General features: G+C 36.9%; 2 protein-coding genes and 1 long non-coding RNA gene across 6 annotated transcripts in view; 2 read left to right on the top strand and 1 right to left on the bottom strand.

Annotated features, from left to right (window-relative positions):
- The window catches only part of LOC137855316 (maestro heat-like repeat-containing protein family member 2B), a 13,517-nt gene extending 11,721 nt beyond the window's left edge, over positions 1-1,796 (bottom strand). Inside the window, exons 1-4 of the mRNA XM_068679354.1 lie at positions 1,377-1,796; positions 920-1,042; positions 621-786; positions 308-406 (exon numbers count right to left, since the gene is read on the bottom strand). Coding sequence (XP_068535455.1) covers positions 308-406; positions 621-786; positions 920-1,042; positions 1,377-1,715 — 727 coding nt within the window. The 5' untranslated portion in view covers positions 1,716-1,796. The remainder of the gene's footprint in view (positions 1-307; positions 407-620; positions 787-919; positions 1,043-1,376) is intronic.
- A 25,153-nt stretch (positions 1,797-26,949) lies between these two features.
- On the top strand, positions 26,950-39,849 carry LOC137855224 (uncharacterized). Its single transcript, XR_011095613.1, has 3 exons — positions 26,950-27,050; positions 37,081-37,135; positions 37,951-39,849. It is a non-coding gene; the product is annotated as an uncharacterized lncRNA (long non-coding RNA).
- Positions 39,850-50,091: 10,242 nt separating this feature from the next.
- Positions 50,092-112,041, top strand: GABRA2 (gamma-aminobutyric acid type A receptor subunit alpha2). Of its 4 annotated transcripts, none has more exons than XM_068680253.1 (10): positions 50,092-50,199; positions 50,951-51,039; positions 53,609-53,724; positions 77,579-77,646; positions 87,885-88,105; positions 90,858-90,940; positions 93,809-93,952; positions 94,941-95,093; positions 104,314-104,516; positions 104,988-112,041. In XM_068680253.1, the coding sequence occupies exons 2-10, from the start codon at positions 50,969-50,971 to the stop codon at positions 105,294-105,296; spliced, it is 1,368 nt and encodes a 455-aa protein (XP_068536354.1). In that variant the 5' UTR covers positions 50,092-50,199; positions 50,951-50,968; the 3' UTR covers positions 105,297-112,041. The 4 variants fall into 4 exon arrangements, with proteins under 4 accessions (XP_068536354.1, XP_068536353.1, XP_068536356.1 ...); XM_068680252.1 differs by lacking the exon at positions 50,092-50,199 and adding an exon at positions 50,242-50,417; XM_068680256.1 differs by lacking the exons at positions 50,092-50,199; positions 50,951-51,039 and adding an exon at positions 57,303-57,335 and having other exon boundaries at positions 53,610-53,724.
- The last annotated feature ends 32,138 nt before the right edge of the window (positions 112,042-144,179 follow it).

Below are 144,179 nucleotides of genomic sequence, written 5' to 3'. Positions count from 1 at the left end.
GCCTGCTGGAAGCCCCATTTTTGCCCATCAGGGCACATTCACCCGGTAGGAAAGCCCAGGAAGGCAGCAAAGGGACCCAGGAGTTCCTGGGCACCTTCACCTCCAGCCCACAGAAACCTTCAGCCACCCTTTCCAGGCGCCCCCAACGCTTTGGGATGGCCCAGGGCTGGCAGCAGCGTGGGCTCAGGCCCGCCATGCCCGCTCTGAGAGCAGAGCGAGGTGCCAGGGGCTGCCCTGCCCCTGCCCCTGCCCCTGCCCCTGCCCCTGCCCCTGCCCCTGCCCCTGCCCCTCCCCAGGGTCCACTCACCACCGCAGGCAGCACGCAGGATCCGGCCGCTCCCTAACTGGCCCACCACGGTGCGCAGCCCCAACAGCACCACGCGCATGAAGGGGATGCACTGCAGGGCTGCGAAGAGAGCGGAGAGTGGCCACGGTCAGAGCCCCCAGCCGGCACTGGCAGCGAGGGAGGAGGCGCTGCAGCCACGGTGCCCCCCAGCTCAGCACGGCTTGCGTGGAGAGGGGAAGGATCCCTTTCTATCCCAGCTCTCCCAGCCTGGCCCAAAGCGGGAGGGGAGGGAGGGAAGGAGGGAGGGAGGGAGGATGGCGGTGCTGGACCGTACCGTTGGTGCTGAGGAGTTTGCCCACAGTGATGAGCACGAACTCCTTGGAGATCTGCCCTGGGGCATTCAGCTGGGCCAGGAGCTCGGCTAGCACGAAGCTGAAGTGGGAGCGGGCCAGAGCCACCAGGACGTCACTGGCAGCCACCTTCGTGTCTTCCGTCACGCCCTGAAAAAGAGGCTCAGGTTGGCTCAAGAGCCTCTGTGGGGCCCCAAGGCCAGCAAAACCTGTCTGTGTGCTCCGCATTGCCCTCCAATGCCTGGCAGGCTGCTCCCCTCGCCTTCCAAGAGCACCATCTCACCTGGTCAGCTGTCAGGTCCCAGGACACCTCTGCTAGCAGCCGGTTGACGACACCGCACTGCAGGCAGCTGTCATCTTCCCACAAGACGGTCTCCAGCTCGCAGTAAGTCTGCGCTCTGTCGCCCTGGGGACAGAGCACCATAGGGATCAGTTGCACTTGCTTTGCTCCTCTTGCCAGCGCGCCGCCAGCTGCCCGCCCTCGCTCTGCAGAGCCTAGGGATGTGCTGCTGGGGCTGGGAAGCTGCAAGAGGGACACAAAGCCCCTGGCCTCTGGGCTTGGGCAGCCATGGGACCTTGGGATGGGGCCCGGGCAAATGACTGCTCCTTGAGAAGCTCCAGGCTGGGCACTGCCCTGTGCCGGGGCTTCTGGACGACAAAACCAGGAGGGCAGAGGTGCCGCCAGGCACAGGCTCCCCCTGCTCCCCCCGCTGCATCATGGTGGGGAGCCCCCAGCTCACCTCCTCGTCTTGCAGGCGCTCTAGCAGAGAAGTCACAACACTGGCAGAGGTCGGGGCCGCTTCAGGGACAGGCCCTGGCACCCTGCCTCTGCCCTGGCGACGGCTACGTCTGGGCCAGCAGCCCACACCTGGAAGGAAGGAAAGAACGGAGCAGGTGTCATCGGTGCTGCTGGCCGCACCGATGATAGGGACCGATGGTAGGGACGAGGATCTTGGCCAGCTGGGAGAGAAATCTCCGCAGGAGACGCAGCCCCGAGCAGCCTGCTGGGAAGGGTCCTGCTTCAGCCCCCAACCTCCCTCCCGCTGCCCCTCACCGCTAAGGGCTCTCAGCCTCTCCATCGCAGCAGGATGTCCCCAGATAGACACAACGCTCTCTCTGGGTCCTCCTCCTACCGGCCCCACAAGCAACTGGGCCACAGCTGGCACGCACGGCAGAGGGATGTAGGAGGGATACACTGTGACCTCAGCACCAGGGCCTGTTACCACACAGAGGGCTGTCCCTAGCTCATGGCTGAAGTAGACTTGAGGAGGAAACTTCGGCACCAAAATCCATCCTGGCAAACCTACCGTATCTTGGTCTGGTTGTCGCCTTTCACCACTTCTCCAGTGGGGTCATAGAATCACAGAATGTCCTGAGCTGGAAGGGAGCCACGAGGATCGCTGAGTCCAACTCCTGAGTCTCCGAAGTGTTATAAATGAGGCCTCAACTCAATCTGAATTTTATAATGTTTATAAAACAAATATTTCTAAAAGGTAGAAAAGGCAAGTAAACAGCGCTGGGTGTGCGGGGAGTCTACGCTCCACCAACACGCACACACAAACATCAATTTTCTAAATATACAGCACGTTGCTTTACATACTAAACCCGAGTACGTCTGTACATACGCACAATCAGGAAAGGTAACAAACAATCCTCTAAGTTCCATAACTTACTAAAATCGAGTACGCCTATACAAAATCACGAGCAGAAAAGGTAACAAAGAATCCTTGAAGTTCCATGCCTTAACTGTCTCCATTTCCCTTTCCTTTTCTTGATTACATACAAGCCTCCATTTTCCATTCCTTTTGAACAATATGTCTCGCTTTAAGTTGTCAAGCAACTCGGTCTTCAGGCCTTATGTATCCCGTGTTCTTCCCAGATCGAAGAAAAGCGTATCCATTTCCTTTTCAAGGCCAATAGGCCTGGGTCAAAAGGCACGTCCAGGTCAGCAGGGGGTGGAACAGCAAAAGCCTTGGATGGCTGTAGCAGCAGAGGGGCCCATGGCGTAGCAGAAGGATCAGTAAAGGAGCCCGCAGCTCCCTCACTGTCTGGCAAACCACACGTTTCTGACTGTGGTCCCACAGGGCTCTTTAAGGCCTCAGAGTTTGCTCGCCAGGTGCTGAGCAATCCCACTGCAACCTTGTCGTTTTTAGTAGCAGAGTCCCACACCTTGACCTCAGTTTGGTCCCCTATTTCAGGCTCATAAACTGTCCGATTGTCAATAAGGAGAATAAGTTGCAAGGTTACCAGGACAGTCTTTGTTCCTAAGGACGTACATGTATGATTCCCCACAATGTGCAGCTGCTTACCAGCGAGGGGAAGCTGTGTGCACAGGTCTGCTTCTCTCAGCTTGAGCTTCTTCCGAGCTCCAGTGCGCCCATTTCCAGCGACTTTCTGTGCGAGCTTGTCTGAGCGGTTTGCTGGCTTTGGCCGAACCTATCTTCATGGGGCGATCAATGTGCCTGTTCCCATCCTGGTCTCCGTTCTGCTGGCCTGTTCCTTTTCATTCCTTCTTTCTGCTTCTTTATTGATGACATAACTTCATCGTGTTGCCTTCTTTATCTTGAGGGCAGGCTCCCCTCTTCTCCCCTTCTCCCCACAGCAGTCCTTTTCAAAAACAACTTTTCATTGGTCAAACAACTTTGCATATAACAGCAACAGCAAACACCCAGAAACTTCCGTGCCTTAATGGCTGGAGAACAAGCAACCGGAGACTGCATGAAATCTCCTGAATCACCCTTCTTTGTTCCCTCTAAACATCCAGGCAGCTTTGGAATATCTCCAAAGGAAGAGACTCTACAAGCTCCCTGGGCAGCTTGTTCCAGTGCTCAGCTCCGTGCTGTTCCCTCAGGTCCTGTCGCTGTCCCTTGAGAGCAGAGCACAGCGCCTGCCCCTCGTGTGTTTGACTAACCTCAGGGTCTGCTTGACGCTGTTTGATGAAAAACAGTGTTGAGAAACGTGCATATGTCCCAGATGCAGTTTGTGGTGAGGACCATGGTGAAGCAGGCTGCCCCCCTGCAGCCCGTGGAGTCCCACGGTGGAGCAGGGTTCCACGCTGCAGCCCGTGGAGGATTCCCCAGTGGAGCAGGTGGCCCTGCACCGAGAGAGGCTGTGGCCTGTGGAAGACCCCTGCCGGAGCAGATCCCGGGCTGGAGCTGTAGCCCGTGGAGAGGAGCCCACGCAGGAAGGAGCAAGGGGTCTGGCAGGAGCTGCTGCCCGTGGGGGACCCAGGTTAGAGCAGTTTGCTCCTGAGGGATGGACCCTGTGGTACAGACCCATACCTGGAGCAGTTCTGGAAGAGCTGCTGCCTGGGGGAAGCCCCCGCAGGATCAGTTTGGGAAGGATGGCATCCCATGGGAGTGACTCCACAGCACAGAGGACAAGAGTGACCAAGAAGGAGCAGTGAAGTGCTGTAGACTGACCACAGCCCCCATTCCCCTGCGCCGCCTGGGGGGAGGAGGTGGAAGAGGGTGGATGGCCTTTTGGGTTTCTTTCCTTTGTTTCTCGCTTCTCTAGCTTGTTAGGAATAGGCAATGAATGGGACTGTCTCCCGACTCTGTTTGGCCTGTCACGATCATTGTTGAGCAATCTCCCCGTCCTTATCTCAGCCCTCAAGCCCTTTGCATGCTCTTTTCTCCCTGTTCCTCTTTGAGGAGGGGGAGGGAGAGAGCGGTTGTGGTGGAGCTCAGCTGCCCACCCGAGTAAAACCATCCCAGAAGCGCATGTTGAGGACTGCTTTGGAGAGCAGTTTTCCAAAGATGCCCAAGATGAGTTCCTGGAATGTGCAAAGGGTGCAAAGGGCTCTTTAGTGAAACCTGGGGGAAAAAGTTAAGCTCCAGGTTACAGTAGTATACGTTCTCTGCGCTTCTCACGAAATGGACACGTTGGGAACAGGAGTGGCAAGCAGTTTCTCAGCAGCCTCTCCTGATCACGGTGACATTTGATGGATAACCCTGGGAGGCCTCACGGTTAGGTCCACCAGCTCCTTCAGAACCCATTTGTGCATCCTGCCAGGCTTTTCCCCACAGGCCCCAACGTGCCCCCCTGGCCCTACGAAAAAGACCCTTTGTCCGCAGAGGGGAGGCCACGTGGAGTTGGATTTCCCCAAGGACACAGCGAGCGCTGAGACCACGTACATGTACAGAGTTTTATTGCCCACAGGGTGCCACGGTCACAGAGGGCCTTGTCTGCCATCTCCACGCTCGGGTGTCCTCAGTGCTGCTCGGGCCCTGGAAAGCTGCAACAAGACAGACAGAGCTGTGAGCAGCCAGCCCAGGCAGCTGTGCCCCCTGCCACCCTGGAGCCGCTCCCCCCTGGCTGGCCGGCCCCTGGTGCTGGGCATTTGCCGGGCTGCTTCTGGGCTCTGACCTCTGCCCAGCCCCACGGATCCGGAGCTCAGCCCCATGTGAACCAACCTGCTCTCTGACGGAGCCTCATTTCCTTCTTTTCATTGGTCAAACAACTTTGCATATAACAGCAACAGCAAACACCCAGAAACTTCCATGCCTTAATGGCTGGAGAACAAGCAACCCAAGACTGCATGAAATCTCCTGAATCACCCTTCTTTGTTCCCTCTAAACTCTTACATTCCTGATGGCCTCATCGTGAAGAGTCTGATGTTATCATCAACCACGGGGCTTGCTGACCCCCATGGCCACACTCCCAAATCTCCCCCTTCTTTATTAATATCAACCATTTTCTCAACACGAATTACCAATCCATATATAACAAAATTAAAGAATTTAATCTGCATAGAACATATGCTTTTTAAATTTTGTTTAATGTTCCCAGACTTGCTTTCTATTCAGATTAGAGTTTCAATGTTTTGCTTTCTCCTAATGCCAGTGCTTAGTGTGATGGTTTTAAATGTCATGTAAGTATCCCATCAGAAATAAATGCTTATTGTGGAAAGGCAGTGTAGGAAGGTACAGGTGTTTTGACTTTAAGTGAGTTACAGGCATTAGCCCCAGGTAGGTGTGGCACTGCTACCAGATGCAATTTAGCCAAGTAGCAGTGCAAAGCAACTTGCTTCCCTTTCACATATGATGGCTTTGCAAAAAATGTTTGCCACAAAATTAAATATTTTCTTATAGGCCTTAAAATGAGAAGTTTTTCTACATGGCAACACTTCCTTTTATTGCTACTTTACCTTGGAAAATAGAAGTAAGGTGACACACAAAAATTGAATACAGCAATTTTAAACAGCCAAATAATCCACTATTGAAGATAATGCGTTTTTTTTTTTTTTTTTTAATTATTTTTATTTAACAGCTATTTATGCTGATAGTTGCCTTGTTAGAACATCATTTCTTTATACAAACATGTCAGATCTGTCTCAGTAATTTCAAAGGTGGTATGTCTGCCAGACAGGGGGCATTAAGCACTGCAGAAGTTTAAGAGTAACCAAGAGAATACTCTTTATATCCTTCCTGATTATAAGGATTAACTTCATGCATACTTTTCTTTATCTCCTGCAGCCATGTTGCTTTGATGTGTGTTGTATGGATTAGCAAAACATCAGAGTCTCAGAGGAACTGTGAGTTTTACGTGAAACACATACAGTGTTCTGTACTGTTTACATCCTTTCTGTTGTTTGTACTGAGGTGAAATGAAGCACCCAAATGGTCTCTGGTGATTGCCTACTGTTGAGGTGGCCACTCTTGATTTGTGCCAGATAACACCATTGCTTATTTTTTATTTTTATTTTTTTCCTGTCTCTGGCAAAAACAGAGAAAACCCAAATGAGGGAACTTCATGCAGCTTCCTCGTAGAGGTTAGTTCAAAGTAGTCCAAAAGCTGTGAGTGCATTTGTGGTAAAACACACCACCCTCAGGGACTTCCAGGCACTGGCTTGTTTTCCAGACTTCTAGAGTGCATAGGCTTAGTCCATTAGAAAAGAATGGTGTTAAGGACTGACTTAAAAGGACATTTAAAAGATGGGGAAAGGGAAGTGACACTAGGTAATGATCAATCCTACTTAAAGGAGCTGTGGTGATTTGTATTGTATAAATATTTATATATAAAGAATGGAGAGCAAATGATAAATGCAATGGCCTATGTAGTAAATGCTAAATAAATCAGTGGCTGATGAGTTTGTTTAGAGGAATAATAAAATATCGGTGATTACTTTGGTTAAAAGCCACCCAAAGGTTCTCTAGTGAATCTGAGGAATAAAAGAGCTTCTGCGAGGCACATAGCTATTATTATAAATAAATAATATTGCAGAGAGGCAAATTATTCAGTAGCAGATCCTCTTCTGAAGCAGGCCAATATCTCCATCATATATGGTGTTTTAAGTAGATTACCATTTGTAGTAAGGGGATCTGTGAGTCATTATCTATTAAAGCTGGTCATTTTCAAATGACAGCTCATGTTCCTCTTAAAGAAACTCAGTAAGGGTATATTTCTTTTTCCAAACTACAGTTCTTCAGCCACAAACTCAAAGGATGTTAAACTAACTAGTTAATTAACTAGTTAATGTTTAAAAACAAACAAGAAACAAAAGGTTGTATTCACCTAGTGAAATAATACTGAGAATCCTCTGCTTGATGTCCTTGTATGCTCAGGGTCACAACGTTCATCACTTGAGGTTTTGTGTAGCTGGTTTCTTTAGGTTTTACTGGCAAGGTCTTTGTCTTGGATCTGAAGGGAGTGGGGCTTCTCTAAATGACTTTTGGATGTTGCATTATTTCTTTGCCTTAGGCATCGATGTCTCTTATTTGTTGCCACAAATATCTGTTTATTCACCTGAGAAATGAAAAACTTCTAAGTGGCAAGATTCTATGTAGATGTGTCCGCGGGAAATTACAATGGTCCATTACAGTTATTTATCCAAGTTTTGAACATGCACACATCACTGAAGGTTTAGATCTGTTTGTACTTTACCATGAAAGTCATAAACAAATGATCAATTTGTACATTTCATTGTTTAGTGTGCTGTGCATCTATTCAGCAGTGATCTGAAGGCCAGACTCTCAATATAGGTAATGTGGTTGCTTCAACTTTGTTTAAGCTCTGTGAACTTGGTATGAACTCAGAGTTTTCTGTATTTTATGTAGTCAGTTAGTTGACTGTTTTCTACTCCTCTTTCGTTCATCTTTGCTACTTTCCTTATCACTGCAAGAGACTTCTACGTAGATAACTAAACTAACATTAGTAAGAAAATTTGCTGATCATTGACATTCTTTTCAATGCGCTTGTTAATATTCTTTGAGAGGAAAGAAATGTCTTCCTGAAACAAATTCATTTAGTTTCTTTATATCTTGTAGAAGAAGTAGTACTGAACCATCTTTGATCATAAGGGTTCAGTTTTTGCTTAGCAGAAGATTCTGTGTGGGAAGGCATTGAGAAATATTTATTGCCTGAAAGATGAGAAAACATAGGGAAAGCTGTGATCTAGTGCAAGAGCAGAGAGAATGAATCATGCTCTTTTTTTTTTTTTTTTTTTTTTTTTTTTTCCCTAAGTTTATTATGAAAAAAGAGAAACCAAATAGACTTCTTGTTAGTCTTTGGATAAAATTCTGAATGCCAGGCTTCCAGTTAGTTTTATAAAATTACTATGACTTGAGGAGGACTGTGTGAGGAGACTGCAGGAGAGTTTATATATCTCATTTAACCCAAGAAGGAAAGTTATCCCAGAATGACTTCTTATCAATTAGTGTTTATTGAGACATTTTCCAGTTTAAAATGGTACGAATAAAAATAAATAAATAAATAAATAGATAAATTGATAAATAAATAAATAAATAAGGGGTGGTGGTGCTTGTCATCTTTAAGTAAATAAATAAATAAAATTGTCCTTTCTCATTACTTTCACTCTTCACTGAAGCATGTTTAAGCTTTTTTTTTTTTCTCTTGAAGGTGATATTTTACATACTAAATTATGCAACTGATCTTTAAATGATGTGATTAAGTGTTTTGTAAAAGTAAGTCTGCCAACTGTGTACAGGCTATTTTATCTTGCATGCTTGATTCAGACACATTTTAATTTACGTAGAGCCAAAGGTAACTGCTTGACTACGTATACTCCAATTAACTGATACATGTACTTGTATTCCTGGATCACTGATCAAGGGTAGTTAATCAACAGAACCAAAGTCCTGCTTAATTTTAATCTGAGAGTCTAAAATGTGTTATGACAGCAGCCCTGCCCCCTGCTTTGCCTGCTCTACTGCCTGTGAAGCTTATGGGAAGGATTCTGTCACGGTGTTGTAGTACAAGAACTGTTATGGTAACGTTTGAGTCAGGAACCTCTTACAGTCCCAATGCAATAATTGTAGGGGTATAGTTTTTGGACTCATCAATAATGAAGCCCACTATGTAAACCTGACTTCTTCATAAGACAGTGAGATACCTCGCCTTTGGCAATATGGTCACAGCTGTCAAATTTCACTGAACACAGGGAAAAGCAGAGCTTTGTTGTTTTGAGCTCATTTGGAAGTTTGCCTTGTACTTGTACTTGTTGCCTGGTACTTGTTGCCTTGTGCCACACCAGCAGATTTAATTTTAAAGAAAATATCTATTGCAAATGCAAATTTATTTGCTCTTTTTTTAAGCACCATAAAAGTAATACAGAGGAAAGATAAGTTCAATTAACATTACGCATTTGGTAGAATTTGGGAAATGAAGGGGTAAGACTCAAAACAATTATTGTTTTTATGCTGAACCATTGTACCTCATTTAGTGTGCAAGATTTCCCTCTCTGACAGACCGTAATGGCTGCAGTAACAACTTTTAATGAGATAAGGACTGTTTCATCCTTGACTATAAATGCTTCTTATTCAGTTTATGCTCTCCTGCATTGGTTATATCCTTGATATGCATCCTTTCGAGTAAGAGTTTTAGAGAGTAGATTGAAAAAGAGTACATACATTTTATAGTTGTTAAGAGGTCTTTCAATTTCAACCTTAACTGTTTTGCTAGTATCATGGATCATGGAAAATTACACTTGAACACTCTTTCATTGCAAATGTGGTTTCTGATTAAATGATGGTAGGTGCTTTCCCAAGGAGTAGAGGCTGACCTACAAAGGACACATAAACTATAAGGTATACAAACTTTCCTGGAAATGCTGTAACGTTTTTTTTTTTTTTCAAACTGGGACTAAAATATCTGGATTTTTTTCATTCCCTGTATATAATTCCATGCTTTGGTTATGGCCATAACCTACAGATTGAATTCAGATTCATTGGAGAACCTAAGAAAGAAATACAAGGGTACATATGCATCATCAGAAAACAGGTAGCAATGAATTTCACTAGCAGTGAACAAAGTGGCTGTTGGAGAGTGGATTAGATTTGATAGTGAGAAGCTGGAAGTGCTCTGAGTGCTGAAGCTATCTAGTGTGAGAATGAAATTCTTGGGTTTGTGTATGGGTCTGACTTAATAAATGATACTGGAATATGAAAATTATTGCTGCAGGATTTGTGATTTGCCACAGACTTTTTTTTGCTTCAGTACAAATATATGGGGAAACTGGCTCAGACTTTCCTGGTAACTCACTCAGGGCTTGTTCATCTTGTTAGATGTGTAAGAAAAGTTTGCATGTCCTTGGTGTTTAATAGGTTTTGACCAGGCAAGCCAGCTTTAATCCCAAAGCCATTTGAATGGGACTATGTTGAAGCCAATAGCCAGTTATTTTTTTAACTTTTATTATTATTATTTTTATTATTACTTTTGTATTTTGCTTAGCCTTCCCAACAGATTTTCCTTTTTACTCTTCTTGAAGACAGACCTGTCCTTCTGGCATTCTTTTGTAGAAAAGCCAGCATAATTTTTTCTGGATATAGATTTTAAAAATAAATAAATAAATAAATAAATAAATAAGAGCTAATGTTATACTTAATGACAGTCAGGAATCATGGAATGTCACTGATAGCATAAGAAGAAATGAAATGATTTACTGGGATGGTCCACTTTGTCAATAATAAGCCTAATGGGCAATATTTAAATATTTACTAAATTAAAGATTTCTTTTTCTTTTTTTTTTTAATTTAAAAAAAGGATTTTTTTTTAGTCATGTTTGTTCGCTATATATTACTTAAAAATGAAAATTCACAATATATGGAATCATTCTAATTGAGGGTAAATTGTATTTATGCTGCCATGGACCTCTGAGAAGTAGTTTAATCTAGACAGTTTCATGGGGCCTCTATTACTGCTTCAGGGTCACAGTTCATGGGTGCTGAGAGCAAGAGAGAATTCAGTCAGTTTAAACATGAAGCTGAGTAAAAAATACATACATTTTTACAATGTATAATTAATCACAGAATCACAGAATCACAGAATTTCTAGGTTGGAAGAGACCTTTAGATCACCAAGTCCAACCTCTGACCTAACAGTCCCCACTAAACCATATCCCTAAGCTCTACATCTAAACGTCTTTTGAAGACTTCCAGGGATGGTGACTCCACCACCTCCCTGGGCAGCCTGTTCCAGTGCCTAACAACCCTTTCGGTAAAGAAGTTCTTCCTAACATCTAACCTAAAACTCCCCTGGCGCAACTTAAGCCCATTCCCCCTCGTCCTGTCACCAGGCACGTGGGAGAACAGGCCAACCCCCACCTCACTACAGCCTCCTTTAAGGTATCTGTAGAGAGCAATAAGGTCGCCCCTGAGCCTCCTCTTCTCCAGGCTGAACAAGCCCAGCTCCTTCAGCCGCTCCTCGTAGGACTTGTTCTCCAGGCCCCTCACCAGCTTCGTCGCCCTTCTCTAGACTCTTTTGAGCACCTCGATGTCCTTCTTGTAGCGAGGGGCCCAAAACTGAACACAGTACTCAAGGTGCGGCCTCACCAGAGCCGAGTAAAGGGGAACGATCGCCTCCCTAGCCCTGCTGGCCACACTGTTTCTTATGCAAGCCAGGATGCCGTTGGCCTTATTGGCCACCTTCATCATTCATTGCTCTGAGATGTCTTTGCAGACAGAAGGTAAATAGAAGTCACAATCTTAAACTTTTATGTATCTCTGCATGATATTTACAGTTTCATTAGAAGTGGGAATTATGGGAGGTATATAAACATTTATGCATCTACTTGTTTACAAAATGGGAAGGAAAATTTTGTTAGTTTCAATTTTTATTTATTTATTTATTTGTTTTTTAGAAAGCCATGCGTTGTTGTATATGAAACAAATGGTCCAGATTGGTGTGCCAAATTCTGTAGTCCTTAATTGAGTGATGGCTTTTGCCTGACAAATGCCTGTGGAATTCAGCCCAGTTATATTATTTTAGTTTCATGCCATGCTGTGTGGAGTAAATTAGGATGCAGTATTATGACAATGCAAGTCCTATAAAATTCATCTTTTTTCACAGGTACCAAATTATATCTCTTGCCCATCATTAACCAGCAAACAGCTACTCGTGTTCAGTATTTGAATCACCACTGACCAGTTTGACACATTTTTAAACAGCCATTTTAGTGTGTTGGGCTTAAAAGTCTTGTTGTTGCTGACTGAGCAATTGCACAGCTGGCTGGCTGGCTGTACTTGAAGCAGTAATGTAGCTGGTGCACAACTGTGGTGAAATAATTCATGCAAAAATACTGACTTTTAGGGTTGGCCTGGTTTCTAATTGAGTGAGGAATATGTTCTAATAAGTTCAGGAAGATGGAGATTTTAATTAGTGTAGTACATACAGCACTAGATTTTGTGAAAGATCGACATTTTTTTTTTTCCCCGTGATGAATGTTTTCAAACAATCAGTTCTGGATGTTTTTGCTTTATGCTACTGGAATGTACAAAAGCAGAGTTTTCTTGTATATATGCTGTCCATACTTCAGCTGTGTACTGCACATGCTGAGTACCAAATTCCACTAGAGATCTGTGCATTGCTTCTCAGTGAAATGCTTTGTATTGAGGTTAACCCACACTGCTGAGAGAAGGATTGTTGTTGTAGCAAGGAAACAGTCGGGACAAATTGGGTGGGAGAAAGCATGAATTTTTAGCCTAAGGTTTATTGTAAAGAAAAAAGGAGTCAACTGTTTCTTAATGTACTGTTTTGTAATAGAATATACAATCTGCTTTAGGCTTAAATAACTTTGTATTTTCCAAAGCGTGTGATAGTTTTGATGATTTTAATGTTTTCCTAGGGCTTAAGTAACTAAATTGGTATAATTTTTTTAAGGCCCCAGGGCTATTCCATCAATTTAGTGACTATTCTATGAATCAGTCAGGGAATGTGTGAAAATATACCCAGATTTTGGAACAGAGAGAAGATCCTGCTAATTTCAGAAACAACATTCAGGTCTTGAGAAAGGTTCTTAAGTCTAAATATTTATTATTATTTTTATTAATAATAATTTTCATATGATATTTGAACTTTTAATAATTGTTGTAGATGATCTAAAAGGAATAGAAATATGAAGAAATCTGTTATGAGGATGACAGATCCTCATCCTCATCATGCTGAGGATGGCATGCCACTGAAATCTGGTTAAAAAGCAGAAAAGTGCCATGGAGGGCTCTAAACAGGTAAGAAAATAATTATTTTTTAAAGCGGAGAAGAAGTTTGTATTGAACTTTTAAGCTTCTGTAGGAGTACTTCAGCTGTAGAAAATATGGATAAGCTTCTGTGGTTATTAGCCCAGAGAGAGCTGTCAATCATGTTGACTCCCTTGAACTACTCACTGCAGACCCAATTACAGTAGTTGCCAGTGTTGTTGCCTATACTTTGGGGACATGAAAGGGCTTTGGCTTAAAATTTATTTCAGAAAATAATTCTTCTCAGTAATAACCACCCCAAGTCAGAAAGGAATAGGAGGAAAGCACTGTGTGCTTTCTGGGGTGCAAAGAGCTCCACAAAACCATGCTCAGCAAATGATTCTGTAACTTCAATTCTGGGGCATCTTCTCTACTAGCTGTGCCAATATAAAATGAAAATATTACAAATAAAGCAACAGATTACCACAAGAGTTGTAGTGAGAGCAGAGCCAGAGGGCAGAAGAGACAGGGAAACTTCAGGAGTGTCAGGTAAGAAGAATGGACTCAAAGTAGGGAGCAAACTAAAATTACCATCAGGGCTGGAATATGTTTTAGCTATCCAGTTCAACATTTGGCTTTCTGCAGCTTGATTCCTCACCAGTGACACACAGTCTTCCATTCCTGTTGAGGACTGGAGACTCAGTAAAGACTTCTTTTTCTCAGTCTGTTGTGAGAACCTGTTCTTCTGCCCTTTGCTCCCAAGTGCAACAGGATTGAAAATGCTCCTGCTCCACTGAGGGGGTGTTGAGCACGTGATTTTGGGTCTTGCTTTTGAAACCTGCTCAAAGAGAAATACAAGCAAGATACATGAGTTTCAGTAACTGGCAGTGCTGAAGGAATGGAGGAACTGTCATTTATTATTAGTTATTGTAATTACTACAATAAAGTATAATATTCACCAAAACTCCGGTCTTCTGGCTACCTCAGGAGAAAGTCCTTAGGCTTTCATAAGGGAACTGTTCTAAGATATTGATGGATTTTGTTCACTTACCCTACCTTCATGACCTAACAACATACTGTGCTTAGTTCAGCAGTGTTTATAAAGCACTGTAATCCTGGGATGAATAACCAGATAAACATTAAAGATATTTCTGAAAGAGCTAAGTATTTCCATTTGAAAAGGGTGGTGTTCAGAGCTTTGTAATCTGCTGAGAATGTGACTGGGACAAATATGGGCAAAATAAGAGTGTAAGTCACCTTTGACAAGTGTGGCAAGGAACACGTCTAAACATAACTAAGATTTTCTATGTTTACACGGCGAACATATCAGAAGGTAGATTGGCAAAATATATCACTGCTCCACTATACCTGACTTTGCAAGAGACGGCAGCCAGTGATGTACTTATATTCATATATAAATGTTTTCCCTTTGTCATAGCTGCAAAAGCATATCCATGAACCTTACCCATAATTTGTTTCTGTAGCTTGTCTGTAGGCAAATGAGTTTTCATAGATTAATGTAGATTAAATAATAAAATTAACAGCATTAAACACTACCTGATGAGGAATAGTTTCACTGTTAGCTATATGGGTTTATTAGTACTGATAATTCAATGGTATTAGATCTACTAGCATAAAGAGTCATTAGTACCAAGAATTAATTATTAAAGCACTCAAAGCCTGAATTAGATTTACTAGGAGAGGACAAGAATAATGTATCATTAGTGAAGATGGTGAGAGGTTAATACTTGTAGTAGTGCAGCTTGCTAGAAAGAAAAGGAAAATTTGTCCCTAGAGATGGAAAACTCCCTAAATTTGATGAAGTTAAATGAATAAGAATTTTCTTGCTATTCAGATGAAATAAAGCTCCTTACAAAATTAATGCTTGACACCTCAGTGAAAAATATCCAAGAAATTTAGAACTATCTTCTTGCATGTAGTAGGACTTAATATAATATCTTTAAGTATCTTTTTCTAATTCATTATTTCATAAAAATAATCATTTCAACAATAAACTTAAATGGCGCTTGAGCTTAAAATTGTAAAGAGTATTATTATTTTATTTTTTTTTTGCAAGAAGACATAATTGTAAAAAGACTAATTGTCTTACAGAACTTAATAATTGCTCTAGAAAGGTGAAGACCTCTTTAAAAATTAACGCTTAAGATCCTTAATTATATATGCTTAAGGTTTTGGGAATACGAGCAGTATAATAAAAACACAATTAAAAAAATATACTTTTCTAGTTTAAAATTTATTAAGGTAGAATAGAAAGCAAGAATCTATTTTAATTAAAGTGCTTTAATACTTTCAGAAACCTTTTTTTTTTTTTTTTTTTTTTTTTTGACTATGTCAAACTATTGAAAGAAATAGTAGAAGAAGTGGGTGAATGGCCTTGAAACTGTGCAGCCATAAAAACAGTATCAATGGCATTTTCAAAATATGACATGAAGCTTTATTCTTGTTATACAGCATGCACACAACTCCCAGGAGTTGTGAAAAGCAGAGATGATCCTGTTCCAGCTTATCCTTACTACCTTACTAGGAGAACAGGGTGGGAAATGAATTATATATTTCTTCAGCTACAGTGTCTTAATTATGTGAGGAACTGATTTATATTGAGGAAAACATAAAATACTGACTTGTACGACTTATAAAGTGTTAGCAGTTCATGTTCACATTTATGTTCACAAGCAGTTCACATTTAATATGTTTGGTTAAACTAACTATATTTTCAGAGATCCCTACTGAATTTCTTTAACTGCTGTATGAAACAAAAATAAAAATGTTACTTTGGAAAACTGATAAAGCACTACTGTTTGGTTCAGGTTTGAATCTTTTCATCTAGGAACAATGAAATTTGTTTAGCCGCCATGTAATTGGACTCTGTTCTGGTAACAAACAGTACTTGGCAGGAAACTACTGCCATTATCCTAGCAATGTGTGGTACACAAATGCTGTCCTTTCTTGGCTGCTTTCTGAAGCCATAAGTAGCAAATTGTCCTTGTGTCTGATAGTTTTGCTGCTACGTCTATATAACCTCAAGGCAGTGGCTATTTCCATGCTCTTTTCTTGACTTGTCCAAAAATGGAGAAGAAATAGAGGCACCAAATTAGTTGCAATGGCCACACAAAGCTTGAGGGACCTTCAATAGAAGGCTATGAGGAAGGTTGTCTGTGAGTATCACGTGAACAGGAATAGGAGGAAGGATAATTTCAGCTGTTTTCTTTCACAGACAGCAAATGTGGCAGCCTGCTTATGAGATATTTCAAGTGCACTCTATAGAGATAGTTTCAGTTAACTTGTGTTTACTCTGATTTATTGGGAACAGATTCTAGACCATGGATTTTAATCTTTAAATGAGAATTTCAAAAGAAAAATGTGTATCTCAACATTAGATAGGAAACTAATTATATTAGATTGATCTCAAGTTAGAAAAGAATTTGTGGGAACTAGACAGAGTGCAATACTGACAACAGGACCAACTTTTTGCTGTTCAATGTGCTTCTTTTGTCAGTTCCTTGAACTTTAACACAGCTTAGAATGCTTTGCTGGAACAGGTATCCTCAAGGTAACCTTTTAACTCTGTGGTAGAATATTATGCTTCAGGTTGTTTTTTGTTTGAAGGCTTGGTATGTTACAATGTATACTTGAGGATACATTAACAGGTAGCAGTTAGTGTATGCTGAAATACAGGAAAGTTTTAATTCCATATTTGATGTATAGAGAAATTTGCAAAAATGTAAGTGGCTGAGAACTGGCTAGACTTGGTAAGAGAGACTGTAACATAGGTAACAAGTGACATAGTTTTTGAAACAGCTGGTACAAGTCTGGTGGAATTATGAGAATGCCAGTCTTGAATATTATTTTTGTTAATGACCGTCAATGTTGCAGTTTGATTAAATACACATTTGCATTTGAAATAACCTAATGTATATAGAGTTCATAAACTTTATGTAGGTGGGTTTCTGGTTTCTTCCTTCCACAAAATTTTATGGAAGATATCGCTTACCATGGCAGCCAAAAAAAGTGCTGGATTCTGGAGTATCAGATCCTCAAAAACTAATTAAAGTTGCAGGAAACAAGGTATTGCAATTTTATGTCCTTGATTTTCTACAGGAATGGGCACATTTTACACTATATATATATATATTTTTTTTTTCCTTTCATGAGTTCAACACTGATGGAATACATTTTTTTCATATATTTTAACACATTTAATGATTTCTCTGCTATAGGTAGATAATATTAAAGGCTCATTCATGATTATAGATATAAATTGACTCAGATCTTAATACAATTCTAATTTAAAATTTGGATTTCAGAATCCAAAAACTTGTTTCCTTACCAATTGTGGCTGTGATCTCTCCGTTACAGTTTGTGTTTGTGTTTATGTATGGAAATACAATGCAAACCTTCAGAAATGAACCCTAAACCTTCTGAAGAAGAAATCAGAATGTATTTAGATCGTTTGAATCATATACATCTCTGAATATAGCTGCAGCAGTCTGCTCTTATGCAGCTGACTTTGATTATAACTCTGATTCCATCTTCACCTACTCTCCCTCCTGCATTAATGTGTCAATGCAAGTACTCTTTACTCTTGTCCTACATTTGATTAAAAAAAAAAAAAAAAAAGAAGAAAAAAAAAAAACACATCTAGGCTACATAATTTTAGAATAGTCTTCATTAATAATGATAACCTTGGTTGACCTTATTTTTGATTTGAGAAATGTGCATGCCACAGAGTTGAGTAAGCTAAAGACCTATTTTATAAAAGAACATAAAAATGAGAATGTAATGTTAGGAAAAGAAGATTGAGGACCATCCGAAATCAATTTGTAATGTTCAATCAGAGAAAAGGGCAGAGACAACATGAGGCATGTGGAATCGAACAGTTGTGCCTAGAGACGTGCCACGTTGAAAAACATGTCTGCAAGTAGAACAGATTATTTTCACTTACCCCCATTTCCCCTTACCTTGCAGCCTTATGTTACCAGTTGGAAGCAACCTGAGTAATGGTGAGACGGTTTAGTGGAGAATTCAGATACATAAAATGATTCAGGAAAGTGAGAATAAGCAAGGTCCTCACACTTGTGCACGAAGAAAACTGCAGACAAACAAAGAACCCTGTGTCCCCAAGAAAAGGTCTTGAAAGGATGATCTCTCTCAGGGGAGAAGGTCATCCAAACCTGAAAAACCATGCAGCTCCAATGTGGGAAACATTGCACCGGGTCAGGTAGTCTGCTCTATCTTTATAATGTCTAAATTAGACCCTTGAAACACAGAGCTTCCTATTTCAGGATGTTCATGGCCATAAAAGGTATTTTGTTGTCAACTGCAAACTGTTTTCCTGGTCTTGGGAAGACAAATACTAGCCCCAGATGTAAAGGATGGGAGGCATGTTAAAGGATGTTAGAAGCTGTGAAAAAGATTTTTTCTGAATATGATTATAGCAGAATGGTTGAGCAGAGAGGTTTTCCTTTCCTTTTCTTTTCCTCCCCTTAAAGATCTAATCAGACTTAGAGGATTTAGAAAGAGGCAAACAGAAAATCCCAGAGGAGTGCCTAACTTTCCTAAATGTACAATTGTTGTTGTTTGTTGTTGTATTTTGCAGGCCTTTCTAGGCAGTGGGCCCCCAGAACACCCTTCTTTACTGATGTGATGGAGACCTTCATGTACTGCAAAACTTCTTTTTTCCTTTTCTAGTAACTTTAACATTAGTAAGAAATTAGTTCATTAATAAATGAAGAAGAGTGAATTAATTATGAATTTAAAATGGCAAAGATTGAGATTCTCTGCAAAATTTCTTTATTATATGTGCACACACATATTAGAAAGAGGAAAGGGTCATCCAGAAATAATTCTGGGGTAGAGGGGAAGGAGGAAGTATGTGAGGAAAAGCTAGATGTAGCAGAGCCCAGAGGAATTGCTGCTCTGGACAATTTTGGAGAAAATTTTGGTTTTGGAGAACCAGGTAATCAAATATACAAATCATGGGCTACTTTTGAAGGGCTTCCATGTGCAAATTCAAATGTCCATTGAAGATGAACTGCTTATTTTGATTTCTCCTTTGTCTTCTTCCACACCTGTATCTCTTCCATCCTGCTGTGGTATAGTGTGCACCAAACCTATTGCCTGTGCATAGCACTAGGATGCCAAAGTATGGGAGCTGAAGTGGCTGTTCAACTACAGTAAGGTTCTGCAGCCCCTGTTACTTGGTTAGAAATGGGAGAAACCACATTTAACTGTACTGATATGTGAGATGGAGGTGAAAAGGAAAGTGGGAAAAAAAAAAGATAGTAATAGGGCTTCCTTATATTTAACTTCTGTTTCCAGAATCAGAATAGAATAGTAAGGAAAAACGTCTCTCTAAGCATATAAAAAGATTCTGAGCAAGAAGTATCCTGATTCTTAGAGAAGTTATTTTTTACCAAGCATGTTTTTATTGTTCTTTTAAATTGAAAGTACAATAGAAAACCAGTGGCTGTATAGATTGCAGCAGATGAAATGTCTTTGGATTTCATTTCAAAGCTTTATCTCATCCTATGGAATCAACTGAGATAAAAAAAAAAAAAGAAGCTGTGTGTGTGTGTGTGCTGAAAGACTACCACATATATGAAAAATAACAATATGTCAAGAGAGGTAGGAGATGTCCCAAGAGTTCTCTTAAGGGACAGATTATTTGGTTGCTAATGTAACATAATTCTGGAAAAGATAAAACATATCCATGGTTTTCAAACACATAATTCATATGTTGGAGAAACACATTGATTTAGACTCAAAAGAGTGGATATATAGAAAAAAAAATACAATAAGAGTGCCAATGTAGAAATTTGACTGTTAAAATGGGTGAAATAATTCTGCAGTTGCTTTAGACATGATGGAATACAACTTATCCTTCTCAAGATTATCTTTAAAAGGGAATAAGTGCACAAAGGAATATTGCACAAAAGAAAACATGTCCAGAAACAGGTTTCTCTATGTGCAATTTTGGCCTTAGGGACTATTCTATTTATTTTGCTAATTCCACAAGGTTTAGACAGTGTTCTAGAAGTGGAACACTTTGGAAAAATGTCCTTAGGGGAAACTGTGAAGTTCTCCTATTCCCAACTGTCTCTTCTGCAGATTCCATCATGGAGTTTGTCCTTACATGGTTACAGATGAATCAGGCTTCACTGGAGAGTGAATTACAAGATATATAATCGACTTACAGGTGAAGAAGAGCAACAGAAATAGAAGGAATGACATATGGAAAAAGATAAAATGGCATTAAAAATGCATAGCTTGGCTTAAGAAATGACTTAGGCTGTGACAGGCTCAGATGATAGCTTGCAGTTATTGAAAAAGTGTGAAACAAAAAGGAGGAAAAGAAATTGTGTGATACTTGGAGTATTTTTGTTTACACCAAGATTGAATTCAGCCATATGTTTTCTGTAGAGGTGGCTGTACATTCTTTTCAGCCTATACCCATGAGATTTTAAACCAGACAGCTTGCATTCTGAAAATAAAGAGGATATAAGTACCTAATATTCCACTAGCTCTTTGCCATAGTATCTCTGTCCTGTTCCCACCTATACTAGGAAGATCATTATCTTCATTTCACAGATAAGAATGCTTTCAGTGTGAGTACAGGAGCATGCATGCATTGTGAAGGCTCGCACATCACCTGCAGAGCTCAGTGGAAAGCCACAGCAAGGCTCTGAACCATCGTCTTACTGGAAAGAGCAGACTTGCTTAGTGACCTACAAAAAGTTACTCCAAAAGTGTGTTGCAAGATAAGGAATGGAACCTGCTTGGCTTCTCACATACCAGGCCAATGATGCAACATCTGGGTCACTCTTCCTTCCCCCTTCTATTCAGTTAGATGCACAATTTTATTTGGGACTATAAATGATAGGAAATACTGGCAGGGTGTGAATGGGATCCTGTCCTATGAAGTCGGTAACCAGTTAGTCAGAACTGGTAAGTAATTCTGTTCCTATGACGATGACACCTCACTTTCTCCAATATGAGCATAGATTTTCCAGCACCTGGAAATCACTCAATTTCATTGTGAATGGTTCATTACAACTGTGAGGCTGCAGTCAAAATTGAATTCATTTCAATTGATGTCTGCAGTGTGGCCAAGACATTCCGGCAGCTTTAGCTTCAGGCTTTTTCTCTTGCTGCTTTTTCCGCTCAATAATTCTAGTAATTTTGTTGGTATGTACAATAGGCTATTGTTTTCTTTTCAGTGGTGCCAGGTGGTCACCTTTGCTTTGTGGTAGTTTCATTCCAGGTAGTTGGCTTCCTTGATAGCAAGACATCCTTTCCCATTAGCTGGCTGTTGCTTCATAATGATTGAGCTGCTGCTTCTTGTTTACCATTTTCTTTTCACAGCTCTCAGCTTGTTGCTTCAGTTGACATGTCAGTAGACTCCCTGACAACATCAAGCATCTCCTTCTGTTACCTCTCTTCCCCCTGCGGTTCTGCTTTTTGCCGTGCCTGGCATTCTGCTTCTTGCTCACCAAGACTATTGTTTGGAATATAAATCAACATTCTCTCATATATATATATATATATATTTAATGATCTATTGTGTTTTCCATTGTATTGTTGGCCTCAAACTCTAGAATTTTACTCAAAGGAGTGCTATTTAGAGTTATTTTATCGCATATTTATTGTACCCACTTAGACATCAGATAATTCTAGATAGTCTATGGTGATTATCTTCTGCAAGTTCATTGAACAAATGCTTTGTAAATTTGTAGAGTTTCTGTTCCTAACCATCTCTCTGTTAAGCATGTTGGTTTGTGCTGTTGACAAAGACTTAAATTTGAGACTGGACTTTATTACCTAATCCAGAAATTCAATATAGGTAACATAATTAAGCGTCCTGTTAGGGAACCAAGATATCTTTTTAATTGAAAAATATAGGTTAATTAGTGTGGAATGTGGGTCAGAGATACTGAACAGCAAGACTTTTGTTTTGTTTTTCAGACTCTGATCTTCAGAAGTCAATTATTTATTTATTTATTTATTTTTAACTATGTCAGTGAATGGATGGGTGGGATGTTTTAACTTAAAGACATTAAAGAACCTGTATGCAGTGTTTGAACTATATGAGACAAATATGAGACTATATGAGGCCTTGGTGTGGAGGATTACTTATGCATTAGAGTACTTATTTAAAATTTTGTATCCACATTATGTGGTTCCATTTTTGTTGAAAAAGGCTCAGAAAGAACTCTGCCTACCTTCTGTCTGTGAGAAAGATTTCATGAAACTGAGACTACTTCATCTTTGCTTATCATTATTTCTGTTCAATGAAAGACTTAATGTATGTTCTTAGGCCACTAAACTGTGGCCTAACATAAAAAAATGGTTTGATTTTCATTAATACTGTACATGTATTTCACTGTATTGCCACTGTTTATAGCAATGATATGTCAGCAATGGCTTATGCTAAATCATTACAAAACCTAGATCTAGAAGGTGATCTCCAGCAGCAGACTGATATGAAAGACTGTACATTCTCTGTTGCCTTCCTGATCACCATGTGCATGACTAAAGGGATTAAGGACATAAATCATCTGACATGAAATATTCATAACCTGTGCAGCTTGTAGGACCTGGATGACAAAGAAATCTCTGAACAGCTGAGTCTCAATTTTGAATTAACCACTAAACCAGTAAGCGTGTTGCAACTTAGCTAGCAGCAGAACATTTTTTAACTTGTGTCAGTGGGTACCAACCCACTGTCTGGACTGTGGATGGCTGAGTCCTTCTTTCCTTTTTCCATCCATTCTCATGCCCCAGACTGCTTATCTCTTCCCACCCTATGAAAGTAAATTCTCAGTTACTCCTTTGTGCTGTTCCAGAGCTTTACCAGGACACAGGAGCTGTCAGAGCTGTCTGCAGTCATTTGTGTGGGAGGTGTGAGGGGACTTATGCATTAACTGTACTGAAATAATTACTGTATTTGACTTGACTAATAATCAAGTGGTATTTGTTGCCAAAAAAAAAAAAAATATCTGGACAAGGGGTAGAGGAATATTTCACTCATTAAGCTCTGTACTCAATAATTTCACAAAAATGAAAATATAAAATGCTTTGAAAAGAAGCAATTACTTCTAAAAGGCGTAGGAAGCACTATTTATGAAATAGGCACCATTTGTTATGATTTTTCATTCAATTTTAAACTCGGAATACCAGAGTCATTGGGGAATAAAATGTTAAGTAATTCTGCAGTCTTAATTTTTTTTTAGATGCTGCAGTTTCCCTGTGTTGTCATGGTAACATACTTTCCGTATAATTGCCAGGCTGCCTCACAGTGATGAAAATAAGTAAAGAAGTTGTCATACAGCATGACCCAGTCTTATATTCTGAGTGGAGATTTATTGCCCACAAAGCCACAATACCACCAAGGATATCTGTCACCTGCAGAATAAGGAATTGCATGGCACTGAAGTACTGCAGAAACACATGGCAGCAAATGTGAAGTGCTGGACCTGAATGTTATACAGGTGGACAAGGAGCCCTCCCCCGGGCCTACTCATGCTGATATTATTTTTACTTATGCTTTACATGAGAATCAGAACTTCTCCAGCTATCAGCAGCCCTAAGCAAGTTATTTAGGAGCTTCATTTGTCTTGGAAATGCAAGAAGTCTGGAGGAAAGAGATGGTTACTCATACAGCCATCAACCTCCTGTTCACAAAGAAGATTTGTAAAGCAAGAGAGTCATAATTGACACAAACAAAAGTTGTCCCCATCTCCAGAGGAATTACTGCTGGGATCCAGAGAATCCCTAAAATAAAATAAAACAGAAACATTAAAGTTTTCTTTAGTTTCTGTTTGAAGGATGCAGCTCTTACACCCTGTCTGTTTCTTAAGGATATTTTTTATGTGAACCTGGGAATACACATTGCAGAAATCCTTCGCACAACCATGTTTTGCCCTCAGTCCTCACTGTATTTTGATGTATTGCTCCAGAGGAAAGGAAGTGCCTTGGGTAATATTTTAATGATGATCCCTGGGCACCTCATGCATAACGTCTAGGCACCTGAGAGCTCTCATCACCACATTCAGTTCAGGCTGAAAATGAGATAAGTTTCTTGAATTATAAAATTAAAAACACAGATGTCAGACAAGTGAAAAGAAGAAGAAGGAAAAATAAATAGTTCTGTCTCAGTCTTGGCACAGCAAGGATTTTCCTTTGTTGTTTCAAATTACCCAGTCTGGGGACATGACAGTTGGCTCAGCTGTCACGTATACCACTTGCGCTGAGGTGTTCCTCTCCTGTATGTCATCTTTATTCCTTTGTTAAAGACAGATTCTCCTTAAAGCTCCCTCTTTCACTGTTTCAGCATCTCAGTTGGCATAGGTTTTGGGGGTGATTCTGTTCTTCCTCATAAGATGATTTGAGTGTGTTTTGTTTGTTAGTTTCTTTAGCAGCTTTTTCTACAAGACCTTTTTGTCCTAATTAAAGCTAAAGCTTCCCTATTTCTAACTTTTTTCTCAGTAGACTTACATTCTTGGTTTTCTTAAGCATGGCTATGATGTTACTTCCTCCCTTGTTAAACAACATGGACAATTGTAATAAGCAGGGTAGTTTCTCCTCCCCTGCTACTTGGGGTTATTTTTTTCCTACCCTTTCCATCCAAATTCACTTAAAATTAATTAGAATTTAAATAACCTCACACAGATATTTCTACTGTGTTCTTTAACTAGTCCTTCTGGCTCTTTCTGCAAATTGATATAAGGCTTTAACAGAATTTCATCTTCCCAGATTAGGAGGACGATTCATTACTCTTGTGCAATGAAGGGCTTATGATTTCCAGCTTACCATTAATTTATTTCTTAAAAACCATATGTGTTGAAATGGTAAAAATAAAAAATCTCATATTCAAAGTCTTGTTTTTCCAAAGTCAGTCTCCCCTGCTCACTCTCTGTATGGAAATGTCCTGTCAGTAGAATATGTAGCATTATAAATTGTGATTTATAATTTATTTTGTAATGCTCCCCTTCCCTCCCCTCCCCTCATTTTCTCTTTTTCTTTTTTTTTTTTTTTTCTTTTTTTCTTCTTATTTTTTTTTTTTCTTTCCAGAAGACAGAAGTGTGGAAAGTGAGTGGCCATATTTCAAATCATGATTGGATTTCAAGAGTTACTTTTTGCTTTTGCAGGATAGTAGCTTTTTGTTCTGCCTTTCCTGCAGGAATGGACTGTTAGATGGAACAATAGAATAAAAAAAAAAAAAGCAATGCCTGAGCATATCTGATAGAAAATATTACCCCAGAAAAGCTGTTTTTCATTGCTCCTGTGCAGGAACAGTGAAAGGATCACTATAAACTTCTGCAGCATGCAAGGTGAAGTGTGTAGACTTATGACCAAAAAAAAAAAACAAAAGTCTTTGTGGAAGGTATAGTACCTTCAACTGGGAAAATCACTGCAATTCAGAATGGTTCTCATTACAACATTTTACACATCCCATTAAAAAGAACATGTAAGTTGTTTCCAGGAGGAATGACTTTGTTGTTGTCTGTATAATGACATTTTGGTCTATTACTCCTATCCAATGCTAGTAATAAAAATAATAGTCTATAATTGGGATGTACAATAAAACGTTTTTAAATTGGAGCACATAAAACTATTGTGTGAATACAATAATCTTCGTAAGGTAGATGAATGTTTCCTTATATGAGTCTGTTGGGATGAAAAGGAAAATATGTTGAATATATATTTGATACAAGAATTTAAAATTAGAAATAAATTAATTTTCTTCCTTTTCTGATTATATTTTGCTTTATTCTCTTTCACATTCTCTCCATTTTATTTTCAATTCTTTGTTGCTCAAATGAACCACTGATACTTAAAAAAAAAAAAAAAAAAGAAAAGAAAATGAGGCTTTTTCAATTCATGCCAACTCTCTTGTCTCACCCTCAATACATAAGCAAACAAATATACTTCTCTCTCACTATTTCTGAAAACAAAAGAATTTGTTACTCTTTCTACTTTGTGAAATCAACCTAAATTGCCATGGCACTGAAAGTCATGAAAGAAAACTACATACTTATAAGATATCTTTTTAGATATCTTTCTATGGGACTTCAGGATGTGATATCCACCATGTTATACAGAACTCCAAGACACAGACATGCACAAAATAAGTGTTTGTTTGTTTGTTTGTTTGTGCTTTTCTCTTACATAACTCTGTTCTGCCAGTTTTGACGATGTCGATCCAGAACAGAAATCCATAACCTCAGGAGTCCTTGCCCTGTCCCTGCTATCCAATTGCAATTTAGTTTGGGGCTTGTTAAAATTACAGCCTTTTTCCACTCTTGTTGGGCCTTCTGTAAGCTGACCTGGAGACTATTTCTTACCAAGTCGTCTCTCTGGGGTGTCTTAAGGATTAATTACTGTAAATGCGGTTCCTGGAACACATAAAGTTCTCTGTAAGTATCCATTATTAAATGTTATATCCCTTCAAGTACTTTTTCACATTACTTTTCCTTACTTAAGTAGCCTCAGTGACATCTGTTTCTATTAATTATTTTTACTGTTTGCCACTCTTAAACACAAGCTAAATGGCTTTGGCTGTGAGAAAGCAAATTTGGCAGACATCTGCTTTCTTCTGTATTTAAAGTATACATAGTACAGAGTTTTTCAGTTACTTTACTCACTTAATTTGTCTTTGTCAACAATTTAATATATATATATATATATTTAATCATGTGGTTTTCTGACTTATTTTTCCCATTTGGTGAAGTACTTAAGAATATTGGAATTAAAACCAAAACAAACCAGTACCAATAACAGAGGAATAAAGCAGAGAATCAAGAAGCATCATAAACCTTTGCAACTTGAAGAAGTCTCATAATGCAACTTGAAGTCTCATAATTTTCATAACAGTCTGAAACAATGTATTAAAACAGGAAACAATACATGGTGCACAATGAGAAAAGAGAAAGTGACTGAAGATTTTGGAAAAGTCTAACTTCATCTGTCATGCAAAAATAAGTATGTTTTTAAAGTAAATTTTATTAATTTTTAAGTAGTTTGGTATTCAGTTAAAAAACATCATACAAGCAAACAACAACAAAAAATGCTCAGAAGGGTGTTCTAAAGCTCATATTCCTTATCTGCCATTTATCCACTCCTTCCTTGCACTGAACTAGCCTTCTCTCTCCATGTATAGTCTTTAGCATGAAAACATAGAATTTGTCTGTTCTGCAGTCCTTTAGAGAGCTCTTTTTTTTTTTTCTCCTGATTTCCTAATAACATCTCTAGTGTATTAACAAAGGTGTCTAAACATAATTAATAAAAATAGAGTTAACAAAAGCAAGTCAACTCTTCTTCTCTCCACCATTTTTTTTTCAGTAAACAAATGTAACGACTTCCTCCATTAAGTAAATAGAATTTAAGCTACTCATTCAGTTTAATCTATGAGAACAAATAGGTAGTGAGACATAATGTAATGACCTAAATGAATTCTTCACCAACAGAGAAGTTTTTTTCCATAGTGCCACCTTAGATTTAACTTGAAAACATAAACAGCAAGTGCTCCCCAGCCAATCTCACTTGTATGAAATGTACTTGAGCCCAAAGTGGTCTTTAAAGCAGTGGCTCTTGAGTGTGTGTTCACCCTGAGAGAAATTGAATAAAAAAACTTTACTGTATGTATTTCTGGTCTCTATGCTGTGTGCATATTACTGTGCATGCAGCCTCTGCTTTGCTGTGGAGATACTCATGTGTGGAATAAGGGAAGGTTTGTACTTACATCCTTTCTCTACATTTAAAGTGTGGATACTTGCTGGATCACTAGTATGATCAATGATATGTAGCCACAAATAACAGAATTTTTGCCTAAAAGACAGACACCATGCCTGCATCACAGCTGGCTAATTAGAACATGCCAGCATTAAATTATGACTACATTTTTTTCCCAACATCTATAATTTTTGCGCCCTCCTATTTTGCCTTCCTTCTTTGCAACCAGAGAATCAGTTTTCTAGTAAATCATATGTACTTTGAATGCATTCGAATATAAAATTCTACCAGGATTATGTCTGTAGCATTAAATTGGTACAAAACCAGTAAATAAAGCCTCTGCAGTTAATATTTTTCCTCTCCCCTCCCTTTTTTCCCCTCCTCATATCCCATTCTTCTCTGCCTCATATTCATGGATGTAGATCATCCACCTCTTCCTCTCCCTCCCATCACCCTCAGCCCAGTGGCCACGCTCTGATCTACAGATCATTTTAGTGCATTTGTCTTTACTGCCACAAGTTGGGACCTAGAGGTCTGTGAAAGAAACTGCAGTGGGTCCTGGCTCTTTCACCCTGCAGCCTCAAGCCCTAGCACAGCACTTAGATGATGCTTCCTATAGTTGTGGCTGTGTACTCTTCTCCTGATGGTTTCCTTTGTTTTGTTTTCTCTTATGCTTAATGTTGAAGCATTAATGGTGTCAGGTTACCTCTAAGTTTAAGAGTTGTGTATTTACTTAAAGTAAGTAAATACATAAATAAGTGCCGTAATGTATTTAGTTAATTACTTAGCACATTCATGTCTGGACCAAGAAAGGATTCATCATTGTTCCCAAAAACGTTCCTTAGCTGGGAGGCACAAGCATTTCTACTGACTCCATGTACTTATTTGTAGACTTGAATCTGAGTAACTTGTTGAATTGGAACCTACCACAAAGGTAGGAAAAGGAAAAACAAAATAAAAAATATTTGCTCTAAAGGAACGGATAAGCAATAAATATTTTAATTTCAGAAAAAAATATGCAGTCCTCTTCCACTCTGCTGGAAAAAGCCCCAAAGTATTAAGCTTGCCTACTACAAAAGTAATATTAAGAGCTTAATACTTTTAAATTTAAAATCTATCTTTGACTTATCTTAGTTCATAGCCCTGGAGCTGTAATGAATTTTTGAATGCTCTTATCTGGCCTCTGATATGTCCTTGACAAGGACACATATACTAATGAAATTCAAATCTTTTTTTAAGGAGAACTTTTATCCTGGGAATCCTTAAATGAGAATTTTGTATGGGCATTTAAACTATTCTATACTCATGCATCAACTTGTTAATGTGCCAGATCTGACAAAATAGTGAGCACATGAAGCTGCACAGAAACTGAAACTATGGGTGTTTGCTATAACAGGAATCACAACCCACATTTTTCTCTTAAATAGTGATACGCAATTATGCAGCCAATTTTCTAAAGCAGACATAAAACCTCTCCACCCAAAATATAACAGAAAGTAATCAGATGTTTTCAACAGTCTTCCCAATGCTCCATTTGCTGCATAACACCATTATGCACAGCACCTGCATTCCCTCCCTTTTCTCCACTCCAGAGTGTCCCTTACAGAGGCAAGGACAGCCATCATCTGGCTCCCAGCAGTAAAGAACACATTGCAGATGGAAGCCAGCAAGTTACCAAGGCCAATTGATACTGACCTGGGTGAGAATAGCCATGGTGTCTCATTTACTACATGCTAAAATGGCTGTGCCAAGAAAGCACTAATTACAGATGTGCACAATGGAAATAATCCCAGTGTCTGTGATGCTTTTTGGAAATCTTATACTTTTCCTTGTTCTGACCCTTCTCCTTCTGCCTAACCCACACCCCTAATGACTGACACAAGACCCTGAAATTAATCTTTGAAGATAATCCCTTATTATTCCATGAAAGCTTTAAAATTGCCTTGTCTACGCAATTTTTCTGCTCTCAGATCACCTTGTTTGAGAGTGGATGTGGTTCTTTTGTGATAGGCTACTGCTAAGCCTAAGAGCATGCACTTCATAGTTCTTTGACAAAATGTTAAGGTAGAGGTTTAGTGGCAATTCTGGGATCCCTGGTTAAATTAGTATTTCCAGTAGGAATCTCTACACATTCCACATACGTTCATATATACCATCAGAGACGAAAGATATAAGATAAAGATTTTAGATTCATAAATTAGAATTATTGTTACATTATTTTTGAGTTTGCAGTTTAAGCCTGTGCCAGTTAAATAGCAGTATTCAAATTTATTAAAGTGTACGTTTAGATGTAGAGCTTAGGGATATGGTTTAGTGGGGACTGTTAGCGTTAGGTCAGAGGTTGGACTCGATGATCTTGAGGTCTCTTCCAACCTAGAAATTCTGTGTGTGTGTGTGTGTGTATGCCACTGATTGTGAAGGGCTACTGTTAAAGGGTGGTCTGTTCTCTGTACTTGTAATGGCATCTGGAACCAGCTGAATTTGTTCCAGACCTGTCATTTCTAAGAAAAGGAACTCTGGAAAGGATTGCCAGAGTAGGCTGATGAAAGGAAAGACAAGTGTATTAAAAGAGGAATTTAACTGACTGCAGAAAGTCATGTTTTTAGAACAGAAGGTAGTTTAAGATCAGGAGAAAACCCTTTAAAGTACTTCATGCATTAACCACAGAAAAGTTGGGGTTATAAATGATGACATATCAAGACTCTGCCTAATGGGCTATTTTTGATTTTATTTTTTTTTAAGCTTTATAAATTTTGTTATTATAAACTTACTTTCCTTTCGACCTTTGTGACTTACTCATCCTAATAGTTCATTAAATGATGACAATGTTTATATGTCACCCTTACAGGCACTGAGCTACTGTGTAAAAAAGCCAGGGTTTCCTGGCTTTTTCTCAAGAGAACAATTAATTAAAAAAGCCAAATAGAAAAGATATGGTAAGAGCACCTAACAGTATATTTCTTCTGATATCAGCACAAGATAAATTATGACTGTGAAACTTGGGTTTGCATCCCAAGTAACTACCTTCGAGCAATATTAAGTCAGTCTCTGAACATCTCCCTCTGGGGCAGTGATGACTGGTCCTAGATACTTCTTTGATCAGCTTGATAACCTTAACAAGCCCAGTTAACTCAATGACTGATATTAACAAAGAGCTGTAGACAGATTACAAGTGATTGCCCATTAGGCTAAAAATTTCTGAAACCTAGAAAAACACCAGGTGCCTGATGCTTTTTAATAACTAATAAATGGAGTGTGGACTGTGGTGGTCAGGTTATGGTGCAACTAGTTACTAAGTCTGAAAAAAGTGTATGTCATGGTAGCTTTGGGGTACACATTCCCTTTTGTTTTTTTGTTTTTGGATATGCTGCATCTTCCCTTTTGGCAATAGATAAAAGAAACACTAATAACTTTTTTTTTTTTTTTTTTTTTTTTTTTACCTGGTAGCTGTGAAAGAATGGATTCACTATCTCTATCGCCTTGGACTCCATTCACAAAAGAGTTCCCTTAGCCTAATAAATTCTACATAGGATAAACAAAGCCAGCAATGTACACATTCAGATTATGAATGAATCCTGTTCCTGCAAGGTATGGAGTCCTTTCTCCAAGCTTCCAGAAGCAGATGAATCATGGAAATATAGGATCTTTCTAGCTGAGACTCTGTCCTGATAGCAGGTTCTTACTTATCGTTTGCAAGAGAAAGTTCATTGTGGCTAGCAATCAGTTAATGAGAAACAGATTCTCCAGACAAAAAGTAAAAAAAAAAATATGGCTTGGTAGGTATGTTCCTTTTTAGACAACAGTTTGTGAACACATAATTAAACATTTATTCAACTAGGGCTTGATTTATGGTAGACCATCTCAGGGATATATAATCAAGTTCCAGTCTTGCCTATTTAATTGATCAATGGGAAAGTAACTTGCTGGAATTTAATAAAACTGAAAGCATCAAAGGTTTTCAGAGTGTTGTTATTTGTCTTGGGAGACTGATCATAAAATATGCAAGGAGACTGTCATTACTTGCTGGTTCCATAGGTACAAGCTGCCTTTTATGCTTGTCTGTCTAATATATATATATATTTTTTTTCATAGCATATCTGAAGGCCAAGTCTTGCTTTCTCTTTCAGCATAGAGGCTTAACACTGTCAGGCCTGAAGTTACATGCTGTGAGCACTCAAGCTGCTTTAGCGTATTTTTTTTCTTCCCCTAGGATCCCCATCACCTTTATCCTTCCCCTAGGAAAATATGCATCTCCTTGCTCTGTCTCTGATAATCTATTATTGTTATTTGTTCTTGGAATCCCAATATCCACTGCTTCCCATATCCATTATTCATAGTATTTTTTTAATGAAAAAAAAAAATGGCAAAGAGAAAAATCATTACTGCTCTTATCTCTTAAGAGTTAAAAGTTAACTTAAATCATTTGTGCAAGCATTTAATTCTTTGTATATGTAAGGCTGACTAATGAAGAAGCCATTCAGCCAAAGGAAGCCTCAGAGTAGAAAACATAGATCCTTTGTTGTCACAAAACTCATTTTGTCTCTTAAGTGAACATAGTGCAGTATCATTAGGTCATTACTGAGAAGTGTGGCTGTAAGTTGTTCAGTGACAGAGAAGGAATGTAAATATTGCATCTAGAGAGAAGTAGCTGAATGTAAAGAGAAATAAATTTGTCACTGTCATTGACTTTTGAAAGTTATTTGGTGCTGAGTTTTTTGTTTTTTGTTTTTTGTTTTTTGTTTTTTTCCTCAGTAAATTTCTTCTTTAGAATAGAGTTCACTGTTAAAAAAAGACATGGTGGTAGAGGACTGCCCCCATGTCAACAGCTCTCTCAGATTAGAAGGGACTTCGTGCTTTACAGATCTTGGTGGCGATGATAACCTGCAATATACATGTATGCTAAGTCTCAATGGGAAATTAGAAGCAGCATCTGTGGTGAGAGGTGATAGAAGTGAAAAGGTATGACTAGGGAAATGCAAGAGCACGATTTCCAAATGAACTTAAATACTTTTTTAGGGAAAGATCCAAACAAGAGTGACAACATCTCCACCATGACAGTAGGGAGGATTAGCATTGCCCAAAAGCTATTTGTTTTGGTATTATAGAGATATGGGAATAATAGCTGCATGGCAAGCTGCACAGACAGCAATTAGTGCTGAAGGACAAAAATATATCCAAGAAAGGTGGTTGGAATCCAATCTTACCTTAAAAACTGTTCTTCATCTAACCAGCTTAATCGATTCAATTATTTATAGTGCTTTGACCTGCTGAGAGTCTCAGCCCATAGATGTGGTTTACTCTCAATGTATACAGAAAGAAATGTTCCAAAAGGATAAGCAAAAGTTTCAGACTACAGGTTTTTAGCTACTTATGCACTTATGGATTCTTCACTGGAAGCAGGGAGTGGGTATTTGTTGGGATCCTACTTGGTATGAGATTCAGGATGAGCCTGGATATACATTGTAACCTGGAAAGTAGAAATCACTCCAGTTTCAAATTGACTCATGTGTTTGAGTCTATTTATTAAACACGTTTTCCTTTTTGGGGTCCAGCACAGGCTCCTTATGATGGGGTCCTGATCAACAGTGATTTTTTTCAGGGATCTGAGCCCACAGAAATTAGGGTACAACTGCTATAGCTAGTTTAGTGCTTGGGACAGGTTCACTGCAAGTCAGATGAATGATATAGTACTAGCATGAGGACAATGGTGGAGTACCTGTTTGCACATAGGGGAGAGATTTCCTTAGCTGAAATATGAAACTGTGTCTTAATTGCTTATACACATATATCTATACAAAACTACTAACAGGCTTTAAGGAAACAGCTGTATCAGTAGAAGTGACCATTAGATGGACTTAATTTCTGTCTCTCTCTCTCTTTTTTTTTTTTTTTTCCTAGTCATTTCCCATTTGCTATTTTCTTCCTTTTCTTCCCTGTGGCTGACACATTTCTTAGTGGTATGACTGAATCATTACTTGTGTCCTAAACCAGGTCTAGGGAAAAAGAGGGCAGTCCTGTGTCAATCCCAGCAGATGAGGTTGTAGCAGAAAGGCAAGCATTTGAAGGCTGTGACTTTAGTCACAGTCTTGCAGGGGATGGTACCAAAGTAGCCTGATTTTATTGGAGTCAGAACTGAATAAGCCTTGGAGAAATGTTCTGGCACCCCTGAGTACTAGTTACCTCTGTGTTTGACAATCAATCCTACGGCAGTTAGATAAATAATGAGGACATGACCCCAAGGAAACTACAAACATCTGAGTTCTCATGAGTCTTTGGACATGCAGTTCGTTGAGATAAAAGCACCTCTAAAAAGTAGAAGTGATAAAAACTTTGAAACAGTATTAGAGTTAGTATACTGTCTCTTGCTCTTTTTGTTAAAACACCTGGGTAGGTTTGCATGAAAAAGCTGACTTTAATTGAGGCATAGCAGAAGGCAGTGTTCCTCTGATGTTACTTTAATTACAGCAAAAGGAAAAGTAGCAATAACAGAAAGTACTTGAGTAGTAATTTTAGCAGGTGCATGAGGAGTAATATGAAATTTCTTTCTTGCTTATCATTGTCAACAGGGGGAAAATTCTTCCTTCAGCCCTTTGCAGTGAATCACCAGATTATCACAAATCAGTCCCTAAGTGCTATTTTGATAGCATGAATTTGGGAGACCAGCAATTTTCTGATGCACTTTCTCTTCTCTTAAAAATGGTCTTTTTCAATGGATAATTGGAGAAATGAACTTCCTACATTCCCATGGTACCACCATTGACATATTAGTTTTGGGGAGCAATATCTCCTCATGTACACAATGAAGTAATGTTCAACCACTAATGTCATCATGAAGGCTATAATGCTAGCCATACTAATTCCTGTGCAACAGTGGAAGGGAAACAAGAAACTTGAGATGAATTGAGAGGTCAGAAATGTTAATTAATTGTCCATGTTAAAGGTTGTTCATCTAGAATGGATAGAGATTGTAGATGATTGAGAGATGTATGAAAGAAACTATCTCTTCAAAAGTCATTTGCTTATTGTTTTTCATTAAGATGCGAAAACATATGTCCTTGATGAGAGGGAGCACAGCATGGTCACCAGAGCTGAGCATTAAATAATGAAGGCATGTTCAAGGTTCATACCAGTAGCTAAGTACAATTTAGTCTCAAAATGTGGTGGCTTTTCTGATTCTTTCAAGAATGGAAATTAAAATTTCAAAGGATAGAAGTAATTTTGTTTTTCAAACTCTAGTAGTAAAACAAGCAACCAAAACCAAGCCAAACCAAAAAACATCCCCAAAATATTCTCACATGAGAAAAAGAAAAGCTTTTCTCGCAGAGTATCCTGGCAAAACATACAGGGTGGAAACTATTAGAGCCATAGACTTATACTTCTGCATAGTATTTCCTATGTCAGAGCTGTCTAATAACTCTTTGAAGAAGCAATGTTATGAAGTAGAGACTTTTTTTTTTTTTTTTTTTTTAAGGCTTTGAAAAAGGTTTTGTTTCTTTCTTTCATTCTGAGGTAAAAGAGTTTCTCTGAAGGCAAGAAATGATTGCTAATGTCAATAATTCCTATGTTCCCACTTTTTTTTTTTTTTTTGGAATTGAAGCTAATATCATACTTTACAGAAAAAGTAGTGACTTCTGAGTAGGACGAGGACAGTGAGTGAGCTATTGAGATATTTCATAGAGCAACTGATATTGCAGAAAAAATACAAACTCCTGCTCATTCAGATGAATTCCCCTTCCTCCCTTGTTTTGGTACCCAAACATTTAATGACTCAGCTGTAGGTATTTTGACTTGTCAATCAAAAATATTAAAATTAATTTATTGGAAATTTTCATTTAAATCTCTCGAATACTGGGCAAAATAACCCACACTACACTTTTATAACATGGTATAGTGTTAAATTTTACCCGTAACTCAGTTTTCTCTAACCTGTATAATTAGTTTGGTCTTTGCACAAAAAGTAGTGATTCATTTGTTCATTGATACTTGTGTGATGGAAATAAATATTACATACCAGGGCTGAAATATGCAGTCCATACCACAAAAGCTCACTGGCAAGGATACCCATTAGATGGAATAGCTGTCATCCCTCTTGAAATCAAAGAGATAAAAGATTCCTGCTGGGCCATGATGGCTGAATTTACTAAATTACTTTTTATTCTACTTAAACGAATGACCTTTAAACAGTAAGAAAGGCCCCAAACTAATGCACTTTACTGATGTACATGATCTGAAAGAGAACCTGATATATTCGTGTCTTTGACTTCATAAAATTTCAGACTTGTTTTAACTCTATTTGTCTAAGTTTGTTTAAGCCTTTATATGTGTTAAAAAATGATTGAAAAAAAATCTTATTTCTTTTTCCCTCACCTTAAAAATTCTATATCACGAATGAACCATAAAAAAACTTAGAGGTTAATAAGAGAATCATAACTATATAAGGTCAGAGCAATAAGAGCACAGCAAATGCTTAGTTTGTCTCTTCTCATGCTGATTTTAAAGACCGGTTATTTAACACACCCATTCAACGTTATTAGGCATATTAAAACTTTACATAAAATCATAGGCACAGCAGCTTAACTTAATGTATTAAATTAACAAGGGATTAAATCTGTTTGAAATGGCTGGAGAGACATTTGCTTTATATTCTGAAATGAATTTTTATGTAAGTCCTACATGGGAATGAGGAGTTGGGTTAATGGCTCTTTTAAGTACAATAGTGAACTACTTTTAAAATCTAGTGCTTACATTGCAATCACCTCCGCATAGCACAGCTTGTATTCTCATGCAACACTCTCCTGTGTCATGTTGCATAAGACACTGGATTTTGCACTTTTTCTCCAAAAATGTTTTGTGACTTGGGTATTACAGTTTTTTTGGTAATAGATAGGGAATAATATTTTTCTGCAGCACAAGAAATTCAGACATGAAGGCTTTATTTTATAGTATACATATATATTAATTTGAAGTGATACATTGATGGAAAAGATTTGCAGCAATGGGGAATGGAGTCCATCATCTGTAGGGAGAAGCTTGAAGGTTAAGTCTAGTTAAACATTTACTGGAAACATTTCATGTACATAGTAACCTAACTTTTCTCTATTATTATTATTTATTAAGCAATTTCTTCAGGAATATGAGTGAGAATTACAGAGAATACTTTTTTTTTTCTTTTCTCCAGATCACATTTTTTTGAGATAACCTGTACAAGTTTTTCCAGGTTGACTCCCCAGCTTGTCTTAATCTCAATATTCAGGAATTTTCTCATGCTCTCTATCCCCAGGTGGTCGTTCCTTCTGCTTCTACATAACAGCATGGGATCCTATAGTTGGAATGAGGTTTGTCTTCTTTTTATATGGTGATAGACAAATTTCTCTGGCACCACAAGTAAAAAGCTTGGTAACTGGTGTGCCATCATGGGAGGGGTGAATCAGAATGTCTGGCAGATCTGGTCAGCGGGAAAGATTCAAGTGCCAAGTGCACATGCAGAGGGGGAATTTGTTCTTCAGAACATAATTATCTTGCCCTAAAGAAAGTGAAACAGATTAACTTGATTTTTTGACTTTGTTATGTCTTCCTTTTCCTGACAAGAATAACGAGATTCTAGATTACTGAAGGAAGATATTCTGTTTATGGATTTCATTTTAAAATGAATCACCACTGACAAAGATCTGATGATGAAATACACAGTTCTGTTCAATTAATGTAGCCCAGTTCTCACCAATTTCATGTTGTTTAAGTGGGAATTCCACCCCTGTCTGATTCTGTGTGATTCTGTGATTCTGCCTCCAGGCAGACCTGTGAAATCAATCAATGCAATTAGAGCTACAGGACACATTCACTGGTTGGTTACAATCAAAATAAGGCTTGCATATTATGATGGTTTTTAATTTGTAAAATCTATGGATGCCTAACTGTCTGAGAAATGGAACCATGAAGTGTATTTTTTTTAGTAGGTTTAAATTCATCTTGTATCTCCACTGGGAGCTTTTAGAGGTCTGCAAATTGAAAAAGATTGAAACCAAACTGCACTAGCTTATACAAAAGGAATGACAGAAGGATGATAAAAGGATATATTTCAAAGCTGTACTTGTAAAATCTGGCCCTTTATTTGGAACACAAAATTATACAGATGATCATTGTGTTTTCACAGGTATCAGAAGATCTAGTGGTTCGGTGTGCTTTTGTTAAATGGCAAGTTTTTAGAGAGGACCAAAGGCCTGCCTGGAGGGTTTCAGAGGTAGAGGGAAGGAAAACTGGCAACTGTCTGGCAACTGGTGTCAGCCTACCTACAAATAACCTGCTTACTGCTGAGATTCAACTGTATGGTAATTGCAGCATAACCAATTCATTCAAGTCTTGGAGAAGTGCTTTTGTCATTTTTAATCTAAACAAATCCCTTCAACTGTTAGGGGAAAATGCAGTATTGGTTTGGGGTGTGTATTTTTTGAAAATGTGTGCATTTTTCTGATTCTCCAGGTAGATTGCTTAACCTCTGCAGTTCAGTAACAAAAGCAAACCTTTTTAACTGGCAGCAGCACTGCCCTGGAGGCGCATCTTCTGCAGAACTAACACAGCTTCTGCCGGGCAGAACAGGACTCGCTCAGGCTTCAGCAGTCCCTCTTCTGGTGAGTGTGTGAACAGCTATTTCACGAGCTCAGGTAGACATTCCTTTACTTTTATCCCGATACTCTTTGTTGGATTGATTGATTTCTGCTGCAATGCATGCATTCTATCTCCAAGCTTTATGAGCACCCTAAAAAATTTATCTCTGCATTTTCTTCTTTAAAAGAAGGGTGTTGTGCTTTATAAAATCACAGAAGAATGTTTTGCACAAACTTTTCTGATTTCTAGTACTTAATTCTGGGTGAGGAACTGGAAGTGAGTTGATAGTGGTTGCAGGCTACTCCATTTACTAAATCCCATACAAATATATCCTGGTTTCAGTTAGGACAGAGTTAATTTTCTTCCTAGTAGCTGGTAGAATGCTATGTTTTGGCTTAGGATGAGAAGAGTGCTGATAACACAGCCCAAAGTCATTGCAACCTTTTTTGTTCTCTCTATTTAGTCTTATCACTAGGTATTTTAACTAATAAAGATTGAAAAAGAAGGCTCTAGAGTTAATATAGAGGAATATATTTCCTTGTAAGAAAGGAGGAGAAGGAAGATTCCTGAACATTGAGAATGGCTTTGTCAGATGATCACACTGTAGAAACATGTGAATGTTAAATCTAGTTTTAATATAGCAAAACAGAAGTACCCAATACACCTAGTAAGCAAACTTTTTTCAGTAAATACTTCTGTCCTTCTTCCATCTCTGTACAATGGATGTATCTGTACTATAAAGCATTTGTGTTCTACATTTTCTTGTTTCAGTGACATACAGTTCTATGTCCAGGTATCTCTGAACCTCTGGTTTCTACTTTTAGCCTTAGATATCAAAGTTCCTAATTGAATTTGTGAGATAATTTTCTTTCCTTATTATGGTCTTCTATTAACCTTTCTCATTTCTCTGAGATTTATTATCTATCCTTTGCTTGCCAGTGGTTGGAATACGTTTGCCTTGAAAGGTCTGGTACAGTAAGAGGGGTATGAATTCTACTCACATTAATTCTTCAATGACTTTACTAACCTTTTTCATTCATTTTTTACTTTCCTGATCCTTTTTAAGATGGAGATTAATTATGCATATCAGCTTTATCAAAATCAAGCCTAATCAGTCACAGTTTTGTAGTGTATATAGATGATACACATAACAAAAACAAACAAACAAACAAACAACAACAACAACAACAAAAAAAGCCTCACTCTCTGTGAGGGAGAAAGAAAAAATAAGAGTAACATTGTAGTGATGTAGTAAGTATAGTTTTACTGTACAGTAAAACTGTAATAAGATGTTATATTATTGAAATATTATGCTGAAAATATACTCTGTCATTTTCACAAAAACGCTCTCCTATTTGGGAGAAAATCTCCACACTTGTTCTTGACCCGTACATGCATTTTCATAAAACTGGAGAAACCCAAGTTACTTCTGATTTATGTAAGCACTTAGTATACCCTTCTGAGGCACTCAGAACAAATTATATATATATATAAATATATATATATATATATAAAAGATATAAAACTGCAATCTCAATGGATCTGTATTGAACACTATAGGAAAAATCCTAAGCTTATTAAAACGGAGGAATGAGCTGTACTCTGTTTCCTATGTCCTTTGGAAGAAGGTAGTTCATCTCAACCAGCTAAAAAATCCTGAAAAAAAAAAAAGAAAAAAAAAGAAAAAAAAAGTCATTGTGCATTTAAAAACTGTAGATTAGATGAGGTAAATGTTTAGCATAATAGAGATGTTTAGCCAAGACAGAACTTTTTTTTTTTTTTTTTTTTAATCATAACCGGAAGATAGTGTGAGTTTTCATGCACACAGAGTGTGAGGTGAAATCAATATACTAATATTCTAATATATTAATATACTAATATAGAACCATCTGCCAGGACAACTCTGTCCAAGAACTGCTCTGTAGTGGTATTTAAATACTTGTGCAATATTAGTTATTATGGTTGGCAAAGACTGACACTCTTCAAAAGTGTTTGTAGACTCTTACAATAAGATGTGATCCTTAATTTTGTTCAAGGCATACTATAAAGATTATGATATCAAAATTGGCATTTTTTTTTTCTTCTACCACCAAGAAATAGTGTCCAAATGTTCAAGATGTTTATAATGTATACACTTTATTCTTTTCCTGCCAAAAGCTTTCCTAGTCAATATTCTCTTTCAGTAGAACATTCTCCTGAAGATAATGAAAGAAAGGTTTCCAATCAATATTTGCAAAGTTTGAACAAAGAATGAGAAACATGTCCAAAAATAGCAAATGCCCAAGGAAGGGAGATCTCTGTTTAAACTGCTGCTTTGCTCCCTTTTGCTTACCGGCTGTTTGTACCTCTCACAGTCTCCTGCTGCTGCTGTTTCACTTTGCTGGAAACCTTTTATTTTCTGAACTGCATGTATTCAGGACCTGTGGATACCCATTCTTGCTCTCCTGCTTTTGTTCTTCAACAGAAATATGTATTTTTGTTTTTATTTTTATTTTGGTGTTTTCTAGTGACACTTCATCATATCTCCCTTTCTCTCTTCACACCTCCTTCTTCAGTTTTCATTATAGTAGGCACAAGAAAGCAAGTCCTGTCTTTCTTTTGCAATACCAGTAACCTTGCCATTTCAGTGTCTCTTTTGGACATATTCAAAATTTTCCTTCTTCCTTCCCAAACAGCAGTTTAAAAACTGATCATTATTATTCCTGATAGGGTCACACATGAATCTTACACAAAGGTACTGAAGTATTCTTTCTTCCAAAAAAAAAACTTCCTGGTGTGCCTTAGGATCACATTTGGTTTTCAATGCCACCTTACATCAGTGATGCAAAACCATTTTTCTTCTCTATTTCTGATTAATGAATAATTAATTTAGCAACAAGAAGATATTTACAAATGAGAGACACACTAGACTTAGGACTCTGACAGAGTGGAGCAGCAACCCGGCACACCACCTAAGAGCAACTCAGTATTGATGACTCCTGTACATGTTCCTTTGACAATCTCAACCATTCATGGCTCTGTTCATACTTCAGCAGTAGTGGTCTCTGTCTTCTGAGTAGTCTTTGAGGATCATAAGAGATCTTGCCCCTCTACAAATGCAATGAAATTTTTTTTCTTTGTCTTGCCTATCACTTTGTACACACAGATTTATTTTCACTCCCCTTGCCTTTGAAGTTTCATGCCTCCTGAAAAGAATGTAGTCATTCACAAGGTCTTAACTACTCAAGGCCATAAATGCTGCATTTTAAACTGTTACTGTTAAAGTCTTTGAACTACCTCCAACTCAACATTAATTTTCCTGGGTTACTCGCCTTGAGTTAATTAGTTCTCTGTACTGTCTGCCCACATCTTTGATTTGTTTTAGAGGTTTCCTTACTTGCACGGAAAAAGATTTCTTCTTTCTGCATGTGAGTGAAGTGAAATAATGGTCTGCAGTATTCTGCAAGATTATTAATTCAGGAAGTTGAAAATCATATTGTCATTCTCCATGGGGAAACCTATTATTATTATCACCATTAAGTACTGATTAAATATACATTGTCCTTGTATAAATATATTATGTTAATAGTCCTTCCATGATCTTATAATACTTCAGGATAATTCCAAAACCAATACATGTAGAAAATCCCATTTTTAAAATTGATAATGTACTAATTTTCCTCTACATATACTGCCAGATAACAGGTATAAGAGAGAGATTGTGGAGCAAAGGCCAAACTTTGGTCTTGCAGTATGTTTCATAAAAACAGTATGGACATCAAACATTTTTTTGTGGGAGGGATTCATCTTGATACAACCAATATAGTATAATCTACAGAAAAATCTGAATTAATAGTACTAAAACTAAGGTTAGCTGATGCTACCTCCTGTCTTATATTCATCCTGACATCTCAAAAGCCATTTTATTGAACAATTTTTGTAGCTCATACTGCTAAAGTCTACATTGTTAGCAGAGCCTGAGCTACTTCAAAACTTTCTCACATGTCTTGGTACCTCCCAAAGAATTACAAGACAGGTATGGTTTTATTCAGGCATAACTTATTCAAATACGGTTCAGGTATTTGGGTGGAATAATGTGATAGTCCCTGCCATTCTTATGTGAAACATATCCAGAGGACTCACATTCAAATCAATCTCTGGAATGATTAGAGTCTTGGAAAGAATAATGAGCCTTGTGGAAGTCAAGAGGATTGATTTTGCTGTGATGATTGAGATTTTAACACTACAGCTTGGTTTGCTGGATGACTGGAATGCAGTGATACAAACAACTTGAGGAGATGTAGTAACAATGTGCAATTAAGATTAACATTTTAAAAAGAGACAGAAGTGTTGTGCATTTTTATGAGAGTTGAAGTGCAAAACATATAGTCATGAAAACTGAAAGCAAGCAGAGATTCTTTAAATAATATGTGGGAATAGTATCCAGGATTAATTTATATATACTCTCTTTTTCAGCCAAATAGCATCATGTTGTGTCATTTGAGGAAAGTTACATGGCTTTACATGTACTATTCACTGCTTTTGAAACATATGTTTTCAACACTGTTGGTGTATTAGTGAAGTGCAAAATTCTTCATTGCAAGAATATTTTTTCAGTTTCTTTTCAGTGATGGAACATCAAAGATTCATTTTCCATTTAAAATAATGTACACAGAATGAAATGAAAAGTACAGAATAACATTTAACTTTGAAATATTCATTTTTCCAAACTATTTATGGTGTAACAGAGAAGCATATTGAAACCTACGATTTTTTTATTTATTTTTTTTTTCTTTAAGATGGAACAGACTGCTGGAAAACTCAGGAAGCTGAGAATAAAGTCACCCAGAAGAATGAAGGCAGTTGGGTAGGAGATATATAGTTAAAGACAAAAATATTTATGGTCTCTTTGTGCAATTTGATCCATTTGGTTTTTAGTTTTGCTAAGAAGTCTGAGGAACCCTGTGCTTAAACTTGAATTAAAGACAGACTTGCTGCTAAATATCTGTGGGTGAATTCATTCCGGACAAATATATAATTAAAATAATGCACAAATAGTCAAGGATATGAAGTTGCTGTTAAACCACTGCCTGTAACAAATGAGAAACAAACAAAAGAAGGGAGTTAGAGTGTGAAGTAAAAACATAGAGTTATGTGGCTTGACAAATTAAAAAAAAAAAAAAAAGGAAATAAAAACCAACCAACCAAACAAACAAAAAAACACAACTTTTGCCCTCTCAGTTTTTCCAGTCTCTTGCATCCTAGATGACTGCCCTCTGCCTTTGGTGTTTGTGCAAACAGATTCAAGCTTTTAGTGAGAGGCAGCACTAGGGAGGATCCTGCTCTTGCTAAAAGGTGTGTTTGAGACTTCTTCTATTCATACTTGCTTCATGATATTGAATTCAGGCTGAGCTAAAATGGAATTCAGGCTGAGCTAAATTCAGGCTGAGCTAAAACACCCCTTCATCAGAAGCAGTGCTGTATTCCTGAGCATGGGATGAGGAGCTGCTGGAACTGCCGCTGTACCACAGCATCCCTTGGGTCTTGCCAGCAAAAACAAGGGACATGCAACATGCCAGAGCAAGCCTCTGTAGTAGGATGGTGCACAGAGAAACTTGCTTTGTTGGCCACCAAAGAAGAGAGGAGAGCCTGTTGTGTTCCCAAAAACTGGTGTGCAATTTTGACCCCACCAGGGACTTGTCAGGCTGAGGTGAGGCTCTTGTCCAGCGTCTTCAGCAGTAGTGTCCATCAGTGAAACTGCAGAGCTCAGAGTCAACTAAAAAGGACATAACAAGTTCCCTCTTTTCAGACAGTCTTGATGTTTCATAAAATCTTGCCCATGGCACACTTTTTATGTGGTGGATTTGAATAGCACTGTCCAGAGTTTTTGGGTAACACAGCACTTGCTTTGTATATAGCAGCATAATATTCTGCTAGCAGCCGCTCATTTGCACTCTCCTGTCAAGCAGTTGCTACCCAGATGCTTGCAAGTACAACGCGGTGTTGACACAACCTAATTATCTGCCATGTGCAACTATTTATACATTCTCACTATGTTAGTGAGATATGAGGGCAGCTCTATTTTTCCTTAAAAATCCCTTTGCACTCACAGGCAGTATTGACTCAGTGTTGTAGAAATGAATATTAAAATGTAGCCTAGTTTTCTCCCCATTTAGAGCATGGAAGGCTACTGCAGACTTGCATGTGAAAGAGAAGGCATGCTTTGGGTTCCCTTAGGGAGTCATCTCTGTTTCATTGGTGATTCATTTCTTGAAAGGAGAGGAAGGAAGATATAGCCTGCTAACACCGAATGCCATCTTTTTATCTTGTTATTTATTTATTTATTTCAGCCCAGGGCACTCTCAAAGCATGTAACTACTGGAATATGGTTGGACTGAGGGATGCTGAAATCTGCTTTTTTGGGGGGTTGTGATTGGCACTCACTTGCATTGAAACATGGGAGGGTGGGGGATGGCAGGGGTAAAGGGGGATAGGATCCATACTGACAGATTGCTAGGAGCATTTTCGGTTTGTGCAGCATTGTGTACTTTAACCTCCTCCCATAGAGCTGGTTAAGAACACTCCTAACCATCTCCTCAGGAGCCACCTACCCAGCTACCTACCTGGAGTTTCCTTATCTCTGTATCTGTCGATGCAGCAAGTGACCCTCTAGAAAACTGCAGTGTGGAGAGGGTATTGAAATTGATCAGTTCGTTTATGCAAATGTCTTCACCATCATCTAATTTTCATCCTGTGTAAAGTCATCTGCAGTATGCAGAAAAGCTGAATTCTTCTTTTAAATGCATAAAAATACTATAATGGCAATTACTTAACCCAGATATGTTTATAAATAGCTCAATGTTTTTGCAAATTGTGAGCAAGCTGTCACAGGCTAGAGCTACATCCACAAGCAATTATGTGGTTTATATTTTTTTAACAAACATGGGACATAGCACAGCATTCATTTTTTCCTCTTGAATCTTACCATCTATACTCCATAGGCTAAGAAGCTACATTTTTGTTGTATGGAGCAATGTTTTTGTTGTTGAATTTAGGCAAGACACTTCATGTTAGAACTGTCTTTGGATTGTTTGTGGTTAGTGATAGACAAAGACATTCACCTGTGTTTTAGCTAACACTAGTCAAAGATAGCAGGACATTCTTTGAAGATCCAGGAGGCAGAATCATTTTTAAAATGCAGATTTTTGCCACCCAAGATAAGGTAATCTCAGTTCAAATGTTTTCCTGACTAGGAGCAGTTAGGAGCAATTATTGGGCTATTAAATGGATTCTGGCCTTTCTTTTAAGCATTACTAAGCATTACTAAAATTAGGGTGAGGGCTGAATTTTTTATCAGGACTCCAGTGTAAAGACTCTTTACCCAGAGTAAAGGTTGTGTTTTCTTGTAAAATCACTTTCAGCCTTCTGTGATATGTGAGCTCCCCATAGATGTGAAAACAAGAATTTGTAGCTGAAGAAAACTATCATTCTTTATAAAAGCAGATCTCCTCTTCCATTCACTCAGACCAAGAGTTATGAGCCAATTTTATTCATCTGAGCGTTCCTGTCCCAGTGGGTGCATGTGTTGCTTTGCCCTCTGCTGCTTGCCTTATGTTTGTCCTGTCAAGGAAGATCTACTCTAAAAAGATGATGCAGGTCTCGCTGCTCCTGATGGATGGCAAAGATTCTCTGGTCATTCCCTGTGTTGATCTCGGTGTATTTGGAGAAGACTGAAAATCCTGATAAGTGTTTTAACGTTCAAATATAGGGAATGTATAGTTCTGGAAAATAAAAAAAGAAAAAGCACTCATCAACATGTAAGATGAGAATCTGGGAAAGCTCAGATTAGTTTCCTAATCTTCTGAACTTCCCAGTGTGCTTTGGCAAGTAACTTAAAGCCAGTTACAAATAGCTGAATTAAAGATGGCAATGGCCATTTACTTCTGCTCTTCATCCAGCACCCCTAGCTGAAGATTGTGTGATAGTTAGGGCCTTTGAATAAGCACAGAAATTTTCCCCAGTCTTGGAGTTTGATAGATAAACAGAATATCCCAAAGATTAAAATTGGTTCAGGCACTTACAAGAGTGGGCACCACATAAAGCCGTAAGATTTGGCTTGCTGTCTTGCTTGTTATATGAGCATTTATTGCTGAATGGTGCATTTCAAAATGATATCACCTCTCTGAGGGGTTTGTGGAACTTTCTCGCAGAAAGTCAGTGACTGGAGGGGTGTTGGAGACCTGGGTCTTCTTTTGTTACAGATTTCTTATTTCATATTGTCAGTTCAAAGTGGCATAACACAGAGATGATCCTGGAAGAAAGGGAAAGAAGCGACACCTTTCTGCTCCAATTAGCATTAATGTAGATATGTGACGAACCAATCTAGGGACTGACTTGGTTGAAAACTAATTTCCCCCTTTGACTTTTTATTTTGTCATGATTCACATAAATAAAATTAAATAGCTTACATGTTTAAATTGTATAGCCAATTGTATCTTGATTACATATACGAATTTTAGATATGTAAAACAGTATTTCTAGTTATGAATACCATATTGATTGACAGATGTGTATTATGCCTTTTAACAGAGTAAAACATTTATAAAAAAGCATGCCTCATACTAAAATAAATAATAATAAAAAAAATCTGCTGCTATGTTACATCTAAAAAATTCTGACATATTGCTTCAATTTTCATTTATATGCATCACTTTTACTGAATCCCAATGATGATTATTATTTTTTTTTATCCTTACAGGTACGACTATACCTGACCCAGATATAAGGGTGAAGATTATTCTCAGGCAACACAAAGTATATGATGATTACCTCAATCTGCCAAAAGTGTTGTCTGGAACTAGTGTACTCCTGAACATACCCCAGATCTTCATGCTGTGTTAATCACTTATTGGCCTTACTTGATTATGTCCACAACTGAAGATGTTTACTGCCAGCTCTCTAATGGCTAAATGTGAGATAGTGTTTTTCTGTAATTTATTCTGCCCAAAGGATGGAATAACTTTGTCATTTCATTTAAATGATCCTTACAAGCAAAGAAAGCAGTCAAGTTAGTGTTTTGCAATCCAGAAAATGACTAACCTGGGCTTCACCTCCCCTGTGCTTCTATTACCTCTAAGCTGGAAGAAGTACTTACAAAATGTCACATACCTGCACTGCTATTCAATTTGTCCTCACAGGGGAAGTCTTTCTAATCTCAGAGAGGTATTGTGAAACACCATTTATCAGTATGTGCAGAGCTTTGAGATCCTTGGTGAGTGGTTAATAGAATGTAAGGTCCTATTATAAGATACTTTATAAAATCAAAATAGGGATTGAATTCTAGTCATATGTACCAACAAATGAAGCAGAAAATATATAAAGCCATTTAAGTAAAAGAGTTAACAATTTACAAATAATTAAAATTTAAAATAAATGCTGGAAATAACTCTTTACAGGCCTACAGTTTCCAGCAGAGGCATTCAAATCTTCAGTTCAGTGGCATGACTCTCTACCTCCTAGGGTGCTTGCATCAGGGCTCAGGAGAGTCTCACCAACCCAGGTGATGTGCTGGATGCTGTGTATGACTCATAGCTAACTAAAATTCAATAATGAGAAATAGCATTCAATACCACTCAGCAAATAATAAGGCAGAAAGGAAGAGAGAGTTCCCTGTTGACCGTGGATCTGAGAGGGCCCAAGTGCTCTGCTGCTAAGCAATGAGCCGTAACATATCTGGTGTTTGTGAAACCTGAGGCAGGCAAGCATGTTGCCCAACAAAACACTAAAAAAACAGCAATACCACTCTTTTATCTTCCAATGCTTTCCAGTTCATCAACCTCGTGGGTTATAAGTGTGTGGGTCTATCATAAAGATCCTTCTCTCTGGTAGTAATTATATTGCCTCTGATACCTCATGTACTGCCTCAGTAACCTGCCCCCGCACTCAGCTTCACTGCAACTTGAGATGCCCCATAGCTCTGTCCAAATTGTCTGAGAATAGGAATAAGGAGCTATTTTCAAGTTTCTAATCCTTTTAAGGCATGTGCTTTATCTGAAGTGTGACTTCAATTTATAAAACCATGGTTAAATCTCTAGGAATACCACCAGTAAATAAGTGTGATCAGAGCCTAAAACCCAGCACATATTTCTGGGGGAAGGCTTTGAGCACTAACTTGTTATAAATACATACCTTGCCCCATGTGGCTTTTGAAGAATGACAATATGCTATCATAGCAACAAGAAGCCACTGTGACTGCTTTCCTTAATAAATATGTTTTTCTATTTGTTGATGCAAATCACATACAAAAACCAGAATCCAGTTTTGTATTATGGTTAATTGAAATGACTTTTGGGAAGGAATGTCATGAATATGTGTGGGGAAAAAAGATTCTGCTTTTATTATGTAACATATTTCAAATTAATCAGAAAGGGTCTTTACTTTTGATGATGTTTTCTTTCTGCCTATTGCTATTTGTGAAGTCACCCTGTCTTAGGATAAGTAATTCAAGCTAGTTTTCTTTACTGCAAGGGTTGATGTTTCCTTCAGTATCAGCTCTTAATTCTGCAGAATCATTTACAGCCAGGTTTTTCCTCCTAAGACGTGAGGACTTACAGACAGATCCAAAGAAAGCTTGAGATTGACTACAGAGGCGATCAGATACCTGATCAGATAATGAGGAACTGCAAGCAGAGGGCATTTTCACACCAGGGGAGAGTAGACCGTGGGATCTTAGGCCCAGAGTGAGAAAGCTGCTGAATGAATGATCTTCAGATCACAGTTTTTGCATTCGTGTCCTTACCATTGTCATTTTACTGGTTATTTAATATCAAAGAAAAGCAGCGTGTTCCCTCTCTTGTCCCATTCTTGCTGCAGGTTATGAAAAAAGCTCAGAGCTGGAAGAAACAGAACAACCTGACAGCCCAAGCACTTTTCTTCCTTCTTTTGTCTCAGGCTCTGCTGTGGAGTCACTCAGCCAATAGAGGAGAAGGAAAACAGGAGGACCTCTGGTTGCAAGCAGCAACAATTAGGAAGCAAGAAACTGAGGGAAAACAGCAGAGATAGGCGAAGGAATCCCCAGGTTTTTGCAGTTGATTCTATAGATAACTGAAAAAAGTAGCAATTCTTCCTTTTGCTCCTCCCCACACACACCATGTCTGTGCACACAATTTCACATGTTCATTTGGGAACTGGTCATGATTCAGAAGCAAGCAAAAAGCCTTCACTCTAAGTGCAACAGACAGGTAGCCCAGCAATGTTAAGAAGATAAGTGAGAACTGTGTTTTCTGAAACTAATGGTTTGAAAGGAAAGGAGATAGACATTGGCTTAAAAGAAATAATGCAATGTTATTGCTGGTACTGCTTTCAAGTTAACAATGCAAAATGAGGGTACAGTAAATATCTTTGTCAAGACTGTCCTCATCCACTTGCACTAAAATTCACAGGAAGGGATCCTAGCATAGGGTCGGCTACTACCAAAGGAGGACCGCACATTACCAAGGAGGCCAGCACGACTGAAAAGACAAGACGACAGAAAGTAATGCAAAAAAAAAAAAAAAAAAAAAAAAAAAGGAAAGAAAAGAAAGAAAAAGCGAGGTTCGTTTCCTTTCGCTGTCTCGGCTGCCTGCACCCTCCGCTCACTTGCAATGACAGACTTTTCTTCTCTCCGCATCTCAATTAGGCTGTGCCAACGGGCGGGGAAGGGAATGGCGATGAGAGGGGGCCGGGGGGCGGCCACTTTCCCGCACCACACCGCAGGCCGTACCCACGGCGCGCTCAACAAGCGGCGACCGAAAGGCCGAGGAGGGCCACCCAAAGCGCTGTTTGTCGTTTATTTATTTATTTATATATTTATTTATTTATTCTGGGGGGTGGCGTTCCGTTGCGGACGCGAGGCCACCGCAGCCCCCCTGTCAGGAGCGGCCGTTTCGGCAGGGTGACTTGCATCTTCCCTGCCCCCGCGCCAGCAGCGGGGCCGGGGGGGCCCCGTTCCCTCTCTCTCCCCCGCCGAAGCCCACCCTCCCCGTCCCCTGCTCCCAGGTAGGGTCCCCGGGGATCGCCGCCGGCCGCGGGTAGCCCTATGGCCACTAACGGCCGCGGCGTGGCCACTAAACGGGGCTGCCCCCCCCGGCGGTGGGCGCTCGGCTGGGGGCGGCTCGACCGCGATCCCCTCCGTGAGCCCCGTGACACGCCGGGGCCCCCCTCCCTCGGCTGCGGTGTGCCGTAGAGAGGCGAGGAATGGTTAAACCCCGGTCTTTTTATACATGCGTCTTTTTTTTTTTTTTTTTTTTTCCTTCGTCTTGGGGCTTTCAGCTTACAGAAAAGGAAAGCATCTGATGCGTCTGCTCACATGCCACTTTTGGTCATACGTTGCTTCTTTGCACAGAGCAGGATCGCTGGGAAAGATGGAGATACAATAAGTTGCTAGTAGTGAAAAGTGCTGCAGAAATAACCCGGCGGTTTCCCTTCTCCACCGAAGTGACATATTTTTTTCCTCGGGTTAAGTTGAAACCGCTGCCTGGCGGAGCCTGACTGTAGCTGAGAGTGGGTTTGTGTTTTTCTTGCACCGTTAGGTTTTGCAAAGAGCGGCGATGAAGAGGAAGCTGGCACCCTCCAAGATGCAGTTGGTTCTTCTCGTTTTATTGGTGTGGCTACCAACAAGGTGAGGGGATGTTTAATTGTGTCATTCGGTGCAAACATGTATGTTATGATCTTCTAAGGGTAAGCTTGTGTGAGAGGTTATAGAAGCGGAGTGTATAGTAATGTAATAAAAATCTCTCTTAGCTGTTCGAATGCAGTATTACATAGTTTCCAGAGCAAATGCCGTGGGAGAAGGCAGTCCGGGGATCATATAAACGTTAACGACTTGTCCTTAAACAGTTTGTGAATTAATGCTTTATTTCATTGTGTCAAAGAACTAAATTTTAAATGCCTTATTGTAAAATCTGATTCTCAAAGATAGATTGGAGTTACCCTATCACAGTGATTCTGTACCATACAGAACAGTTAAGATGGAGAAATAGATTATTGTGGTCAAATAGCAAATCATAGTCTAAAATAATGCTGGCTTTTTTTTTTTTTTTTTTTTTTGATACGGGCATGTCTTTTTTTTGGTCTCTTTTTTGGTCAACATAACAGAATTCAGAATGATACTTAAGCTTTACACCTCTAGGTGGAGATAGCATACAACTTCACAATCTCATATAATAAAACAATAGCTTCATTTATTAATCAACTTTTTTATTTTGTTTGAAGTTCCCCATTTCTAAAGTGACAACATAAGAGAAAGTAATTTTAATCATACAATTAGTTTTGTGTTTCCTATGGACCCTAAACATCCATAAATTGTAGTTTGTAACTTTGGTTTACTTGCTTTGGTTCTCACTGCAGTAGGTCTTGTCCTAATATGGTACTGGTCATAAGCTAAATAATGCAAGTTTCAGATGATTTAAAATGCCTACATTCATCTTTGTCTATTTCCTAGTGAACAAAATATTTCCTGAAACTATATTTCCTATTTCACTTTATACCTAACAGTGGTGCAGCATTAGTTGAGTCACAGTGGGCCAGATCCTGCAAACCCTACTCAAGTGAGTAATCGCACTGACGTCAAAGAGGCTACATGCGTAATTAAGGAGTTTATGCCTGAGTAAAGTTTGCAGGATTAAACCCTAATTTGATACAATTGTATGATCTAGTTTTTTTCATGGTATCCTGACTTCAAAAAAAAACAAAACTGTTATATCTGAAAAAGAAGCTTAAAAATGGCAGATACTTAGAGCACAGAAATACATTAAAAAAAAAGAAAAAAGTGAATCATCTAGTAATTAAGAATAAACTCACATAACAGTAATATCACAAATGATATTTTGGTATTTGTTATAAGTTATCTGATTTGGGTTGATTATGTGGTTTGTGTAATGGAAAGCACAGACTGCAAAGATTTACATGTAAATACTTCCTCCATGCTGTTGAATTGGGGACCAACAAAAAGCCATGTCTTTAATCATTTTATATCTTCCTTGAAAGAAAATGTCACCTAAAGCCACTTCTGGTTTAGAGTAGGAAGAAAACATGCTCATTTTTATGCTGTGATTAGTCATTCAGAATGGCTTGATCAGTAGCTTATTTAGGGATGATAACTACTCAAAATTTCAGATCAAACATGTAGATGGCTAAAAAAGCTATAAATTATAGTGCATGTAGCAAATGATGCTTTGCTTCCTTAATACTTAATGCTCTCCTATTAAGTAGGTACTTAATGAGCTTGTGCATTTCACATGCATGGTACTTAAAATTGTCGGTACAGCAACATTTGCATGTGTAAGGGTTTGTGCAAGGCAGAATTTTCCTAGTATGCAAAACCTGTGGTTTGGGTGTCCAGGTCTGGGAGGACTGTTCTAGCCACAGCTGTGGGCAGCAGGTTCGTGCTCCAGCCCCTAGTCTATTCCGTAGTCAGTGACCCATAAATACTGGAACATCTCTTTCTTTGTCGGGAAAGTTTGAAGCAATTGATGACCTATAGATTTTTCTTGACACTACATATATGTTTTTTTCTATCTAACTTTTATAAGGCTTGTCTGCATCTAGTGGAACCTCAGATAGTGCTTTTTATAACAAAACAGCATTTTAAAAACAGGAAAGCTATCTGCAGCTATCCTGCAGCTTACTAGTCAGCGTCGTTGTTCCCACCCACCAAGTACTGACATCAGAGGACTCCCTGAGCATGATTGCTGGAGTTTTCCCTCATGTTAGTTCTTCTGGTCATGTACTTAACATGACCATTGGGTGGAGGCATATCCACAGGATTTATCCAGAGAAAGAGAGTACGCTTAGGTTCGGACTGATAGAGCAGGGCTGGAAGGAGACAGTTCTGTGTGTGGGAACTCGGGTTATCAGTCTGCAAGTGACATGCCACTGGGACCTGGGAAGCTCTTCCAGGCTTTTGTACCTGGACAGCCAAATGTGTTAGTGCAGCCTCACTGTGATGTAATATTGAATAGAAGTAGAGGCTACTGGAGAATCACTACCAGGAAATTTTAAGTGATATGCCATAGACTGTTATGTTTCTGACCATATTATACATAAATTGTGTATTCATAGACTCTTAATTGCACTTTTTGTGTTAGAAGGCAAAAAGGTAAATATTCAAGGCCAGCCGGCAAAAACTGCATGTTGAGTGTATACTAAAACATATCTAGCACTTTCTAAAATGTAAAATATCCATTTAGATCAGTGCTGGCTGACTCCCTGGAAGACGAAGCTAAGAATAACATCACCATCTTTACAAGAATTCTAGACAGACTTCTGGATGGTTATGATAATCGTCTTAGACCTGGATTAGGAGGTAAAAAAAAAATAATTAAAAAAAAAATTAAAGATTGATTTTAAAAAGCCAGTTTTACTGTACAGATTTTATGTGGTGATATTCTTTTTTTTTTTTTCCCTAACAACTGATATGTATTTTTATAAATTATTTATAACTATATTCACACAGTTGAATCATTTGAAGTTTGAGGAAGATAACATCTATGAATGGAAAGGAGGCACTTTCACACATTTATCTTAAGTAAAGAGAAAAAAATCTGAAGATTTAACATAGTAAAATGGAATGAGAACAAATATAACATCTAAATTTGTTATTCCAGTCAGGATTTTTTTTTTTTTTTTTTTTTTTTTTGAGCTAGGAACACAGGCTTGATTCCCTGCAATGTGACGAGTGCATGTTTTTAGAAATATGCACAAGTGTTTTGTATGGTATGTAAAATTCACATTTTAGATTCATTCCTTGGCCTGGTAAACCCAATGGGAATGTTGTATTTTTTACTTCATTGAAAATCAGGGTTTGACTCATGAATAGAATTTGTTCCTGGGTACCTTTGGTCATTAAAAAAAAAGTGGGGGGGGGAGAGAGAGAGAATACTAGAGGACAGAAATCCCTGCATTTGTGCCACGGCTGTCATTTTTTTTTTCCAAAATGTCAGTTCATATTATCATTTTCAAGCTCTATGCCAGCTAATGTAACTATGTAAGCAAGGAATTTAAATAATTTGGTATTGCAAGTATTGTGCAGAATAATCTGTATGGTATGGGGAGGGGCATGATGCCTTGTTTTTGACAATACTTTACCTGCTGTTATTATTTATGTGCTATTTATACTGAGTAACAAATATGCATCGATAATAACACTATTATTATTACTATTCATAACAGTTTTGGTAATGGTAGTTTTCAGCCTGGAGACTGTTTCAGCTTACTAAAGCTAATTCTAGTGCAAAATTCCTGGGAGCTGTTGCTGCTCCTGTTGATTTCAGTAAGATCAGGATCAAAGCTAAAGATCTGCTCAGACCTCCATGGAAATTACCCCAAGAAACTCCATTTGATCAAATTAGGAGTTAGTTAAAGCTCACAGTTTTAACAAACATTCTTCCATCCTGACCTGTGGCTCTGCTGCTGTTCTAGTTCTGGAGAATCTTGACTTGCATCTGACGCAGCATAAAGTGGGAGCTAGCACTGGCTGGCAACAGCTTTCTCGTTTTACATTAGTCTTAATCTGAAATATCTTCATTTTTTTTCAGTTCTGTCCTCTGATACACTTGAGATTTGTGAAATAGTTTATATGAAGGACTGTTTTATTTACATAATCCATAAAATGAAATTTTCAGCATTGTAGATGTGAGAATCCATATAATGATATTTTACATGGAGATTCAATTTTTCTGCAAAATACTTGATTTTAAGAACTTGGACATAATATGAACATACAGTGCTTTGCAAGAAACGTGCAGAAACATTTCATATCACAAGCTTGAGTTTAATTTGCAGGGCTTGTAATCATGGTTTTTATTAGAAAAATAATGATAAGTTCTTTTCCTGTTTACAGAAAAAGGATGTGCTATTTAATGAGAACAGTCTGCAGTTCCTTTGCATATCATGTGCTCTTTTGAATATTAAATTTTATATTTTTTATAACATGAATTTTGAAAACAAATTTACTAACATATATTTATTTTATATTTTCCATTAAATCTACTTCAAAATATCTTCCACTTTTTCTTTGCCAGGCCTTCTAGGTAATTAAAATATACTTTGGGAGCATAAAAATTAAAGAATTAACATCTGTTTGGTATTGGCATACATGGCAATCAACCCATGCAGAACATGTGTGAAATGAAACTATGTCATGCATATTAAACCGTGATGATTCATGATGCATTAATGGTAATCTGCAAGAGTCCTTCAGCTGTGGATGGACAGATTCTGATAGTTTAAAAGAATACTTGTAAAATTCAGTCATGATAATCTATGATACAAAATGCACCAAACAATGCTTTTTTATTTAATGCTTAATTATGGAGATTCCTATTTCAGAAATTTTGTAGCAATTTATTCCCTTTTCTTTGTTAACCTGAACTCTGAAAAGGAAAATGGAAATTATTATTCTGTTTTCCTTTTTTAAAGACACTATGTGCTTAGTGAGTCCTGATAATTTCTAAAAGTGCTTTTGCATAAACTACAGTACTTTGACCATGCTGCATGTCATTAATTTAATATCCTTAGGTTCAATTCTGTTCCAGTTGCATTTCTATGATTCTGAAATAATTCAATTGAAACTAGTAGAGCATTTGCTTTGGCATAGCAGCTTGCATTATCCTCCTAGGCTGCTATGACTGCTATGACTGCTAGGCTACTATGACTGCTATCACAATCTGGCCTGACGTGTGGTACACCAGAACAGTCCAGGGTCTGAGATAAATTCTTTTAAAGTGTTTTCTGAAAGCAAGAGTTGTTCACCAGCTCACTTTCACCTGTTGTAAAAGCCATTTTTAGAGATGTCTTATAGCAAAATTCAGTTCATTGTAAAGAATAACTCAGCTCACAAACGTTTTTAATAATGAAAAGTACTACCTTAACATTGGTTATTTTAGCTAATTATTGACCAGTAAAATGGAAATGTAAAGGCTTTTTCAGAGGCTGTATATAAATTCAACTAAGTAATTGCTTGAGAATTTGTCCTAGATGTTAGGGATAGATTTATAATGGATTTTACCGTGAGACTTTTTGTGAGTGTTTTCAGTGGGTAACTTGGTGCTTTACTGATACAAAGATACACTGGAGAACTGAATTATTTTGTATGCACTGTTAGGGAAACTTTAATGTTTACTGTTGATACAGCGCTCTCAGAAAACAGGTTTTGGCTCTTGGAAAGTCTTACTAGCATCTGGGATCCTTGAATGATGTATGATTACTATAGCGATGCAGAAGCTTGCAAAATGGGTGTGGGTAGGGAAAGGAAGACACTGCGCTGTCCCCTGAAGTCAGAGACATCTCATAGCACTTAAATAATACTCAGACATACCACATTGAAATGGATATGCATAAGGATATTCAAGGGGATATAAAATTTTCTCTGCACTCATGTTATGCTAAACACTGGATTGTAGCTGGAACTGTCTTGACTACCCTCACATTTTTGACATGAACTATTTTACCTGAACTTCACATGCAATTTCTGTTTAGTAATCAAAATAAATTCCAACTTCTGTTTCAAAACAGATTCCTATTCAAAACAAATATGACATTAGCACTATTTTGAAAGAAACACAGCCATGCAAATGACAAGCCATAAAGAGTTCCATTGCTTGTGATATTCTTCAAAATCATGAAGGTATTTTCTTCTGTATTTGCTGCAATGTTTATAAGATGCTTGGATAGAACTTTTTCATGAATCCTTTGATTTTTATTATCATGTAGAAAAAGCAGTCTACAAGCAATGGGCACTAAAAGTGAGCAAGGGAGCAAAAGAGACTTTAGATTTTTAAACAGTGAGACAACAAAATTTTGAAGCTAAGATACAGCTACATTCAAACCAGGAACTAATTAAATTATGTATGTTCTGTCTGCTTTCCTCTGCCCTATGGACAGCCATGATTAAAGGAAACTGAGCCATAGAATAAGGTAATCCCTTCTTGTAATATTTTGATACTTGTTTGTATTAGGTATCTTAGCAATAGCATACTTTTTTATTTAAATGGTAGTTTCTTTTTAAATACTGAAACGAGAAGTAAAGGAGAAGTGATGGAGACTGGGGCTGGGATTTTGTTATTACGTTGGGTACTTCAATAGGCTTACTATCTCTATAAGCTAGTCAGCCTGCATTCCTTTCTCATGTTTGAAATTGCTTTTTTGCAGCATCTATAGAATTCCTGTTAATTTTACCCTCCAAAATTTATAAAATAGGATTGAATACAAGAGTTAATTAGAAAATACAAAATTTAAATGTTGAAAATAAAGTAGTGGGAAGTAGGAAGAAAAGACAGGGGATTGGACTTCATAGCCTACATGCTAAATTTTCAATTAACATGTTGACATTGAAAATAGCTACACAAATTTATACTGCTTGAGAATCTTTCTGCAAACTGTGATCAATCTCACCAACTTCAGGAATGGCATTAGATATAAAAGTTGGTTATTCAAAAAACTGAAAAAGATCAGACAATAGGTAGGTGGAAACCACACACCATTGGAGGTCCCATTTAGAAGGATCCATCTCCACTGCAAGGTGACTTTCAGATGTTTTGATTGATTTAAACAAGAATCTCCATTGTGTTTAGTTAGAAATATTTTTTTTTCCCGCAACATTCTAGAAATAAATTGAACAGGAAAACTAAAGAGAACTGAGAATTGTTGCTGATTATTGTTATCAGGGAGATGGTGAACAGTGAGCACTTAAGGGCTTGATCATCCATCTTTGCAGTGGTGGATATATTGTTGCCTTGAATTGGTGTAGTAGTGTAGAGAATCAGACTGATTAAAAGTTGTATGATGTGCTTGCTAATACGAGCTAAAAAGGAAGAATTTTTTTTTTCAGAGAACTTCATTTTCAATATCAGAAGAGCAGTATGCATTCAGATATGTATGTATCAGAGATATGTATATCTTCGGTTGCCAGGAAGCAAGGCCATCATCATATGCTGATAATATGGAATATGCTAAGTTTAGGGCAGTGTATTTATATGTCACTGTGATTCAGAGAGTTTTTAATCAGCTTCAGAAACATCAGTAGCTGTTTTTGGTAGCCTCATTGTGCTTGATACACACTCAGAGCACCTTAAAAGAAGGTCCTTGGACTCTTTTTGTTGCAGAACACTCCAGGGAAGCTATCACTACTGCTTTTAAAGGAAAGTTTCACTACTGTTTCTAAAGGAACGTGCTCAGTCTGTTCCCTTGCTCAGTCTGGTTACTACTTTAGTGCTCCTTTGCTTCAGTTTCATCTTTTGGAGAAGGTAATGCCTCTGCCTGTATGTAGTGCACAGTAGTTCAGAACAGCAGCTGCATTTTCTGAAAACCCACTATGTATGTAGTTATTCTGGGTTGCAAAGGAGTAAATACTGTATGCTTTTCCTTAAGGTTCACATGGAATCTGGTCATAGTGTTAGTTATTGTTAGTTATTAACATAATGTTAATTAGGTCCTAATAGTTCATTCAGAGGAGTCAGTGAGAAACTCAGATTAATTTATGTTAGACTTGCTAATAATAACAATAATTATAATAATAATCTAATAGTCTAGGGAATAAATCAGTATGGAACTGGAAGGATAAAAAACCCTCAGAAACTCTTGTGCCACTGAAGAGCAAACCAGTGAAAATGTTACAGAATAGTATACTGGCTGAGGAGCTTTTTTTTTTTTTTTTTTCTCAAGGTGAAAGTCTGTGGATAAAACAACAGTGAAGATGTGAAAATAAAATTGTTACAACTGTGAAAAGTATTGCAATTATGGAAAGCATTGCACAGCGCAAAGTGACAAAATGTTATGCTTCACAACGTTTACCAAAAATCTGGCTACTTTGCTGTAAAGTTTATATGCCTATAAAAGAAACTTGTCTGAAAAGATCACCCAGTTCGCTGAACATGTATATTCTATGTCTTTTTTTTTTTTTTTTTTTCACTTTTTCCTGGCAAAGTATCAGCATTTGCTTATAAATACTGCTGAAACCAAGACTTTATTAAGGATATTAAGATTTGGAAGAAGATACTGCAGTATCTTCAAATTTCTGTGGTGTTCATTGTAGCTCATTGTAAATCAGATTGACAGGATTGTTTAGTTTTTCAGACAGTTTTGATGGGCTAAGACAAACGTTACGTTTTTTTTCTTTCTTTCAATGATATTTAAGTAATACGTACCTAGAATACTAGGTTATTGCGAAACTGTTGCAATCCAGTGGCCTTGCTGGTCTCTGAGGTGTTCTACTGTTGGTTGCTTCCCTGTAAGACATTTTACCATGTTATTTAAATTTTGCAATCAGTTTGCTATCTGAAATACAGATTTATTTTTCACTCAGGTTGACTGGTTTTGATAGACAAGGACCAAAGGACTGCATTTCTGTTGTTCCAAAATTCTTATTACTCTTATGAAATGATACCACATATGTACTTATATTAGAAATATAAGTATTGTTTAATTAACTATCTCAGAAACATTTTCAGAAATGCTTAAGTATATTAGAAATTCATCCAGGATATGTTTACTGGATTTTAATGAATTTCATGGATTTTATCAGTGGATTTTATCCAGGCATAGAGTGGATTTAAAATGTAGAAAGCAACTTATATATTGCTCACAATTAAACAAACAAACAAACAAAAAAACAAAACCCACATTAGTTATTCTGTAGCAATAAAGACCCATTTCATAATACAAAATTAATAGTATTCTGGCTTACACTAATGGGTGTACTTACAAACAGTATCAGGAAGTATCAGGAATGCTTATTGGTATGATGTAGCCTTGGAGTATTCCATTTTGTATATTCTATGTATAGTAGGCATACAGAAAGTTACAGGTCAAATCTTTTCTTTAATAAGGTGTACCAAATAGAGTGCCAATTGAAGAATGTAAGAAGGAATCTGTTGAGATCTTGTATTCAACTGTATAAACACCTAAAGGTTTAAAAGTTTTGGTGAAGAACCAGCAGCTAATAAAAGCATGGATCTAAAATAAAAATTCACACAGCGTATGTAGGACACTGACAATATTTGGAGTAACTCTACCCTTCAGAGAGTTAGCAAAATGGACCTTATGAATATGCTGAATTTAAGAAAAAATGGTAGTTACATCACGCAGTGTATGAGTCAACATCACTGTTTTGTTTATGTTTTTGGTCATGCAGCAGTGACCAATCTTTAAGCAAACAGTTGTGCATAACTATTTCTTTAAAGCTAGTTCATTAGCAAAAGTTGACATTTTATTTTCAATGGCAACTTAAATAGACATCAGAACTCCTTCAGCTTCTTTGCATAGAAAAAATTAGTTGTTTTTTTTTTTTTAAACCTTAGTTCTTGCAGCATCTAATGGCAAATATATATTTAATTATATTTCCTGTGGTTTAGCACCTCAGAAAAAGCTGCCATGTTTATATTCTGCATAATGTAACAGGCTTCTTCTCCATACTAGGCCTGTTTGTGGTTGAAAACAAGGTAACAATATTATCTTTTTATGAGCCATAATAAAAAAGAGAAGAAATGTGACTTCTTTTCTCTTTTGCTTTAGGTTATAACTATTAGGCCAGTGATAGTGATTTTCTACATAGTCACAGAGGTGATGGTTGCTCAGAGAAGTGTTAGAATCTCCCATCTTTAGAGACACAGATTAAAAAAAAAAAAAAGACAAAATATGACCTGGACAACCTGATCTGTCTTCAGATTTGGGTCTGCCTTGGACCTTAGAGAGGTCCTTTCTAAACTGAATTATTCTAAGATTCAATGACTTCTAGACAGCAAGACATTGAAATAATGTCTGAAGCTTTCCATCTTAATTGGCAACTGTGAAAAAATGAATTTTAGAACATCAGTTCTGGAAGACAGCTGAATAAAAGTATGTGTGTCGATCAAGCACTGAAACTGCCTATGGACAGTAGGATGCACAGTGTTGTACAGCTTCTGAGTTTATTATTCAGAGTAGAAGATTTGGATTAAACAGAAAAGGTCGGGAGAAATACAGAGGACATATCCTTCTTATGGTCTTTGTCTTGAATTACTCAACATTCAGCAGAAACTGAGACTTGACTAATAGTCTAAAAATGACTGTAGCCATCTTTTTCCCACCATCACCATAATCTAGATTCCTGAAGATTTTTAAATATGGGAAAAGGTATCTCTGAGGAGAGGTACTATATTTCATCAGACATTCCCAGTATACTTTGCCATTATTAGATAGGCAGCGTATGGGGAACTGAAAAGTTTTACAGTGCTGTCTGTGCATTTTGAAGCCTGGCACTTCCTCACAGAACACCGAGGAACATGCTAAACTTTGCTCTTCTCAAATGTTTTCCTGAGGGAGATCTGCCTTTTTTCTTCTTTATCTCTCTCTCTCTATATATTTTTTTTCTTCATATTTGCCCCTCTATTCTTCTGAATATTAAACTGGGAATATATCTACCTCACAGTCCCAGGACTCCATTTCATGCATTCTTCTAGAAAATACCTCTCTTCTTTATCAAAATTCCATCAATTTATTTCAATCCATCTAAACACAGTTTTACCCAGATCCAGGCCTGATACGCTGTGCAGAAGCAGTCGTCTAATTTCAGATTTTTTTGTGGTGTGAAACTCAGACTTGCCTTAGCCTCCTCCCAGATACGGTTGCTTACATCCAGCTTCCTGAAAGATTTCATATCTAATGAAACCTGATTGAGGAGGTTGAGAATGAGGCAAAGGCAGCTTCCTTGCTAAATAGAAAATAAAGATCCTTCTCTACTCACAGATTGTGTGGCCTTCCTTTTGTGCTGGTACATTTTTGTTGGTGTTATTTAGTGGCCTGTGATAGATCTGTTGCTTCTGGCAATATTCCTGTCCACATATTATGCTTCTGTTTTCTTTTAAAGCCACAATTTCATGACCATTTTAAATAATCTTTTCAATGCACAAACTAGTGTATTCAATTTCTAGAATTAGTAGCATGTAGAGAGTTATGTCATCAACAAGGATCATGTAGGACATTTTAATTGCCTGTACATTAAGACTGCATTTGCTTTTTTTTTTTTTTTTCCCAATATTTCTTGAATTTGAGAGATAAAATGGCAATTGGCTGCTTTTAAATAAACTGGCAGATTAAGACAGCTGATTTCTTTTTTTTTCCAAATACCCACTGTAAGCTTGGAAGTGGAATAAAAAAATCAGTTTTACCATTAGAGGATGTGCATAATTTCCTATGTAAATGTTTTTCAATTATGAGTCATCTGTCTCAAAAACAGCTATAGAAGGTATATCAGACAAAGTTTTATGTTGCTGTATAATTTGACAGCTTGCTAAATTAAAATATTGGTAGAAGATTTTGAGTTAATATTATCAAAAGTCTAATAAATACTGATTATAAGAATTAAGGTACTTGAATATGTCAAGGGTAATCTTTAAACACATGTTAATGTCTTTTTTTTTTCAGGCTAATACATGAATTAAATTAATCACAAGCTGAAGGAATTTTTATTTACCGCTGTCATCCTAATAGCAGTTTGCTTTTTAATTCAAAATACATGAGCACTATTTTTATGAAATTGTCTTTACTTTAGGATAGTATGATTCTGCTGGCCTTCTGGAAGTTTTTTTTCTATTTGGGAACCATTTATATGATTACTTTGTAGCAAATAATTTTTGATTTAAATTCCTTGATTCCTTGCCATATGTTGAGAGCTATTTAATAATTAGAGCAGTTAACCCCGTGAAAAAAAATGTAAACCAATCTCTCTCTTGCTTGGGATTATTATGCACCTCAAAGGACACAAAACATTTTAGTAAAGTTGTGTAGCTGCCATCAGAGATTGAATTTACTTACATCTGACCAAATTACATTAATTTGCCTCTCAGTACATTCATATGTGGTTCTGTGCATGCATTTCTTGTTGAACCATTAGAAATCCTGCATCTAAAGTCATGATCTGCAACTTGTGCAGGAAAAGATGTGGGTGCCCCATGTTCAGTCTGGTTACTCTATGTTTTGTCCAAACTTTGTTATGTATCTCATAATCTTGTAATGATATAGCTATTAGAATTGATTGCAATACAAATTCAGTGCAGTGGACCACTGACTATAATTATGTTCTAAAATATAGTTCAATAACTATTGGTTAAAAACTGATGTATGCTATAAAATATACATGTCCATTATATGTTCATCATGGCTCTCAGAAATACAATGAAAGTGTGTTGGAGAACTTGTACTACTTTGCAAAAGAGGTAATCTTTCCATTTGAGTAAGTACTAAAGATACACTAGGGTGAAATAACTGGGAAGTATGATCCAACTTGATCATCCAGTGATGGAACAAATCCATGTCTTCAAGTCCAAATACTGTGCTGTTTTACAGGTCCTATAATTTCTAACACCAATTTGACTTGAATGGAGAGGTTTATACAAAAAAATGTATTCCAGCTGGTTGGAAAGATGACTTCTAAATGATCTTTTTTTCTTTGTCTTTTTTTTTTTTTTTTTTGACAAACTATTTTTTATCGAAGTGTACAAAGGTTTCTTGCATTTGGGATCTTTCATGTGAATGTAGTTTCCTGGAGTTACTAATTTGTATTTATCACGGTTTTTGTTTTAATTTCAAAAATGACATGTTCCTGATCCCTTAAATACCTGAATGGCAGAAAAACAATGAATGACTGAAAGATTGCTCTGTCATTAGGAATGCTTCATCTCTTTGTTGGTTTCCATTGCTCGGCACTAATTCTCTCATTCAGGAGAGGTAATTCTCTTCCTACACATTCCCTGATTTTTCTTTCTTGCATCCATTTTTAGTTGTCATGAAATAACAGATTCTTCAGACCACTTCTGTGAGATGATTGGGAGTGATTAGTGCCATCCCTTTCCATTCCCTCTAGTGTGCGAGACTTTCAGGACAGCACCAGAGAGCAAGAGGAGAAAGGATTTTTGTCTTTGAGAATTTAGATGTGGGCTGGAGGGACAATCCCTGCCCTGAATACATCAGCCTAATGTTACAGATATTTCCTCACTGACAATCTAAGAGCTGCTGTGGATGCCTTTTCATTCTCATTATTTGAAGTCACTAATATTTTTCTGCAATGAATCGAAGAATAAGGAAAAAAAGTCCCTTTGCATGAGAAGTTGAGGAGCAACAGTAGTGTGGAGTATATAAATGAGAAAAAGCAGAAGCTTGAACCTTACATTAAGTGCTGTGTTTATAAAAACCCTCTGTCATCCTGAGGGTATGCCATGGTATTTTACTGAGTGTCTTTGTCAGTGTCCCCAGTGTTAACTGAGTAACAAACCATTAACTTCTTTATACTAGATCTTTAAATGTGAACTTGGTACTGCATTGCCTCATATAGTTTCTGAACAACAGTTTTCCTACTGGTAAATTTAATAATTAAATAAAGATGAGAAGGAGAAATACAAATGCCTGTTGTTTGAGATAAGAGAATGGTAATACCTTCCAGTCTGTGGAGTGTTAAAGAAGTTAGAGAATTCTATATTGTTGTTGCCAGGCATTTTGTCTTCAGTTGACCATAAGAAAAATGAACAGATAATCTTGTTTGCTACTCCATAACAGGCTAATTTTAAATTAAATAAATGTTTTAAGATAATATTCTGTGGTAAATGCTGTCTGCATTCTTAGAAAGCCAAAGTATCTGCTTAGGAGAATATGTACATTAAGAAATTGGGACTTCACTGATTCTAATTAAACTCATGTTGCCATCATTTTAAAAAAATAATTATGCTGTTCTATGTAGCCAATCATTTTGTATTTTCTGTCTGTACAAAACTGTTAATTTAATATTAAAGGAAAATCTTGTCCCATATATATACACCTGTCCACATATAGAAGCTTGAACAGGTTCTGAAAGTCCCGTGGACAGCCAGACAGGAATTCTTTTGTCCGAGCAACCATAAAAGACAAATTGGAGGCTGCTTTATCCAAGTTCTGGGTGTACTCTGGGAGTATGCTTTAGAGGAGATTCTGGGAAACACTGCTATCTGTAAAGTAGCTTGGAGACTCAGCCATGGTACTTTTGAGTCCTTCAGTACTCTTCTTGTAGGCACATTACACAGTCTTAATGTAAGACCATTTTTATTATTAACTGGATAACAGAATAATAACTGACAAGTCTGTAACATGTTAAAGTGGGATTTAAAAAAAAAAAAAAAAAGAAAGAAAAGATTGTCCCCATAACTGTCCATATTTTTAACTCATTTGGGGATTACTTGTTTGATTTAAGTATTAATATGAATCTCTGTTGGGTTAAACCAGGAACTCATTGTTTGTCCTGTTTAGCAAGAAGCTTATTATCTGTGGTCATCCCATGGGTTGTCCTTCTAAACAAAATATGTTAAGAATAAAAGAGGCATCTCAGCAGCCAGTCTGATTAGTGTTGTGTCTCAAAGCCCATACCTCTTTCTCCTTTCCCTTCATATCAGCAATTGCAGGGATTAGGAAAGTGTAAAGAATGCTTGTCTGTTCTCATGCACTCTGAGTATTTTGGGGTGTTAACATACAAGCTACATTCAGCTGATTTTAGTAAGTCAACACTAACATTTTTGATATATTAGAATAATCTAGGTAAACATGAATCTCCAGTACTTTATAGTTATTTCAGCTGGCTTAAAATAGGATCTGCTGACTGGTTGATAGATGGATTAGCATGGTGTCTATTTTTTTTTTTAACTGTATCACAATCTTCTGGAACATGATTATAGTATTTTAGACAGTATTACCTATTAAAATATATATTTGAGGCTCCTGTTCCCAAAAAATAAAAATAAAAAATCATTGAGTGCCTACTAAAATACAGCTTTGTTAAACAAAGGCAGTACCTTTTACTACTATTGATTCCTCTCAAGCTTGGATGCAAAGTGCAGATCTAGCAAATGAAAAAAGAATTGTAGCTCCATTTTTAATGACTGTATAGTATATATGTTTAGTAACCCTGTAGCTACTGTAATTGGATGTGAAAGAATCATAATTTTCAATTCTTCTTAACTCTTTTGATCCCCAGAGGAACTCCTTCAGCCTCTGGGACTTAGGAACATGTGAATTTCATACCTCACTCTGGTAGCAGCAAGCCTTGGGAAGATGCTGATAGCTGATGACAATGAGTGTTTGCCACAGATTAGACAGGTTTTATTTGCAGAGCTTCATCCCACTTTCTTTCAGCTTCAGGGTTCCAGCTCAGTGGAACTGAGTGGAACTGATCCAGATCAGTAATGTAGCTGATCACAGAGATACTCTCCAGAGGCTTCCTCTGAAGCCTGCAGTCATCATGGAAGGCCTTTTTCACTGATGTCAGTGGCTTGTGGCATGCCACTCAAATGTTCATTATGTAATTAATAAGGATAATAAGCGCTTGGGGCAGTGTCTGTTTTAGCTTAGGAAAATGGTGTGTAGCCAAAGGGTGCAATCTTGTATGTATTATCAAAATTCTGTGGTCACTCCAGTGTGTCACTCGAGTTCTGTGGCTATCTCACGTCTCCTTGGTGCAGAAGGGATCTCTCATGCTTTTTCAGGAAATTATGAGAATTTGCTTTTGTTGAAAAGTTCTGAAGGAGAGCCACCTCTCAAAACTTGTACTTTCGCTGTAAAATTGACATGTTATCAGCATAAGACGAAGTGGTTCCTGAAATCCAGCCTTCAGAAAAACTAGGCTTAGTTATTTTGGTTAGAATAATGCCTTGGCCTGTATTACTGGAGATGAGAAACAGTAAATGCATGTCTGAAAAATTTCAGACTCAGACACTTCATGACTGTAAAGAGAATGTAAAGATGCTGCTGTTTTAAAATTATATACTTTTATCGCGAGATGTGTTTTGGAGTACAGAAGGGGCTGGCAGTGCGAGTGCGTCAAATATGATGATTTGTAAATACTGTGACTTGGAATAAAGTACAGATGTTAAACCTGAAATCAGCCTAGAAGAATTTGACAGGATGTCCCATGACTGTAAATATAAAGCTCATCAAATTCAAACATTTTAAAAAAGAAAGAATAGCTTTACAATATGTTTCTAAAATCTAAATTTCTAAAATGTTTTATTTTTCACTTAAATGCCATGTAGTTTTGATTTATTGTCAAATGTCTGGTGTGTCAGGCTGTTTCTTTTACTCCAGCTTTTCAAGTAACCCATCTCAGTAAGACCACATTTATTCCAGCCAAGCTCCACTATATTTTCACTTTCACGATTCTATTGAACTTTTATGTAACTCCAACTAAAAAAGTCTCTCTTTTTTTTTTTTTTTTAATTATTATTATAATTTATTTTAGAGCTGGATTATTTTTCATTCTTTTTGCCTCCTTTAATTGTGGGTGGGGATGTAATGAAAAGGAAACAAATTTAATTTTAGTGGATTTTGAAGAAGTCTGGATTTACGGGAACAGATTTCATATTATCCATGTGTTTAGATTGCCCTTTGCAATCTAAAGTCTTTGTATTCCTGTTTTCAGCATTTTGTTTCTCACTTTCTCAATCGTAAGATCGTCAAGACTACTGCTTATAAGTGCTCATTGGCTGCAAATATTTGTACAGCCAAAACATCCAGGTTATGATAATGTCTTTACATTGAACTTGGAAATTATAGGAACACTCTGTTTAAAGAATACGGAAAAAATCCAGAAATATGTCTAGGTAATTAATTACTATTTTAATCACTTGGCAGTTGATACGTCTGAGATTGTAAAAATGTTGCTTGAGGTGCCAAATGTCTGTGAAGTCCAACAGTAGTGGCCAAGAGTATCTAGTTTTTGCACTTCTGATTTGCTTCAAGCCCTCTCTTGTGCTTAAGTAGCAGCAGGATTCAAGCTAGACACTTTCATTGGCTGGCCTGATGTGACGTGGGTTGCACCAGACAGTACAATGGCCTTCTCATCAGGAATGCAGTACATTCTCGCTTAAACATCTTATTTATTTTTTTTTACCTGATTCGGAAAATTTATCTGAATCCACGTCTCCTACTTTCCAACTGTGTTAACTAGACATAGGGCTTTTTGGTTGCTCTGGGAGAGTTGTCCCTTCCAGTGGGGATGTTTCATGTATCAGAGCACAGAGTGAGACCTATGTTGTTTAGTGCTGGACTGTAAAGCCATTCACAGTCTTTGGCCAATTTGCCCCATATAGACTTAGATTTGGCAATGCCTAGCTTTTATGGACCACACGTACAGTGGAATTAATTGCTTCATTCAGGTTTCCTTTGTGGAACATAGGTAAAGCTAGACATGTTGTCACACCTTGGAAATGATGTGGACATACCCTTAACTGTCTGTAAAAGCAGCTTAAAAGCCAATAAACTCAGTGTGGATCTGTCAAGATAAGCAATTAAAAGTGCTGAAGAGAGGCATGCAGCAGAAGCTATTTCTTGCCAACACAGGTGAAAAATCAAGGTTTGGGTTAGAAAATGCTACCAATCTCTACTTTTTCTGTTCACATTGTTGTGCCCCCTCTAGAGCTCAAACTATTCCTCATCTCCTGAAAACAGAGCTGTGAGATGAGCTGATAGCTTGGGATGATGAAAACTGGGGAGAGAGCATCCTTTGTCATGTGCTTGTACTGATGTAAAGCAGAGACATGAACTCAGTTACTGTCTATTAGGGTCTGTCTTGGCCACAAAGGTGAATTTTCTAACATAGGGCATGTTTCCTCAGTCTTTGAAAGGAATTGTTTTGCTTTGTATAGATAATTAGATATTGAGCAGACACTTCAGTTTCTGTCTCTTACATCCCATGAGTATTGCTAGGCTGTGGAATCAGTCTCTTTCTTGTTTTCTTGCTTTCTTTCTAAGTGTCTTTCTGGCCCAGTAAGTTTGTAATAATATATATGGTTTGAGGAACTCAATGGGACTTGGTTGAGAGCCAGTTCCTTAGGCTGCTTGGCAGCATCAGGATATTTTTGCCTCAAGGTGGAAATATAAACAGCCAGGGAATTTTAGGTACTGACGATGTTAGACAGGAGTTTGGGACTAAGGGGGATTCAAACAAATATAAGTGCAAAATTTAGTCATTATGATCTGGACCACTGAGACATTCAGATTAACTTTTATTGATTTCAGTGGAAACTCAAAGTTTAAACAGCTTTGCGGAGCTTGTCCAATGTACTTAAAAGGATAATTGGGCACCAAGGTCTGTTGTTAGCCCTACCCTTCAGTGGCTTTCTTAAACTTGAGTAGGAAGCCCACAATAAAGTTAAAATTGTGTCTCAAATATCATTTGGATCTAAGCTTTTCATTTATAGATCCCTTTGGAAATATATTTAATTTTGCTTCTTGAAGCAATGAGATTTGTAAATTAAAGTTCTATTGGTAGAGACAGAAGAGAAATTAGTAAGGATAACATTTGTGTATGTGATCTATGTTCTTTTCTTCTTTTTGAGTGACAGTTAAAGCCCAAATCTGTCATATGCATGTGTGAGTTGTCTTTGTAATGTGTAAATGTATCAGCACAGAGAGAACTTCTAATTTTTATTTTTCTAGGTGGAAACAGTGCTTTTACAGTTTGCACCAGGAAACTTACATGCAGGACAAATCCCAGTAAAGACTTCCAGGAGTCACCATCCCTGGAAGTCTTTAAAAGAAGTTTAGATGTAAAGCTTAGGGATATGGTTTAGTGGGGACTGTTAGTGTTAGGTCAGAGGTTGGACTTGATGATCTTGAGGTCTCTTCCAACCTAGAAATTCTGTGATTCTGTGATTATGTGATTATGTGAATTGCATATATGCCTACATTTCATTCTGTGCACATTTTGTGGGTAACCTACATGTATACCTAAAAAAGACGTCAATTAAAAACATACCAGAAAAATGTTATACCAAGTCATATATTTTTCTTCAGAAGAAAAGTATGCTGACATTTAAGTTAAATGATTTTAGCCAGGGTAATGTATATATGTCTCCAAAGATACTCATCTCTAAAAATACACCTACTTTTAATTGAATTCTGTATTACAGTAAATCTCCCCTAGAGTTTATATTTTTCTTCTATGTCAGACCTGTTGTGTTCAATTTCAGAATCCTAAGTATTATTTTGTATAAGAAAAATTCCAAGTCAAAAATGGGCTCCCACTCAGGACTAGGAATTCAGTTAGTCTGAATGACACAATGGTATTTATTTCAAGGGTACTGCATTGTTTTTATGGGTTGTCCAACTTTATGAGTTCTGTGTAGGCCCTTGTAGGGTCTCTGAAAGTCTTTACATGTAGCTGTGTATTTAGTGTATGATATAATGTCTGTTGATAAAAGCTCTTCAGTGGGAAGTCAGTGTCTGTTGGCTTACTGACTGTCAGTTCCTGTCTCTTACCAGTATGTCTTCAGTATATGTTTTCCTTTCTTCAGATTTCCCACTAATGTCCTACTAAGTGATTGAGAGGATGGGGTTCTTTAATCCATAACACAGGTGGATTATTTGTGAATAAAACTTCAATGATCTCTTGAAGAAAAGGCATGTCTTACTGGGTGTAGTAGATTTTTGCTCCCTCCCCACTGCCCAAAGCATCTGTCTGGAACATAAACCTCTGTCCTTTTCTAGGCTACCATCAGATTATCCTTTATACTGTTAAACTGCTACAGATAGTGTTCAAACAAACCACTGTTTTGCCACAAAAGTAGCAGAGAGCATATTCTTGTTTTGGTTAACACCATAAGAAATAAAATACAGGGCCTGATTCTGTTCTCATTTATACCAAAGAGAACAAAGAGAGTAACTGTTAACAGTCACTCTTCCAGATATTGTCAAGTCTTACTGGTAAGCACTCTACATACACCTTGTTAAAGATGGAGATTTGAAAGAGGAGTTTCCATATATTAAGAAATTGTCTTGCCAGTAGATCAAGGATAGAGTAAAGCTATTGGAAGTGAAACACTCATGTCAAGGAGAGAAGTGAAGTTGCTTTCCTCTGCAAAGCCCACTTGAGTTTACAAATTGGAACTGTATTTGTGTATGTCCATGAAGCTTTGAAACTGTTCTAAGTTAACAGTGGTTAATGAATGGAGATGATAAGTAGTTGGCTAGATAAAACTGTCATATAAAGCGCCAGAACAAAATATAAACAAGAACTGGCAGAAGAGTATTCTGAAATATCTGCATTCCTATGGATTTTACTGCTCTCACGACTCCACATTGCTTGACCTTCTTTGACCCTTCATTCTATTCCAGCCAGAGAGTGACTTGAGCTGTCAACAGACACACTAAAGAGCTTGTCAGATAAGGGCAGCATGTTGAGTTCAAACAGTATTTGATGGATTAAGACCCTGGCTGTTTCACCTGTGCAATTCCTGACTTGTATTACGAATGACAATTTCAAAGCCTTTGGGCAACACTGCCAAGCATGTCCTTGGAGACCATATTACAATGTCAGAACAATGTCAATTCCAGTTAAATAATTTGTAATAGCAAAATAATTAAACTAACATCAAGCTTTTGACAACATTTCCACAAAAACTCAGAAATCCTCCATTGAATCTCCCACAGCATTCCAACTCCGTCTCCTTTTTTATTTTTTGTTGACATAATTAAAGAAAAGTATTTCATTTTCACATTTTTATGCATGCTATAGCAGCCCTTCAATTACAGTCTTGCAGTGTTCTCCTGGGTACTATTTACTCTACATTTAAAATAATGTTTTTAAGAGAAAGAGAAATTGTTTCATGCCATGCATTAGAACTGCATATATATATATACTCTAAAAGCTCTGTCCCACCATGAAGTATTTTTGATGGTTTTGTATTACTTCAAGCAGATTGGCTTTTATTTTAGCTGTCCAAACCCTGAACTTACAGTTTTAGTTCTATGACTAAAAGTTTGAATACATAAAGATTCCAACCCAATCTACTACCCTGTTCTCATGTGAAGATAGCCCTTTCATACAAACGGATAATGTAGCCTTTTTTTTTTTTGCAACAGGACATCTAGAACCTTGCTGAAGGTTCGCTCCAAACAATTCAAGATGAGCACACTTCTTTCTTCTTTGATTTTAGATGTACCTAGAAACAGCAATTCATGTTTTGGTTCTACTCTCTGTGAAGAAAGGCTTGTAGATTATTATGATGTAAGGAGAGAAGAATTGAGGAAAAAAAATTGTTCTCAAATTTGATAAATACTTAGAAAAATTGTTTCAAGAAAATTCTGCCTCAAAGTACGAGAAAGGACATTTGAAAGAAAGCAGAAAGGTTTTGAAAACTGCCTGGTAAGTGGTGTTCTAAAGGATCTCATTCAAAATTGAATTGACTGTGGGAATTTCTGCTTTTGACAACTAGTAAATGTTGATGAGGAACCTTTTCATATGACTTTTCTGACCATCTGCATTACTCAACTTGTGATTGATTTACATTTCAGCCACTGCAAATACTCTACCAAGTAGTTTACTTCAGCTGAGCCAGCTCTTCTGCTAAGGAACACGTTGGTAGTATATCATACCACCAGAGAGGGCAACCCAAGAACAGGAGAGCTGGTGCAGTGAAGTGGACAAAGGTACTGATACCAACCCCAGCTAGGCTCTGAACTCATTTTACAATTTCTGACAAGTCAGTGCGCATTTTTCAATGTGAATATTTAATGATGGACAGCTAAATCCAGATTTGGCAAACACCTGTATTTCATATTATTTATACTTTGCTTAATCCTTCTGCTTCAGCTTCCCAAGTATGGAAAAACGCAGATAGTAGAATTATTGTCTTCAGAGAGAGGTTATTATAATCAATGTTTATAAAATCCTAAATGTCGTTCAAGCACACAATAAACCTTCCAGCTAAGGATACATATGATCTATAAGTCTTCTGCAGTTTGGTGTATTTAAGGCTTTTTTAAATTTCTTGATTTTTTTTTTCACTACTGATAGTATGACAGATCAAATAAGGAAAGGAAATCAGGAGAAACCAGTGTTTGAGAATCAACATCATCTGAAACATGATCTTAATAGTTTTTGCATTTACTGTGTGTTTTTTTTTTGTTTGTTTGTTTTTTTATTTGGTTTTTTTTTTTTTTTTTTTAGTATGGGCGTTTCTTCCTCTCTTTATTCTTAACTGTCCATTTCTTTTCAGCTACTTTTGGCTTCTGTCTTCTGAGAAATTAGCCTAAGCTAAGTCGGATAAGGCTATATATATCTTCTAACAGCTATGACTGCTTTCATTAAAAAAAAAAAAAAAGTTATTTTAGCTGAGCTATATCTGCTGAATTTCAGGGCAGTCTATGTAATGGTGGCATCTATATATCATATTCTATACCTGAGATTTTTTTTCCTCTTAATGGGAGCATCAGAAGTGAAAACTACATTTTTACCCCTTCCCGTTCCTGGTTCATCGTTCAACCTTCAAAGGAAATGATTCAGAATAACTTAAGAGATCACAAATATAAATGTTAGCCACCACTCCTCCCAGTAAACAGTTCTTTAAAAAATGGACTTTTTCAAAAGCCCTAGGCTTCCATTGATTTAAGCACTTTCAAAAATAAGGCCTTTCAGTGAGGTATTGACATACCAATTTAAGAAACAGACTTTATAATGATACTGGAAAAACCTTGACCTTATTTGTTTCTCACAAAAATAAACTGTAGGTATGTACACAAATGCATGTTGCATTGAACATTTATTACCTGAGTACATTCCTTTGGCTTTTGCAGAAGTACTTATGATACAGAACTGTTTGAATCTCCAGCGATTTAAGAGGGACTGAGATAACTAGTGCTGTTCTTAACAGAATGTGAGTTATATAAAGCCTGTAGCTGTGGTGCCTGCTGGACGAATTCTCATCAGAAAGAATTCTGAAACTGTCCTTTTTTCTCTGAATTGTTTTCAGTAAGTTACTAGTGGGACAAAATGATACACTCTAATTCGGATTTTATTTGAAAAACATGTAGTCTTTCAAAGTGAAAACCAGAATATTTGTTGCAAAAAAGGATCCTCTTTTCTTCTACATAGATAATGATTACGAAATACTGCATTCAAATTTGTAATTCAGATGAATCTTTGTTGTAACAGTAAGTAAACTAATAAATGAAGAGGCACAAGGCTCAGTCTGCTAATATTAACAGCTTATAATGGGAATAATTCAAGATTTATTACATTTATGCTTCTTAAGGACCATTTTCTTTGTATATAGGATATGAATAGAAATACAAAATATGCAGAATGTTGAGAGGAGACAGAAAAGAATCTGCCAGTTCCTCTTTTTTTGTTCTTCAGTCTTTTTTTTTTTGTATCTTCTTTTTCTCTGTTTTTGTTTATCCTTCCTTTTCCCTCAGTCTTCTCATCTGTTGTAACTATCCAGCTTTTCTTGTTCTCTTCACACCCTGTTTCAAGATGTTCTGCTCACTCCCTTCATTCTCAGCTGCAGTGTGACTTTCGCCTGAGGAGAAGCAGCCTGGTGGAGTGCCTGCAGTTAGGATGAGCCCTCACTTCAGGGAAAAGCAACTGGTTGCGTTAAAACTTATTGCTGTCACCACTACCTAGAGCTATGATGGCTTACAGGCAGTTTTAGCAGACAGAAAATAATGGTTATGATTAATTTGTATTCATTCTCATTCCTGAGGCTATCAGGGATGAATTTGCCCCAGTACTTTTTATATGCATTGAAATACTTGTCTTAATTATGATGACCTAAAATGAAGCTCTTACAGCTGAGAATCTCTGGATAGCATGCCTCTTCTTTCCCCCATCCGTTCCTTCTCCTCTCCCTCAGTCTTGGTCCTTGACTCAAGGATAATTAGGATCCCTGATTTGAAGTGGTTAATGCACACCAACAGGAGGAATCTACAGACTGTTGTAATAACAATTCAACAATTTCAGTCAATTTGTCTTTAGCTCTGTCTTCTTTGCTCATTTCTGATGGCAGGATTGATCCAGAAGTATCCAGAAAGAGAAATAATGTGATTGGATATAGGATTTATTTTTTTATTTATTTTAAATATAAAAACTTAAAATCCAAGGCAAACAGGAAGATTTTATGTCCTTCAAGTTTGCTACATGCAAATTGTAAAGACAAATAGTATGTCAGATGCAAACAACTGGTATCATTAGGGTAAAGTTACAAGAGAGCCATGCTTCATCAATTTTTTTTTTATTTTTTTTTTTTTGGGGGGGGGGGGAGATGAGGGGAGGTTGAGGGAAAGGAAACAGATTCAGATTTGCCAAGTGATTTTCTTGCCTCAGACAGAGTTCACTCAGATTATACCAGTATAATTGAAATTAAGATTATACCAGTATAATTGAAATTAACCCTGGTTCTTTGCCATTGGGATACTTGATTGTCAGTCATATATTTGTAACAGCACGGGTTTTTGTAGAATTGTAATTAAGATTGTGTGTTGTCATTACAGTACAGGCCAAATTTCACAGTTAGTCCCTGCAGCATTGTTTTACCCCCTGAAGAGTAGTCTGTCTTGTCACTTCTCCACTGCATCTCACCCTGTGCCAGGTAACCATTTGGAGAGCATAATTCTTTTTCTGGAGAGTCTCCCACAGGCACCGTGCAGTCACTAGTCTTCTGAACTGTACCTGTTGTTTCAGTGTTAAACTTCAGCCAGACACATACCTTATGTTTGTTGAATATTAATAATGGTGCAGACACAGCACTTTCTGTTGTCCATTGACTTAAAATTAGTTTGTAAACTCTTTGGAGTAGAAATCAACTCTGCTCTTTTTTTTTGTAGATGCTGCAGGATAAATTACTGAGATCTCTGTCACACAAATAAATGATTCTCAAGATGTGCAGGGAAAATGTGCTTACTGAACTTTCAGAGTGCCTGAACGACACATAGTAACAGTCAGCCTTTATTTATTTGCTTGAAAAGCAATCACAGACCTGGAAAGAAGGTTCTCTTTTTGGAGGAAAGGCTTTACCAAGTCTTATATTGTAAAGAATATGTGTCTAGTGTTGGTCTAAGGAAGCAAATTCAAGTTTCTTTAAAAGTGAAAGTGGGGGAGTGTGCTCTCATCATGCTCCAGAAGTTCATTGAAAGCACTGTATCACCTCCATCTCTGCTTTGGGTGCGGCTACATCCCTTTGATAATACACTACTCTCTGTGCAGCCACACTTAGACACAACAGTCTTGCCTGGTGGCTGGTAGAGCTTCTCCAGTCGTGGGTGAGTACTGCTGATTTCTTCCAATAGAGGGCAGTGATTATTGGCCTCAGTACAATTACACATAAAATCTGTCTGTGCCACATATTTGTCAAAAGGTAGCTTTTAGCAATGTAAAAACTATTAGCCATCCATTTTAAATGATGCTTAAATATAGAAATTATAATACAATACCAGGATCAGTCATGTCACAGGGATGTATTTTTTTTAGGAATGGAAAATTCTGGGTTGAGTCAAAGTGCAGCTAGTTGTATTCAAATATTTCTTATCCAGCCAGCAACTGGCTTTAAGGCAGAGAATTCCTCGTGTTGACTGTCTTGAGTACAGACAGCAGCTGGCAATGGCTGTGAGAAATTTCCTGCGTGTTCTATCCCTCTTAGCGAATATCATTCAGTTTTGAGTCTAATTGAAAACTGAAGACAGAAAACTCAGCAATTATTTTTCACTGCAGTACAATATTTAATATTCTGACTTCGTGGCTGTCTGGCTCCAATGATTGGAAGCACTTTTTTTTTTTTTTTTTTTAACAGTATTTATAGTATTGCAGCAGTATCTCAAGACCATCACATATCAAGGGAAAGAACCATTATGTTAAAGCATGCCACTTAAAAAATACCCAATTCAAATACAGAACACAGTCAAGTGTTACGTTTGGTGTAGTCTGTAATTGTTTTGTAACCTCTTTCTTGTCTTTGGCTTTGAAAAAAACTGTTCAGGATAAAGAAAACAGCCTTGAACTAGAAGAGCTTTAATAGGAATTATCTGCAAAAACAGAGATAATACCTCTGCAAAAAAGGCATTATATGTTTAGAACTGTACTACCTCGTTCAGTCCAATACAGTGTGATTATATTTGCTGGTAGAGATATGGGAAATATGTATGTAGTTTCTGATAGCTGTATAGTCGTCTGATTGAAATGAACTACACAGTGGGACAAACTCTTGCCTGATCACCTCTTTGTAATCACAGTATAATTAAGCGGGGTAGAGACCCCAAGTATTTACAACAGGATTCTGGTTCAGTGGAATAAATAAGGGCATAAACTTGCTCAAAATGTTGCATAATTTTGTATAGAGAGTTTGAAGTGCTATAGATTTAAAGTGATTACTTTATTTATTTATTTATTTTATCAGATAGTATTACTGAAGTCTTCACTAACATCTATGTGACCAGTTTTGGACCTGTTTCAGACACAGATATGGTGAGTTTCTGAGTTCTTTGCATGTGTGGTAAAAGATGTAAAGAGATATGCTATAAACTTGCTTTTAAACTTGCATTCTGCTTTCATTTGTTGTGGGAAGATTAAGAGCAATTTTCCTGAAGTCGGGAAGTACCAAATCTCAGAAGTTCCAAAGATGGAAATTGGTTTATAGACCCTAGATGACAAGTACATCTGTATTAACTGTTCAGTTTGTACCACTGAATCTCCTGTTTATAGTCCCCCTTGACTGTACGTATGTTTCATATTCTGGAGCAGTCTTGAGGTGGGTGAACTGGATTCGTTTTGGATGAAACTAAACTGGAAAGTGCACTGTAAGAGCACTGTGGGACTTGACTGGAGTTAGTTTGCAAAAATACTCTTGAAATTTAGCTTGGAAGTTGGCTCATCAGCACCAATTGTGTGGTTTTACTAATCTGTCCTGCATCATTTGCACTGTTTAGTAAACTAACATTATGGAAAAAAGGTTTATCAAAATTTCCACTATTTTGGTAAGTTGTTTTTTTATGGATTTTTTTTTTTTTTAAATTAAATTCATATAAATGTAGTCATCACCTTGTGAATTGAATTTTAGCAAAAATTTCTGCAAAGATAATACATGAAAAAATATTTCAGCGAAGCAAGAGTTTCTGGCCTGATATTCTTATGAGCCCCAAACCAAGAGTTTATAATTTTTATTGAGTGCTTAGGATTTTTGCAGTCCCTGGGTCTACTAGTGTTAACAGGGGCCATCTAAAGTCAGTGACATTACAAAGAAAGAAAATATCAAAATATTGCTCTGGATCACAATTTTTCATAAAAACACCAATGGAAAAAAAATAAAAACAACTCTGAGACAAGGGGTCCTTTGTAGGCTCACTGCAAATCAGATGCAGATTAGGGAGGAAAATCTTCACGGATAAAACACCTCTGATAGGAAAGAAGGGAAGGACGACATAATCAGAAAATTCATCTAGCTGCCCTTACCACTCCTTTACAATATGAGAGCCCTATGAGTATCTGGGTTATTATGTTTTTAAGACACATATACCAGATGAATGGACATAGGACTATGTGAGATACAGAAAGCAGGTTATGTGTAATTGTGGTGAAAACGTAATAAAATTATTTATGAAGAATTTTAAACATAATTGATAATATATGAAATATAACACATTGTATTTGTATATGCATAAAAATAATATTTTTAAAACCAGTCTATATTTATTTTTTTTTTCATGTAAAAACTTTCACATTATGCATCATACAAAACAGGAAGCATTTTGATTCTACATGCTAGGTTGCGATGAAACTAAATATTATTTATAATACAGTATGTGTTTTTAAAGGTATTTGTTCACTGACTAGCAATCATAGTTTTTGATATATATATATATTTTTTTTTTTTGTGGTTGTTTCGTTTTTTTGAGCTTTGTTTCCACTGTGAAGAGTAAATTACTGATGCTTCACATGAAAAGTTGTTTTCATAGATAAAAGGTATATTTATTTTCTTTTGACACTGCATGTGCTACTGATTCTCTTGAGGTGTTTTTCCTAATGATCTTAAGATTCTGAATTGATTCTTGTTTATTATGAATTATAAAAAATGGGTACCCACACTATATGCAAAGTGACTATATGAACATCACTTGACCTTGTTACTCTAGTTTAGCATGACTTCACTGTCCTCACATTTACAGCATTCCTGAAAAATTGGGAGATAAAGTTAAAACAATTTTAAATATGTGATGTTTGTGGTACAGGGAGATTTATTAACGGCTGTGCAGGTCACTTGTGGTGAAATGGGGCGTTAATGAAAAGCTCCTTGACCAAGCTCCTGGAACACTTTTGACATCAGTGTGTAAATGTATGGAGAACTCTGGATATCCATTTACACAGGCAGATATGACAACACAGTAAGCTCTCAGGTCATTTGATATCACTACTGTAACTACTGTATTGAGGTATTATCGAAGCAGACTATGGTACATTAGAATGGCAGCTGTTACTGTAATGGGGAGGTTTATTTGCAAAAAAGTAGATAGATAAGAGCAGTTTAATAGCTACTGCTACAAGTTTCAGGGTTAATTTAACTTAAGTAGCTAATTATTAAGTCATTTTGAAATGTAAGAGCAGTAGATTAGAAAATTTCAACATATAAATTTTGAAATAATAACTTCCAAATTACCTCATATTCTGTCAGATGCAAAGGTAACATTAGAGTTTATACAATGAGTACTGTTTCATTTAGGTATTGCATTACTGAATTGATAATGTAAACTACTATACAGAGAGTTCAAGGATATTTTCTTCTGTAAATGTTGCCACCACTGGAATATTTTATTTTTTTTAAACTTTTCTCCTGACAACTTTCACTTGGAAAATAAGTTTGGCCTCTGTCCATGTCTTCCTAAGTCTTCAGGGGAGCCCAAACAGAATTGCAGGGCTTTTTAGTAACGTTGGGTTCCAGTGCCTGAGGAACTCTCTGTTTTCACAGCGTGAGTGAAGCCTTCAGTCCCATTAGGGTTTCAAACTGGGCACTGCTGTTGTCCAAAACTTTCAGAGTCGCTGCTGCCAGCAGAATTCCTTCTCCTGGGATTTTTCTTAACAAAGAAGGTCAGCAGACATATGACTGTACCCCTTTGCATTATCTATTTGACTGTTTTATTTATTTATTTATTTATTTATTTATTTATTTATTTATTTATTTATTTTTGGCAGTTAGCATCTTGTGAAAAGCAACAGTACTTAGGAAGAAAGCTTATCAAAAACAGGAAGGGAACTCACTATTGTTGGAGATGGCTGATATGTGATTATAGCATGGAACAGAGAGGTGACACAATAAAAATTACGAATTGATTGGGTCTAAGGATGCTGTTGTTGCATATCCATGTTGATTCAAAAAGTTGATAAAATATCATCCTAACCCTAACTGGTTTGCGGTTTGTAGGAATTTGTGAGGTTTCTGTATTCCTCACTAGGTACAGTAGTTCACATTAATGATGATATGTTATTGTGTACAACTTGTGACTCAGTATGATTGCTGGAGAGTAGGATTTCATACAAATTCTCTATATTTTTCCAGTAGCATGAAGTGATTGACATAAAGTAGTTAAGTCCAGGCAAATTTGATCTCTGACTATTTTTAGACTATCTGAAATTGTGGTTGATAAATTCAGGAGGTAAAATCTGAAGCTCAGATTATTCTGCAAGCATGATTCGAGTCAAAGTTGTTAATCTTCATTCTGGATTAACATTTTGACTAAATAAATAATAATTAAAAAATGGTACTCTGTGTTCTGCCCCAAATAGTCATCTGCCAAATCTGTTTAATCTTTGCTAGAACTCTTTTGCAAACTGCAATTCAAGTGAACTGCTGTGACTAAAATATGGCTGCACCCATATTAGCTGTGTGATAAAAATGCTGTTGTATATTACCCACAGTATGTAATGTCAAAAAAAATGCCAATATACAAGAGGATTTTTTTTTTTTTGCAAACTAATGAGCATCAAAGAAGGCAAACAAAAATGGGATTAAACAGGTTTTGTTTTCACTGTTCTGTTTTTTTGAGATGCTATTTCTCCAAAATGTTTAAGTTCAGTATTATGATGCTATGCCTTATGGGCTTGCAGCCAGATCAGTGATACAAATTTACTTTGACATTAGCCTGAGAGAAGAAAAGCTGCATTACTTAAAACAAAACAAAACAGAACCCCCCCCCCCAAAAAATTAACAGAACAATAGAAAAACAATGCATCTCTTAATTGTCTAAGGATAATTATAAGGTTAATTTATGATCAGAGTGGCTAATTAAAACATCTTTAATTAAATTATTTCATTTCTGAAAATTCTAAAGTGAAGGATAATTTTGGTTGGAATATGGTTCCCAGGATGACAAAATGGAAATGATTTAACTTAAGCAATTAAAATTGATATATATATATATATATATTTTTTTTTTCAAAATTAGTAAATAATATTAATCCCAGTCTGATGATTGGCATAGCTATGTAGATATGCCAATAGCTCTGGTTTTAGTACTGCAAACAAATTACTCTTACAGATTTTTCTCAGAATTACTTTCCTTCCACTACCTACTCACCTACCACTCTGGCTTCTAAAATTTCCCAGATAGCTATATAAGTGCTGATCTGCTTGAGAGGAAAAAATATATAAAAAAAAATTTGAAAGCTTATTTGCTCCTCCAACAGTTATTTTATATAAGACAGAGCATATAGCCACTGAGAACCTTTATATGAGGTCTACTGAGAAGAAAACTCCAACAAGCTTTTGCAAAGTATTGCCTCACAGCAGCCTGTCTAATTATCACTGGGAACTGTCTTTCCTACTTCCCTACAATACAATAGTAGGTGGTAGGACCTAAATCAGTTTTCCTTAATATTACAGTTAACAGGCTTTCTTACAGTTTTATATTTCAACCTCTAATTTCTTATTGTATTTGGAGAGTTTTGTTACTGTGGTTATGTCTTTATTTTCTCTTTATGTTTCTACATAACATTTTTCCTAATCTCTTGCAGATAGTCTTGTTTTTCACACTAGCATCGAGAAACATGAACATTTCTCTAGGTTATACATAGATCATATGAGTTCAATGCAACACAGCCTTTCATATCGTCAATTTGCAATTAAACTTTCAAGACACATTTCTGATTTTTCAAATGTAGTCAGTACAGAATTTTTAATGAAGACTGAATGTCAAACCAGAAATGACCACAAGGAGTATCTTGCTGCAATTGAGGATTTTTCTTCCCAAAAGAGGTTGAACACCAGATCACATTTATTTTTCTGTATCTGCTTTTCAGAATTCATAATTCTATTCTGTATTTCAGATTTTTTTTTTCCTATAAAACTTAATGTTTTAGCTGTTTCAAGATCTGATTATTAGGTATGGTTTCATAACTGGGAAGAGGATCTAGAGGGGTTATATTGTCCAGCTGGAATAAGGGGTTACTTGATGATGATTTTCTTTTCCTAAAGACTAAAAAGAGCAATTATTTTACTGTAGATTTTATTTTAGTTCAGTTACAGAAGTGTAGATTAAGACTAAAAGGCAAACAGAAATGGTAAATACAATTAGTTCTCTAGGGCATTGGGAAGCATCTAGGTCGTCTTTTTATCATGGATATATTTCTGAAAAGTCAGTGAATTGGTAGCTGTATTCCCTTTTATTATAGGCCAAGATCATTGCCTTTGCAAGGAAATCCATAGGCAGTTTTTAAGGAGGATACCGCATATGATGGTCTGCACAAATTCTGTCCTTTTATCCTCTTGGAAAGCATTGTTTTCCTGTGCAGTATCCTGTCAAGTGGATAAATATCAGAGTTTCATTTGTCAGAGACTGTGCCCAAGCACTGATATTAGCTCCCAATGTACTTTCTATTTGGATTCCTGTCCCTGGCACCAGGTATCCATTGTGTTTCAGGGTTGCTCTTTCTCCATGTCTGAACAAAAAAGGGTAATGAGAAATGTTTGTATTTTCAGTGACAGTACTGTGAATAATATTGTTTAATCTCTAAGTAACCTCAATTTATATCTTTCCCGTTCCTCTCTTATCTCTCCTCAGTGCTTATTTTAGACTCAGAGTTCATTCTCCATCAGATCTATGGAAAGAGAGAGAGCCATTCAGAGAATCACCTTTTCATAAATGGATATGAATAAGAAGACATTTTCTTCCCTTAGATGCTATCATTCAAACTGGTTAAACACATTTTTTCCAGAATTTTTTCAAATACTTAATTTAGATTAAATGCTTAGACAAAAATGACTGAAGTTGACAGAAGAAGCAGAAATAAAAGACTTGAAATAATTTCTTCTAAGAGGAAAATCATGCTACAGTTCCCTAGAAATATACCATGTTTTTTTTATAGTACTAAAAGTTGAAAATATCTAGCAGATGTTGATATATTTAAAAATGAATGAAAGTTTGTTTGAAATGTAGTGATTATTAAGAGAATATTTAAGATTTTAATAGGGCTGTTAAGTATTTTGTTAAAAAATAACCAACATTGCAGTTCAAATCTCAGCCCTGCTCCATGAGGGTGTTTATTTGTAATACTTTCAAGATTTCTATTCACCAGTGTATAAGACCCGCCTCTCTCAAAAACCTGAAATGAGTGTCTGTCTGTCTGCTGTTTTCTTCTATGTTCTGTGGTTTATATGCATCAGAAGATAAATTTTGGAAAAGGTCAAATGGAATCCATTTATACATCCACGCAGCGAGTTTTACTCTTACACAGCTAATGTATTAATAGTACTTCTATAGAGCCCGAGTGTTTGTGCCTAGAGTGTTGAGGGATTTTGTGAGAGTGAATTGCATCCAGAAATCTTTCAGTCTCAATACTGTTAGGTGAGTGTGGTGGAGGTGATTTAATAAAATGTTCAGTCTGCTTCACAACAATGCAGCTTGCTAATGGAAACTTGCAATCTCAAGATGTTTAGAACACTTCCATCTTTACTCCAGATGCAAACACTGCCAAAATCCCAAAACCGTTATCTGAGAGGGTGGGAATAGATTTTGTTTTTGTTTGAGCTTTTCCCATACAAATTTAGCCTTAGGGAAGAAAAAAAAAAAAAAAAAAGATGACTGTCATACAAGGTGAAGAGTTTAACTTATACTCAGTTAAAGCTTCTCTCAGAGATACTAATATTTATATATTTACTGTGCATACTGTTGCGCAAAACTACTATGCATTACAAGAAGAGGAGTGCAGCTCCTTCACCATTTTATTCTTTTGATCAGTGAACTAGCAGAGCCTCAGTGCTTCTTAGTACTATTACAGTACTATTACAGAATTTTATCCTCTCCTTAAAATTATGTGTAAGCGGGCATAATACATATTTGAATTGTTATGTTTAATTGTACTGTGTTAGAGTCCAGCTACATGTATAAAAGCACCATTTCAGACATAAATCAGTAGGAAGCATTTGTTTGTCTAGAACAGATCACAGAACCCCTTTGTACTTCTGGAAGAATGCTGCTGTGATTTTGTGGAGATAGTGTACTGAGCACTGGACAAGAGTTTGGTATTGTCCAGAGACATAGTGGTCTTTTGTCATATAGGAGAATATCTTCAGATTGTATTAAATGAATATCAGGTATTAATTTGAGTATTTTTTTTTCTATAATGCAGATTTGCATTTCTAAAAGAATGTTAGTTTTGATTGGAAAATAAGCACCACACAGCATTTACCACAAAATATATATGTAGATGGAATAGGAAATCGTTACATAACATTTATGTAGAATCTCTTGGTAAATGTTGACTTTGTATCATACTGACTAGATTCAAAATATTTTATTAGCTTCCTGTTTTCGTTACATGGTAATCATCATAGTGGTATTTGTGATCATAAGTGGAACAGATTTGGTTCAGGAGGGAACATGGATGAGTGAATACAGCACTGGGATTCAAGAGGCATGGATTGTACTTTGCTTTTTGTAATCATTCTGTAAATGGACTGAAACAACTTAAGGTCATCTCAATGCTTGAGTTTCCCTTTGTGTAAAACTGAGATCCCAATACTTCCTTCGCAAATGCATTGATGTCTAGAAGAAGTCATGAGCTATGTGGGATTTTATTATTTTGTGGTGAATGGAAGGAGGTGATATTCATGATTATTCACACCAGACCTCGGGTAAATCCCTCTTTCCATTTTCTAAATCAGAAGTTCTGTCAAACAAAGTTTTCTGGCATAATTTGGTTGGAAATATGCCAATAGAGAGAACAGAATTACTTGTAGATAAATTGGGATTTATCAGTGTAAACTTTCAAGTCCACAGATCAGGTTTTCTTCTATTTGTTTTGCGTCCTAAGCTGTGTCCAGACATCAGATGTGCTTTTTTTAAAGTGTTGCTGTTTTGATTTAGTGGCATTTCATGTCTGCTTTTTTTTTTATCTTTCATATCTCCGGTAATTCTTTTTATATGTGATGGACGACGGTGAAGAAGTGGGACCTTTGAAATTCTTTTTTGATGGACACATTACAAAAACTTTATATTCTAATCATTTGTGTGCAAGAGATATTTTTCAAAGGAACTTGTAGAACTTATCACTCATTTCTCTTGAATTTTAGAGGGATTTCAAAGACTTACTCCCTCAGGCTCTTCTTTCCACTTCTGTATACCTCAAACATCAATCTTCTCATGCATAGCAATGATTTATTGGCAAAGTCCCTCAGACAGATATTAAAAGAAAGCTTCTAGGGCAGTTGTTTTCCTTGAACTACCTGCTATTTCCAGACAAATGTCATATATTCCCCGTTGCTTCAAGCATGTAGTTTTTGCTGCTCTTGGTCATCCATTATTTTATGGTTTTGTGACTTTCCCTGGTCCATAAGTGAACTGTTAGATAACTTGGAATTTGAAAATGGGATTTTAAGTTAGAGGATAGTTAGCAAACAACATATAAATTAGAAAATAAAGCAGAACTATTCAATGTAATCTGTTACAGAGAAATTGGCATATTATTTGTTATGAAACAGTATCTATTTACGGATATGTTTACTAAAATATTATTATAGGTAGTAACAACTGATGTTAAAGAAATCCAAACAAATTAATTTTCAATGTATGGCAGTATTTGTTTTGTTTAATATTTGTTTGAGTAACTATAATTTGAATTTTAAAAATTGCAAAATTGTGTTATGAAATGTAAAGTCTCTTGATATAGCTAAAAACTGGGCTTGTGTGTTTTGTCAGGTTAGTTTACAAGTACCTCATTATATCATTCCTAAAGGATTTTCCCAAGCACCTGTCACAGCTCTTAATTACAACTGCTTTCTCCCCTATGCCTGTCATGATCTTTCAGATAACAGAATTTTCTTTCCTTTATTCCACATAAAGATCTTAGCTTCTGTCTCTATCTTGGAAAAGACCCACTCAGCTCCTGGGCATGCAGAAAATAATAGAGTCATAGAATCATAGAATATATCAAGTTGGATGGGGGCCACAAGGATCATCGAGTCCAACTCCTGGGTCCCAAAACGACCACCCCAAAAAATCAGACCATTAGGAAAAGGAGCTAAGAAGGGCTATCACTTCTTGCTGTCTGCTCAGCACACAAGGGAGACAGCAAGAAGTGATGAGGACTGTTAAGTTCTTTCCAATCACTTCTGTCTGGAAATAACTTGAATATTTTATATTGGTAGAATTTTATTAGGACTTTTCCATTCAAAGATAGTATACTCAAATATGGTTTGCTGAAGTTGTATCATTTGCAGAGTAATTGTAATAGTACAAGCTGTTGTAATGTAGTCATGTTTTGAAATCATAGGCCCATTTTGCACCTGTCTGACAAAACTGAAGTTGCTCCAAGGTAACATTTGCTGCTGCACAGAATGCAGTTTATTTCCAACAAAGTTTTTATGGTTGTTGATTTCCAATTTATGTGTTGTGCTGACAATAACAAATCACTAATCCATTTACAGTTTCAATTTAAAGTTAGTTAATGAACTTACATTATCAATGTTTAATCAGCTTTTTTTTTTTTTTTTTTTTTAGAAAAGCAACAAAAAATAGCAGATGGAATAACTAGCACTGTGTGCCACAGGCATCTGGTCTAGGTCATCAGTTTGTTTTGCTTGCATCCTTTTCTACTTCCTTCCCAATATTAGGCATCAAACCAGACAGTTCAGCATACAGTGTGTGTCACCCGTTATTTGTCAGCTTTGCTCCTTATCTAAGTATTTTTGCTAATAAAATCTATACTTCTATAGGTCCTTACTTTGCCTTTTCCAAAAATCTTCCTTATACCCATCAGCCTGCATATATTTTACAACTTATGGATAGGCTTGTTTTCTTCCTCTCAGCCATTCTCCATGCTATTGAAATGCTGGATTATTCTCCTACAGGTGCATCTGTTACACGAGTAATACTATATCTTTCTGTTTTTTTGTTTTGTTTTTTTTTTTTCTTACTTCTTAATGTAAAAAACTAAGTTTATTGAAATTACCTTTGTCACAGATACTATATGTATGAGGTACAGAAATCTAAATACTGGAAAGGTTTGACATACAAACAACATTTAGCAGTTGTGAAGGAGAATGTCATACCAATAGTACTTTGAGTTCCTGTTTATTATTCTCAATATTATACAATTTCACATGATAGTTGAAACAATCTTGCCAAAGGAATATTGCAACCATAGCTTTTCTGTTTTGGTCCTCAAAAAGCAGATACATTTTTCATTGTGTCAAAAAGCATATCTTTATTCCATTACAGGAGTACACAATAGATGTTTTCTTCCGTCAGAGATGGAAGGATGAGAGATTAAAGTTTAAGGGCCCAATGAACATTCTTAGATTGAACAACTTAATGGCCAGCAAAATCTGGACCCCAGATACATTTTTTCACAATGGGAAGAAGTCAGTGGCTCATAATATGACAATGCCAAACAAGCTTCTACGAATCCAAGATGATGGAACTCTCTTGTACACCATGAGGTATGTCTTTTCTTCTGTTCTTTACTCATACTATTTCTTGATATGACTTTTCCAGGTAACAATTAAATAAGATTCCAGGAAGACTCCCCTTTGTTCCATTTGTAACCCAGCAGAAAAACACTAGGAAGATGTATGTTTCATTTCCAGTTCTGTTACAAATCTGTTGGTTGACTTCGAGTAGATCGTTTTTCCTACGCGTTCCTCAATTTTTATACCTGTATAGAATATTGAAAGATACCGACAACCTGCATTACGTGCTTTGAGGCTCTCAGATGGGAACTACTATGCAAGAGTTTACAAGCTCCATCTTAGAAGGATTAAACAAGCATAAGATTTCTGCCTGTTACTACACACATTGTATGTAATGGCCATGTGAGCCATTAGACAACTTTATTACTGAGATCAGTGTCAACAAGAATGTTGAGAAGAAGTGAAAGGGGTTAATACAGCCTCAAATTCTTTCTATCAAGAACTGTATGGAAAATATACCCTACTCGCTAATAACTATGTATTTTTATGTAATTACAGTATTTTACTTACAGTTTTCATTTTTGCTTCCTGGCATGACTAGAAGCTAAGATGAACATTTAGCTGGTAAAATATATTAAATTTGGTTGGAAAATCATTTATTTAAAAACTGTAAACATCATGTATGCGTAGGCATAAGCAGCATTTTTATAAAAATTGATTCTGAATCAGAAAACTGATTTCTTCTTTGATTGCTCTTTTTCTAATAATGCTATCTATATGGGATTTTTTGAAATATTTTATCCAAATTTCCAGAAACTCCTGACTTAATTTATTTCTTGTCCTTTTATTTAACAAATTGAATTGGTTGTGAAATGAGACTTAAAATCCCTGGCCTAAGTAAGATATAAAATGTGAGCTGTAAAAAAAATGTGTACTGTGCAATCTTTTCCATGCAGCCATACTGACATCACTTAAGCCTGATTTACTGTACAGCTCCCAAGCCCTTGTAGTACTGAGTGTGTACATAGGTAGGCTGCTAATCATATTGAATTATGTGGTAGCTGGAGAGGTTCAGAAAAGTGTGCTGGAAATAGAGAACCCTACTTATGGTATTGGGCTCAAGTCAATATTTCTAATTGTTTCCCTATAAACTAAATGAAATTCTCTCCCTCCAAAATGTTTTCTAATTATATACTATAAACAATAAAAAATACCATTTGAAACTGTTTTTCAGCATGAAGAAGAAGAAGAAGAGTAGGCTTCAGGGAGACCTCTTTGCAGCCTTTCAATACTTAATGGGGGCTTATAAAAATGATGGAGAGTGACTTTTTACTTGGGCAGATAATGATAGGACAAGGGAAAATGGTTTTAAACTAAAAGAGGGAAGATATAGATTAGATGTTAGGAGGACATTCTTCACTTAAGGAACACATAGGAACAGGTTGCCCAGAGAAGTTGTGGTTGCCGCATCCCTGGAGGTGTTCAAGGCCAGGTTGGATGGGGCTTAGTCTAGTGGGTGGCAGGCGGGGGTGGAGTTAAGATGATCTTTATGATCCTTTCCAACACAAGCCATTCTGTAATTCTATGATCTATGATTCTATGAAACTATTATGGTTTTGGTTTGGTTTTGGTTTTATTTTTTTTATTTATTTATTTTTTTAATAAAGTGGGTCAAGTCTATTAGGATTAACTAATTAGTTCATGACTTGTAAGTATGTTGTTTCTGAGGCTGTGAGATTCATGTGTAAACAACCTTCGTTGCATGGATTTTAAGCAACCATTTTTATCTCTCTATTTAACACGATATTGTGACTTCTTTCCTGTGCCTTCAGCTGTTTGCTGACTTTTTTTCTGTCTTTCCCCCCTTGATTTCAGAAGCTCTTTCTTGGGGGATGGGGAAATAGAAACATAGAATATTTTTGTGGATGGCAAAATATAGTGGGGTTCACAATGACTGTGAACCACTGGAAGTACAGGAAAATGAGCTGATATGTGAGGATGGATGAAGAGGAATGAAAAAGTCTAGAGAAAATCTTCACCCAAAGGGGACTTACAGAATAGAAAGGATAAAAAGAACTTTAATTAAGTAATTAATTGTGTTACAAATAGTGGGAAAGAAAAGTATGTCAAAACTCATTCAAACTTTTAAAAATTAGTTTTCATTGTACATGTACTTGTATTATTCCACATATTTTATACTGTGATATTGCTGGGAATTTTTCACCAAATGCACAAAAGTGAATGCATTGATAAAATATTGTCACGCTTATAAATAAAAAAAAACAGTAATCAAAAGTAACAGAGACAATGAATGGCGACAGTGTTTTGAAAAAAAAAAAAAAAAACAACACTTTTTTTTCTACACCTTCCATTCAAACTCTACAAAATATCAGAACTCTATGGAGCACGGTCCTTTGACAAATTAACTGCATTTTATGTGCCTTTGTAATGAGCTTTTGAAAGCCATATAATCACACGTACCTCAGAATATTATGAGAAGAAAATGACTGTTCTTAACAACCTGCAGTTACATAATTTATATTTTCATTTAAATGGCCGTTCCTCATAGTTTTGAGGTCAGCTGTTTTAGTCTTCTGATGTGATAAGTCAATGCCTTCCAAAGGAATACATAAAAAGGAGGAAGCAAGAGCTGATTTAAATTTTAATTACTTTAATATAACATTTCGGTTTCATCTCCTAAATCAGCATTAACTGTTCATTTCTGTGGAATTGATTTTCTTGTCCTGCTGACTTAAATGCATAGTGCTCTTTTGCCTTTTAGGCTTACAGTCCAAGCTGAATGTCCAATGCACTTGGAGGACTTCCCTATGGATGCTCATTCATGCCCATTGAAATTTGGCAGCTGTGAGTATATAACCAGAAATATAGTCGTTGGTTTCTAACATTGCTCAAGCATCACTTTATTTCAAAAAGTAGTTACAAGAGAGGTTTAAAACAAAAGGCTACATTTTTTTTTTTTTTAATTGTTACCTCACATATGATAATTAATTTTCTCAATTCAATGTTATGCCTTTTCACATGAAAAGCTATCACATTTTAAAGCTATCTGGGCACCATTTAACAATAAGTACTATGCATCTGTTTTATCATTATGGTGATCTGCTTTTATTCCAGAATGCAAACCATACTGATGAGTACAGACCTGGGTGCACACAGCCTGTGTATAATGTACATATTGTATTAATGATGAGCACAGTAAAGGCTTTGAAGAAAGTTTGTTTTCATTTTATTGAAACCTTTTTTTCTAATTATTTTTAATGATATTTATCTTTACATTTTTAGTCAGTGAAGGCAACAAATGGCTTTGTGTGATAAAAAATTGTACTTAGCACATCATCATTAGATAAGTGGACTTTGATCTCACTGGTATTATTTTAACAGCAGTATAACTTCATTCACCTATATAGCAGTCTCTTTTTCTTCTTTGTGAATTAGAATTTCATTATATATGTATTTCCTGGATTTCATGCACCAAAGAGTTTTTTGTTTTGTTTTGTTTTGTTTTCCTTTGGCTGTAGCCTACATTCTCTGCTATGTTGAACGTATTTTTTTTTTTAAACTAGATAATACCAACAAATTCTGTCTGTTTAATTCTAATACCAATAAATTCTGTCTGTTCTATTAACTGTAGCCACCACAGGTTGCAAAACAGGTGATCGGCTGCCAGTAACATAATTCACCCTATGAACACTGTCAGATAACTGTGCACAGTCTTTCCATAACCCAAATGTAACCTCTTTCCCTGGAGGCTGGTGGGGTTGGCGGTAAAAACAGGAGCAAATTAAACCAAGTCTGTGTTTCTGATTATTCTGTCACACTAAAGGGAATTCTTAGCTGTAGAGATAAAATATGGTTAGAATTAGTGATATTTTTTCATGAAACCTTTTTTCCCCTAAATATTATATTATGTTACATAATGAAACATAACTAGATAACACGAGATCTTAGTCCAAACCAGCTACTGTCTAATAATGTTTTATATATATATATATATATATATGTATGCACAGCAAGATATGCTTGATTTATAAGATATGGGGGAGAAAAAGACTTTTATGTAGCCTCAAAAAAAAAAAATAGAAAAAAGAAAACAAACCCACAGACATAATCATGAAACTGATACTCAGGCCAAGCAGAGATTTCATGGCATGACTTGATCTTCATTTCTACATGTATGTTGGAAACTCTTCTGATGAGGTATACTGGACTTCTTGTGACTGTTTGTTTTTTCCCCTCCCCTACTCCCCCCCCTTTTTTTTTTTGGTTAGTAATGTGTTCTTTGTTTTCTGCCAATGGTTTCTGCATTTCTATCAAACAGTAGAATTCAAACTGTAAGCAATGTGATGTTAGAAAAGCTGTCTTTCTTTTCTCAATGAAGTCACCTGTGCTACAGACTGTTTGCACACAAAAAAAAGACTTATTTCCGTTCATTTTGAATAGCTTCTCACTCATTTCTGTTTCTTTATCTAGAACTTATTTAGGCTACTATACATTTTTCAGCTTTTATTCTGGGGTAGAATTTGAATGATAGTTTTGAAAATAAGCCAGAATCCTGAGGATTTTGGTTTAGCTGAGGCAAGTCTGCCAGTGGCACAGCTCTCCATATTCTGCTAATCTTACTTTGCTAGGAGAATCATCAGCCTGCAAGATTGTCTCAGTTTCTTTGTCATACTCAAGAGCCAAGCTGAATGCACTGGAGAAGCTGTAGTTTAATAAATTGCCTTTCTTCATCCTCATAAAAAGTCTAGCTAACAGTGGAGAGGATAAGGGGTAAATTGGCAATTGGCAGAAGTACTGATTTTCATTAAAGTAGAGGTCTTCTTGTGGAAATCTGAATAGTTTGAAGCAAAGTGTTAAAAATTTCTGCACGCTACCAGCCTGCTATATTTTTTTAGTCATACAATTTATGGCTAGTTGTGTGAAGAAGCTTCTTTCAGGGCCTCCAGAGATTTCTCGAGTGAAAATGTTTGCAGCCCAGCAGAAACGATGTTTTTCTTTTTCAGTTCAGTACAGATATGGATAAGATTTAAAATGTACTTGTCTCAGTTAATCAAAATGATCACACAATTTCTTCCATCAGTGGTTTACCCTTTTCCTTCATTCTGCATTTAGTGAGTAGGGTATTAGACTGGAAAAACTTGCAGGACATATACTTTTTTTTTTTCTTTTTTACTTTCTGGAGAGGCATTAGTGCTTTCTAAAATTTGGTGTTGATTTGCTTCCATTTTAGTTTATTTTGACATACCCTAAGCTAAATATATGTTTTCTCATGAATGCAATGACAGAGTACTGAAGCAGCCTCCTTACATACACATATTTGAGTATGTCCCAAATACTCCTCCTTGAGTATTACATCACCAATAGATGTAATGATAGGGAGTGAAATTAAAGAGGATACACAGACCGATGCACAGAGCTCCTAAAATCTTTTAAGGGCATTGTCAGAGAACCCATCTTGCCATATTTAGGTATGAATTTCAGTTAGCAATAAAATGTGTGTATATATATACATCTACAAATTATATATTTTACCATTTTATATTATATTATTTACTATATTTACAATATAATTTAATATTTTTTTAGCTTTTTTTTTTTGGTTTGGGAGTTTATTTTTGAAAGGTAACTAAGTGGTTTTTCTAATGTGATGAGTTTTGATGGAAGCTGTTTGGTTTAAATTACTGACAAAATATTATATCTTATTTCCCACAGATGCATACACAACTTCAGAAGTGACATATATTTGGACTTACAATGCTTCAGATTCGGTACAGGTGGCGCCAGATGGTTCAAGATTGAATCAGTATGATCTTTTAGGCCAAACAATTGGAAAAGAGACAGTTAAATCCAGTACAGGTTAGTAAAAAAATATTTGAGGAAAAAAGCACTCACTTGGCTAAATAGAACATAGGCATTGCTGATGATGGTAGAAGGCTACTCAAAAAACACTAAATGTGAGATATCAGCCAGATCTTATTAATGTATGGTACATAGAGCTCATAACAGCACATTGCTTCTTCTGATTCTCTGTAAGTTAATAAGTAGCAAATGATATTGGAAGCAAACTCCCCAGTGATTTTTTTATACAAAATGGAGCTCAATCTTGAATACTAATGTTTTTAATGCAAGCTTTGGATAATGGTAAATGACAATTTTAGTCTACTAGATGGTAAAATATGCTGGTTTCAACCATTTTTTTTCCTTTCATAATTCTTTTAATATTAAACACTGGATTATTCTGCCTGGTTCTAAACTATGTTCCTACACATGCCAGGCTGTGATAGACCACCATGACTGTCTTCTGATTGTAGACTTTGTGTGTTCTTAGCGTGCCTACCATCCTCAGAGGGTGGTGAGGCACTGGAACAGGTTGCCCGGAGAATCTGTGGATGCCCCATCCCTGAAGATGGCCAGGTTGGATGGGGCCCTGAAAAATTTAATCTAGCAGGTGGCATCCCTGCCCATGGCAAAAAGATTGGAACTAGATGATCTTTAAGGTCCCTTCCAATATAAACTATTCTATGGCTCTATGATTCTTTCTGTGAATACAGAGGGTTGCTTTTGTGCAGAAGCCTGCAGGACTGAAATTCTCCTCAGGGCATACAACAGTTCCCATTAAGTCCCTGAACACTAATCTTTCCTGGATATCAGTGGGAGTAAGATGTAGTTGTACCCAAAGTTAAAAACATTTTTATATATCGTACTACAAAGTAAATTTTGTGCAATTTAAGTCCAGTGCACTTAGTTCACATAAATATAACAAACTTTCTTTTATCAGTGATATGGACTTTCTTAGGATGATAACCCTTTTTTTCATTGTATTTGTTTGTTTGTGGCACCTTAGGTGAATATACAGTAATGACGGCTCATTTTCACTTGAAGAGAAAAATTGGTTATTTTGTCATTCAGACTTATCTCCCCTGTATCATGACTGTCATTCTCTCCCAAGTGTCATTCTGGCTGAACAGAGAATCTGTACCTGCCAGGACAGTCTTCGGTGAGTATACCAAGTAGCATGTGTTGTTTGCAACAGCTAAAGCTGTTAGAAACCATTTCAGAAGTCTGCTTGGTAAAGGTCTTTTTTGTTCAAGTTCATTTGTAGAATGTGATACTGTTTCTAGTTCAAACAGGTTTCAACAGCAGCTTCCTGAACTACAGAGAATCCCAAAGCTTTTTGATATCAGAACATGTGAAAACTGTCCTTATATCCTTGACTCTTAAACAGAAAAAAAAAATTTCAGTATGGAAGATGATGATAATGTTTCCATTGCAAAATTAAATTCCAGTGTTTTCTGAAATGTCTTTCTTACACTGTTACCACATTACCCAAGTATTTTGGTTAAGAATATAATATATAGTTAATAATAATTAAGAAAATTTCTAAATAAGTTTTTAAATTAAACAAATTAAAGACTTGAATTATTTGAATGTGTTAAACTTTGCAAACTGCAATGATTTAAAATAAACTGTTTTCTGGGGTTCTGGGCAAATCTTTCTCACTTATTGGAATGAACGGTAAGGTAGTGAACAGCTTCAGAAGTGCAGGATGATGGTGTTTGTCTTACATGAACGTTTTGTTCTCTTTTTTATTAAAGAAAACAATATCTTTCATATATGTATACAACTTACAGCTATTTTAATTTGTTTGCTTTTAAAGAAAAAGAGACTAGCAGAACAAAAATAAATTAATGTCTGTATGGAACCAGCCATCAAAAATACTGCATAAGATCATATCGTTAGTCATCAGTAAACACCATGCACTCTTCAAAAATAGGGCAAACTTAAATGCGTATTAAGTGATGCACAGCAAAGCACTCAAAGTCTCTCCTGGTGGAGAAAATGCCACACAAAGTATCATCAAAATTGCAGGTTTGAATGTGAGCCTTATTGAAGTCAGATGAAATGGATCAGTGGTTTTAGTGGGACCAGAATTCTACTGTTTTTCTAGGCAGTTAAAAGGCAGATACAATATTTTTTCTTTCTTCAAATTCTTCCATCAGTTTGTCCATTTCTGTGTATCAAAATGCATCTGTTAATGCATTTTTCCTTCACCTTCTTGTTTGCTTGGTTTGCAAGTATACTGTCAAATCCTACTATTAATGTCCTTGCCCTTTTCTTTACCCCCTCCTATATGCTTAGGAGACTGTAGCTGGTTTCTGCAAAAAATCTGCCATCTTCTCTTCCTACAATTAACTGTTACTTTATCACCAATAACAAGGCACTAGGATATTTTTCCTCTAATGTTATGTCCCTTCCTGCATACCTCTTTCTTGTTCTTCATTTATTTTTATTTAATTTATGTTATGGGGATAGAAGTAATATTTGCATAGCAGCCTGCTGCTTTACTCTGCTGGGGCTCTAGCATAATCTAGATAATGAACGGTATGTATTAGTGAATAATGTGATACGTGATCATTTTGCTTGTGTCTTGAGGAAACTGGATAAGGTGGCTGCAAGAACAGAACCACACCGTCCAGTAACATAAATTCTGAATTACATTTACTAAGCACAATGGGTATAGGGAGCAAATAGCAATTAATATTCTAGTATTTTCTTACTGCCACACACACACACACACACCTCAGGCACCAGTCAGGGCTGCATCCCCTCCAGGCCAGCTTGGCCTGGCGCCATGAACCCAGGACACTTGCTGTGAGTTTTTGATGTGTCTGGGCTCTGCCTGATGGAGCAGTCTAGATCCTTCATGCAGAACTTGCACCACATGCTTAGCCTTCTGCACAGGGTTGGATGCTGCCGCAGGAGCTGTTTTCTAAAAAAAATTTTTTACACTCTAGATGAGATTGTCAGCATAAGCTGCCGATGGTTGCTCTAATCATGTAGCCCAAGGCAAATCTCCAAATCTTTCTCCATAAATACTGGCAGCAGTTGTCATTGGGATTTCTATTACCCTCTTGTCTCCTGCCTAAATGTTATAAAAATGTGAGGTTATCCACATTTTTATTACAAAGTTCATCTATTGCTTCTTAGTGTTCTGGCTTGTACTGAATTAATCTTGACAGAGCTGCACAGGTCTCCTTTGTTTGGGTGGTGCTTTCAGGTAGACTCAACCTAGTGATACAGGAAACCCATATCATAGCTAAGGTAATAAAATAAACTACTTTCAGCATGACGTATAAACACTTGCAAGAAAGACAGCTTGTATTGATCATACCGTAGTGGTTTTACTCTGCTGGGCAGATGAACTCCACCATAGCCACTCACTCCCCTTCCTCAAAGGAAAAGGGGGAAAAAATATGATGGAAAGGTCTCAAGGGTTGAGATAGGACAGGAAGATCACTCATCAATTATCACGGGCAGAACAAACACAGCATATGGAGATTAATATAATTTATTGTCTATCGTGAGCAGACTAGCACAAAGAGAAAGTAAAAGCAAACTAAAAACATCTTCCTCCCTATCAACCCTCTTCTATCTCCTCCCCTGAAATGGCACCGGGGAATGGGGAATGAGGAAGGGGGACTGCGGGCAGTCCCTAACGCTTTGTCTCTGCTGCTACTTCACAGTCACTCTCTTCCCCTGCTCCACGTGGGGTCCCTCCCATAGGATACTGTCCTTCCTGAACTGATCCTGTGTGTGCTTCCTACAGACAGCAGCTCTTCAACAACTGCTGCCACATGCGTCCATTCCATGGGGCCCATCCATCAGGAGCAAATTGCTCCAGCAGGCGGCAGCTCCCCCCAGACCCCCTGCTCCTGCATGGGCTCCTCTCCATGGGATCCAGCCTGAGGCCTGCTCCTGCGGGGCCTCTCCATAGGCTGAAGCCTCCTCCAGAGCACATCCACCTGCTCCACTGGGGGCTCCTCCACAGGCTGCAGCGTGGAGATCTGCTCCATGTGGTACCCATGGGCTGCAGGGGGACAGCCTGCTCCACCAGGGGCCTCTCCACAGGCCACAGGTGAACTTGCTGCTCCATGCCTGGTGCACCTCCTTCTGAGCTGACCTTGGTGTCTGCAGGGCTGTTTCTCTGACATTTTCTCATTCCTTGCTCTCCCAGCTGCTGTTGCACAACAGGTTTTGTTTGTTTATTTGTTTGTTTTTCCTTTTCTTCAATCTGTTCTCCCAGAGGCCCAAACAGTGTTGTTCCTGGCTCAGCTCTGACCAGCAGCTGGTCCCTTTTGGAGCTGGCTGGAACTGGCTCTGATCTGACCCGGGGGCAGCTGCTGGGCTCTGCTCAGAAAGGCCATCCCTGCAGGCCCCCTGCTCCTAAACCCTTGTAACATAAACTGAATCTACATACTTATTTTTTATATGGAGTGGTCGCTTGCTAGATACCCATCTCTGCATTGTATAGTAAATATAACAATATTAAAAATAGGATTAAGTATAAAGCATTAGTTTTGATGAAGTGTTTTTCAGAATTGGTGAGATTTATTTCAAGTATCTTCTTAAGAGTTACCAAGTCCTGGAAAGGATTAACTACTTGAGTACTGTTCTTTCAAAGAAACGTAACTCCCAGTTATTCAAAGCACCACTTAGCATTTAGTATTTCATGTTTGCAAGAAGTTACTTTTTCTTTCTCTTTTCTATTCTCTTGCAATGTACTTTCAAGTTGTAGGTTAACATTAAGGGCTTGGTATAATGAGGCTTCTTTTATTGTTGAGCTCCTTAATCCCTTTCCTTTATGGCATCTATTTAATATTGTTGACCTAAACTATCCCAAATGAATTATATCCTAATGTTATATTGTTTCAACTTTGCCTTAAATTATTGGAAGAAAATTTTATCACTGTTAATTAAATACGCATTGAATGTGTTTTCTGTAGCAGATAAATTTGAAAAGTATTTGACTGCCTTTATAACAGAAGGGAATAAGCCCAGTTCATAATACCTTAATTAGTGCAAGATTATGATCCGTTTCATTTAGTAATATTTTTACTGTTACACATTTAGTATCAACAATATTAGCAAACCTAATCTTATGCAGGTTATTGAATTCTCACTTCCTTTTTAATGAGTCATTACATTTAGAAGCATCACATGTATTTGAATAGCAACATTAGATGCAGGTAAAAAAAATCAGAAATTAGTTTTCTTAGTTCCACATTTATCTATGTGTTTTAAATCACACACAGCATGAATGAGAATGTTAGAACAGATGCAATTAGATTTATATTTCTTGATCTCTGAAGTGGGCAAGAACAAATATAATAGTTGTGTTATTTTTTAGTACATTGTCCAAGATACAGAATTTTAAATTCAGAACTCTGTGATCATTTTATTCTTATGTTCCATTCATTTCCCTGTGCTTTTTTTGTTCTTGGTTTATCTTTTCTGAACCTTAATGTATATTTTGAGACAAAAAGTAATTTAGACCTTAAATAGGCAGATTTTTATCTATTTTTAATTCTGCACACACAGAAATGGGATCCTAAGATGAATTCAGAGTTCTTCTCTGGTTGATTATATATGGGAATTGGATGAGGTAGACACTAAGTTTTGAACAATTCCGTATCTAAAAAGTTTCCTTTTCCTATTTTGTTGGAAAAAAATAAATCTCATCTGTCTTTATTTCTTTCTTTCATAGGCTGCACTTCCTTTTGAGCCCTTAGAGTTATCCCACAACTCTGAACCTGCATGCTATAATTTCTTAATTAGGGATTTTTGTTAACTGTAAACATAACATTCTAGTGGTACACAGTGGGCAAGCACACCTGCTAAACTGTACCACTTGGTTAGAGGCTGAGCAGGCTGCCAACAAACTGATGCCTTCCCACCTCATTTCTGTGCCTAAATTCTAGCTCATGTGTCAATGACAGTCACATGAGAGCAGTGTGGAAGCTGGGGTACCATGGTACACTTGCCATTCAGCCTTGGGAATTGGCTTGGCTTGTTGGAGATCTCCCTTCCATTGCTTGGTAATGATACAGTGAAGCAACGTGGGCACCAGCTTTAATGGTGTATGTATATGTCGCTTAACCCACTGACTGAATGCAACCTCTCTGGAAATAGATAATGCTATGGTTCTTGTCCTTTCATGCTATTTAAAAAGGCTTCTGGCCTTTCGAGTTGTTCCTTTAGTAGACAGGGTAGACAGGGCACTTGAGCTATTTTCTGCAATCTTTCTCTTGATGGTCATTCATATTTGTCAGCCTGTGTCTAAGCAGAATCAACATACACTCTGTTTGTATTGTATTCTGAAGTAGTATATATACATTTAAACAGTAGCCAAATGACATAATACTTTAAAATTACACTACCTCCAGAGGTTATCTGCTTTTGTTTAGGCCTTCAGCCTATTACACTTGGAGTAGTAATCTGTGTTTCTGTAAAAGGACAAGTCTTTACTTTGTTCTATATTCTTGTTTATTAATCTATTCAGTTTTTGTACCAGGTTGAGTGATTTACTGTTAAAAAGATGGAATAGTAAAACAATGAAATTAGCTTCTTAATAAAAATAATTCATTTCTTAATCCTTCTGAGATACGTTCTTCAACAGTTGTGTGTATCTTTGCAAAGTGTTGTGATAAAAATATAAAAGTTGTGGAAAGCGCAGCATATTAAAGGACTATGAATAGGACTATAGGATTATAGCTTTCATACAAATTATTTGGGAAGCTGAAGTACTTTTGTTACAGTAATGTCCTTTGGTAATTTGTTAGTAAGGCTTGCATTTTCAGAGGAGATGTCCACATTCAAACACAGTAACGTTAGGATGTGTTTAGACTCCTAAATCTGTTCAAATTAGAAAAATCAGTTGATACACAAGATATAACATGAGGGTATAAAATAACTTGTCCCTCTGAAGGATTAGGCTGACTTTTGCGCACAAACATGGGCATAAACCTAGTCATCATGACAGACTTTAACTTCAGTATGCATGTGCCAGCTCCCTTAATGCCATTATATGTTTTCAATCACATATTTTTAGTTTTTCAGTTTCACTTTTCAGCTGTTGTGTGGCTGTGCTTTGTACTGTTGAGTAAGAGACACTGCTGAAAGGCAGCTGCCTACCTTTAAACACATCTTGAATGGTATCCACATATCCTGACATCAAAATATGGTAGAGTTGGTATTTTTCACATATGTAAATTTAGTGACAGTGAAAGGTGTTGAATTTTACAGCCCAGTAGATGGATATCATCTCTTCAATGAGCAGATGAAGTTTCAAAAGCTGCGCCATAAATCCTAGGCAATCAAATAGTTCTAATCTCATCCTGAATGGATAAACCCATAGTGCTAGAAGATACTAAGCTTTTACAAGCATACATTGTTGAGAAGAAAAGTTGTAATCATGTTGTGGTATACTGTCAAGTATAAAATGCTTGGTCCTCTTCAGAGAAAGGAAATATTATCAAAAGGATCTACTAAAGGTTTCTTTTCTGGACACTTTTTAAAGACAAACTGACTGCTTGTTGCTGCTTACAACATAATGTTGTCCTTGTCTTTCTGACACCCATTCAGTGCCTCATCTGCTGGATACTGAGCTGTAGAAGATAGTTCTTGACCTGTATATAAACTGTGGTGTTTCTTCACCATAGTGAGATAACATGCAGTCTTTACATAGACTGTGAAATTATTTAGGCTGTTCAGAGTAGTATATGATTTAGGGCAGAAGACTGTTTTCCTCTAATATTCTGACTACCTCTTATTGTAAAAAGACAGTTTATTTACTGCTTTTTATTACGATTTTAGTTCACTGGTGTTATGAATTACATAATGCAGTGGGGATTTTTTTTTCTTTTTAATCTGGTCAGTGTATGGGTTTTGTGGGGTTTTAAATTAATCTCTGTGAAATAAATGCATTCTATTTTACAACAAGTTGACTATATTCCTCTATATTAACAATTTTTCAGTCTTCTCAGGTTAAGCAGTCACAATGAGGCAAGTTTTTTCCACTTCCAATTCTTTTTCTTAAAGATGACTTGACAATATTTCTTTTTGAAATTAACTATAGTATGCAAAATAATCTGTCTTTTGAAAAAAGAACAGGAAGTGCAAAAAGTCCATTTTTTTTCCACTCAGTTCAGGTTAAATGAATGTGATAGCTTGACCATCATTAAATTTATAGAATGAAGGAATACATGAAAATATATTGGCAACTGTCTGACAATTTGCTTTTTGATTAGCATTTGAGTGACAAAGTAGCTTGGCTTGCTGAAATTTTTAGAGAAATTGTCAACTGGTAGCAAGATACAAGATGTAAATTCATGGTGTTTTAATTGAGACTAGAAAAAGCGAGCATTTAATCTTAAATTAGGTTTCTAAAGAAGCCAATGGAACATCAAGAAACTAGTTTATTCTAAAAGGCAGGACTTAAACAGAACAGTACCTTAGCAACTGTATATATATATGGATAAGGTCACCTTATCTCTAAGAAACAATCACTTCACTGATACTTCCGTGTAATTAAAATGAGATATGAGCTGTGATGATTTAATGATTTAAAAATCATTGAATTCAAAGAATTTAAATGATTTAAGACCTATGTTAAAATTTGCATGTGATATTTTAAAATGTATGATAGACTGCATTTTTCTCTGAGGTATGGGAAATAATTAATCCACATATTATGTAAGTGTAAGAAGATGATAAGTTTTTCAGAAATACTTTACATGTTTTCATGGAATACAGTGTTATAGTGCTTCCTTGTCATTGTATAGGTTTTTAGATATAACAGTGTAACAACTGATTCCAGACCAAATCTGCTTCTTTCACATATGGAGGCTGAAAAATAGCAATTAATGTTTGCTTAGGTGTGTGGACACTGCATAAATCAGTAGGATGCTTCTGTGTCTTGTTTTCCATTTGGAAGCATGGCCTTTGGAAACATTTCAACATTTCAACACTGAAGCTGAGTCCACTTAGGTTTGCTCTGTCATCCTGTGTACCACAGGATGATTCTTTACAGAAGGAATGGAAATTGCCAAATCTGAAGAGGACTGAGTAGGTGTAATTGCCAGTTCTTTTCCATTTTCCACAATCATTAAAAATGAAACAAACAAACAAACAAACAAAAAAACTAGCTAGGTTGATTCTGCAGAACCTAGTTAATAGATTGCTAATTGCTAATGGTGGAGGATCTGATTTAGAGAGAGCAACTTTTATCTGTCTTGGGAATCCTGTTACAACAATTTTATGAGTTTGTATTCACTGAAGCTATGATCTGCTTTTACTAATATTTCTGCCATAGAAGCTCCTTTGCTTGTCAATGGAATGTAGGTTTGTTGATCTATGTATATCACTTTGTGTTGCTTTTCATTCTGGAGACATATGACGGGTGCCACAAAAGGAATAATTTAGTTTGTTTAAGTGTGATTGAGCCTGGGCTGTAAGAACTGATTTGCTTAAGGAATGGAGATTGCATGTCTAGCTGTGGGTTTCTGCTTGCTAAAACTGATTCAGAAAAATATTCTTTCTTCCTTCCTTTTTTTTTTGTTTGTTTTTTTTTTTTTTTGTTTTATAATTTCTGGTTTCTTACTCAGTTTTCATTAACCACTGTAAAATGCTTTAATAACTGCCACAGTGAAGAACAGTCTTCTTGGATTATCAAGTCTTATTTTCTGACATTTCATATAAATTTGATGTATATATTACATAATCTGACCATTTCAAATCAATATAATGATCTAGAGAAAAATCCATGTTACCTGAATGAAAAGTAAACCTGCTTACGTTTTCAATTATGTCGCTGGATGGTTAGTGAGAAAGCTCCTGGCAGAAGAAAAAAAAAAAAAGAGAGAAAAAGAAATCATTATTTCTAATAAAAATTGGTCAAGTTGGGTGATACTGTCAGGAAAAATGTAAGACTTGTAGCCACTGCAGTGAAACTAGAAGCCAACCACCAAAGATGTGTGGTAGGCAGCTGTCTTCAACCTTTCTTAAGTAAGAGTCTATACCTGTATGGTTAGGATGCAACAGAAAGACAACATTTCATTAAAGAATTGTTAACTTTGTCTGTTACCTGTCCTGATAGCCAATACATAAATAAAGAATAAAAGAGTGTTTATCTCTAAATAAAAAGATCTTTAAATAAATAAAATCTTCAGATGGTTAAAAAAGTGACTTTTAGACAATGAAGTTGATTTAAAGTACTTGAAAGGAAACTCCAGATGCAGCCTTTAATACGTCACCACCTTAGACAGGCAATTTTTTCCATTTTGTTTCAAAAACATACCATCATAATTTCTGCTTTATATTTTGTTAACATTCAAAATCCAAGTAAAATTGTTGATGTTCTGTTTTTTATCCCTCTACAGGAGTAACAACTGTGTTGACAATGACAACACTGAGCATCAGTGCTCGGAATTCACTCCCCAAAGTAGCATATGCAACAGCTATGGATTGGTTTATCGCTGTTTGCTATGCATTTGTATTCTCTGCATTAATTGAATTTGCAACTGTAAATTATTTCACAAAACGAGGATGGGCGTGGGATGGAAAAAGTGTAGTGAATGATAAGGTAAGTCCTAAAGAAACATCCTGATTTCCAATCAGCTCTAATACACTGTTTTGATATAATTGGCTATTACTAGAAAATAACATGATGTTTTAAATCAGAATGATCATTCTAGTCCTCTTAACTGAGAACACTTTAAAGATCTTGTAATTCTGTTGTAAGAAGTTAGATACAAAACAGAGCAAGACTGATAGTTTTCCATTTATTCCTACAATTACAGTAACAGGCCTTTACTCATATAAATTCAGCAGGGTTTTTGATGGACAGTGTCCATGTTTTTAGAGCATTCTTATGTTACCTATACCTTCTTTTTGGATAAACTGCAAGTGTGTTTCTTCATATTTGAATTGATCATTATGGTATTCCTGGCACTTATTTTAACATACTAATTTATTTTACATTTGAAATGTTGTTTTATTAAGTCTGATACAACAAATACACATTAAATACTTAACTTCATGCTGTCTCCAATAGAAAAAAGAAAAAGCATCTGTCATTAAGAAAAACAATGCCTATGCAGTGGCTGTTGCCAACTATGCTCCAAATATTACCAAGGACTCAGTGCTACCGACCATCTCCAAGAGTGCTACAACTGCAGAACCCAACAAGGCAAAACCAGAAGCGAAGCCACAGGAAGCGAAGAAGACATTCAACAGTGTTAGCAAAATTGACAGAATGTCTAGAATAGTGTTTCCTGTCTTATTTGGTACTTTTAATTTAGTGTATTGGGCTACATATTTAAACAGGGAGCCTGTCTTACTTGGCTTTGCACCATCAACCTAAAAGCTGAATTGCACTGAGGACTTAAAACATCATTCTAATCAGATAGGTTGTTCGCTATGTACAGTACGACTAATAACTGCTAATCTGTGAACCATTATGTACAGAGTGTATATAGATGTCTTATCTGTGTATCTCCAAAGGAGGGACACAGTGTTAATTCATGGGTCTGTAAACAGATACCACCCATGGCAAATATAGCAAGCTCTTTAAAAGTTATACCCAGGGGAGTTCTGTTAAACTAGGATTCAAATATACAGAATTATATTCTCTCCATACAATGAAATGAAGATATGATCCTACTTAATTATTTAGGAACAGTATTTTTTTAATTTAAAGTTAAGATATTTTTCTATAAAGTAACTAATTCTACTTTAATGAAAGAAACTGTCATTTAAAAAAAGTGATTTTTTTTAAAAAGGGTGTAATTGTTTCATACAATAGCAGTACCCATGTACATAAGAGTACGGAGGTCGTACAGTTCTATTGTTCACAACCATTCTGGACACTAGTTAGGCTGAAGAGGTAGTAAAGGCTACTATATGTCAAAAGCCACAAGTTTCTTACTTCTGTCCTCTTTGAAGTTGTTAATAAACTATTCCAATTGATTTCAGGGAAAAGTAGGTGTTAATCAAATTTCTAATATCAGGCAACTTCCACTCATATTCTTTTCACTGCTTTCTTTATGTGGTGTTGCTAAACCAGGTTGTCTGGTTCAGCAAAGTTGGATTTTTCTGCTTCTTTATTTTGTTCTTAATTATATTATTGTCCGGTTCATAAAACCACTCAATTTTGGGGGGATTAAGTTTATCAGTAATATATTCTTTTCCTTGCTTAGTGATATGCTAAAACCTGCCATTGAAAGATTTACCTGTATTTGTCCCAGAAAGCATATTTTTCAAAGGAAATAAGAATTCATTATTTAAGTTCAGGAAATTGTCCATATGAATAAAATTTACTGCTGCTTTTGTAAATTGCAACTTTACATTTTGCTGACATAAATTTCCAACAACTTTGTATACTAGAAATGGTTTTGCTAAGATTTGAATGTTATTTTTTTAATAAAAGGTTATGCATCATCAGTAGGTATCAATTGTATTTCGTATATATGATTATGACAAAATTGGAGCTGCCATTTGCAATTTTATATGAACATTTAATACTGATCAGCAAATTTATTTTTTTTTCTTCTAAGCCTTTGCAAACATTCTTTATGCCCCTAAAGGCCTGGTAAATGATGACATAAGTAATAACTGTGTACTGTATTTAGATTTTAGTATATGTGGCCAATCAAAAATATTTTGATTCACACATACATTAGCAGTTATTAGTTGACCTTTAAAAAAAGATACACCTTTATGATGATGTCTTCTAGTAGAGACATATGTAGTCGTATAGTGTCATTTATTGCAGTTTTGTACAGTATTTGAGTATAGTGCATAAAATAGGTATGTTCAGAGTTGTACAAATATTTCTAAAATCAAATAAAAGAGTATCTTAAGACATGGAAATGTGCTAAAATCAACAAAGAGAAACTGCTTTCTTTTGCTGCTTTATTTTCTTGCATTTTCTTTGCTTTTAATGTGATTCTGTTTTGTACTTTGTGTGACAGTATAGATACCAAGGTCACAAATGCATTTTAAGAACAGAATTAATAGTTAAGACAGAGTTGACATCAACAAAATAAGTCAGCAAAATAAAGGGAGAAACATGGACAAGTTGTGTATCCCTTTAAGTCCCTCTAATTAAACTCTCAGATTAAACCTTTCTCATCAACAGTAGTTAAAAAACTGAGCACTTTATTTAGAACATTAAAATAAAAATATCCTTATTTTCATATATATTTATATATAAATGTAGATCTTCCATGTAATATGGAGATGTGTGCAATAGTGTGATTATGAGCATAAGGCTGGAAGGCAAGCAATAAAAAAAAAAAAAAGGTTCTTTTCATGGTATAATTATACATTTTAAAAATGTTTCTTTTGTAAATTTAAAATTTCCCCTTTATTGTCACATTGTCCAGGTATGAATAAATATATAAATATGTACATATGTACAAATAATTGTAAATATTAGAACTGTAGAAAAATCCCTTCACTTTTAACTCTGTTTTTGGCAAAGGGCTCTGACTGTATAGTTTAATGGAGGCCCATGCTTAACTGCTCTTGGACTTGAGTAGCTTGATTATGTTTTCTGTAGCTGAGGTCTGTGACCTAGTGAGAGTTCTTAACCTTCAGTTCACATCAGCAAGATTTAGGAACTCTGAATCACATTGAAGTCGGGGATGAGAAAGAGAGGTTTGTGTTTCACCCTTGGCCACATCCCAGATACTCCCAACACTTCACAGTGTTCAAATAATGTCGTGCATTACTCCACAGATGACACTGTGTAGTCAGAAACATGACTGCACAAACTACAAACTACCCCACTACAAACATGAGTGTTCTTGGAGGCATGTTAGATAACAATAAGGAAAGATTTTACATCCTTATCTAAGAACGGGTACCCTGAATTTTTTTTAACTGTACAAGTCTTATTCTCCAGGAAGTTTTCTCTGGTAGATAACATCTGTGTAATTTTCAGCTGCATGCAAAAAGCATATCTTCAGTTTGCACAAGAAGCCTGATGCTGTTTCATGTGAGTCAGCTCTGCTGCTACTACTTTTATTGGGTGCAATTATTTTTTTGGTCACTGACCATTTTCTCTATGCTTGTGTTATGCATAGAGACAATCGAGCAAAAGAATGGGTGCTTATCACATGCTAAAGATATATTTTTCACGCACTAATATAGAAAAATAAGCACACTATTATGCCTATTATACTATTATTTATTGCTATAAATTCACTCTGTAAAAGTTAATCATGTTACATGTAAGTATTTCCATTCAGTTCCTGTGAGCATCAGGAAGGTTTTAGAGTGTATACACTACAGAAAAGGTTTAGTTTTAAATTTAGTTCAGTTGGTCTGAATTAAAGCAAACTCCTGTAGGAGTTAGAAGTCTGCTTCACTCATTCACTACCAAAACATCTAAAATAAATAAATTGGCTACACATAAATTGCATATTTTTAAGACTAACAACTGGATAAGTGAATTTGAATGTAAACATTAAAGTGAACACAAGCATCATGCAAGGAACACTAAAATACTGTAGTTAGACCTTCTTTCTGTTTAGCAGTATAGCTACTCTGTCTGGGATTTTAATGCTTGTCTCAGAAATGTATGTGCCAAACAAAAATTTCTTTTATTTTGAGTAAGACTTGCTGATATTAAACACAAAACAAAGAGAGAGCATGAACGAACAAATGCAAGTTATCTCACTATTAAAGATTTGCACATGGAATCTACCTGTGAAATTTTTGGTTGACAAGATAGTTAATTTATTTTTTCTATTATTTCAGGGTGTCATGTCACATTCTATGTAAATTAAGAAGCAAATAGAATAAATGCAATGATACAACACTGTAGTAAACATGGATTGAAGTTATCCTAATTCAGAACAAAGTTAATGAAATAGGTTTCCAATGTAGTACTGGGACATGTAATTCTGGATGCATGTGGTCAGTAATTTAAAAGTAATTTATAAAACAGCATGGGAAGAATATAGAAATCAACAGGGTTTATTAGCCAGGGTTGTCTGCTGAAGACTTCTTAAGAGATTGCTTGTAAAACAGGGGTTTCCAAAATTTTTGATTATGTTGTAGGCAATGAAATTATCTTAATTTTCTGTATGTAGGTAAATCAAATAATAACTGCTGCATTACTGAGCATCTTAAAAAATATTATGGTAGATAGAAGCTTTAGCTTGGGACACTACTGATACTACTATAGTTATGCTAAATTAAGTCTGCCTGTATTGTTACAGGAGAGCATAAAAGAGTTTCATTAGACACCAAACAGGAACATTACTAAATGACCTTATAAATATATTGGGGAGACAAGGGGTAAAGAGAATAAAATGGCTGTGTAACTGTGCCTGTGGATTGCAGAATTATTGATGAAGAAGCCATTGAAGGAGGTAATGTGTATTTTTGTTTTGGGTTCAGTTCTGAGCTTTCATTATGGGAGTTGTGGTAAAGTATCTTTTAGAGCATGTGAAATTGGAATACTTCTTGTATAATTCCACTGAATTTGAGGGAAATGATTTGTGCCTTTGAAAGCGAGAAGCTTCTACTGACAGCTTTATGAAAACCATACAAAATGTTGTATGCTTTGTGTCATTTCTGCTGTCTAAGGCAGAAGGAGGAAAGAAACTTCAGGAATAGAGCAGAAATTTTTTATTTCCAGGTTTTGTTTTCTTAAGAGCTGTGATTTTTAGTTATGCACATAGTCATCATCCATCCTCCATACCTCTAATTCCTATTCTGAAAGCTTAGTGGTGCACAAGTTTTTGCTTTGGCCTTTTACAAAATAGATAAAAGACTATGCTTCTGAATATTTCCATTCCTAAAAAAAATTGCATGAAAGTGAATTTCAGTTTGGATATGAAGAGATCATCAGTCTATCGCCCATTATGTGCAAACATGCACTGCTAAAGTCTAGATAAGTAATGCAATGAGTTTTGAAACAGAGTAAGAAAACATTCGAAAATGAGTCAAGAAAGTTAAATAGCTTCACTAAAACAAAAACAATGATAAAAACAAAACAACAACAGAACATGATAAATATGCAAGTGTTTAAACAAATCTAAATAGAATCTCTGAGTATGGTATAATTTGACTTTGAAACATTAAAATAAATTAAAGTCATGTCACAGTCCAGCCTCCAAAAAATTGAGTAGTTCTTTAGAAAGAAGAGTTTTTGGATTCCTTTCACTTCTTCCCAATCGCAGTGTATCTTCTGCTAGAAGACTGTCAATTTGCAGTATAGCTTTAAGTATCCCTTTAACATTACCTTGTTTTGTAGTTCTTTTCTAGTCAAGGGGAACTTCTGCTGCTTCTTTTCTGTAGATAACCCAAACTTCCTACCAACCAGAATGTTTAATTCTGCTATTATGAATCCAAATGTTAATTCCAGCCTTCTGAGGATCCACAAGTTGCTTCATCACTTTAGAACTTCAGCAGTGAAAGCTAAAAGCTTAAAATTTTGTTTCAATGAATGACATATGTTAATTATATTAAAAATTTGTTTTCCTCTACTTCATTTAATTTTCTTTCTTCTGGATTTAGATCTTTCTAGGTGAATCCTTGTGCACATGTTTTAAGTCTGTGATTAGATCGTACTGGAAGAGAATAAGCTTTGAGGGTCTGACCTCTTTGACTGAGATTGGGGTGAAACTTGCACTGAATTTAAAGGAAAAATGTTTGGGATCCTAAGGATATTCCACTATATCACTGAAGTCATTAAGTTTTTTCCAGAAGGGCAGTACACCTGGACTCTCCTTTGGATAGAGGTGCTTAGTTTTTTAACCCAAGAGAAAAACCCTTAAAAGAAGAAACACTCATACTGAAATATGAGACTTCATGTCTTAGTCCTGGTATATATTAATGCCTTTTAAGAATATTGTGAGAGTGCTGTGAGTTAGGAGTGGGTGATAACACTCACAAAAAGTAATTTGGAGGATGTTTTAAAATATGCAAGATGATGTATAATCTTCTTCTAGTGTTGGTGTCTACATAAATATATATGAATATATTTTTATTGTTGGATGATTTAGAAGTTATATTTTGCTTTCAAACTTACATTCCTTATACAACATTTTGAATTCTTCACTTGATTAAGTGGCCTGGAGCACATATTTATGCATTCAAGGTGTTTAATGATTGCACTGAGTGGTTTCATTCATCTGATATTCAAAGAGGTGAGCTTCAACAAGTTGAAGTGTTGTTTTGTTTTCCAGTACTTCATCCATCTATCTGTGCTGTTGGGGATGGATGCAAATAGAGAATGGAATGAGATGATGCTTTGATCAGCTGCTTTTGATATTCTTTAATAGATGTTCATCTTGGCTGAATTTATCAGTTTATAAGCTAGCGTAGCTTAGCATTAGCACGGAATGCAACGTAGTTCTTTACATCTATTAGAATACACATGTACAATATGCACTGTATCTATAAACTGTTAAAAAAAAAATTAGTTCCTAAACAGCACCCTTTCACCTTCCAGAATAGTCACTTTGTTAGGAAAAATTTGAAGGCACTTTAATTTTAATGGAAGTGATTACACTAAATCTTGTTATACTTGATTAAAATAAAAAGTAAAAATAATGTGAAGTCTGATTCAGACATTAGCAATTTCTCAGCTGGATTGCAGTCAGAAAACGTTTATGCATTGAATGGTAAATTTATTTCAGTTACTTTCTTAGATGTGAAAATGTATGGGAGTTTGAAAATACATGCTTACACTATATTAAGAAGAAATATGGCAAAAGGAAGAAAAGAATGGAACCAATAATTATAAAGAAAATTAAACACCAATCAAATATGCACATTAAGAAACTGCATGATAAATGTAAGTATTCTTAACCTTGAACATCAACATCACATAAAATCTTCTGGGTGACAGTTCACTTATTTAGTAGGTTTCATAGTTACAAATAATTAAAGAGGATGACAATATTCTGTGATTTGTGACCTTGTTTTAACTGAAAAAAGTTGTTACTTTTCTAAAATGTAAAAGAAGTAACTGGATTTATGTTTGAATGTGTCACTTTGCTTGCTATTGAAGAATATTTATTAATCACATGCAAAATATTGCTTAACATTATCTTTTTGTACTTCTTATTAAAGTTAATTTAAATATAAAACATTTTGTATTTTTGTTTTTAATGCTTTGACAGCACAAATGTTTAATTCTTCTCATGGCTTTTCTCTCAGGATTTGTGTGTGGGTTTTCTTGTTTGTTTGTTTTTATTTGTTTTTAAGCAACCCATTAAAACCCGTGCAAAGGTGCTTATTTATTGCAAATAGAATTTCCCAGAGGAAGAAAATAATATTTTGGAAAGAAAATATTGCTTAGCTGGGTGACAGTTAGGTTTTCTATTTATGTAATAAGAATATCCTTATGTATTCATATTACACATAGCAATGTTTCAGGTTTTCAAAAGGTTTTAAAACGTAATGCTGCAGGGTATACACTATCCCCCAGTTCATGGGCATAAGAAAACTCTTAATAGACAGTTTAGTTCATCACTGGTAGTAGGTGGGGTAACAAAGCTTAACTGGAAACAACTCAGTTTGTCAGCTACCACAGACTGTTAGCAGCCCATTGTCCTGCTCTAATGTGATATTGCCATGTATGTTTCAATCAAAATCCATACTTGCCTTCTTTTCAATATACAGTATCCATATAGCTCAATATAGATTATATGCATATATCTATCTATATATTTTAGTATGTATATAGAAAATAAAAATACCCAATTATGTGCTTCATGAAGATATCTGGGTTAGTGCATATTGTAACAACTGCTGTGACAACCCCAAGTGCCAATGCTTTGAGTAGGGTGTTCTGTTGTTTTTATTTATTTATTTATTTATTTTTAAATTTGTCTTCTGAATTCCAAGTCTTTCAGTGGAATTAGCTATTCTTTAGGATGGCCCCTTTCTTTTCCTGTGTAGCTGTAGCTTTGAATACCAGGCATATAAATGCTCTTCAAGGAAGATGGAAGTGACATGACATAGTGACATGGCGGATAAGCAGCGATGTGGGGCTCCTTGTGTCAGGGCTTGGGCTATACAACACTCTCTTGGAATACCTGTGAATGTGAGGACAGTGTATGAGCAATCTATGTTGAAAATATGTAAATATAGTAGAGTTCTAGTGCTTTACAGTGGAAAGGATCTCTGGAGGCCGTCCTGTCAAGTTCTCCATTGAAAGCACAGATACTTTCACAAAGTTCTATGAGACCTCATCCAGTCAAGTGTTGAGAACCTCCAAGGACAGAGATGCCACAAACTGTCTGGGTCTATGTTCCTCTTTTACCACCCTCATGACAAAGAAACACATTTCTTTGCTTTTTATTGGAATTTCCCAGGTTGCAACTTGTAGTTGTTGCTACTCACTCTATCACTCTGGACCTCTGAGACAAGTGTCTCTATATGTATAGTCCAAGCTATAGCCATCGCGACTTAACACAATATCCTTTGCATGTGTATGATGACTTCTGTCAATCAAAGTGATACAGCAGTAGAGCCTCGCTATTGCATATCTTAGGAAAATAACACTGGGTGATTTTGTACCTTCTTTGGCACAGCAACTTCCCAGGTATTGAGGTGCTAAGAAATACATATTATACCAAGTGAGGAAAGACCTCTCTTTTATACATTGATTGCCTTTGGTCATGAGGCAAGGGTCATAATGTGTTTGATGGACTTTTTTTAAATTTCAACTGCGTGTAGGTACTTGGCTACAGAGAGCTGTGCTCTTAATATAAACCATGAAAGATGGCAAGATACCACACCACATGGAGGAGAGGAAAGGGAAAATTCAAATTTTATCACTTTCTAGACTAGTTTTGCTGCCATTTCATATGCAAGTCTGAGATTGGCCATTTTGCCAGTGCAGAGACTATTTAATTCTATCCTGAACTTGTAATGGCTGTTAACTGAGAGAAGGAGCAAGGGATGTGTTCAGGAGGTATCAGGATGGAGGACTTCATGAGGTGGGAAAAGCTATAAGGGATTTTAGATCAGATAGTTGCACCTCTCAGCTCAAAGAGCGGCATATCCCTGTGCTGGAACAAATGCATAACACCGCATAGCCAAATGTCTGCTTTGTCAGCCTTGACACTTCCTGCATGACAAGCCCAGTCAGTGCAGGATTCTGTACTAAAAATGCAGGGAAGATTTGCAGGCAGCCTGTTCAGACAGCATGCTCTTTCCTTGGGGAAGAGTCCTGTACTGCTATGCAGCCCTTTGGTCTGGAACACCCCATGCTTCAGTGCCAGCACCTCCCCACAGGGAGCTCCCCTGTGGGGAGCCAGGAACCTTTAACTGCAAGGCTGGGTAGTAGTCCCAAGGCAATGTAGCACAGCTCCTGCTCATATTCTGTATGCCAGCAGCTGCTGACAGGACAGGATGCACCAGCTGTGCGCCCAGTGTCTGCACCAGTGACAGCCTTCAGTTCAGAAACACCTCTGAAAATTCTCCTGCTCCTTGTGGCCTTGTGCTCCTTGTGGTAAAGATCTCTTTATGAGGTCTGTGATGTTACTCGTAGGTTTCAAGATATGCTGTGCTGGTAGATTGCATTATATTGGAAGGTTCATCTTGATTCTTTTTTCAGGCTTGTAAACTCTGACTGGGAAAGGTACCAACAGCTCCCAACAAATGCATTCGTAGGTGTCTGTCAGAGAATACAGCCTGCTATCATCCCAGTCTCCTTGATTTGAAAGGAAAAGCAAAATGTGAGGAGTAAACAAATGTCAGTGAAAGCTGACTTCCTTTCTTCAGGTCAAAATGCTATTTACAGCATACTGTGTCCTGCACTGGGAGGAACACTCCACCTGCAGATGGGTTCAAGCTGAATGAGGCTATTGCCTTTCTGTTAGGGGAACTTAATCTTTCTTTTATTGCTTTGGGATAGCTCAAAATTGTGTATGTGTGTTTGTTGTTTGGTTATGTGGTTGGTATTGTTTGCTTGTTTGTAGTGCACCTTGCACAGTTCTAGTCTTGATCCCAAGGTTCCAAAGAGCCTGTGTTAGAGACTGAAGCAGCAATACAATATTGTAGAGAGACAATATGTGACCCACCATTCTGATATAACAGCCATTTACAGCATTACCTTTACAAGTGGAACTGCACTCAGCCATGGGCCATGGACAACACAATCACCAAGTACTTGCAGTAGGGCAGCCATACCTCTACTGGGTGAATTAGTGACTCCTATATGTTGTAATCCTAAACTATACATTAGCTCACAACATGCTTGCACTGACTCCATTTTGCTGATAAACTGAGTTTGTCATCCTTATATCAATATTTATTGAAGCTCAGTGAGCTTCAGTCCTCATGCAACACAGTCACAAACATATTTCAGGGAAAATTCTATGAACAGGACACATGCTGCATGTTGGGCAATACACTGGCCAATGTGTGAGACTGATTCTTGTTGCCACTTCCTAGCTTGCCATTTCTCCCAGTGCTCCTAAACAAACAGTCCTCTGCTGGAGTGGTTTTGAGAGTTTGGCTGTCTCCAGGAAACTCCAGGGTGCAGTCAGGAAAAAGCCAGAGGTGTTTTTCAAATGCACTGGTAGATGTGTAGCCATGCCATTTCTGCACTGCTCCCTGCTTTTTTTTTAGTCTATCCTTTGAGTTTGCACAGACAGGGTCCAATCTCAGTTGTATGACCAGTGTGTTTCTTACATATCTATTTGTTGTAGTTTAGCCCCAGCAGGCAGCTTAACACTACCCAGCTGCTCCCTTACTTTCCCCAGGTGGAAATGGGGAGAGAACTGGAAAGGCAAAGGTACAACTCATGTGTTAAGATAAAGGCAGTTTACTAGGTAAAGCAAAATTCATGTGTGAAAGGAAAGCAAGACAAGGAATCTATTCACTGCTTCCCGATGGCAGGCAGGTGTTCAGCCACTTCCAGCAAAGCAGAGCTCATCACATGCAACATTTATTGGGAAGAGAAATGCCATCACTGCCAATGTCCCCATTTTCCTCCTTCTTTACCCCAGCTTTTATTGCTGAGCATGGTGCCCCATGGTGTGGAATATGTCTTTGGACAGTCTGGGTCAGCTGCCCTGGCTGTCCCTTCCCAGCACCTTGTGTACCCCCAGCCTCCTCATTGGCTGGGCAGCATGAGAAGCTGAAAAGTCCTTGTCTCTGTGTAGTCACTGCTCTGCAACAACTAACAACATTGTTGTAGTAACACTAAAGATCCGAACAGGCATCATACGAACCTCTAGAAAGAAAATTAACTCTATCCCTGTCAAAGCCATGACACTATGGTATTTTCTTATAAAGAGTTTTACTGATTTATTAAGACACTGCAAATAACACTTTCTGAAGCCACGGGATGAATTTGACTTCCTCTTCATTTCTTCCCCTGCAGAGACAATATTGTAATATAAAGCAAGGCAGCATCCTAATGCCAAGATAAAAATAAGTATGAAGTTATTGGTGAAGAAGCACTCTGTTCTGCTTGTCTGTTTATGTTTCCTTCTTTGTGGATGCAAAAATGTATGCCGACAAAATATGGTTGGAGGGCAAAATATACTTGTAATACTTTCTTATTAGCAACCGCTCAAAGATGACTATTGTTCCAGTGGAAAGTGTTTTTCTTTAGTTTGATTTTTTGTTGTTGTTGTTGTTGTTCCCCTGAACATTTCACTATGATCAAAGGTGTTTTTATGCTCTTATAGGATGCTAAGGAATTAATAGCAGTACAGAAAGTGGTCTAGAACACAGTATTTTTTTCAGGAAAATTTGAATCCAAAAATCAGATTCTAATGGGTAGGGGTTTTTGTTGTTGTTTTATTTCATTTTTTATTTTTTTTTTAATTTTTAAACTATGTAGTGATACTAAGCAAACAGGAGACCTGAGTAATATTTGCAGACTTGACAAATCATATGGGAGAAGAGAAGCATTTAGCTAGATACAGCATTTAAAACATGTTGAACACTTTTCCTTTGCATTTGTTGTGGATAAGAGCCACTGTAAAAATGAAAGTTGAATATTCATAATGTTTTAAATATTGAAAGCAACTCTGCTTTCAATTTATTTGCAGATCTTTTGAGACTCTGGTGTAAATTATTAAAGAGGAAGAAATTCAATGTCTCTTCCACTTTCCAAAGACTAGCATCATTTTTTGCCAATATGGTACATGAGTAGCAAATGCAAAAAATGTGGCATAGCTTTATGAAGACTGCTATTTTGTGCAGAGTAACTTGTTTAAGTGGTGCTCTCCTCTCCTTTCCCAAATCAGTTGTCAATATTTCAAGATAGTGAGAACTGGCAAGGAAAATACTTCTCAGTTGTTGTGGCTTTGCATGTTGCTGTTAAACCTTCTGATGAAACACATTTCCCTTCAAAAACCCTTTCTCCTTTCTATTGAAGCCACCTCACACTAAGCAGGCTAGAGTTTGCAGAAATGACAGTGACAGGAATTTAGAGTCAAGCCATGTTTCATGCTGCATTTTAGGTAGAGTTAACTGCTTTTACTGTGGGCTGTGCACAGCAGTCAATATTTCTATTTTTGAAAAACAAAGTCTGACAGAACTAGTACACTGTAACAAAGATCCAACAATGAGACGGTGGCAAGGTGGTACTGGCACTATCAAAGACTAGACCCATCTGGTCATGCTGCCATTTACAAAAGGTACTTCACACTTCACATCCAGGCACAGGTTAAAAAAGGAAAAAAAAAAAAAAAAAAAGGAAAAAAAAAGAAGAAAAAAGAAGAAGAAGAAAAAAAGCTAAGCAATACAGGAGGCTTCTGGAGTGCCTTGATGACAACTTCTGACACAGATGATGGAGTTGCCAATAATGGACTGCTGGATTTGTTTACTTTGGCTTCAGTAAGGCTTTTGTCATTATCTCCTACAACACCCTCATAGACTAACTGATGAAATACAGGTGGAGTGAATTGAAAACTGGCTGAACAACCAGCCTCAGAGGGCTGTGATCAGCAGCTCAAAGTCCACCTGGAGGTAAGTCACTAGTGCTTTATTATTGGGGCAAATACTGTTTAAAATCTTTGCTAATGACTTGGTTGGTGGGACAGAGTGTGCCCTCAGTAAGATTGCAGGCAATACAGAACCAGGAGGGGGTGGCTGGTATATGAGAGGGCTGTGTTGCCATTCAGGGTTGGAAACCTGGACAGAGAAAAACCTTGTGAAATATTCAACAAAGGAAGATGTCATGACCTGCAACAGGAGAAGAATAATCCTATGCACCTATACAGCCTGGAAAGCAGCTATGCATAGTACATCAGAGTCCTTGTGGACAAGAAGCAGAGCCAGTATTGTGCTGTTGCAGTAAGGAAGACCAACAGTTTCCTGGGTTGCAATAGGAAGGGCATTGGTAGCAGGTCATACTCAGCCCTGGTGAGACCATGTATGGATTATAGTCCATATATGCTGGAAACAAGAGAGAAATGGACATATTGGAGCAGGTCCAGCAAAGGGCTGCAAGATGATGAAGGGCTTTGAAATTCTGAAATCTGAGAAGCTGAGAGGACTGGGACCATTCAGCCTGGAAAAGGCTCAGGAGGCATCTATCAAGGTATACATATAGCTAATGGGAGGGAGTAAAGTAAACCAAACTAGACTGTTCTCAGTTTTATCCACTGAAAGGACAGGAGGCAGAAATTGAAATAGTGAATGTTCCAATTAATCATACAAAAAAAATAGTTTACTGTGAGGGTGAGCACTGCCACAGGTTGCCCAGAGAGGCTGCAGAGTCGCCCTCCCTGGAGAACTTCAAAAGCCTCCTGGACATTGGCCCAGACACTCTGTTGTGGGTGGTTGAACAGGTGGCTGGACCCAATGGACTCCAGAGGTACCTTCAAACCTCAGTGATCCTGTGAATCTATATAAAAGCTGTCAAAGCTACTGTTGGAAAGAAGGCTGAATTTGTAAATGTAATTTGCTTCCGAAGGTACCAAGTAAATCACTTTGTACCTCATAGCACAAAATTACAAGCTCTAGATTCAACCTTATTTTTTCTTCTGTGAATGTGTTCTTCACTTTCTTGGCCTTATGCCTTGGAATTTATCAGCTCCAGGTTCAGTGTTAAATCTGAGCAGTACAGTTCCACAAGATGGACTGTTACCAGTGGTGCAGATCTCTCCTGACCAGAAGAGATCATTTTGACCTCTCAGATTATGCAGCCCCACTGAAAGTTTTTTTGCTGGGGTGGATCCTGGGGCAACCTGACACCAGCAATAACATTCCCTATAACACAGGGCCGCAAATTAATGCATTCATCCCTTTTTCACTTTCAAAGCCCAAAGCTATAGGAATAGCAGCCAGGTTTTATTCATATCTCACTACAAACAGAAGCTATATAAAGAAAATGTGAATAAGTTAGAAGTCACACTGATAACCCTTTAGCTCTAGAAATAGTCTGACTTGAATATAAATCTATTACTAAAAAAAGTGAATACCTACCTCTTTAAAATTGAGCCTATAGGTATACTGAGAACTTAATTTACCAAATTCCTGAAGATATTCTGAGTCTTACAACTGAGCCTGAGGCAGTAGGTGACTCATCTTGCTTTCTGTCACCCTCTATGTGATCTAGCCAATCTGAAAGGTCCAGAATTTAGTTGTTGAAGAGTTATATGGTAATAAATATATATATCTTGCCATATATATCTAATATATAGCCTTGATTTTTGTTGTTACTGTTTAATCAAAGAAACAGCAGATAATTAAAGGTAGGAAGGTATATGTGGATATATACAAATATACGTATGCATGGATATATTGCTGTCTTCAAATTCTAAAACACTGAATGAAATGGTTGTGCGCAAGAGGGAATATAGATCATTTCTGTATAAGAACAAACACAGATTGTTATAGTCCAGGCAGTGATTTGCCTTCTCCTTTAGAAAATAAGGAGCCTGACATGAGGGGACCATTGAGTGTGACTGAAGAAAAAGGATTCAGCAAAGCTTGAGCTAACATGCACCCTGGCACTTTACCAAACCTGACCAAATTCCTAGCCTCTGCATAGTCCTTGGGTTAATGCCTGCTTTTGAATCTCACATCACATTGCAAAGTGTATGTAACATTAATTGGCTCAAAAAACAGAACTTAATATACTCTGCTACACTGTAATTCAGTGTCAATCCATGTGTGTTTTACCAGAAGAAATACCCATATTTTATAAATATGATACAGCCTGTATTTTGTTATGCACACCAAACAACATGAGTTATACCTGATATTAATGCAGCATGCATTATTAGGTAAATGTTCTGCATAAGACATGGGTCTAAGCTATGTCTTTATGGCTAGTATATTTGTGTTATAACTGTGAATGACTACAAACTGTTGCTGGGATCACATTTATGGAAACCTAGAGAAGAACAGTTAATATCTATAGAACAAAACCATTACATCAATGAGGAAACTTCGTAATCTAGCTTGATATAATACTACAAAATGTTCAGATCATTACAGAATTAAAAACTTAGGCTGACATTCATCACTCTCAGGCTGTGCTTTAATAATGTGTACAAGGTGACACCAGACTATGGTAATAACAGAAGTCCTGACACCTTTGATAATGCATTTCTGCTTCCTTGCGGCATCATTGTTGTAAGTTGGGAACTGATATGGATAACAATAGTCTGTGAAAATAAACACAATAAACACTGATTTTATTTATTTATTTTGGCTGGATTAGCTCCCTCATATCACCAGCTGAGCTACAGCATAAAACAAGTGCTGGCTGAAGGTAAGAAATGGGAAGGAGCATCTGGAGTTAAGGCAAAGACTTAGGACAGCTGTGAACCCACATCTTCCAGCTTTGTTTGCTCTGTCACACTTTGAATCCTTGGGCAAAATCCTGGCCTGATTCTTGTAAATTGGGAAGATCCCTTTGTCTCCAAGGTTTGTCACCCACCTTATTATTAGCATATATTTTGTCTGTAATTTAGCCTTTTGGCAAGTGTGTCAAACTTATTTGGTATTTTTCATAGGAGACATCTTTCCTGTCTATCAGCAGCTTCTATATTTACTTGAGTTCTCTTCATATTCAGTGTCATCCTCTCAGAGCCTGTGTGGTTAGCCAGCCAGAAAAGCAGAGTCCACTCTCTATGACCATGATCCAAATCTTGCTATAGAGATGAATAACTTTGTTGATGTTAACAGATCTGTTTAACTCCTGGAACAATGTGGGTGTGGTGTTATGCATTGAAGGAACGCATCAAGGACTGCATCTTTTCCAGAATTAGGAGCATATAGCAGGACATTGCCATTAGGGTTGTTAGGATTTTTGCTAATTCTTCAAATATTTTTCTCCTACATTAAGGGAATTTGGGAAAAATGAACAGTATCTCTTGAATTCCCATGATAGTCAACACAATATGTGACCCACTGTCATTGCTGCTTCCCCCCACCCGCTACCCCCCCCCCCCCACCTTTTTTCCTGCCTAATATGCAGATGTTTCAATTTTCCTTAAAACAATTTGTATTCCTTACACTTTTAAAGAAAGTCTCTGAGCTATGAGCTCAGCATCAAAAGTTGTAACAGCCTCTGTATCTCCAGACAATCTGAGTCAATGGATCACTTCTGAGAAGTGTCATTTTAGTGTGCTGTGGACTAATCAGTTAATTATTTAATTGGTACTCCAATTAGGATAATTTAAGTAATTTGGGCAAGGAAGAGGTTTGTTTCCCCTACTGGGCTACAAATACATATTTTTAACTGTGTGTGGTGCTAAGGAAATGGAAAAGAGGAAATCATAAAAGAAGATCAAACTGAAGTTTCTTTTGCACCAACATTCTGAACCAAATAGAACTAAAACTGCAGATGGTAAGGTAAGGAAGAACTTATTTAAAAGTTCCTACAAAAGCTACTACAGAAGCAATAGATTTTATCAACAATACAAACACTTGCCCTCTAATAAGGAAATGGGAAATGGTGGGACATGGTCTAGAATTGCAGCTGCACCTCATTTTGGTGATAGCGGTGTGGAGAATTCTTTTGTTCACCACAGAAAAGCCAGTATGTGAGAAGGTTTTTCACAGTGTGTTTCAGCTTGTCAGCAGTTTCATCTTTATTACATGGTTAGATCTCTTATTACACTTTAATATCTTATGTTTATTAGTCTAAAGTTACTTGGAATAATCCTTTTTATGTTATGATACTGCAACTGACTCAGTGTCCTGATCTCCTGCTATTCATTCTCTGCTTTTGCAATGAAAATTTCTAAATTATCCATTCAGTCTTGCAGAACATTAATGACAATACGATGATTTCCAATTATTCTGAGCTTTTCACAATGTCATAAATAACTGACTACTTGAAATTATTCCCTTTCTCGCTATTCACACATTATACTGGTTGCTAAGGCCTAAGTATTTATGTCTGAACAGTAGTTGGTTTGTTGCTAAGTTATAATAATGATAACATGTTAACTTTGAAGTTTAGTAAGCATAACACACATATCCACATTGTTTTAGTTATTTAAATATTGAAGAAATAGTAATCATCAGTGTTGAAGAAAAAATTTTATGCTAATGAAAGTTTGTTATGAGTGATATTTTGTTAATTTTAGCAATGTATTTAGGTCATGATAGCATGTCTTAACCATTGTTTCCTCCTAACTCCCACTGCAGATCTTGATTTTTATTTTTTTTTGTTCAGACTTTTCACTTGTTTTTACTGTTTGTTTGTTTACATATATATATATATATATATATATATATATACACATATATTTTACTTTCTGAGGTGGAAAAACTGCTCTCTTTCCACATATGAGAATTACTTCTGACTTTTTTTTTTAATGTTGACATTTGATTTCTCGTGTTAGTAATTATACTTGAATCCCTTACAGCTGCTCAAGTACCAACTGCATATTACATCCCTGCATCCAATTACATTTTCTGGTAACAATTAAGTATTTTTTTTTCTCATCCTGGTATGTGTTGCAATAACACATTGAGTACTGCTGTTCAGAACATTCATAAGTCTCCTTCATTAGAATTTATTTTGATCAATTTTGAAGGACCAGAGAGGGCCACAAAGATGGTCGTGGGGATGGAACACTTCTCTTATAATGAGAGGCTGAGAGACTTGGGACTGGAGAAGGCTCAGGTGGGATATTAGGTTTTATAAATACCAGAAAGGAGGGTACAAAGAGGCACTTTTCAGTGGTTCCCCGTGCCAGGATAAGAGGCACAAACTGAAACACATGAGGTTCCCTCTGAACATCACAAAATGCTTCTTTACTGTGTGGGTGATGGAACACTGACACAGGCTGCCCAGAGAGTCTGTTCACTTACTGATTACAATTTCTAAAATGTAGACCATATATAAAAACTGAAACAAAAGTCTCAGTTCATCTAAAGGTTTCTTCAGTGGGGTAATGTGTCGCTGCGTATCAAAATTACTATTTTAGCAGAAATTAACATTCAGGTGACAAAGTCTGCCTTGTACCTGCTCCTTGAGGAAAGTCATAGCATTTGATTAAGAGAATAAGTACAGTATATACTGTAAACAACCAAAGATGCTGAAATTGCGCAGGCAAATAGGTGAGTAACTGACTTACTGATCTACATCATGTTCTCATATGTAATTGTTTACATTTTAAATTTAATTTAAGGAAAAGATCATACCAAATACTACTAAGTAATAATCCCTCACCTCATGCTTGAATTACACTGGTGTGGGTTTTGTTCTTGCCTTGTTGAACCAGTATCACCCACTCAACCATGTCCAACATCTCCGTGAACACCCCTAGATACAGTGACTCCACAACCTCCCTGGGCAAACTATTCCAATGCCTCACTGCTCTTTCTGAGAAGAAATTTCTCCTAATTTCCTACCTAAACCTCCCCATGCACAATCTGAGGCCATTCCCTCTAGTCCTATCACTAGTTATCTGTGACAAGAGGCCGACCCTCAACTCCCCACACCTTCCTACCTTCCTTTCACGTAGCTGTAGAGCGCAATAAGGTCTCCCCTGAGCCTCCTCTTCTCCTGACTAAACAACCCCAGCTCCCTCAGGTACTCCCCACAGGACTTGTGTTCCTGACCCTTCACCAGCTTCTCTGGACACATTCCAGGGCCTTGATGTCCTTCTTGTAGTGAGGGGCCCAAAACTGAGCACAGTACTTGAGGTACAGCCTCACCAGAGCAGAGTACAGAGGGACAGTCACCCCCCTGATCCTCCTGGCTACATTATTCCTGATATAAGCCAGGATGCCATTGGCCTTCTTGGGGACCTGAGCACACTGCCAGCTCGTGTTCAGGCAAGTGTCAACCAACATCCCCATATCCTTTTACTCTGCACAGCTTTCAAACCACCCTGCCCCAAGCCTCTAATATTGAGTGGGGTTGTTGTGGCCAAAGTGCAGGACTTGGTGATTAACCATGTTGAACCTCACCCAATTAGCATCGACCCATCCTGTCCAGGTCCCTCTGCAGGGCCTTCCTACCCTCTGGCAGACACTTCCCCCCAACTTGGTATTGTCTGCAAACTTACTGAGGGTGAACTCAATTCCAAATTGTCAATAAAGATATTAAAGAGGATGGGCCCCAACACTGACCCCTAGGGAACACCAGTCTTGACTGGTTACCAACTGGATTTAACTCCATTCACCATTACTTTCTGGGCCCAACCTTCCAGCCAGTTTTTAAACCAGCAAAGAGTGTAACTGTCTAAGCCATGGGCTTCAAGCTTCTTTAAATTTAAATTTATGGAACTCAGAAAAAAACACTTTCCTGCCCAGGTAGCATGCAAGGGAAGATTCACATTCATTCCTAAACTTAATTGCAGTCCTGAAAGAAGCAGAATGGTGTGTAGTGAGGCCATTGCTCTCTCCTCCCATTGAAGTGGAATATAATCTGGTTTTGTTACAGGAAAGACAATGACTTTCGTTCATAGGAATTGTACCACAATTTTTCTTCATTCTACTTAATCAAGAAATGATGCTAACAGTTGAGTCTGAAGGCATTACTTAGTCTTCAGGGACCATTATTGTTCATATTTTGCCATTTTGCATAAAAGCTTTTAAAATAAAATGCAATGTTGAGGCTGTAAAATAACCTCAATATCTGTTTAACATCCCACTCATATGATATCTCAGTGAAATCCCTACAAAAAAAGAAAAGTGGTTTAAATGAAAGAGGAAAAAGCTATGGAAATCACATCTGTTGTATGGTACAGCACCATAGGGATTGAAAGAAAAGGAAAATGTGCAAAGAAGCTAATAAAAGAATTACTTTAATTGGAAAATAATTGGAGAGGGAGAATCATCCAAGAAGAAAAGTGCAGAACATGACTCATATTATTTTCATAGCAAGTTACAAATAAATCGCTTAGAAATGTGTTATGTTATTTGAGTGTTTAATTATTCAGAATAGATTTTAAAGAGAAAATTTTAGAAAATCTTATTTCTAACCCTGACTGTCATTCAGCCTGACCTACCTTTAAGGAATTGATGCTTTTTATGTTCTTTTACACTTTAGAAAATCTGACTAAATAAAGTAACATGATTTATTGATACATTTGTTTTAAGAAGTAATTCAGTAAAAGGCACAACCGTTTTTTTTTTCTTGCTAAGCCAGATATATGACCATTTCAGTAAATTGTTAAATTAGGGTTAAAAATGGTGTTTACACAAACCACATTCTATATATAAGCACAGAAGTAACATTTGTCACTCATAAGAAACATCTATAACCAAAATAAGTTAGAAAAGTCTTCTATAAGAGAAATCACTCATGCTTTAAGGATTATTTTAAAAGTAATTGTCACTGGTATTTAGAAAAATAAAAGATTTTATAACTTTTTCATCCTCCCAGCACGTACAACTGTATAAAACTCTTTAAAGCATAAAAATGTTTAACAAAAAACTGTATTTCTGTAAATTTAATATGAGAGGAGAACTGTATTTTCATTTCATGGTATATTTCCCTAATTCTAAATCAGAAACTTCGTCTAGGCAATAGTCATTAGCTCAATAATTAGGGAGTGACTCAAAGAAATCTCACACCCAGTGCAGCAGAATGTGAATATCAATACCTGCAATATTTGTGAATAATTTAAAGTAAGCATTTGAGTGTTTGGAAAATTGTATTGCTAACTGCTGTGGTGTCTTACATCTTGTTGAAATCTCTGAGTAAATCTCTGACCCTTAAGCAGATGGTGGTGCTTGCTTTTGGTGAAGGGGCACCTTGCAGGTGGATGAACCTGGGAAGAAACATGGATAGACCTGCTCTTTGTGCTGTGAAAGACCTAGACCATCAGCTGCCATTGAGGGAAAGATCAGATTGTATTACAGCTCAAGTTTCTAACAACCTTTTAATTTTATTTATAATTTTTTTATTATTTTTTTCATGGATGTAAAATACTGATATTGGATTGACTTCCGTGTGGCTATCTAGCTGCCACCTCCTTCCCTCATGTCAGCTGGTGGCACAATGTGGCCTCACAGAGTCCAACAGCCATAGCTCATTTTGGTGGTTGCAACAGCAGATTGGGCAAATGAGTCTGGGGTTTATGGCATGACCCCAGGTTTACAGGGAATGATTGGAAGGATGGTGTCAGGTGCCTTGTCTTACTGGGACACCTGACAAAGCATATTTCTTGTGGTGCTCACAAGGATGGGGGACATTAGGGCTGTTTTTTTAGTGGTGGGAAAACTGTGAAAGCTGGTATGGATGGAGCTGAAAAGAATGATAACAACCTCTCAAACTGTCCTTCAGGTATGTAGCTCTTGTATTGGAAAATGTCCCAGCAATAAAGGCACGTGAGAAAAGAGAAATACAGATAATTTTCTTAATTCACACACACAAAAAAGTCAATTTATCTGATTTTTGTGAGTTGTTCTTTCTTCTCCTATAACTTTTTATTTCAAAAAACATTAATACTTAGATGTGTCTTTTATTCAGAATCCATGACACTGAGATTTTGATAGAGGGGGACCTTGTATTCAACAGTGAGCTCTCATTGCAGTCGGCTTTTAGAAAACCTTCCTCTACTTAAAGTGCTCTTGTAGCCTTTCTGCTCTTGTAGCCTTCGATCAGGTTACAAGAGGCTATATAACAAAAGAGAGGTTATGTAATAATGTACCGCTTCAAGTAAAACGTATTTCATATTCATTCCTCAGTACTATATATCCCTTTCATAGTCATACTTGAGAGTCACCATAAATAAATTCGGGGTTAGATTCTACCTCTCAAGGTGACTTGTGCAGAATAAAGGCAGTTGTTATTGTGTTTCAGCTCTTTGTAATATATGTAGAAGGCAAGGAGGATTTTATCAAAAGAAAAATATTTCAGTCTCCTGTCTTTTTTTTTTTTTTTTTTTTTTTTTTTTTTTTTTTTACAGCAGAAAGTCAGAAAAGCAGAAAACTTGCACTTTCTCAAAGAAAACTTGCTGAGCAATTGAGGGGGAATAGCTTTCTTCAAAATCAGCCTGTTTAAATTTCAGTTGTTTGAGGGATTTCTTCTTGTTTCTTCTTGTTGTTTTCTTTGCTAACACATTTAATCCTCATGATTTTTTTCCTTAGTGAAAATAACTCTTCCTTAGCATTGGTATTTTCCAGATCTTTCCCTATCTTTTCTAGCATCAAGCATTTTCAAGTTGAATTTCTTTAAATTCTGTTTGTTTGTTAGGGATTTTTTTTTTTTTTTATTTTTTTTGGTTGTTTTCCCAGCAAGTGGCATTCTAGTGAATTCTTTATTAGCTTAGTGATAGGATTTTTTCCCTTAGCTTCAGTACTTATCATTGTATTTCCTTTTAAAAAGCGTGGGAGCTTACAAGAGCATTTCTGAGTCCTGTATCTCCCCACAAAACCACAGAAGATAAGATGTAGTGTACCTCTTCTCAGGCACAGAACTCTGAGGAAGAAACAGTTTTATTTTCAGAAATGTCTGCATGCATTAGAGAGAAGTCAATAACAGGCAAACCTCAACTGCATAACATCCTTTGCAGTTAGTCTGAAAGTACGAAGGCGTAAGGATTTATAATGTATGTAAAGCCATAATCCTTTCCTTAGCTTTTCCAAATCATCTGAGAAATTCTCCCTCATTCCCCTGTGCTTGCTCAGGGAGGGTATAGAGCTGGAGCTGCAGGTGGGTGCAAAAGGCATGGTGATCCCCCAGCTCTTGCAGTACAACAGGGGCATGAGGTGACTGGCACCAACTCTGCACAGTGTGTGGAGGAGATGGCAGGCAGCTCGCATCAGAGACCATCTTTCAGCAGTATGCAAGCCAAAAAAAGAGGGCTTCCAGAGACAGCTCAGTTACAAGCTGTGTGTGCCAGCAGTCCCAGGGAAATTCTCAACAACTGGAAAGGGTAACCATTTTCTTTTCACTCTCCTTCCATTCCTATGAACAGTCAGGCTGTTGGCTGTCCCCTTTTTCTGCTTCACCCACATACATATATAACCTGGCATCAGGCTGTGTAAGATGGGATGTATGCAAGTGTGTCCCATCTTGCTGCAACAGAAAAGAAAGCTCAAGTAACATTACAGAGCAATAATAAAAGAGTTATTCCAAAAGTCTGTGGTAAAGTTCCTGATGGGTATGAGAGAACTTATCAAAATGTAAAATGTAAAAGAGAACATACACTTTAGTCAACTAGAGGATTCAGATCATACAATTTTTTTTTTTTCTACAGAAACAAAGTTCACCCAGGAAAAAAAAAAAAAAAAGGCCTTGAGATATTTCAAACCAATATTAATTCCCAGAAAATCCCAAGTTAGTACTCTGTTTAAAAAAAAAAAAAAAGAGAGAGACAGAATATTTGTTCTGATAGTAAGATAGGTGCCTTAGAAATGGCTTTGAGAATAAAATTCGCTCCACATTTATCAGATGTTAGCAATCATTTTACTTGATGTCTTTTGGCATCAAACCAGATCACTGTTTTTTTGTTTGTTTGGTTGTTGTTGTTGTTGTTTTCCTATTTAGAAACAACTGGGATGGTTTAATTATTAAAATAATGTGGGATAAAATTAATAATTGTAATAACTATTAAACAGCTTCAAAGGAACTTCTTGGTTCATAAAACTCACAATAACCTGACAAGGGATATTTAACTCAAGTTTATTTAAGGTATTTTCTACCTCCAACTTGTCTGGTGCCTCAAATTATTTCTGAAATATAGAGTATATTAATTCTTTCACTTGAATGCCTTGGACTGATCTCCAGGGAATTCTCTTAAAGCAGATCACATTGTAGCTTTGATAAAACGAAGCTCAGACTTTTACAATTTCCTTTCCTTCAGCATTTCCATTCCCAATTCAGTTAGCCTGAGTTGCATGAAAAATAATTATATTTTGCTTGTCCTTTAACTTGCCTCACAAAAATTCTTCTCCCTTACTTTGCATGCACAGAGCACCCATCTATACTTTCTTTTTGCTTGGGTAGGAAGAATGAAATTGTCATGTCATTTCCTTCTCTGGAAATTATAATAAAGAAAGGTTATTTTCAAAATCTCATTCTCTAAGGTATGTCATCTTAAGTTTGATTCTGAGGTTTGTGAGGCTTTACCCTACGAAGCTCCTGTGGGTCTGCCTACAGGCAGCATTCTTCTGTTTGTGCTTAGGTCCCCAAAGAGTAACTGTTGGGGTAATGTGTCACAAAATGTCATTCCTCAGTTCTGTTACTGATTTCTATTACTAGCAAATTTCCCTACTTAATTTGCCTGCATTTAAATTGTGTTTTCTTTGGCACAAGCTTTTTGTGTTTATTGGCAAAACAACATTTACAACTCTGGTGCCAGTAAACAGATAGACAATAATCAGGATGTTAGAGATAATACATGATATCCAGGCAGCATGGCATGTTCAAGATGCTGTGTTTAAAGCTCATCTTGTGACTTTGTAGTGAATTTTAACTGGGAATGGTTTGTTTTCCATTAGCACAGTCTCTGCATAGTGACAGGTATAGTGGGAAGATGACAAAGCAGTAGCCATGTTCAACACTGTGTTGTGTAAATGATGAGGGAGCACACACAGCCTTTTCTTATCACAGGCACTTCTATTTAGAGCATATGAAAAATGATGTGAGACATATTAATATCTAGGTAGCTACTGTGCTCTACAAGAGCTGTCTTTATAAGGTTTGTTTGCCTACTGGAGTATCTAACTGTTGTGTGTTTTTTTTTTGTTTTGTTTTGTTTTGTTGTTTTTTTTTTTTTTTTTCTTAAAATATGTTTTCACACTTAGATGTCATTTCAGTCCTGAAGAACTACTACTTTAATCTGCTGAATGCTGGATGGTCCCTAAGGGATTTTAGGACACCATTTAAAGTCAGATTTTATAGCTCTTTTATGCTTTATGACTGACACAGCTATTTTGAAGTGGAGAGAATGCCTACAAAGTAGATAAAGGGGAAAAAAATGCTCAGGCAATTCAGAATAGGAAAAGGAAGAAGCAAACACATTAATAATTTGCTATATTTAATCACAAGCTACAGTATTACTCCCTTAGAGGGAGATTTCCTGAAAACATTCTACTCAAAAATTATTGAATTACGTTAGGTTGAGAGATTATTTAAGAAATTCTGTGAACTGAAGTAATCAGACACGTCAGGGAAGTAAAAAGACAATGTCTAGAAAGTCCTAGAAAGGACTTTTGGGGTTTTATGTATTTAGGGTGTTGTTATACAGTACAAAGATGTGCTGTGGCATATTAAGCGATTCATTGTTCTTCAGTAACTGTGTCTGATGGGCTGTGATTTTTATCAAGGACTTCAGCAGCTCATTTCATAAGCATTTATCACTATTTTATAAACATTTGTTTTCCCTAAACTGCCTCTACTAGTGAAAAACTAATTATCCCAAAACAAATATCAGAGATACAAGGAACTTTCTCTCTCTCTCTTTTTTTTTTTTTCCTCACTCGTCTCTCTGAAACTTTATAATTTTGGACAGAAGCTTCTGTAGCTGGAAGGAAGTAGAGGTTCTGTGCAAAAGGAAAAGTTTCACCTTCACAGGTGCTCTTTGGGGCCATCAGAAGATGAATTGTGCCTGGAGAAGGCTTAGATAAATGAAAGCTCAGTCCCATCCTGATACAGTCTGACCAATCTGGTCAGCAGCAATTGTAACAATGCGAGTATACAGAGAATTCAGAGATGGCCAGGAGGTCAAATGGTGCCTGTACAGATGAGCTGAGGGCACAATTAACTTGTGGGTGTGAGGTGGCTCCTTATTTGTGTAGTTCAGGGAGCACTGTTAAGTGACTGTAGTTAGCCAATGCTGCACAGGTTTGTGCTTTAAGGTCTTGCAATCCCTGCATCTTTCCAGAGTGCTAGGGGCTAGGTGGAAACAATGACACAATCTCTTCATCAAATTGCTGCTATTCTTGTTTTGATTGTTGTGACATAGAAGGTAATCAAATATTCCTACTCAGTAGGACCTTATATATACAGAGCACTTCATTAAAAGAAAAGCTATCCTACTAACCTGTCTATGATTACAGCAGGTGTATGTTTTAAGAAATGAACAAATAAACGATAATTGAGATACACTACATATCTTTAGAGTAACGCATCCAGATTGCAATCACAAGGGTGGAGCACCAGACCACATAGTTTGTGCAGTCTATGTGGGCTAAAGAAACACACCTGCTGCAAAGTCAAGAATTTATTGTTAGTCTGATTAACATATTAGAAATCTAATCAAAGACTTATTACTAATCTTGTTACAATGATACTGGCACTTACTGTTCAAATTATCCAATTACAGCTAATTCTCATTTATAATAAAGATACAATTGTTGAGCACAGACTTCATAGTGTCTATCCTTGTCTCTTTTATGTTCACTTTTTCACTGATACTCTGGGTCAGAAGACTGATAGTACTACTCTTCCTTAAAGAGAATATGGTAAGGAAGGGGAGTTATTCTGGGGATCTGGCATCTCAGGTGTTTCACTAGAAGGAACACAGTGTTGATGGTTGGATTTCTTCCTCCTTATTTCTGGTTTGGTCTGAGATTATTTTTATAAGTTTTCCAGAAAATTCATATGCTTTATTTTTTTTTCCAATGGTTTGAAAATTCCATGTTACTTTTGGATTTTAGTACATATGGTTTTTCATGTGTTAGATACCTTTGCTATTTTTGTTTTCCCTTGGCCCTGTGCTACCCTGGCCTCAAGGTTGCATTTCTTTAGTAACCAGTAACTGCTTGTTTGTGATTTATGTATTTAGCCCTGAGGTTTCTGGTATCATCCTGCACTTGCAGTTTCAAGGCTATAATATTGAACTTTTGGAGGCTGCTGTACTTCTTCATGAGCCTTGAAGGTGTTCTTTCCTGATAAAATAATTAACACTTCATTAGCACAACCTAGTCAAGCACACAAGCATATATCCTTGTTCAAAGCTTATTAAAGAGTTCAGTCTACAAAAATAATGCTCCACATATGCATCTATTTGTATATAGATATGCTCTGGTAACTACTTGATATTAATATGATTATTGATATTGATAGTTATGGCAATATCACTGTTATCAAAATTGCTTTACAACAGGAGGGATTTCAGTCAGTAGAATCATAGTAGCTATTTAAAACATTTATAACATGTTACTTTTGGTCACTGCCTTAATGTAATTATATAACTTGGTAGTGCAATTTAGTGGCTTCTATAACTCAGAGAAGATTTGAGAAGTTAAACTCAAATCCTTAGCATACTTCACACATTGTCAAAAGCTGTGTAGGAAAGAAGATAGAGTAATTCTGTTTGAATGCAATGAATATGCAAAATTCATTGGTAGGTAGCACTGGGACACAACTCCTAAATCATTGATTCCAACTTATTGTTATTACCGACATGAATTAAGTTTCTTTGTACACTTAACAGTTCTGTTTAAAATCCATTTATGTTTTGCACAGATAATGATATCACATTAAGCAGGTTTGTACAAAGAACAAAGGCAGCTCAAAATGCCTACTAACAACTCTTCCCCCATCCAAGACTGGATATTTTGACAGTTACATATTCTAAACAGGATTTGTAATACTATACTGGAAGCTGTGTACTGGCTTTGTTAGGAGAAAGAGGCAGGACCGCAATATAAAACATCCAGTTACCATGAAAAATCCTGGGAAGAAGTAAAACTAGTTGCAGACAGGAGAACAGGGAAGCAAAATCTTAGGAGCTATATTAGTGGGAGTTCTTCTAGAGCTAAAAGTTTGAACTGATTTATGAAAAGAATATTTGGGTAAGTTCATCAAGTTGAGGAGGATTTACTGAAGGACTTAAAGGCACTAAAAAGTACTTAAACTTACAAAATCTCATGGAAAAATACTGTCTGAAGATGACGTGTGATTTCAGAATTCTGCTTAAAAAAAAAAAAAAACAACCTTCCAGCACCAAACATAATTCTCTTAGTTCAACAGCCAAAAATTCAGAACCATATTGTGAATGGATCATTAAACCAATCTACCTTATCTTCTACCTCCTATAGGTCTTTGTTCAACAGGTGCTAAGTGCTCTTTGCTTTCAACTTGTCTGTTTGACAAATAAAATTATGTTAAACTGAAAGTAACTCCATTTAACCTCTATTTTGCTTGGAATTGTTCACATTTTTTTTCAGACTTGGTAAAGACATTCTGTAGCTGAAAGTCTGTCTGCATTCTCCAACTATTTCAGCTAGTCTTAGACAGTATCTTACCTTTTTTTTTTTTTTTTTTTCCCCTAAGAAAAGACAAAAATCATCACAACAGACTTGATTCTGGTAACTTGTTGATAGAGAAATATGGGGATAAAGATGGATCATCAACATGCAGCAGATTACAGACCTATAATCCTGAATAATATATTGGGCTCCTATAAAAAAAGCCACAAAACCAGCAATAAGATCTGAAATTTAAAACAAGATTGAAAGGTATTTAAAAGTCACCATTATTTAGAGGGATGAAGGTGATAAATATTTCTATAGCCAAGGATCAAGGACTAAATCTGGAAAAGGCAAAAGGAAGCATATCTATGTTGTTCATACCTACCTCAATTGTAGGAAACACAATCTGCTGTCAGTGTAGATACACTAGGTGGGCAGTTTCTGACAAGAAAGATAAGGACATGATGAAGCCTTCTGCAATCCAGATGTCACACAACAGGGCGAAAGTTTCTCAGTTTAATATTTGGGTTAGTTTTTCTAAGATGATGATAAGCTCGGAGATGTAACATGGTGTCTGTTACTACGGTTATTCTTGTAGCTAGCAGGGTGATTTTATATTTTCCTTACAGAGAGAAAGAAAAGCAGCCAAGAGTTGGACTTGATGATCCTTAAGGGTCCCTTCCAACTCAGGATATTCTATGATTCTATGATTCTATGAAATGGGGAAAAGACTACCGACCTTCAGATGATAGGTTGAGACGGTTGGGTACATTCATCCATGGCTAAAAGATTTTCAGAAAAGTTAATTAGAAAAGTAAGGAATTTCTTTTGGCTATAGTTAATTGGATAAATTCTCAATGATTAATATAGGCAGCATTAGCAGCATGAAATCTGCAAGATCTTGATACATAGTGATTTGTTTTGGTTTGTTTTTTATTTGGTTTGGTTTGGGGGATTTGAGGTGTAGTTAACACCTCAACTCCGTATAGCTGCACTGTGGGTGAAAGAAGGCAAGAGGCTGTATGGTGGGTCATAAGGCAGAGGGGAGACTGATCATATTGAGTTTCTAGGAATTAAATGCATTCTACTAATTTGTCAGAAACAGTAATTAGCAGTAGTACAGCTACAGTGAAATTCATCTGAAGGAATGATAGGGAAGGACTAGTCACACAGCTGAATTGTAGACTCCCTGTGCAGCTGAGAAAGAGAAATTGAATCCTCCAAAAGAATTATTCTCCTTTCCATGGACTACTTAGTGATCCTGAGAAGTAAATCTCTTAGCCTAAACACTCCACAACAACATCAGAGGTAAATTGGGTGTCCAACTAGGCACTTGATAAATGTTCATTTTTGCTGTGACTTTCTGAAGTTCAGCTATAACTTGGAATTTCCGGACACATTCTAACAAAATAGAGAGATTGCATTTAAAATTTTCTCTCCTCTCCTTGATAAACAAAACATGTAAAAATTACTTCAGTATTGTGATTTTTTTTTTCACCTAAATTATTTCTCCAAGGAAAATATGACATTATTTCAAGGAGCATTCTTACAGGATAAAAACATATCTTGCTATCTTGAAATGCCTTTAAATAAAATAAAAATGTAATCACAACTACATACATTATGTAAGATGACATTAGGCGCATATAGTAAGATGTTGCACAACTTTATATTATGTTGCAGTTATTTTCAATACATTCTTAATCATCAGAGACTCAAACAAGATTAATGAAGTCATCTCTCCTCAACAGATGTAATGTGTAAGGTCACCCATTTTTCAGAAGTTTTAAAGATTTGTTTAAAAGCAGCTTATTCTGAGCCCAAACAAGAAATATGCACTTCTGACTAGGACATTCCTATAAGGCTACAGCAAGAATAGTTGCTGCAAGCAAGAATCTCCATCATCCCAAGAAGGCAAGTAGCTTTACTTTTTAAAGACAGTTTTTAGTGTTTAGTCACCAGGAGAAAAATGTTCTGTGATATCCATTTGGCAGGGGACTATACCACTGCTATTCAAAAGTATTTTGCCATTGCAGTATGCTCCTACAGTCATTCATACAGCTATGACTCAGCTTATCTGGGTCTTATACAGGGACTGTGCTTTAGCATAGTATGTCAGTGACTCATGGCCAAGAGGTAGCATGAAAGCCTCTTTTCCATTTGTATTACTTTTTTTTTTTTTTTTTAAAGGACCTGATCTCACTCTGCTATGGACTGGATCTGTGGAGTTTTGGCAAAGTCTGAGACTGAGCTAAAACTAAGGTCTCTCTCTTGTTCTTGTCATGATTCACCAAGAGAGTGTAGCTGTACTCCAGGTCCAGCTCACAACACAGACTCTAAAACCTGGAGGCAGGACCTTATCAAAAGAATAATTACCGGAAGAAATCTGTAGAATGAGCAAAGGCAAGCAGGGTTCACGACGGCAGAAGGCTCTGCAGAAAGACAGCACTGAACAGTGATTTTCTCTTTATCTTTCTGTCTTTCCAGAAGGTTTTCACATTCGATATCTGTTTTTATTAACTGGAATGTGTGCACCCCACTCTGAAATTTGACAAGGTAGTTAAATAAATTTAAAAAGTCATTGATATTATGGTGGATATTTTGAAGAAATTCTGTGGAGTGGAAGAGACAAGCTGGAAAAATGGAAGTAGGGGTATGGTCCTCTTAAAAGAAGTTTTTCTCAGCAGAAATAGTGTGACACAAGAGGAGCTGCAAAATGCCTTGTAAATACTCACCTAGGTCCTGGTATTGATCCAGAGAGAAGTGAGGACTATGATAAAGAGGTGTATAAAATGGAGATTCTTCAGCTACAGTATGCATCATCAAATTCTGAATGAATGGCAGCTTTTACTGGACACCTGTCATAAACCTATGACACACTGAGATTGACAGCTATTAACATATTGCAATCTTTGCAATACTTCTCAAGGAAAAGGGCTAGCCTCTTGGTGGATGACATTTTGCCAGGAGTTAATGAGTGTTTAATAGAGAAAAAGAATTAGTAATATAGAAGAAATAATTTAAAGAAATTAAACAATATTCATTAGAAAATTATTTTTAATTTGCAATTTATTTTATTAAATCAGTTTAAATTAAAATGATATTTTTCAGACTAAATAAAGAATCCCTTTTAAATGGCTAATACGGTTTGGTAACTGAGGTGAAACTTCTCAAAAACATGGAATACTTTTAGCTGCTATTAAAGAAATCAAAGAATATAACAGAATACCAGCTGAAGAACAAGATAATATGGACATCACCAGTCTTGTCAGTGGAATTATTTTAGGAGATATTTCAAGAGAATGGTTGAATCACCCCAAGGAAGGATCATACTCAATAATAATAGTCATCAGTGATATAAACTTAAACAACTGTTACCTTAGTCTCTGATCAAAAGGATGAATTGTTATTGATAATCGTAGCTGTTAATGATTATCCTCCTGAGAGCACATGATAAACCTTAAGATAATTACTTCATATTAAAAAAAGTTGATTTCTGCGCCATTCACTAGAACTACCTCTGCACAGCAAAAAATTTGCGTCATGCTGGAATGATGAATTTTCATCATATACTAGAATATGCAAGTCAGTGATTAAGGGTGACTGCAAAAACAAGAGTTTGTCTAGCAGCAAAAGTCCCAAGACTAAGGGTATTCTAGTCTTACCTCTCTAGTACTGATTAAAAGAGAAAAATAACCTTCTCTGGGACTTGTTAAGAAAAAAAAAAAAAATCAGAGCACTTTGTATTGATGAAGTGATGAAGTCATTTTGAAAACATTGAAGACTTCTGCATTTTGACACAATGGAATATGAATTGTTCATATGCATATGTTCTTTATTGTTTAACTTCAGTCTATATCAACACTCCTTAATGCTGACATGTTTGATACCATCAGGAAATGGTTACTGGTAATTAATAGTGTTATCTTTATGTGATCTAGTGAGGACTTGTCATGAAAAACTACTGAGGAAGATTGTTATTTTCCACTTTGTGCTTCAGTAATTAAGCTTGGAACTAATGCAGTTTTTACTTTATGTATTTTGACCTATTCCTGACACTGCAAATAAATCTATTGACCTGACAATTGACTTTACAGCAAAGTATTTGTATAATTTGAAGCTCAGACAGATCTCTCCTTATTTACCTAGGAAGCATGGGAGATACTGATGATTGTGATGAATTAAAAATGGAAATTGAAGATATCTTTTTAAAGTTTTCTACACTAACCAATAATGGGAAGATGAAAGAGAACCATAAGAAGAAAAATGGAGATGCAAAAGAAAATGGGAAAATTAGTGCAATCTCAGAGAATATATACCCTCTGCAATAGGCAAGGAAAGGTAATCTAATGCACAAAAAATGCAATCTCCTAAATACCTCAGGTTTTTGTTACAGTTGAGAGGTCTAGAGGTCAATTAATAACAATTATAGGAGAAGTTCAGTAAGTGACATAATATATTACAAAAAGAGTGCTCATGTTCTGGACAGCAATTATATTACTCTTCATTAGATTTGTGATGGGATTCTGTTACTAAGAGTTTAAATTGGCATTCTGGAGAGAGTATTTTTACATTATCGGACAGACCAGTCTTATGAAGAGGATTCACCTTTTTATGTCTTATACTTTGCAGACTAAAAAACTTCTTATATTCTGAGGAGGATTTGTCAAGATAAGGTATACTGAAAAGCCACTTTCAACTTTCAACAGAGGCTGAACCAAGTACCAAGCAATTCTTTTTGAAACTGGGAAAAGTACAGACCACACTCTTTTGCCTGTCCCATTATTTTTCATTTTCACATCTTTGTCCTCCTGATCTGGCTGGAACAGTAAGTGTTCACAGTAGTCAGATAGAACAGCTGCCCTGTTAGCCTCTAACAAAATAAGACCAGACAGATAATCAAATATTAGCCTCCTGAGAGCATCCTATAAGCTGTGAAACAATTCTTATTCTTACCATTTTCAGAGAATTTCCATCCTGCCTGGAGACAAGAGGAAACAGCAAAAAGAAAAGAAAACTTTGCTATAAGATTTGAAACTATGAGAGCAGGTGCTTGGAAGGCAGATTTGCCACATCTGATGCCAGGGTTCCTGTTTTCTAATTATGTAATGTGGCTTTAGCTACATTGGCAAATACTGTGGAGGAGAAGGTCTTCGGAGAAAATTAGTTGGTGCTGAGGACCACAATTTATCTGGTCCTGTAGACTGAAGACCTATTAGAACTGGAATACAGTAGGTTCCAGCACTTCTGGAAGGCACTTTCTAGTTTAGTCTCCTCCAAAAAGATGGTGCAAACATCATCATGTGCTTCAGGGCCTCTCTGTTATGCCAAAAAAATCTCAGTACATGGGGATGATTGGGAAGTTCAATTTGAAAGTAAACTGTATATGCACATCTGTAGGTCACTGCGGTGAACCATGTTGCTTCCTTGCCAGGGAAAACAACATAGACTAGAGAAGAGTCTGAACCAGTGCTCACCTCCCGCCTGCAATACCAACCTAGTCCAAACTGGACTTATGTTCCTAAACCACTGGCCTGAGATGCCACAGGCATCTCAGTGCCCCATTCCTGTGTAAGACTACTCATCCTGTCTGCAACACAAGTGCCTCGCACTTGCAAATATGATGCAGCCGTGTTTCTGTTGGTCACTATGTTCCACAGGAAAGTCCACCATCTTAAAAGATGGGAAATCCAGGTCCTGGGAAATCCAGTACCCATGGCCTCCATTTTCTGTGATATTTCCTGGAAGGTGAGGGAGAGGCAGAGAAAAAAATATACTCTTGGGGGGAAAAAGAGACAGAGTGTTGACATATCCTGAAAAAAGAGGACAGGGCAAGAAAGTATTCACTTCTGTTTTCTGACTCATATTGAGAATATTTCAAGGTCTAGTGAAAGGCAATGGCAATAGTCTTTAGGAAGGCCAAGCAAATTATTGGGATTTGAAATTACCTTTTTGCACCTAGGCACTTCAGCCTTGTTACCCTGTATCTACCTCCACTTCAACATTTTTCATTTTGTCATGGCATAAAAGGAGAAGGGTAACAAATGGTAATTGTAGAGGAATACAGTTTTGTATGATCTAACACTTTTCCTCTCCCCTGGATGCAAAGATGTGTCTAGCCTTCTCCCTTCCCACATCCGTCGCTCTCTACTTGAGATTACTTCTCATTTAATTTTTAAGTGCCGCTATAGTTGCACTGTTAGTAATCATTTTAATGAATAACATAAGTGAGTGAGCAGTTAAATCAATGTATCAGAGATGAAATCTTAATTAAAATGGTATTTAGCTATGGGAAGTGAGAGTTTTATAATTTATTTTCTATTAAGATGTTGTCTGTTTCACCGAACACAATTATTTTGTGGTTTTAATCATGATATGAAAGCTTCACTGAAGTTATTTTTCTCCATCTTTCTGTTCTCCTCCATGAAAATCCACTAGCTTCATCTTTAAGGATACATTTTAAAAGGTCAGTGCTAAAATGTTTGTATTCATTTTCTTTGTTCTTGAAATTATTTTTATTATTATTTATTTATTTATTTATTTTTACAATTGCAACAGCAGGCTACCATGCTGTTTATTATACAATTCTTCAATTTTATTACAGGGTAAACATTCAGATGGGTTTAAGTATGAAAGACTTATTACATATTTGAAACAACTTTTTTTTTTTTAACTTTTTTTTTTTTTTCCTGATGTTTCCTAAGAAGAATGTAACTGTTTTTGTTTGGACTGCAGTTACAAAATACATGTGACTCTGCACTGGCATATCTAGTTATTCAAGTGCAAGAACATAAATCACGTGTATACTCTTTGCAATCTGAGGGGCAAGGTACCCACAATTCCCACAAGTAATTACTTTGTGCATCCACACTTAGGATTTGCATATGTAACTTCACTAAAAATGTGCTAAGTAAATTTGAATCTACCGTTCTGAAGACATGGCTGCAATGGTCCTTTAGCTCTTGCTATTATACGCACTTTTATTTTTCTGGGGAACAGAAGACCTAAATTATTTTCTTTTCCTTCTCCACACATTGGATGTCTTTGCTCTCAGTAGGATAAGTGCTCCTTACACAACTACAAAAGTGACGACCACCAATTTTCCTCAAGCATAGTGAATGCAGTTGGACCACCCATTAGTGCTACCTTTTCAAAACTCTTCATGTACTCAAAGTGGTATGCAACACCCAGACCTGCCTTCAAATTCAATTTGTTCCTGTCAGGAAAACAGTTATGTCACAGAGAAATAAAGAATGTGTGATACCAACTATGTGAAATTACATAGGGCTGCTTTTAGGTTCCTGGGTGGTCTCTAACTATGAAATGTTGAGGACTCAACATGCTTTTCACCCCTCAACTAGAAGTGAAAGCTCCCAGGTGCAAAATACAGTTTTGTTTTATTTTCCTCCTCCTTAGATTTGGACTTGGACTTTAAGCATTAAAATTCTTTATAATTGTAGATGCACTACAGATTGTAGGTACCTCAAAGTTGAATAGGTAGCATCCAGACTGGAAATCACGAGCTTGTGCCAAGTCTTACAGTGCCTGAGGGATAGGGGTATTTATATATATAAATATAAACACTATATACAGTGCCTGAGGGATTTGCATGGAATCCAAAACAAACCTCACAGTTATAAGAAGTTGGGAAAGGAGTTATCTACACTGGCTGTGTATTAAAGGACTTTCACGTTGCATTAGATTATCTTATTATATTGCAATCCTGAAGGTTGGAGTGTAGAAAAAGATTTCAGATGAGCTTAGGCAGAATCTTGGTCCTGACCTATGTAAACTAGTGTCCTTCTGGTTGCTTATAAGGGTGCTGTGCTACAATGCTGGAGCATTTAATGGTCAAACATAAATGCTTTCCGTGGATCTTCTACTATTAGGTAGCTGCATTGCTGAGGGCTGCAATGCAGTTTCATATTTAGGTACTTCAAATCTTTACCAAATTCAGTCCTTGAATTATCATCTTCTGTTTACCAGCATCATCACTTCCCATTTTACTTTTTATTTTCTTTACTCTAAGGAATTTATCAATACTCTTTATTTTCCATAGTCTTAAAAAATAAAACTTTCATCTGCAAAATTTGCTATTTCTTGTCTTTAAAACCATTACTTCAGTGAGGAATCGGTTAAATAAAATAATCTCAGGAACAGACCTACAAAAATGTGACCATGCCAATGGTAGTCTCAAGCAATTTGTGAAAGATGACATTAATGTCCTACCCAACCTATAATTATGCAGCTCTTTTAACAATTAACTGATAGACTTAAAAAGGTCTTGAAAGACAATAAATTATGTAGCCCTATTCTTCTATTCGCAGACTCATTAAATATGACTGAAGAAGTTAGAGAGACATTGGTTTTCCTTTGCAGAAGACATTCTGGTTTGTTCCTCTTTAATAACAACAGTGATCTTAATCCTGCAATTTTGTTTGAGCATTAGCATTGTTCATTTTGCTGTTTCTGAAGTGATGCCTAATAGGTCTGAAATTGCACTGGTGATCCCTCTAATGTTTTAGTCATTTGTTTGTTTGAAGAGAGCCCTTCTACTGTCAGCTGGAGAAAGTGACTTTAACTGAGAATTTAAATATTGTTGTTAGGTCAGCTTCACCAATACCAAGTGTTTGATGAGTATCAGCAAGTCCTGATTAACACACTGTCCTTTAGTTTATTATCCTGCATCAACATCTCCTTCTTTTGATGCTCATCTGGGCAAAGTTAACCTCCCCAGATTTCCTTCAATATCACCTCTCCCATTTTACAGTTTTCCTTTATTGCTTCTTTTGTTTCCTAGAAATACAGAAAATCTGAGTTGTTTTTTTTTTTTTTTTTTTTTTTTTTTTTTTATCCTTGAGTCTTCTTTTTCTGATAGTTTACTATTATTCTTTCATGTTTGCTTTTCAAAGTTTTTATAACAATTTTTCATCTATTGTTTTATGATGGACTTCCTTTGCTTACAGGAAAAGTCAGATTTGCTACTATCTGAATCCAGTGGGTCCTGATACCATTCTTGTTCTTGTGTCATTTGAGAAATCTCATTGGTGCTGATTTTATTTTAAACTATTTTTAATGTCAGTCTTCTGTGCCTCAGTATCCTAATCCCAGAAATCTAACAAAAAATATTTTTGCACTATTTATTCTAAATGTTATGTTAGCTGTAACCCTTTACCTCCTTAAGTGTTAGCAAGCAGGTGGTCCTACACAGGGGTGAAATTATGTTTTTAAATCTTTATTGTAAACTGCTTATGTAGAAAGAAGTTGTTTCGTAATCCTGCAAGTACCCTTAAACTTCTCATGCCAAACTTTCTCAATAGTCACGTTAATTGTATACCATTTCATTGATGGGATGAAGTTTTATAGAATAGTAAGAATTTTAATGGCTCCATAAACATCAGAATACAAAGTCATAAGAAGAATTCATTGCATATTTTGTGAAACTCAGTCCATTTGGCAGATCAATCCATAACAAACCTAAACACCATGGCTGTTTTCAGGGCGAAAGGACTTCACAGAGAGAAAGGGACTTGGAGATGTGCTGGGATTACTTTATTGCTTAGGGGGACAGCAAACCTGCTCCTTAGAGCCAGTGCCACCAGCTGCAGCAGGAGAGCTGCTCCTACACTTACTCTTTAATAAATGCATGTTCTCTCCTCTGAGCTCATGCCTCTGCCATCATGCTAGGATGCTGCCTGCTGTGTTAATCCGCCAATAAAGAGACCTCAGGTCATATACTAATATGTGCCTTTACCTTCTGCCAGCACCCCCAGGACTGGCTATTAATTTTCAAGTCGTTGAATTTTCACTTAATGTACTGCAGCTCTCTGAAGCGTGGTGAATTTCTTTAACCATTAAAGCAGCTGTAAACTGTGTGTGTGGAACAATAACTGGATGATGATGCATAAAGAAACAGGAGAACCCAAAAGAAAACAACACCTTTCATAGGAATAACCACTGAATGGGGCATTAGTTGCATTTCTATACAGTTTTGGCTCAGAGGAGGATGATGATAATGATCACAACCAAACAGGTTGCTTCATGCTGAGAATCAAGCAGTGCAGTTATTCCAGGAGTGCCCCATAGACAGCTGCAGTCTGGGACACCTCCAGGGCCAGGAAGAATTAGGGGGAGAGACTGGGGTTGCCGCCCGACCTGAAGCACAGGAACGCGCGTAGTTTTCGCGCTAGTCCCGCCAGAGGAAAGGGCTGCGGACGCGAAATAGTCGCCGAGTTTCCGCCACCGCGGTTGCCTCACAATTTATACAAATCGCCTTTTTTTTTTTTTTTTTCCCCCGCCTACTCTTCCCCGCAGGTCTCCCGAGAGGGGCAGGAGGAAGAAGCAACAAGGGGAAGGAGAGGTGGAAAAAAAATAAAGATAGCTCGTTTTGCATTTTATAGCAAGCCCCTACGCATTTTGTAGCATCGTCGGCTTCAGCCCCCGGCCTCCCTTCCCCACCCCGGGGGCGCTCTGCGGCCGCGCAGAGACGCCTGCAGCCTCCGGGCTTGCGCGGCTCTCGTTTTTGGGGTGCGCACAATTCCCGCGGTTGCACTTGCGCGCCGCCTGCCACCAGCGCAGCCCTTGGGGGCCGCGGTTAGAGGGGAGGGTCCCTGGGGATGGGCGAGGGGCTGGAGGCTGGAGGCTCCCCCAATGCCTGCGGCTGGTGCCGCTCTCCCCCAGAATCGCGGTCGAG

The sequence above is a fragment of the Anas acuta genome, chromosome 4, assembly GCF_963932015.1.
Source record: "Anas acuta chromosome 4, bAnaAcu1.1, whole genome shotgun sequence".
In the NCBI taxonomy this organism is placed as follows: domain Eukaryota; kingdom Metazoa; phylum Chordata; class Aves; order Anseriformes; family Anatidae; genus Anas; species Anas acuta.
The sequence above is the reverse complement of the archived record's forward strand: the minus strand, read 5'-3'. Positions and strand labels throughout refer to the sequence as shown.

Excerpts from the sequence above, each read along its gene's own strand:
- GABRA2 (XM_068680253.1), top strand. The coding sequence starts at position 50,969 with ATGAAGAGGAAGCTGGCACCCTCCAAGATGCAGTTGGTTCTTCTCGTT. Across the intron at positions 51,040-53,608 it reads TTGGTGTGGCTACCAACAAG|ATCAGTGCTGGCTGACTCCC; the intron begins GTGAGGGGATGT and ends ATATCCATTTAG. Across the intron at positions 90,941-93,808 it reads CCCATTGAAATTTGGCAGCT|ATGCATACACAACTTCAGAA; the intron begins GTGAGTATATAA and ends TATTTCCCACAG.